The 144179-nt window shown below is 47.6% G+C and overlaps 1 protein-coding gene across 1 annotated transcript; it reads left to right on the forward strand.

Moving 5' to 3' along the window:
• Window positions 1-15337: 15337 nt before the first annotated feature.
• Window positions 15338-65429, forward strand: LOC119384054 (homeobox protein ceh-30). The gene is made up of 3 exons (XM_037652345.2): window positions 15338-16234; window positions 62601-62850; window positions 64756-65429. The coding sequence occupies exons 1-3, from the start codon at window positions 15910-15912 to the stop codon at window positions 65300-65302; spliced, it is 1122 nt and encodes a 373-aa protein (XP_037508273.2). The 5' UTR covers window positions 15338-15909; the 3' UTR covers window positions 65303-65429.
• The last annotated feature ends 78750 nt before the right edge of the window (window positions 65430-144179 follow it).

Below are 144179 nucleotides of genomic sequence, written 5' to 3' on the forward strand. Positions count from 1 at the left end.
GCTGGTCAACGTTTCACCTGTCTCTTGTGCGCGTGTGCGCAAACGCTGCTCGGCTCGGAGTTTTCGGACGGCGGGTCGGTCGAATACTGCCGTAATTGACGTTTTGAACAGCGGCCATGTTCTGACGTCTCCCTCGTGGTTCTTGAACCAAAGACTGGCCACGCCCGCGAGATAGAACGACACGCGTGTCAACTTGTCCGCGTCCGTCCATTTGTTTAGAGCGCTCACCCGTTCAAAGGTCGACAGCCAATCTTCAACGTCGTTGTCGTCTGATCCGCTGAAGATTGGAGGCTCTCGCTGCGGAACAGTGCCAGGACAGGTGGCAGGTGGCGATGGAAGCGTCTGCTGGTTGGCGTCCGGCATAGCAGAAGGTAGCCGCCGAGAACGGAGATCCAGGATGGTAGGGGGACGGTAGAGGGAACGTTACCCAGCACGGCTCCACCAATTATAAAGGCGATTTATTGAGTGTGTAGCTGGTCGCTGGTCGCGCAATGCACCGAGAGCAGTTCGCTAGCTCGAGCCTCTGCTGCACACTCGATAATGCTGCCTCTGCGCCAGAGTACTTCCTCTTCGTTACAATATATATATATATATATATATATATATATATATATATATATATATATATATATATATATATATATATATATATATATATATATATATATATACACACACGCAACACCTCTTCCTGCCTCATCATCACACTTCATCACTCTTCTTTCTCCCTCTTTTTCTCCCGTGCAAAGTAGTAGGCCAGAGCGCACAAGCCCAGGCCGACCTTTACTCCTTCTAATAAATTATCTCTCTATTATCACATGTACTCACGGGAAATTCAGCCACATATTCTTTAGACTAATTGGTGGTTGAGTGAAGCATGACATGTTTGTCCTTTTTTATGCAAAACACTTAGACTGATCATTTTATTTTTGTCATTTACTCTGTCTAGCACGGTTGTCTTGCTCGCAACGACACGCATTCACACGCACTGCGCATATATGCGCAGTGCGCATACACTTGCGAATGTAATACATCAGTACTTGTTCTCCTCGTTTCCCTATAGTCTCTCGGTGCGTTCGTTCTTCTGCACACGTAGGTATATATATATATATATATATATATATATATATACTTTTCAGGTGCGTCTCGTGTAACAAGCCACGGTACATGGCACCCACGCCTATTCTTTTCTTGTCGCCGTTTGTAGGACGCTACTGTTGTTGAATGAGAGCTATTAGCCTGCGTAGAACTGTCTCAGCAACTGAGCCCCCCATGTGCCACTGGTCACGACCAAATCGATGCTAAAGCCTTAACCTGCGCGGAGACACAGCAACCATAGCGTGCAGATAGGTCGATGCGGCGGCACTCTGCGCGCCGCAATAACCACATGGCGACGTTCCCGTTCCGATCGCATCTCGCACTCCACGTGAAAATACGCGCTCGTGCAATCACAGTAAACGCCCACAACGTCCACTGGCGCTCTTCGAGATGCGGCGAGCTTTGCGAGCCACTTTGCCGGCAATTTACACCGGTTGGCACAATGGTGGCCAACTGGCGCGCTCCCAATGCAATCGCAGCCGAAACGATCGAGCCTCGCTTGCCTTGCGCTTCATCGAGATGCGTGCGCCGATTTGCGTGGTTTGTAATCTTGTTTGCTGCTGCTGCTGCCGCGCCACCACCGCCCCTGGCGCCCAGCATGCGCGACTTCAAGGAGTCAACTCCGCGGCGTTCACCATCACGCAAGGCCAAGGAGACGCCTCCGATGAGCGCCTGCCACCAGGCGCGTCCTCCAAATCGTTTAGGCGAAATCGCGCGCCAGGATCTGTATATGCGCCAAAGGGGACGGTGGTTCAGGCCTGTCTCTCGCTTTTTTTCTTTATTCGTTATACGTATATAAACTCGACGGGCTTCGTACAGGGCGGAATCCTTATCTCTACCGAGATGAGCGGTACGTGCTGAGATTGCGAAGAATCGACGGGCCCCCAAGTTCCCCACCCCCCTAGTTCCTCTTAACTCGCACTTCGAGCTCGTGCGAACGTGACCACAGTTCTTGTAATTTTTTGGTATGCCCCCTGTAAACGGTTCCGTTTAGCTGTACGCGTTCTGCCTCGGGCCCTCTTCTCAGCCCTTAGGAGAATATTATTGGCTGCACATGAGCTTGGAAATCTTTTTAAAGCGAAAGTCTTATATGTCTCATCGACTTAAGAAATTTCGAGATTTGGCGAAACGTCGTGACAGGGCGGCGTCAACACGAATGAGGCAACAAACTAATAAAAATTGGTCAACAGCCTCGTGATACTCAATCATATGTATGAAAGAAGGCAACTTTGAGGGCTCGTTTCTTTGTTCGTTTCTTTGATCCGAAGGTTTCAGGTTCGGTCTCTGGCGGCGGAAAGCTGTCTTTTCGTCCGCTTTACTTTCTTCACATCTATATCACAAATACTACAATACACTTAAAACATTGCAATTAACGTCCCCTATACCTTCCTTGGCTTCATTATCTGCTGGCTTTCATCAAGTGCATGTACGTGGGCCGACGGCATACCGAAAGTCTCATGACCTCGATGTATCACGACGTCACGTTGCACAGCGTCATCACACTACATCGTCGCTTGGTCACGGGCGGGCTGATCACGGAGGCACCGCAGAACCATGTCAGGTGCTGAAAGCTTCCAATGCCTCCCATCCCGGAGACAATGTAAAACCACGTAGCAGTGTAAAACCGCGTTAGGTGCACAGAGCTTTCAGGGTTGGAGGGGGGGGGGGGTCAATATAATCTAGTGAGAAAGAAAAGAAACAGAAAAAGAAGATAGCCTTCGCCTTCAAGTCGTCTTAGGCGAATGCATAAGAGACCACGCTATTATTCTTTTTAGGTTATCCAGCCATCTTCCTTTCGACGTTGAAGCGCCGGCAGGACCAAACCAAGTGTTCCGCGTCACTAATTTCTTCACATTCTGTGTATCGCGGAGATGTATACCTCGTCCAATTAGGTAATGTTTTCGATTGACTATGAGCCTTGTCTGCCACATAGTTGGCATCATCTCCATTTGCCTGCTGACGGCTGTATAGGCCAATCACGCAGCCTTCTACGAACGAACGACTTCATGAATGCGGATTCATGTACGCTTTAGTTGGAATCGCCAGTGTGCACATTAGGCAAAGCAACGAGATATTAATGAGGATCAAGCTGATTATTATAATCTGGTATTATAGTGTACGACTTCTAACATGCTCGATAAGAGGGAAGCTTCGCGAGCAGGTATACTTAAGTCTTTGCAGGTAACGATGGACTATACACAGTGATGACTACTGCGACATGTGGATTCGCTGGCGGTAGCGAGTTCCTGTAACAGAGCCGATGGGTTGTTTCATCGTATCGCCGGTGGGTGGGCTCTTTTCTGCAACATTTTCGTGGCAACGGGCCACGTGAGCATCGTGGAACCTCCGAAATTTTACCACTTCCACGTATCCGATTGATGAGCGTCTCCCACCGTCTTGCACACTGCTACTGAAATGCTTGCTTACAGAGCGTGCCCTGTTATTAAATTACACCCATTTTACGCGCACAAATGTTGCGGGCATAGGTCGGCAAAAAAATCTGGAGCTCACTCATACTCACTCATGAAATACATTTTTCCCTTAGGGCTTACTCGGTCTCAGACTCGCCAAAATTTTTCCTCAACCGGACTCAGACACATCGAATTTTTTCTCAGCCGGACTCACTCGGACTCACACTAACCAAAATATTGCTCACTCGGACTCACTCAGACTCAGGCTCACAGCTCTATCCGAGTCTTAATGAGTTTGAGTGAGTCGACTTATGAGTCCGTTAGCGTATAATTGACTTTTTTCGACCGTGATGTCAATGCTCCTTAACACGAATATCTCACATGATCGGTGCTCTACTTGGAGCCTTTTGAAATCGTACCTTCAAATATGAGTTATCAGTGGTTGCAATCCAGTAAGGACAGTTTTATTGAAAGACATGACTCACACGAGATATGTTTATTAAGAACTTCCCGTGAAAGAGTTTGAGAAGGGGAGGTCCTGGCACCTCCTCCCTCCTCCCCCTCCATAACTGATGCCTCTGATCAATAAATATTGAGATGGCCTATGGACGCTATTGCATTGAAGTATGTGTGAGCCAGCGTGAGTATAAAAGTGAGCCGGCATAAGGCTGACAGTAATGCTGAAGTTGAGTAGATAAAACCATAGGTCGGCAAAAAAAAAAAAAAATGTGGAGCTCACTCAGACTCACTAAAGAATATATTTTGCGCTTAGGGCTCACTCGGACCCAGACTCACCGAAATTTTCCTCAACCGGCCTCGCTCGGACTCAGACTCACTAAAATATTTATCAGTCGGACTCACTCGGACTCAAACTCGCCAAAACATTACTCATCCGGACTCACTGATACTCACGGCTCGATCTCAGTCTGTGTGAGCCTGAGTGATTCGACTCATGAGAGAGTTTGCCGACCTATGTTTGCGGGTGAGCGGCGCATATAATGGAAAGTCGCAACGCACACTGGCGTATCTATCCGCTGGGTCTGGTCGAAGAATGTGCCGTACAGCCGAGCCTTCGCAGACAGAACCAGAACATATGTGGGACTCAACTGGGTGCACTAAGTTAGTTCTCCGTTTGTGTATCTGAAAGTCTGCAGGGCCTAGGATCATTGAGGTTAGACGTCACCCTCCGTAGCAGCTTAGTGGCTGAGGTGCATAACGCTGCTAAGCTCGAGCACGCGAGTTATATTTCCGGCCATGGAGGCTGCATTACGAAGGGGGGCGAAATGCAAGAGCACCGTTGTAGTTAGATTTAGATACACATCAGTGAGCCCCAGGGAGTCGAAATTAATCCGGGGTACCCCATTACGGCGTGCCTCATATGCATATCAGGGTTGCGGCAAGTAAAACCGCATAAATTGTGCAGAGCAGATGTCTGTATACGATGTGATAGGCGCAAAACTACAAGTATAGTTAGTGAAGCGTATGGAAGGAAAAGAAAATAGAGGTCTTAATAGCGCTGTTACCATTAACGAAGATAGCAGCTGTCCCCTTTGTAACTTTGATTATTTTGTTGCTTAATGTCAACGTCGTTCATGGCCTGAAGTCAAAGGAATATTGAATAGCTCGTATCGATAACGTCGGTGCCGAACAACGCGCCCGGTGAGCTAAGCTCCTCACTTCGCCGCAGGTTTTTTGGGTATCGGATAGCGTACAGATCTGTAAGCGAAAAAAGAAAGAAGAGCAGCATTGCATGTATTAGCTGTATATAAGTAGATATTAGCTGTTTATAAGTAAATAAACTTGTAAGGTACACGTATAGGAAACTGCGCAAACCATAGCAGGTGCGTTTCTAACCTGTGGCACACACTCGTATTGTTCCACAGAAACTGAAGCAAGTGCTACGCTGCCTTCAGCACCTATGGATTCGAAGGGCCAAGAGCGCCAGGATTGTCAGGGGCACCCCGAGACTCGCACCGAAAGGACCACCGACAGTGCCCGCAACAAAACAAGTGGCCCCCTCGTTCTCGTCGTCAAAGGTTGTACACAACTGTCGCGGTCATTGCGCTTTAATTGAGCGATGAAGGGACACGCCAGATCGCATCAAAATAACTCCCTTGAATCATGACCCGATAGGTATATTTTGAGGAGTTCGCTATAAGGGTAGTTTTTTAACGGAGGGTTTTATGGGGCACAAATTGCAAACAATATTTCTGGATACCCTATGAAGGAAAATGACAATGAAATAGAATTTTCGATAAATGTTATGAGTGAGTAGTATATATATATATATATATATATATATATATATATATATATATATATATATATATATATATATATATATATGTGTGTGTGTGTGTGTGTGTGTGTGTGTGTGTGTGTGTGTGTGTGTGTGTGTGTGTGTGTGTGTGTGTGTGTGTGTGTGTGTGTGTGTGCATACTCCTGCAGCAATCTTGGCAAGGCCGCAAGGTTGGCAGTGGTATAGCTTTCTTGTTCAAAACAGCTCCTAAGCAGATGACACGTACACCCTTTGGCCTGTATTCACACACACGAAAAAAAAAGGCCTTACGCAAGAACAGTTCGTAAGAGAAAATTTCCGCCAATCCTGATGCTGGACAGATTACTATAACGAAGCCGGCAGGCTCATGAGTCATGACAAAAATTACGACCGTTAAAGTCAGTCCTGGTGGTTGTCGCTATGACTTATGTCCCGGCATCCTTATCTCGAAGTTGATGCCGAGGAGCCGAATCCACTCTAGTCTGCAGAAATTCAGCGAAAACTTCGGCAGATCCCACGCATCGTGGGAATCGATTTCATGCGAAACAGCCAGCGAGTAGCTGCTTATGCCGCACTTTGAGCCAAGTCTTACGAGGGGGATCGGCATCTTTGTGTAAGTTGAGTAGTTGTGTGCATATCGTGGGCTTACCAGGCACGTTGACTGCACTGGCGTCTAAAGTGCAGCACTTGTGCTACAGCATGGAGGTCACTTTTATCGAAACGAAGTGTAAGCAGCGCTCGTTGAGAAGCAACGTTGAATCAGAGGTACATATGTAAAGTTTATTACATTGTCATAAAGCGGATAGCCGACACCGCAACCACAACTGACGTCAGACTAAGCAGCACCACCACAACTGATGCTGTAATACATTCATACACGATCTGCTCCGCGAGGTTGCGGGCTAAGGACCAGTCATTGCAGAACGTTTTACAGCGTTTGTTTACTATAGTACAATAGCCAATAGCCAACTATGACAAACGGTATATCTTTCTCTTGTTTAATCCACGCAAAGTGTCTTGTAATGTTTTCAATGTTTATTTTCGCTGACCGGGGTTGATATATAGATTGGGAATCGCCTGTGACGCATACGCGCATACTATGGGTCGTCGTATGCGGGTATACGCCACGCGTGGTTTTAGGAAAAGGTTTCATGACGTACGTGACAGGCATGTCATGTTGTTCATGTCATGACCTGTCAGAGACGTTCGTCATACATTCATACCCTCTTATGCCAATTTTGGTATTTACCAAGTCAAGGAGGCGACCGCAGGAGCACCCCGACGTGTTGTTTTCTGCGAGTTTCAGTAATTAATCGTAACTGGCGCGTAATTAAACCATTAATTATTCTGCAGTCAGCCGCGTTTCATTTTTGCATAAAACGAATCAGATCGTAGGATCAAAATGCATGCGCAATTTGTTCTTTGTTGCATTCAGTTCTTAGAAAAAAAAATAATTTCGACGTTGATATTAAGACGGGGAACGTCGAACGGCCCGTCGAAAATTGTTGCCTGCACCAAAGTGACCGCCTGCACTCATACGCAGCACACTGTGGTCAAGTCAAGACACAGTGACTACGCAGAAGGTTCAGTACATACTATTCCCAGTGTATCTTGCTCTTGCTTGGCACCAGGCCAAAGTAATGTCAAAACGTAGTGCCGAATATATATATATATATATATTGTAAGGATGGCAGCGCCGCTAGGGCGCGAGCGCGCGCTATAGGCTACTGGAAGACGAGAGAGAAGAAGTCAGTTAATAGAACAGCCGGCCCAGCGAACGGGTACTGTCTCTGTTTCTTCATTACAATATATATATATATATATATATATATATATATATATATATTATATATATATATATATATATATATATATATATATATATATATATAATATATATATATATATATATATATATATATATATATATATAATATATATATATATATATATATATATATATATATATATATATATATAATATATATATATATATACATATATAATATATATATATATAAAATTCAGGAAACAACTACTTCCTTTAAAATGTAATTGATCACGGTGGTCAGTTACAGCCCCTGAAAAGTAACTGAGAAATTCCGGCAGTGTAATCGGTTATATTTGCGTTACTTTCCGTCAAAATGTTATTGCCGTAACACATTAAGGGGACACTAAAGAGAAAGAATGAATTGGTTTAGATTGATAAAGTGTGCTCAGAGAACTCTCGTGTAGTTTATTTCACCACCATAGGTTTATTATTAGAGGAGAAAACCAAGTTCAAAGTTTTATTTTTAAATTTAGCGCCGAACTTTGTAATTCGTGACGTAAAATACTTCAAAGAGCATTTAACGTATTTTGGCGCCACTGGCTCGACGAAATTTCCACAAACTCGTTATGTCAAGTCTCTGGCCCCCTCAGAGGACAATGTACTTCGATTTAACCGATTAGGAACTACGTAGGCCCAAGTAGGCGCCGTCAAAAATATGTGACGTCACGGCAAATGGTGCGGGAATTCCAAGGTGGCGTCGCCACCTGTATTTTCTTTTTGCGCGTTTTCTCGCTTATTAAGCGTCTTCTCGCAGCAAGCGTGGTGTTTTTGGTATCGTGGAAGACTACTTTACTAATGCGAGAAAAATCGTTTTGCTCTTTAGTGTCCCTTTAACACAAGCTAACTCAAACTACAACGAACTACTGTGGCTTGACTTGCATGGCAGAGAAAAGGCTTGCGTGAAGGCTGGGAAGCTTATTGTGGCTTCTGTGATATAGTGTTACACGTTATTAACTACCAACAGGAGTTGTTTTTTAAAGTTGTTGTCGCTAATTCTTACACGTTTCCTCGTTGAGAGGTCAGCTGCTGCACTGAACACTCTTTCAATGCATGACGCTGGAGGGAAGGGCGGTATTATAACGTAGGAACTCCTTGCACACCAGCTTGTAGTTTCACATGCTGGTATTCATGTCTTCTCTGAAGCGTCGCCCTTCGCTGTTGCTGGCTCTCGGGTAAGGCGTTGCAGGTGAGGTCAAGGAAAAGGTGAAAAGATAGGCTCAGTATAGGGACCCCCGTGTGACAGGACGGAAGGTCCCCACAGAGCGGCCGCATATTTTTCGGGACGAGAACTGCCGTAGAAGACTGGTTACAACTTAATTTTACAAAAAAAAAAGTAATTGATTACCGGTAATCAATTGCAAGAAAATGCAATTGAATTACCCAGAACGTTACGGCTTCGAAAAAGTAATCGATTATATTACAAAATTACGAGAAAATTTAATTGACTACGAGTACTCGATTGCTTGCAACGTGTTACGTACAACTCTGGTCCTCGGCCGTCCTTATCGTCAAAATCCTGAATGGTCCTACACGTTAAGCAACGACGCGGCAGGAGTTGGCTGAGTATACAGGCACGGGTCAGACCTCTTCAGAGTGTTATGTACGTGCGCGCGTTGTTTTGCACATATCGCGGTATGTCACCTCGCGAAAGTCGAGGAGCAGTTATATAAGGATACACCTTAAAATGAAATTGAAATAAAAAAAAAGAAAGAGGAAAAGGAAACAAGCTGAGTAGCATTGTTCATGAACATTACAGGTTGATCGACAGGCCTTATAGCGGCACGTGGCAACACATCGCAGAGCCCCTTAGGTAGTGGCGGGAGGATGTACGCTTCTTCATTGGAGACGTGGCATCGCCTTGCATCCGGCCCTGTCGCAGCGACCACCGGCTTCTCTGCAGCCGTGTCGCCGGAAAAACAAACCGCGCTCTATACCACTGCACTTCTCCATCCTGAGATCAGTGTATGCAACTCGATTCTCGCGTTCATTAGACATCATTGCGACCATGATGGCGATCGCCGTAATATTTTGTGTCCCACCGGGGCAAAATGAACGCCTTTCCACAGTCCCAGCACACAGTCTTCGTGAACGCTAGCACACAGCCTTGGTGCGGTTGTAAACGGAGCGACATACTGTATGGAGCTCCGTTTTGAAGAGGCCTGCATGCTGTCGTAAATCCGAGCCTGTTGTCCCATTTGTGACCTGACGAACGACGCGATCAGACTTTTCAATATGAGCCCAATATATTCTGAGAGCCAGTGATTGTCGTAGAAGCGTTGAAACCATGGAAAACGCTTTTTAGTGTTAATCGTTTAGTTATGCTGGATCACCTTTCTTACAGGGTGAATCAAATATGTTATGAGAGAAAGGTAGTTCCTTAAACTGGGGCAGTTTATTTTCGATATCCTGCATGGTGGGTTATGAAGGACGCCGTGACCAGGGACCGCGAATGAGTTTTGACCACGTGGATGCAAATAGATCCAAGTACGCGCATGAGGCGCTTGTGCATTTTGCCACAGTCGAAATGCGACCGCGCGGCCGGCAAACGAAACAAGCGACTTCGTGCTCAGTATTAGAACGTCATAGGCACTGGCACGCCGCGGCGGTCAAAGTGACCTATTCAGGGAAACACGGTGTATTTAGCTTGCGAGCGATTATCAGCAGGCATTAACAACTGAAATGCGACAAGCTGGCTTCGCCACAATAATTATAGCATTGCGGAGAAGTCACAATTAACAAGTCAGTACACGGGAATTCGTTTCACGGCTATGAAACGAGTTCATAGCACTTATAGGCAGAGCAATTATAAGTGTTCTGCTTACGCATGCGTATTTAGACAGCATAGTTGTTTTGGCTATAGGTCAGCACTGATCAACCGCGGTAGCTCAGTGACCATGATGTTGCACTACTAACCAGGAGATCTACACCTCAAAGGACACGTGCGGCATGAAACTATTCATGAAGGCAACGAGTAAACGGGTGCTGTATACAGGCGTAATAAAGAACTGGACGCATTCTCGCGCCCAGTTACGCTATACAATCAATCGAAGTCGTTTCCTGAAGGCGCCGCGCTGCTCTCGAAAACTGGTCGTTCCAACTCGAAGACGCCCGAGTATACCGTAAAACGTCATACGTGCGCATACGGCGTCGTTAATGCACACACCGGTACTGACTTTTTTTTTTTCTTTTCAGTCGCGCAATGCGGAAGCATATACGACATGCGTGACACTGGCATAATGTGTAAGATCGCTTCGAGCTTACATTATATTTATAAAATGCGCGTCGAGCAGACGTCACTGACGGAAAAGTTGTTCATTGTGGCGTAACGGCGAGAGCGCCAGTGAATCGAGTTTGTATAGGAAGTGAGGGATGCTTTCATCCAAACGCCGACGACGCCATTGAAAACGATGGGAGACCCAAGAGTCAACGGAAGAGCGAAGCCAACAACGATCATTCCACTGTGTAAGGAGTCAAAACGCGAGGTACATTGGCGCCTTTTAAAGACGAAATGCTCTTGCGTGTGCGGATACATACACACGCGACGGTGCATGATCACGCAGTCTTTTCTGTTTGCCCGAAATCGCGCACATGGGATCAGGTCCTATCATGGGCGTCGGCAGGATTTTGCCTTGGGGGGGGGGGGGTGCAAACCCGTGTTACATCGCGGCTGGGAGGTGGGGGGGGGGGGGGGGAGAGCTGGCATAGCTTGGGTGGGGGCAAGTGCCCTTTTTGCACCCCCTGCCTACGCCCATGGGTCCTATAAGAATCGCGTATCGCCGTGGTTCGTGGCGGCGTCGAGCTTTTTCATCGTCCTGCTTTTGATAAAGCGTGTGTGTATAACGCGCCTTTCTGCCTTGGCCGCGGACGTTTCGGACAGAGAGCCTGGGCCTCTGGCTCTCACTCTGTCTCGTGATTTTAGCTGTTTGCTTACTTTTTTAACTTTTTGCTGCGTCTTATCTCTCCGATGCGTGTGCCTCGCATTTTGCGAGTACTCGCCGGAGCATTTTATATTGTGTATATTTCTGTACACTCCGCTCCACCGCAGCGTGAATGGGAATTACGCATGCGTCTCGACGGCGGCCGCTTACTTCCGTTTACAGTTTTCTGTAGGTACCTTCAAAGTAAGTGAAGCCTGCCTGCGATGCCGAATGGTCGAACTGCCTAATGCTCCAACCATTGTATAGTACCACCATCGCAATTAGGAATGCTGCACTCGCGCATGAAGTTGCTCGTTGAAACGTCTGACGCGTCCATCACATGTGCTAATTTCTGACATCACTTCCTCGTACAGCCATATAGCACATTGAGAAAATGCCTTAGACTGCACTGCCGATGGGAACCGGCTCATGTTATCTGCTTGTTATACCTGCAAAGTGAGGGAGGTATACGCCAAACAGTGTTATCGAGTACAAAATAAATAAATAAAAATAACCCGTAAAAGACCGTGGACTAAATCTGGCGTGCACTTAAAAATGCTTAACAAACAGTTCACCTGGATCGTGCTATGTGGCGCCTGCAGCCAATCATCAACTGCCTACAACGCTGAAGAGTGCAATTAGTGATGTCATTGAGGAACTGGCATGCCTAGGTGATGCGCATGAAGGTGACACGTGAAGGCTGACGGTATAGAAGCAAACGTTAGAATTTCTACAAGACCAACTGTCGTTCCGTATTTCACGTATACAGTGGCCGTTTAATGGACAACGCATTAGCCAACTGTTTATGTCTGGAAGCTGTAAGAGATTGATTTTTTCATGACCAGGATTTGGGAACATGTGCACGTAGCGCCATCTCTCGCCAGTGTCAGCGGCGGCCGGCCGTAACTGAATGGTAAACAGGTGAAAAAAGAAATCATATCTGACGAAAAAAAACTACTTTTCAAAAAGGACTACCAGTTGTATACAGCAGGCAGCCACTCGAACATTCTTGTAAACTTGCATTGTAGCACTAGAAAATCGCGTGGTTCCCAGAATATTCAATATTCTACATTGGGGCCCCATGTGATCCTAATGGGCGGTGTTTATTGTCCTGGGAAACCACGCGCTTTGTTGTGAGATGCTGCAATTTCACCAGAATGTTCCAGTGGGTATCTGCTGTATATAACCGGTAGACCTTTTTGATAACTAGTTTCTTTCGTTAGATATGATTTTTTTTTTCGCCTTTTCCCACAGTCAGTTACGGCAGGGCTCAGTTGACGCTGCCGAGAGATAGCGCCACATGAAGATGTCCCCAAATCCTGGGAATGTTTTTCATTAGGTATAGGCGCTAGCATTAATAAGGCGTGTTCTGAGCACAGGAACCTCTCATCGTTAATTGGCATCTCCGAAAGTCACCTCCTTTATTGGGCTGCTTCAATTGTCAGACACACAAACATGCTTCAGTCACGCACGCACAAGCATGATTAATATTCGATGATGTCCTTTTTTTTTTGCTTATTGAACCATATCGCTCGTCACTTTTCAGTGCAGTGTAATCGCTTTCCTTTATCACGTGCGGAGGGTTCAGGTGTGCTTACGCTCCTCTTGATGTTCCTCTTCTTTTAGAGTTATTTTTTTTAGCTGAAGCTTCAACAGTATGCTGACAACCTGCCCGCAATACTTGGTCTCCTGCAGCTACAGATACCCTAGCTTTTATTTTGCGAGCCATTCGCATACTTTATTCAGCGCACTTTATAACCGAGAACCACGGAAAGGAGCGTGCCACGATTGCAACCCGTGACACGTCTTGGAAGTGATCCACGCGGTTGGCTATGACACAGCGCAGACAAACGCGCTTTCGCTCTGTGCCAGCGTATACACACGCAGTATAACGCACCGCGTGGCCGAGCTGCCGACCACCATTACTCACATGCATGTCTAGCCAAAAGAAGCGTGAGTATGCCCATGGGCAAACAGCCGAATCAAAGCGGCGTATATATATTTGCCCATCAGCGTCGCAGACGCAACGCTCGGTCCTTTATACAAAGCGCTTCATTAATAACGTGTGTCGGTGCCTTAATTTCAATAAGAGGCCGTTACGAGGAGCTACGGCACAATTCTCGAGCCAAAGTGGCACTCGAGTATAAAAGGAAAAGGATATAAAAAAATGAAGAAAAAGGGGTGGGGGGACCGGAAACGGGAACGCTCATATCCGCGGGCGCTTTCCGAATCGCGGTTATGAGTGACGCGTTTATTCCGAGCGTCCAGACACCACGCCGAGCCCATAAACGCGCGAACCAAACCATAATTCATTCGACGCGATTTCTATACACGCGGGGCCGGGTTCCGCGCGCGCGAACAGCGTTAAGAGCGCGGTGCGGCGCAGACTAACGACCCGGTTAAAACACACAGACTCCTCGGCGGCGTCTGCTCCAAACAAAAGGCGCTGAGAGCTTCTTTAAGGACGAAGGGAGTGTGTACGACACGACTGCGATACAGCGTCTTCTATAGGAACTATGCATATAAGCGAAAGGAAAAAAATAAATAAAAATAAATAGGGGGCGGAAGGAGCGAAGACAAACTGCGAGCTCCTCGTGCTTTTCAACACGTCCGGCCGAGCAAGCGCAGAGTGCGCCCGCTTTCTCCACTTTGCGCCGGGCCCCCCCTCCCTCCCCGCTCTCACTTACGCTCGAGTTGGTCGCGCACGCGAGACGGGCGAGCGAGCTTTTTTAGACTCCGCTCCTTTGCATGGCTGCCGCGACTAATTAAGAGTGGGCGAACCGCCGCCGACCTAAACTGGTCGTTTAAAACAAGTCGTCGGCGCCTCCTCCTCCTTCTTCCGCGGCCTCGTTAGCCACCCTCGCCTCAACGACTCCGAGCCCCTCCCTAACTGGCATTAGTGTCGATCATTAGAAAGCGCGAAAGAACGACGTTCACTCGCAACAGCCGCGAGGGCGACGAACGTCACCTCGCGATTGCAGAGAGGGAGAGAGGCGCTGCGCGAAGGAGGAAAAGGAATATATGGCCAAGCTAAAGGCGGAGAAACACAGCGCGAATCGGGTGGAACGAATTAATAGCGCAGTCGGGAAGTGCTTAGAAAACGCGTCAGATGCGCGAGAGCGAGCTGGCTCCACACGCCGATGCGAGAGTAAAGCAGGCACACAAGGAGCTCCTTGATGAATTTTAATGAGTTCAGTGTCACCACTTCACGCCACCGCCGCCGCCGTGAACTCACCTACCGCTGGCGCGGCGATGGCTTCTCGGCGACGCCGCGGCCTGGCCAGCAGTCGCGAGCTCGTCGGAGCAAGAAAAATGCCTCGCGCGCCCGGCTCTTGCAGCCCCGTCTTCAATATATTCCCGCTTCGCTTCTCTCTCACACTCTTGTCAAGTTTTCTTGTTCTCCGTTCGTTTTACCCTCCGTTGCGTCCACAGGCTATGCTGTTTTTTGTTGTTGCTGTACTGCACTCGCCCAGTACCTCCCCTCCTTTCTCTTCTCTGCGTCCCAAGAAACGTGTGTTTGTTTTATCGGTGCGGCGCTTTCCTAATCACCGAAAACGAACCGCTTATTTCGCGCAGAGAAGCCGGCTTGCCCCCTAAAGGAGAGCGAGCAGAAGAGCGGCACCACCGCTTCCTCCTCCTTCGACATCCCACCTCCGTGTGCATGGCGCGCGATAAAGTATAGCAGGAAGAAACGAACGCCGAGCGGGAATCGAGTGGCTGCGCCGCGCACGCGTGCAACGCCGGGCGCCTGTGCGAAAGAGGCACAGGGCCGCGTCTCCATTGGACGGCGGCTAAGATGACGTCGCCATTCCAGGGCGGGGACTGAAGAACCGCCCCTGCCGGGAGGCGGAACGACCGGATCGCTGCCGGAGGCCAGTCACTCGGCCGCGAGTTGTCCGTGATCCCCGCACGGGAGCTGCGCGTCGTTATTCGTATTTTTTCCCCCCGACCTCCTCGTAGTCTGCGAGTGAGTGGTGTGCGCGGCTTCCCTCGCTGGCCACCCGCCACGAAACATCAAACTGAATCCGACGGACAATCGACGGCGGCCAAGACCACTGTTCGGCGTTTGGACTCCGCTCAGCTGCTTCCGACAGAGACGACACCGCCTGAAATCGGCGACGACGGCTGGAGCTGTCACCTGCACGACTCAACACGCAGCGCGGCTACGGTGATCCGTTCGCGCCCAGCGGGATCCTTCGTGAGGAACAGCTCGCAGGAAGGACGTCGTCGTTTGAGAGTTCGTCGCCTCACTTCGTCCAGTGGGGGTGGACTGTTGCGGACGGCTCAGCAGCGGCGCGTTCACCCGAGCCGCGTGAGGAGCGACGGTGTCTGCGCGTCGAAGGACGTAGGGTGGCGGCGAAGACCACGAGCCCGATGACCGTGGACCTGTCGCCGGGCCAGCAGCAGTCCAAGTGCTCGCGGCAGCAGCACGACGGCGACGCGATGCCCGGCGGACCGGCGCCCCCGTCGTTTCTCATCCGCGACATCCTGAGCGAATCGGGTGCCCAGGGGGCCGCAGCAGCGGCGGCGGCCGCTGCGGCCGCCGCTGCCGCTGCCAGCCTCGCCGCGGCGCAGGGACTCGTACACATGCCCTTCGGACAGCACCACCCACTCCACCCCATGGCGCACCACCACATGCCCAGGCCACCGAGTCCCGCAGACAGCTACTCGAGGCACTCGGATCGCGACGACGGCCACGGTGAGAGAAACCTCGGTCGTCTCCCATTTCTCCCGACGGTCACACCATGTGATGTCATAGCCGCAACAACAGCACGCATTGCGCCGCTGTTCAGCGGGGGAACATAAAAAAGTTGCATGCAGGTATCTCTGTGTTCCGCATAATATACATCCAAGGAAAACGCCGCAGTGAAAGAGTAGGCATATATATTTACGCTTGCTCGTCAAGCAGTATATCTGCCTCCTCTCATTCGTTTCTCCACTGCATATACTGACCACCGCAGTATGCATGCATTTATGAATTTACTACCGTCCAAACGAAATCGCGGTCCATATTGTGAGTGCGCGTCGTCTTTTGGATGCTTGCAGGACGTTCCGAACTGTGACACTTTTCGCTTTGCTCACGCTCATTGGTCTCATCGAAAAGCGAGTGATTCAGCATTCCACCTATTTCTGCCGTTATACGCATTAAATCACGGACTTAAATATGGAGTTGATGACGATGCAATGGGTTGCTGTATACTTCACAGGTTTCAAATCTGCATGGAATGTTTCTAACAATTACCTTAATTGTTTTCGCTATCCGTCAACAATTAATTGTAGGTTGCATTTCGCGAACGTTACTGCGGCAATACACAAGTAGACGCATCGCAAGCTATGGGAAATTAACGCTACTGTCTTCGTATCTGCTATCCTCCTCGAGACATCCATTTGTGTGTGTTGCTCAAACAGGCCTATTTGACAAAAATATCTGCAAATTACGTTTAGATAGAAATGTAATTTAGATAGAAATGAAATTGAGGGCTTTAGAGGAATTTCTATGTTTTCCACTCCTATAGTTGACACCGTATACGCTGGCTTTAGACGTGTAAACAATTAACCATTAAACGCATTTGAGGTATATGTGCTCATATATATTGTCCTAGTGCACTCATTATTACCTGAAAGAGATGTGTTCCTATGCTATGGAAACTTGCCCGTAAGACGCTTAAAACGAGTCAACGTAAGAAAGTATTAATATGCCTGTACATCGCAACCGTGCTTCAAGGAGGAAGCGGCACATACGGAAATGGCGAGTTTTCCAGCCTCATGACACGAGAACAATAAAAATGCTCGGAATATATCGGTACAAAGATTTTGTCAGTTCCGGATATATAAATTCTCCAAACGAGTTGTTTTCTCGGAGCAGTGTCCCGTTCCTCAGAGTCCTTATGAATTCACGGGTGCTCTCGAACGCATTAACGCAGAAGCGAAGCGCTTAATCAAACACTGTATATGGCAAATCACTTCTGCGGAATCAAACACGCACGTGCAAATATCGGCGGCTGGCACTTTCATACGCTAAGGGGCAACGCGTATAGCAGAGCTTTCCAACCCTCCAAGTGTACATCTTATAATTTATAACCACTTATAATTTAAAAGGAATTTTACAGCCGTAAGATTGATCAGACTTCTTTTGGTTCGCGCAGTACTTCAAAGAATTTGGTGATGAGCTGAAGCTATAGTGTAAACCAGGCCCGTACCCAGGAATTTTTTTCGGGAAGAGGGGGGGGGGGGGGGGCACTTGCTGAAAGCCTTGAATGTTTGAGAAAAACGCCTATTTTCATGATTTATCATCGATAAAACACCATGTGTCATCAAAATTTTTTTTTTGGGGGGGGGGGGGGGGCAAGCCCCCTGCCTTCCTCCCCCCCTGGCTACGGGCCTGGTGTAAACGCCGGCGATCTTCGCGCACTTGCATACATCTTTATATGAAATGGAAATGACGCAAAGGATAGGAGGGAAGGCGACGAGCTTAGTTTTCGTGGAGGGAACTATACCAATACGCGTGTACATCATATGACCGAGTTCTTTTGCTGAAGAATTCGAACGACTACTTGAAAGTACTCCTTGGTTTAAGCTCGTTGCTTTATAACTGACACGCTGCTTTGCATCGACCTCAAATACTGAATTATCGCATACAGAACACACTTGCGAAAGCGAACGATGGAAGCATAAGCACGTGGGGTCGGTCTTTCATTGACCGTTGATATTTGAAAATGCGCAGAATTGGAGCCGCGTGCGCGAGGCTTTCGTGAAAAATAAAAAAAAAAAACTATTAAGAATAATTGGAAGCACGCGTGTTGGAATAAAAGACGAACAGTAAATTCATCTTTACACCAAAGCAGACGATTCAAGCTAACTGTTCATCTATCTCTTTCTTACTCTTCATCTTTCTTCTTTATCCTTTCTTTTCTATTATTCCCCCTTCCCCCACCCCAAATGTAGGGTAGCCAACCGAGCCAACGCTTGGTTAACCTCCCTGCCTTTCCTCTTCGTATCTCTCTCGCTCTCTCTCTCCATGTAACTTCAGTTGTTTCGACTTCATGGCTTACAACATATATAGAGCGAAAGTCGATAAAGCCTCTTCGTTCCTTAATTCTTCGCGATAGCATTCGTCGGCGCAAAACGCATGAGCTGTTGCGGGACGCTCAGGTTTAAGTGCAGACTGTTTTTCATTCTGCCACGGGCGCTCATATAATAATAGAACTATACGACGCAACGAGCCCCGTTAGCACATTCCCGCTCGTTCCGAACGCGGACACATGCACGTCAAGAAGACGTGACGCTTTCGCGTGGAACCCTATATCACAGACGGGGGCTTTAACCTTGTAATCACGGGCCTCGCTTCTCAGCCGCGCGCGGACACCCTCACGTTGCGTATATGTGCGCTTAAATATAAAAACCCGCGTACGGACGTTTCTAAAACGATCGCATTGGCTTGGAGGAAAACGAGAGACAGCCCGCACTGCATGCGGCGGTTCGAGTGTGACAGGTATACAGTGGCCGCGCGCCTCGTGCTCCCAAGATTAACCCAGTTCACATGACCGAATCACGCCGAGCGAGCATTACGAGTGTGTGTAGGGACACAGACAGAGACACCCGTTGCTGCGGGCGACGGACAGATGACCACGCCATGCACACGCCGAGGAACACAGGACGCGCAGGGGTCGTTAGGCGACGTTTCGGGCGAACAATGGTTCGCGCCCGGCGGCGCATCGCGAAGCAACGCTTCTTTTTTTCTTTTCTTGAGCCTCGTATGCATGTGGAGTCGCGAATAACGTCCCTTCGCGACAGCAGCATGCAGGATCTCTGGGGGCGCCCCTGTCGGGGCAAATGTGGTCGGTGTCGTTGGCGCGGAGTTGCGCGGACGCTTTGAGCATCGCTTCAGTGTCTCCCCCAAGGAGGTTATACTGAATAACCTCTTATAGTAAGACAGTGGTACGTAGAGCTGTACAGCTTCTACTTGAATACTTAGGTTCAGAAGTGGAACTGGGAATGGTACAAACAGTGATGCCAAAGCCGCGAGAGAGAGAGAGAGAAAGAGAGAGAAAGGGCCTTCCAGATGTCTTTCATCATTTATCGCGTCACTTTTCGTACAGTTCTAATCGAGGAGTTTTCCGGCAGCGAAATTCAACCTGATACTCTAGCGTGGCACCTCTTATGCCGCCATTTGTAATTTCCACGGGCTCGCGAGACATATAGTCGTGAGCCGGTGAACTAGAAATTTCTTATAGTCTTAAGTCGGTTGCACGTATATTACGATGCATGATTCAATCGACGCCGTTTGCTGTCTGAGTTCGACGCCGATAAATCATGTACCATTATATCCCCGAGCCACTCAGATAAATCCACGTCCTCGCGGTCTTCTGCAGCATAAACGGTGGGCTATATTCCGGTCACCTGTCGTATCTTGAGTATATTGTGTCATCGACGAAGATGTCGTGTATATATTAACTCTTCGAGACAGTTCTATTACACGCATTTTGGTTTCAACATGGGAGTATTCGACTGTCTCCCCGCCACAGTGGTTTAGTGCTTATGGCGCTCGGCTGCAGACCCGAAGGTCGCGGGATCGAATCCCGGCCGCGGCGGCTGCCTTTTCGATGGAGGCGAAAATGTTTGAGACCCGTGTACTTAGCTTTAGGTGCACGTTAAAGAACCCCAGGTGGTCGAAATTTCCGGAGCCCTCCACTACGGCGTCTCTCATAATCATATCGTGGTTTTGGGACGTTAAAACCCAGATATTATTATTAGTATTCGACTGTCCCTGCTTGTTGCCAGGACGGTGAGTGAGGGAAGTGTTTGTATAACACGCTGCTGTCTCATTACACTGCGTAACTTCGTGGTCCACACCGTCGTTGCATGCTACTATGTATATACACTCTCATGTATCATTGCAATGCGGACATCAGCCGCGACAGTTTGACCAAAAGTAACAATCATCGGGTAGTTACTCGGATCCTGGGTAAATGGTTACTAGCTATATATAGGCCGGAAACGAGAACTTTTGGTCTAGTTTCCTGGATACAGCTGGCACTTTAAGGAGGGACTTGCAAATGCATGATTTCACTTTTATAAGCTTCACCTTGCGATTTTCCTATTCCGCGGCTCTTTCACCTTATAATGAGCGCTTCTAATTTTGCTGTTGTGAAATTGTCTAATTCTGTAGAGCACGTATAAAGATCAAGGCACCCATCCCCATCGCACTAAAAAAAAAAATCTCAAATGGCCGAAGCGTATGTGTCTTATCGTCATGCATGCATGCAATGGTGAACGTATACACGCACCTCAGAAAATCGATGTGCTAGATGACGGCAAATTTTACCGAATGGCTTTAATTCGCTGCATAAACTGATGAGTCGGCTTTCTGACGCGATGCTTGACGTTGAACATTTTTAGCGTCCCGCGAGCTTCTAAACATGCATGTTATACGAGCATTTGCGGTACATGTAGCATAATTTTGTCGTAATATCTCTTTGGCATACCGTGATGCGCTATTCACTAACGACATGGTCACACGTTGCTTGCCGGCGAAGGTTTCATGTGTGCACGACCTGCTGCCGAGGCACATGGGCTCTCCTCAAGGCTTCGCGTATACAGCGGTATAACGAATCGCGTTTTTGCTGGCCAAGATGCAAAACTATCCGAAGACAAGAACGGTCCATTGTGGCACTTGCTGTGTCGGCCAACGACAAAATAGATATTGAGAGATATCTTTTGGGAGTCGGGCATGCGACCATCAACGTGTGTAACGTCGCAATCAGTTTGCGAGCGGTTGTCGGTAGTGCGACGCCGTGCACTTCACGCGCTCGCATACAACGGCGCATGACACATAAAAGAGGACAGGTTGTGAGCGAAGTCTAAAATTGTTGATTCGTATGCGCACTAAGCTTGACGAATACACTTCAACTTGTAAGCTTGCTCCGTGTTCGTATACCACGTGTCCATAGCGTTTCGAGACATGTGGTCTTACAGCTCTCGGTTTAACTGTTCGTGATACCCGCATGAAATGTCAGCCAGTAAACGTAAAAATAGGTCTGCTTGTATAGCTACGTGCATCTACGAGCTTCTCGACCGTCCCGTGTGTACTGAAGAATACCGGACATGTTTCGCACTTGTCACCTCGCGTGGGGCGATCGGGGTTCGTGGCCCCATGTGTGAGAGCGCGGCGCCTAATTCGGCCGCTTAGACGCATGGCTGCGCGCCACTCGGCCGCTGCACGGCGAAGAGCAACTCGTGTAATTGGGGCCCATTTAGGCGGCCGCGCCTCGACTGCGGCCCAAATGGCCGCGAGACAGTTGGAAGCGAATTAAGAAACGGCGCCCGCGGGCTGTCAACGAACGCGTTTATCAGCTGGGAAACAAACACAAGAAGAGAGCAGGACGACGCAGAGAAACACGAAGTGTGCGGCCGCGCCATGGCATCGGTGTCAAAAGAGGGGAAAGTACCTCCAAAGAGTGTCGCGATATATATACACGCCCGGTTCCTAATGTGCAGGTGGAAACTGTTACGGGATAATAAGTGCCCTGAGGCCACACACGTATACAGTCGAGGCCCCGCACGCGTTCACCAGAAATGAACACTGCAAAGAAGCCATTGCCGCCTTTCGCTGCAGCGGTGTTTCAATATACAAGTCCCATCATGTTTCTTTATATAGTCAATGAAGTAAACGAACCCTACGTTTGTTTATAGCTGATATTCGTGTCCCCAGCGCTGCCCACGCTTGTGTTCACCTGTAAGCGTTATATAGCGTGTGCTGTAATAAAACGAGATGTCCACCGCGGTGGTGTAGCGGTTACGGTGCTCGACTGCTGGCCCGAAGGTCGCGGGTTCGATCCCGGCCGCGGCGGTCGCATTTCGATGGCGGCAAAATGGTAGAGGCCCGTGTACTGTGCGATGTCAGTGCACGTTAAGGAGCACCAGATGGTCAAAATTTCCCAATCCTTCCACTACCACGTCCCTCATCATCATATCGTGGTTTTGGGACGTAAAACCCCAGATATTATTAATAAAACTAGACTTGTTATTGGGCCACACACTCTTACACGCTGTATACTGTAATGGGTTGTTGACTTCGGTTATATATGTTTAGCTCGACAGCTGTATCCTCTTCCATGCCTATTACATGTCCTGTTGTTGCATTTTATGCCATGCATCCAGTAAAGACACCTGCCGGTTCCGCACTTGACACGTGTGTTCATTATCTTTGCCGTTTATAAGGAGCAACTGGTTGTCAAGTTCTCCCCGAATCCGTAATGGTAATGCTATCAAGCCCCTGGCCCTTTTACCCCAGGTGACCCAGATTTAACCTTTCGTTCTTTTGCAATGTGGTCAACTCACGTGTGGGACCGAGCAGGCAAACGCGCATCTTGTCGCACTCTGGGGACCAGAGCATTTCTCTGAATACGGCATACCTCCAATGGCAGCCTATACACACAGTCCAGTGACACCTTATATCATTAGCGAGAGCCCCACGATAAATGCCGGAAAATTGTACTTGCAGAACGTTTACAAAGCACATATTGAGAATCTAGACCCTCCGGCAAATCTTTTAGAACTACAACCTTTACTCCAGCATTCACTTCTCCATACAGCTTTGTGAGCACGTCAGTGTGCTCTAAGTGAACGATTTGTACTGTCGTTGCCACATAACTAAGATCAATACTCATGGCGATTGAGGCTAATACGGGCGGCTAATTTGCTAAGAATGCGTCGGCCGCCTTGTTAGTGGGATATTTCGTCTTCTCCTCGACACACAGACACAGGCACACACCCTCGATACTTTCTTTTCATGCGCATAATCGTTCATCAAACGCGAACATCCCTGATATCGTGTTATTCTTAATTAACTGAGGCCATGCAGCACCACGAGCAGAAGAGCACGTCCTCTCAAAGGAAGCCATTCCAAACAACGCGTCAAGCCATGGTGGTCTGTCACTTTTTCTTTTCTTTCTTTTTTCCCCCGATTCCAAGCTGACCGTGAAACCACGGCGCCCCTTGCCCTTTGCTGCTCCTTTTATCGAGCTCTCGGTAAAAAAGCGGCGAACGGATGCCGCAAAGTGGGCGCCCCCGGCGTGCAAGCGTTTCATGCCCGTTCCCAGCAAGATGGGAGCGCTTTCACGGCGAAGACTTTTCGACTGCGGAAAGCCCGTGAGCGTCGCTCAGATTGCCGAGCGGTGGGTGAGCGCATATATGCGGTCGATTCGTCGCGCTTGCTAGACAAACGCCTCGACGGGTACGACGCGAAGAGAGGACTAGTTGGGGGCGCGCCTGGTACTGACTGAGGTATACGAGAAAAGCCTGGTCACAGTCGTTTGTTGCAACCAGTTGCAACGACCACATGGCTGCCTATTTCGTGCTCGCGTGCGCTCGTGTGTCTTCCAGCACGCGGTTCTGACTTTCTGGCGGCGGGCACCAAAAGCTTGGACGACTTCTTACTTCGAACTCTTTTGGAGCGCACAATGACAGGGCTGCGTACTATTTGTTAGTGAGTGAGACCGGGTAAAGAAACTAACAAACAAACCGCCGCACGCACACGCAGCAGGCGTGGGAAGACGAAAGTGATTGGGGATGCGAACGGGGGGAAGTGGACGTGGCCCTAAGTTTGGCAGTTTTATTTTCTATTTATTTTTTTTTTCGGGAACGCGGGGGTCTAGACGGAGGAGTTGATACGCGGAACGTTGCTAATGCCACCGCGGTCTGGAAGCCAGTGTGACTATTCTCCTATCGCCTCCCCTCGCCGAGCGACTGGAGTTCTTTCCCGAGACGCGCTCGCAAAGACGGTGGTCGAGTGAGTATGCATGGGAAAACGGCGAGTGGGCAAAGGAGAGCACAAGAAAGAAGCCACCCTGTGCGATTGCTGACACAGAGCGATTGCAAAGTACTTTTCCGCACAACCGCCTATTCGCATTGTCTCGTAAACGACCGCACTCGTTCGGTGTCCCTGATGAATCCAGTTTTTAAAACCGTCTCGCGCGCGCATACGGGCGGAAGTGACAACGGCACCCAAGGGAGCCTGGTTGTGATGGTGGCGCTGGGGGAGACGCCACTTGCGTCTTTTCTGTCGCATGCCTCCCGCAGCTACAGCCGCACGGGTACATCTTTTAGTCAGCCCTAAACAGAAACTCGGAGGTTGGTATGTGTGCTCGTTAGCAGCGCACCCACGTGTGAGGGGACCGCGGTTTTTTTTTTCCCTCCCGAAGCGCATCATTCTGCTTCCTGCAAGCGTTCAGGCTTGATTTTGATGGACGCGCGCGTCAGGGCGTATAGGACGCACCCCCCGCTTGTTGTGGTGGCCGCGTGTTTACGATCGTTTGCACGTTACTCTATTGAACGCGAATGAGCAGCACCGAAGACGGAGCGACGATACCGCGAGCCAAGGAAGAAGGCTGGTACGCAGCCTTGTGCGACCCTGTATATAGATATATAGATGCGCTTACTGTGGACAGAGAAACGACGAGCATTCGTGTTTGCTGTTCAATGGGACAACAATCCGCTCAACAGAGCGTGCATGGCTTTTGGTTGAAGCTTTTGGCTCCGCGGTACAAGGAATCGCGCAGTTGGCTCCGTGAAGTTTGTTCCTGTTGTTCCCAAACAGTGGTCGCGACTATTCTTTTTCTTTTTTCTTTTTTTTTTTTTGAAGCTGCGGTTTGAATGTGTCGTGCGTGGCGTGCACCTGCTCCGAAAGGTAATCACGTAATAATTTTTTTCTCTTCCGAATGAGACAGCGCTCAGTTCGATGTATGTATATTCGCCGCTGTGTCTTATAGGAGCTTTTGGTGTTGCATTTCGGGGTTGTCGGGATATATTCCAGCCGCGGTGCTCCACAGATCGACAGGAGCGAAAATGAAAGAAACTTGGTGTACTTTGCATGTCGAAGAGCCCATGTGGTCGAAATCAATGACAAGTTACTCAATACGGCGTGCCTCAATCACATAGTAGCTTTGGCGCGTTAAACCCCATATTGTTATTAAATTTTAAAGAAATTAGTGTGGCTGTGGTTTATGACAGTTATGCATCGCACGCATGCATGATAGGCTTTATGCTTTCACGCGTTTACTGTAGAGCAAAATTTGATTTATTAACGTGCCCTCAGCCGTAAAGCTTCGTTTTTGCGGGCTGCTTCCTTTCTGCATGCATGCCAGCTCACAGATATACATTCACTGTAGGTAGCTGCATATTTTGTCGTAGAAACCTGCCTAATAAACTACATTAGATTGATACGGTGAGCCGTAAGTTCGTACAATTAAATAAGCATGGAGCACACGATAAGAAAGCCGAGACTAACCTTAACCGTCTTGCATGCTTTACCGTCTTGCTTTTTTTTTTCTTTAAACAAGGATGTGAACTTTTTCGACGTAAAGTGCTCGTTTGAAGATATTTGTTTCGAGAAAATATGTTGTCCACAGATTTACATATCAATATAAGAGCGGCTTATGTTGCACATACAAGCCTTGACTGAGAAGCGCAATAATGCATTATGCAAGAAGATTCAAACACATTTCAAGCGTTTTGCCTCCTCTTGTATCGTGCCTTATCGCGCTATTATTGTCAGCTATCGCAAAAAATTTTCAAAAAACCTATACAGTCTATAGCGATTGCAAATGTCGACAGTTAAAAAAACTGGCATCCAACATCGGTCGTTATTTCCTTTTGCGATTGGTTACAGTGGCGCGTTGCAGTTTTCCGAATTATTCATCAACTATACAGTGAAGCAGGTTACCCCCGTATTCTCAAACAAGCCTCGACTCGAAGTTTTGTCTTCACTTGATCGAGTTCGTCACAGCGCCGCTTCTCGACTGAAAATGAAACTGCGCTTTTCGAGAATTGCTGCAGATTATCGCTGATATGTAGTTACTTATTCTGCCTAGAGACGACGCTCCCATCGACTTTCTCAAGTCGAGGTAGAGCGTTGAGCGAAGGGACGCTCTAGAATACGGCGATTAGTAAGGCTATTTACCTGGTTTGCCTGTTGATATTGACACGCGTACTTGGTTTCTTCTATTTCACGGGGACTGCGTTTTTCACTTTTTTTTTGTGACACGCTTTATTGCTCGGCGCAGGCTGCGCTTCAACATAGCGTGCTGCTTCACGAATGAAGCTGACTGTTCTACTACAAACACTGCATGCCCTACGCGTATGTTTGAGTATACCTCCCAGACTGCACGCGAGCATCAGTGAAAACACTAGAATGTACTGTGATGCATGTACATAAGCTGACTCATTTCACCACCGATCACTTTTTCGACTACCGACTACTGTACTCGCCGCTATCGTTTTGCAGTGGGAATCGCTTGCCTTACCGGGCACGGCTTCGCTCAATAAACAGTTCAACTTTCAGCGCCTTGGATTCTGCGCCATTCATCGTCACGACCATAGGCGTGCGCAGGGTCCCATTCAGAGGGGGGGGGGGGGGGGGGGGGGCGAAGGTTCATTGCAGCGCCCTCCTCCCTATTAACTCAAAGTATGGGGCAGACCTTGCCCCCCCCCCCTTTCTTAAGTGAGTAAGGGAGGGGGCGGCCCCCCTCCCTGCACCCCCCCCCCCCCGTGCACATGCCTATATGGTCACGACCACGTGACAATGTTGAGGACTTTCGACCATTAACAGCTCTTGCAAGCCATTGTTCCATAAAGAGAAAACAATGGATATCACAACAGGTAAAGCACCGAGCATTAAGATAAATAACGACGTAACAGATGTTGTAGAGCACGTTTTCCAAGGATCCAGAACAGACACGGAAGGTAGCTGTATACAAAAGAAATACATCGAAGTCAACAATGGTGTTAGGAAAGAGAGCAGCGGGTGGCCTTGTACATATTTATGAAAGAGAAAGGTGTCAGCCGCAAAATTGAAGTTCGCCTGGTAAACGTCCTGGTCTTTCCCGCGAGTAGCGGACTTTGCAGAAATACGAAAAAAGGAAAATCGTTTGAGCTATGTATGATGCTATAGCGTATAGTATTGATAATCTCAGACTGCCAAACAAAACAAATATATCGGTCATATGCGAGAGATTAATCCTAGCTGAATGTTCTCTCGAAGAAAAAGGGCTGGAACTGGAACTTTCTTATTTTGGTCATGCCATGCGAGCTGTCCCAGTTCAATGGAGCGAAAATTATTGTTAAACATTGTGAAAAGCGAGGCCGCCAATGGACAATATGGTAATAGATGGCTTTCCGCAGGGAAACGTCTCTCGATGAGCTTACTGGTGGTCATATATACGCTAACGCATGTCACCAGGAGTCGCCAGGGACTTGACAGCACTTAGCAACACCAACAACCAACAACAGCAACAATCGATAGTCCGTTAACTCAAAGGTCAAGTTCTTGTTGCTGCACAGGCTATTTCGGAGGCTCCCGAGTCAATAGTCTATCGAGTCAAGGGAGCACCGTACACAGCTCCATCGAAACCCCGAAGGCATTTGAGCAACGGATGCGAAAATAGCGCGAACGTTCCCTCCCGTTCACAGTGTACCCGTACTCACGATTAGAAATAAAATATCAAACCAAAATGCTCTAAAGAAATGGTATGCATGAGTGTTACTAATTATCTGTCACGTTAATAATTCGAAGGTTGCGGGTTTGGATCCCATCGACGGAAAAAGTACCTTTTGGTCCACTTTAATTCGTTTGACCCTCCGAAAAAAATTCCCCTTCTATCATTATTTAATGAAGTATTTTTGCCAACAGCGACGTGATTGTGTTCATCGTGCTGTCGCAATGCTGTCGCTATTTAAACAAGAAAAGCACAAGCAAAAGCCTACGCTCACGCGAGACATTCATTACATTACTTAGACGAGCTGAGTCGACTGGGATTCACCGTTAATTGACCTTAATTCCCGATTGAGCAACCTTATGCACCAATCATCGCTTCTGATGATTAGTGCATAAGTGATTACACTCTTACTATACATTAGGTCCCACCTTCCTCAAGCTTTCTTCACTTAACCTGGTGTTTCCTTACTTCCGGGATCGGCCCACCTTTTGGTACCATTCATGGTCACGAATGGTACTACCGGTTTTAGGAGCTGGCTCGCCAAGTTCTTAAGCTGGGGCTAACCCCCGAATGCAGAGATGTTACTTGGCTCGTGCCTTCAACTTGACTTGAGCAAGTCGGCCCGAAGCAAGCAGCGGACTTGAAAACCCCCAAGTCGGCCTTCGCGTTTCATAGACGCTCAAGCTGTCTTGCTTGGTCAAGTCAAGAACGAGCTTCAATGCAGAAACACGTTGCTCGCCTGGTACCGAGGTTAATAATGAAGTTGTTGGCGTAAGGCACGTGTTAAAGCAAGAAAAGTTCGTATATTTCAAAAGAACTATGACATCAAAGTGCTATACAAGCATATTTTTGTCATTTTACTGTTAACGAGCGGCACGTGGCTCCCGCCGCCGCAGCGATGTACAGTGTTGCTTGTGTAAAGCGTCCGTTGCCCACTGGGTTCAGTGGCCGCCCAAGCGCGGCGCGTTACTCCAAGCTTGCTTGTTTTGGCCTGCGCGCTAATAGAACTTCCCATAAAGATGCGAAACAAGGCATGGTTTGCGTTGTGTTCTTTCGTCGTTTATTTTTTTTTTCTTATCGAACGCGGAGTGTATATGCGCTGCCCTGGCTCGCAAGTTTTAAGCGAGGTATCGCGAATTTTCAAGGTACTAGCCTTTCTATTCGCCTATGGACATGCTTGTAGCGAGCTGGGTCGCAGTTATATATGAATAAATAAAAAATGCAACAACTTCTGGGAACAAGGTGTACAAAGCCCTTGTTCAGGCCCATGTGGGTGCTGCCACCCAAGAAAAAAAACTAAAGAATAGAACTGGAAATGCTAATTATTTGTCTACTTTCGTTGAACATCTGATCCTTGGTAAACAAGGCAAGAAGCGGGGGTCGGGATCATGGGCCTCGGCGGAATTTTGCCTCGCGGGGTGCAGCAATGCCGCGCTGCATGTTGGTGAGGGTAGGGGGGGGGGGACGCACATGGTCAAGATATGTGATCTTCTGGAAGCTTTGTCGCGAACAACGAAAAAGACACAGGCCTGTCATGTGCGTCCTGCGAGGTGAACGAAGAGCTCATCCACGTATTTGTAAGAGAGCACCTGTTTGTAATACAAAGCTACGAGGAAGTCCCAAGAAAAGCTTCGCCTTGTCACCAAAAAATTTTTGCTGGTCTGTGGATTAAACCCGCACTAGGGGAAGCTCTTTTTTTTCTGAGAAAAGCTTAAGGAATTTTTCGTATCGTTGTGCTGCAAACTGATGCCTGTCAAGTTTCTCAATCCCACACAGCTGCACCGAACGAGACAAAAACGACGCAAAATGTTGTGTACTATGAAAACATTTTTCCGCTCATGCTACGTCCCCCACGTCACTTTGCAAAGCGAAGTCGTCAAATCAAGGACAAAGGACCATTCGCTGACGTCGCAGCAAGGCACGTTGTCGTCCAAAGAGACACCTCAGCGCAAGGCGGCCCCGCGCTTCACCGAGGACGAAAAAAGTGTGCTGATTGATCTTGTGAGGCAGTTCGAGCACATTATCGAGTGTAAAAAACTGATGTTGCGTCAGTGGCGAAAAAAGATGAAACGTGGAAAGAAATAGCCAAGCGCCACAACGCCAACCACGGGATTACGAGGCGCCACCACCTGCAGCTCAAGAAATGCTGAAATAACCTCAAACAGAAATGAAAAGAGGAAGCTGCAAGAGAAAAGTGAGAGCGCCACAAAACTGGTAAGAACAACATTTTTTTGCATGACTGGTTCACTTGAGCTATTATTCTTGTGACCTTCCACATGTTTTGTATTCGGGAGATGAGTGATTGGTGAGCGTAAATACACCGGGGCTATTAATGCGCACGTGTGTGCAGTCGACACATCCTGTAACGCCAGGGAATTCGGCCACTTCATAAAAGTCCCGCATAACTTTAGGAAATCTCGCCGGCTGCGGGAAGCGCACCAGCATCGAGTGAAAGTGCTTTGCGATGAGCAGGGTCACTTTTCCGACTGCGCGGCACACTGTCGACTGTGGAATGCGGACGAGATCGCCGGTGACTGTCTGGAATGTGTCAGCGCCGTAAAACCTGAGCACCATCAGTAGCCGCAACATGATAGGCACAGGCTCTATAAGCGTTGGCACAGGCTGTCCTCGGTTGTCCCCGCTTTCTTGGAGCGGCAACATAGCCAGAAGCTGCCGCACGGCGTTCTTGATGAACCTGTAGCGAGCGAGCGTGAAATCGTTCCTCGTCGTACAACTCCATCAGATTTCCTCGGTCACGTAAAGCGGGTCGCGGAATCTTCGGCAGGCAATTTACCTCAGGAAATATGCTACGTCCATAGCGTGGCAAGCAAATTCAAAAGCGGACAACCTCCGCGCGACGTCCATTCGAGAGGCGGCCATGTTGGAATAACGCATCAAGACTGTTTCAAGCTAGCCCCGCAGCAGACTTGAAACTCGTCCTGACTTCGACCGAGCCAAGTCGCCCGCAAGTCGTCCGCAAGTTCGAGAACGATTTATGGCGAGCGGCAAAGCTGTCTTGAGTCAAGTACGAGTCAAGTACGAGACAAGTAACATCTCTGCATTCGGGGGTAAGTCCCGCGGCGTACGCGTAACCTTAGTTCCAGAGGTGACCGCTTCTTCCCATTCTTCCTCTTGTTCTTCGAGCGCCTTGATGATGATATTAACGCAGGCAAAACCACGTCACAGCCAAATAGCATGCGCACGCTCGCGCGAGTTCACGGTTTACCCGATTATCTCCGAGCCAGCTCCTCAATCATCATTCACTTCGTGGATATGGCGTGATTTTTTCTTTTATTTTCTTTTCTTCTCTTTTTTTTTTACTCATGAGACAAACAAGGCTTATAAGGAATTTTTGAGCTTTCAAGTGGATTTAATGTTGTTTAACATTTGGTTACATGAAACGGAAATAACGATTCGCAGCGCCACACAATTTTTGCAAGAAACGCCAGAACCACTCAACGGCCTTTGAAAACTGCCGTGTATATAGACGCGCCACAACTCCTTTGAGTCGATAGAGTTGTGGCGTTTCGAGGGCTGTCGACTGGAAGACCGTCCAAGTGCGTCCGTCTCACACGGGTATTACTGGGCGCGGCACTCGATATTGAATACACGTTTTAGTAGGTAAAGTTCTTTATACTTGTAGATAACAAAGCGCGCGGGATGGTGGCAGACGTTCGAGGGGACATAGACTAACATAGACGCGAGTAAAACAAGCCCCAGCGTTGTATACACATCGCGAAGCGTTCGGATAGAGCTGCTAAACTTGACCGGCGGACCGAGGCGACACCTGGCAAGCGCGCGCGTGGTGGTAATGCGTGAAACTGCGTTCAAGGCTAGCCGGTAAGCGAAGTGGGCGTTCCACGTTTTCCTTGCCTCTTTTTTTTTCCCTCTGTACTGCTTCTCTGACGTGTTGCCCCTCTTTCTCTTTCTCTCTCTCTCTCTTTCTGCTTATCGCTCGCATTTTAGGGGCATACGTGTGAAGAAAGGAGTGGCTTCAGATGAGTGCGGTATGAAACAACAATAATAAAAGTACTCTGTCCTTAAAAAAAGAAAAGATGAGAAAAACAAGTGGATCCTCTTGTCCGCTAGAACGGAGCAACATGCACCTGTTTGTTTAAAAAAAGAAAAAGGAACAGCATAGGCTGCTATTGAAAACAGCCGCAATAAAAGAAAAGAATAAGACAGAAGCATGAAAAAGGAAAAATAGTATGACTCTTCTGTAATGCTTTTTCCCCCCTCTTCCTAAACCTCGTAGGAGGAACACTGCTAAAAAAGTATTAAGAAAGTAGTTCGAGGTGCGCACGGTGATGGAACGCGCGAACGACCGTACACATGACAATTGGCATAGACTGTAAGCAGTGGTCCGGAGCAAAGTATGGGACGTCCTTTCATCTCTCTCTCTCAGACTCTCTCCCCGTTTTTGTAATGCCCTTTTTCAGCCGGACTGGAACATAGGATGGTCCGCCTCTCGCAGAGAATACACACTTGACCGGAGTTTAGTGACCGGTCACTGGTGACGCCTGCAACGGGCTCACTTTTTGTTTCCTTGTCTTTTATCTTTTTTTCGCTTATCTGAGGGCATTTCTGTTTATCACTCTGGAGCTAAACTGTAGATTCGTGCAACAGTTATTACCGCACCTGCCTACATCACGTTGTTCTCCGTTACGACAGCCTGTAACCACCAGCCTGTACAATACAGGCTCAGGATTACGGCCATTCCCGTTTCCTTGATTTCGACTAATGTGTCCTTAATACACGTTTGTTAAGATGTCCTTTAAAAACGCGTGTTAAGGACGTCTTAGTCGAAATCCAGAAGAAGAAACGGGCCCGAACAGGGCATGTAGCGAGAAGGCAAGATAACTGCTGGTCATTTAGAGTTACAGACTGGGTTCCAAGAGATTTCAAGCGCGCGAGGAGGAGGCAGAAAGTTAGGTGGGCAGATGAGATTAAGAAGTTTGCGAGGGTAACGTGGCCGTACACACTAAAACAAAAATAACCAGAAACGGGAGTAAACTGCTTGTCCTCTAGCGCACAACCTTTTCTGGGTTTTTTTTTACACGTACCAGTCGCGGTAAAAATTTACTCTCACGATAACCGAGTTTTTGAACGTAGCAACGGTAGTAATTTTTTACCCCCGCTGAGGTTTTCAGCGAGTATAGTAAGAGTAATTTTTTTACTGCCTTTACAATGTTTTCCCGGTGATTTCTGGAGAGTTATTTCTCGGTCGACAGTTTCTTGTGGCTGATGTAGTAGCATTTATTTACTCCCCTAACTCAGTTTTCGCGGCTATTTCTGTTGGTAAAAAAAAAAAAAAAAACGAGCGCGATTGCACCATGATCCATTGAAATTCGAATTTAATCAACGTCGAAAACACAGTATCCATGACATATACAGAGATAAACACTACACAACACATATACATACACACACACACGCACACACCACACAACCAATGCAGAATAAAACACCACTTCAACCGACTGTACAAACGTACTCCGGCCAGCCGGTATATATAGGCACCGCATCTTGACCCGCCATGTAGTGCAGGTAGGAGACTTATGTTTTGCTTGCTTGAACAATAAAGATTCACAGCGCACGCGTAAACTTTTAAGTTTGGTGGCAAGTCGCCATGAGACACACCGACCTTTTTAGTATAAACCCGCCTTATCTCACCTTTTTGATTATCCAATTATTCGCTGGCACTCCGTGTTGGCCGCACTCCCTTTAGCAGTGCTGGTGCACAAACCCGCAAAATATACCTAAGCACACACAAACCACGGCCACTCAACAATTTTTTCATTGCGCAGCGCTACACAAACAGTAGCAGCACATATCCAGGAACGCCGGCGAAGTAGAGCGGCGCCGTGCCTGTACCAGGTTCTAACGACGGCCTCGCTAGGCCTTTTCGAGGAGCACGGCTATGCGATAAACGACAGCTGGCGATCTCCTCTGCAATTTTCGTCGTCGTTATTTTAGAGACAAATTAAAAATAGGTGTCCGCTATTCGAGGAGTCTTACGGAGCGATGCACGTACAACGAACGAGACCGCTCGCAGGCCCGGTTTTCACCCTGCTCGTACTCGCAGTGCACCGTCGGCCGCACGTTGGTTCCGTCTGCCTCGATCGGGGCTCGCCTTCGCGCTAGATGTTTCACAGCAGCGGCCGCATGGAGTGAAATACACAGTTTGGACTATACACAGTTGTACACAGGACTGTACACAATCTATGCGACACTTGTTTCACCTGCTCCGGCGAGGCACTCACACCGGCCGCTGGCCGGCTCGGTGCCGACGACTTAGTGAAGCCTTTTTCTTATAGTTGTAGCCGGCCACTCTCCAGGAAGCAACCACGGACGATCACACCAGCTTGACTTTGTTGCCGCTGGGAGTGTTCTTCGTAGCTCTTCGCGATTCGGCACGGAAGCGAGGTATCCACGGCGTCCAGGCTTGGAGCCTTGCGCTCGTAAGCGCACGACCGCTCGATGATGGAAGAAGCACCTCAGATCCAGCCCGCTGTGCGCAGCCGCTTGCCATCACAGCCACCAGACATATACAGCGCAAGCTTCTTACACTCGTCCCACAGGCGCTGAGCCGTGTCCCCATCTGGAAGGCAGAAAGCGTCTTTTCCGAAGAACCACTCAACAACAACAACTCGCCTGTCTCCAGGGCCGATATCTGCAGTACGGCTTTCCAGCAGGCTTTTTCTTCGAGCAAGTCCGTTCGTTCACAGGCTGCTTTTCTCGCTCGTTGTGCTTCTGCAGCTGAAGTGCCTGAGGCGCGACAATGCCCAGCTTTGAAGAAAAAAAAAAACTTGAAGGGGCACTCATCGTCGGACAAAAGCCGCCGAAGCGGGGCGAGCGGGAGGACCTTGAGGTCACATGGTAATAAACTCTCAAACGGGGGTTAAAAATCACGTGACAGAATACTCCCCAGGTAGTAAAATTGGATTATGACATCCTTTTACTACGTTCCTCAGAGGTGGTGGTAAAACTATGTCATGTGCCACTTTTACTCCAACGTGAGGTAGTAATTTTAGAAGCGAGGGAGTTTTCAGAGGTAATGAGCCGCAAAAACCCCAATCTCGGCTAACTTTTGCTTACAGTGTAGCAAACACAGGACCTGATTAATTGGAGAAACATAGGAATGGGAAAAGCCTTTGCCCTGCAGTAAGTGCGGTCAGGCTGACGATGATGATGATAACGACTATGATCATGCTCATCATCATGATTATTGGCCAAACGGCCGTTAGATTTCCGCTTAGTGCCGTTAAGTATTCATGATTCGTTTTGCTCTTATAGGCTCAACTGTTCGTAAAATTAGACGGCAGCCAACTGTACTTTCAATTGCAATGCCAATTGTGATGTTGGTCGTTTAATTGCAAGGTACGTCGGTTCTCTCGGAAAATTCCATCACGTACACGATTCTCTCCTTGAAAAGTCATCGGGCAAAAGCCGTTTGCTCAACTGGCACTTCTTTCCACTGCCATGTCGTTGTTGCTTTCTAGATAGCTGCACAAGTGGGTGGAGTATGCCTGCTTTGTGCGAACATTAGCTAAAGAATTAAAGGTGCAAGAGTGAGAACGAGTGAGAGAGAGAGAGAAAGCAAGGAAATAAATGAAAAGACAAATGGCTAAGCGAAAACGTATGTAAGCAAGTATTAAAACGGAATTAAAAAAAAGTACATGCATGCACATACAGACATACCACGCGCAGGTCTGCCTAATTTACTCAAACTTATGGAGTTCTAGAAATGTCCAGCAATCGTCGTCCGAGAGACTAAGCCAAGCGGAAAAAGCAAAAAATATATCTCAGCAACGAACGAACCTCGTATAGGTGCATGCTCAGAATGTTAAAAAAACTTGTTCGAGAAGCAATACGTATAGAGAACCCGCCTGTTTTCTATCTCGTGGCTTTAATTAGTTGCCTGCGGACATTAGGCGATTGTTACGGCCGATATTCCAGCGCAAATTTATAGCAGTTGGTTTACAACAAGCGATCATGACCCCTTTAGTGACACCGGCAAAATGTTCACTTAAGCAATGTGGGCTGCGTTATAAATTAAGAACAATAAAAAAAAATAATGACGCCTAATCAATACGCATTACCGGCGCGTAAGAATTTGTCATTCCATGCCGATGTAGGTATCATGAAGGCGGATGGAACGTTTTTACAGGAGCGTATATATATATATTATATATATATATTATATATATATATATATATATATATATATATATATATATATATATATATAGATATATATAATATATAATATATATATATCATTCAAGAGAAAGTTCTGAAGGTCCGGTGCACATGTAGTTGAAGAAATGAAGGAGCACACTTACGAAAATTGCATATTTTACTCATTTACGTTTCAGGCCGTGGCACGGCCTTGACGAAGGCCGTGAAACGTAAAATGAGTAAAAATATGCATTTTCGTAAGTGTGCTCCATCATTTCTTCAACTATATATATATATATATATATATATATATATATATATATATATATATATATATATATATATATATATATATATATATATATATATATATATATATATATAGTTATCTACGATATTAGAGAGCTTTAGTGCCGCGGGGACCCCAAGCGGCTTGCGTACGCACGCTCTTGCATTCCTTTGTATTCTCCTTAGGTGCGGCTATAGAATTGTAAAGGAACGCGAGAGCGTGTGTACGCAAGCCGCTTGGGGTCCCTGGCATTATATTCTCTATTAGAGAGTTTTATTCCCGGAGCCTCCAAGTGGGTTGCGTACGCAAGCTCTTGCGTTCTATTATACTCTACTTGGGTGCGGCTGGCGAACAGGAGAAAGCGCGGAGAGCACAAAAGAACGCAAGAACTCAAGGACCCAATGACTAAACAAAAAAGAAAAAAAAACGCGCATTCTTATAATACTGGAACTTTCTTAAAAGCAGGAGTCAACACGTCTTAACGTTGAACATGTTATTATAGTTTGGGTAAATGGTCATTGGATAAATAACACTTCTGCGCGAAAAACTTTGCGAATTCGGCCTGAGGTTCTTCGTAACATTTTTAATACGCTACGTAATCTACGCCGTGGTGCCGCCTTGCCAAGCTGCTATATACGCCTTTGTTCATACCATTAATTAATGTCGTGCCTGGCATGCAGGACCATGGTCGGGGACTCGTATATTATTATAGGTATATATAAGCGTATATCTAGGAGACATCTACACACAAGCACACGCAGTATATACGTATAAGGTTTGCAGCTGGAATCTGACCCTCGTTTAGTTTCAACCGTGTCTTGCTATTCCCGCGCACGCATGCGGCGCGCAGTTCATCACGTGCGAGGCTTCGTGACCCTCGAGGACACAACATGAGCCTGCGTCTCTCGTTGCTGCTGCGGCCACGAGTTCCCATGAGTTATAAATGATACGTCATTCACGAGACCCGCCTCCAGCTGTTTCGCACGTTCGCGGGCAACCCCTCTGGAAAACTACCTTGACATCCAAGCAACACTAAAGTGCAAACTACATACCGTACAGATGTTGAGCTTTATACATAATGCGCGTCCCTTCCCTAAAAACGCCGAGGTGACTTATCGTGAGCGCGTGTGAAAATAGGCGTCCTATAATATGAATTCTATATATACGGATGAAAGGGCACGCTGACTCACTTCACCGGGGCCTGACAACACTGGCGAGTGATTAATCTGATCGAATATCGACGATCCCCGACTCTCCAAGAAGCTCTGTAAGCGAAGTAATTTTGTATACGGAGAACAAGCGCGTACTCTTGAAACACGTGGGCGTCTGATCGATACTTCGTGTAACTATAAGAAACGATGATGGGTGCTTGCCAATGAACGATTCACTTCAAAGTGAAATTTCTCTACTGAAAATAACGGAGGCCATGCAATCCAACTTTCATTATTTTTATTTTTTGTTGTTCTCTCGAATTTCTACAGTAATTGTCAATGATGACATAGCAAACATTTTTGCGCATATATATAAATGTGTGGCTTCTCCTGATTGCCCTTAAAGGGACACTAAAGTGAAGCAATGAATCAATTTAGATTGATAAATTGTACTCTAAGAATTGTAATGTCGTTAATTTCACCGTCATAGGTTTATTAATAGAGGATAAAATAATGGTCAAATTCTAATTTTTAAATTTCGCGCCGAAATCCATAAGCGCGTGGCGTCACGGATTTCAAAGCATGCATTTTTCGTATTTTGACGGCATTGGCTCAGCGAAATTTCCTGAAACTTGGTATGTTAAATCCATGGCCCCCTTAGAGGACAATGTACTTCATTTCTGCCTATTAGGAACTACGCAGGGCCTAGTAGACGCCATCAAAATCTATGACATGACGGTATTTTGTGCGGGAATTTCAAGGTGGCGCCGCCACACGCATTTTATTTTTGCGTGCCTTCTCGCTGACCAAGCGTCTTCCCGCTGTAAGAGGGGTGATTTTGGAATTGTGAAAGAGCGATTTGCTAATATGAGTAAAACTGCCCTTTTCTTTAGTGTCCCTTTAACGCAGTAAAAAATATATTTCTGTACAGGACAGCGAGATGACAATATATACCTTCACTTGAAGTAGTAGACTAATACTAATTCTGACCACCTGTGGGGCGCCGAACTATCTAACAAGAGAGTTTTATAGCCATGGCAGTTTATTTTTTATAGTCTTCGCGTCGTGTGTAGCGTTCGTGTCGTCATGTCTATTTGCCACAAAGAGCCGCCAAAAAAAAAAGAAAGAAAGAAAGAAAGAAAGAAAGAAAGAAAGAAAGAAAGAAAGAAAGAAAGAAAGAAAGAAAGAAAGAAACTGTTCTTGTTCCTTACCACGCCAAACTAGCAAAATAAAGCGTGCAAGAAAAAAAGAATTGTTTTTCTTGCTGGGTGCAGAGAGCCCCAAATTGATAACTAAGCTCTCATATGCCACAGTGAACATTTCCTAAGGGCAAGTTTCAGCCAGCGGTTAAGTTAGGTATGTTATTGTACTGAGAAACAGACCGGCCAGTATAGCGAACAGCCTTTATCCGAATTCCTTCCAATCTTTACTCAAAGCACCCGTTGTACCGCCACATTCATTACGTTTTCTTTTTTTTTTTTTTTTCGTCGCGGGACACTTATTTTCGATGTCACCCATTTGCCTCGATTAATGCGCTGTGAGCTTACGTTTTACACAAAGCCCCTTATAGTTCCATCCAGATCTTGAATAACGATCTAGTGTCCGCGCTATTACGAAGTACCGTTATTCAGATGAAAAGAGTGAAATGAGGTAAGTGACGTGGCTGCTGAAGCGTTCGCCACTCACACCCCCCCCCCCCCCCCCCCCCCCACCAAAAAAAAAAGAAAGATAGCTGTGCGGTGCTCGATAGGCGCGCGCGCGAAAAGTGGCAAGTAGCACGAAGCGCGCACTCCCGAAGAGCAAGTGACGAGAGCATCGTGTCGGCAGCGGGCCCTGCTGGCCCCCCTCGTTGCACAGAGGGGAGGGCGGGTGGTCGTGAGAAATGGCTTTTTAATAGGCTCGCAGCGGCTCGCGGTTTCGCCCTCAATGGGTTAATGAGCCCGGCCGCTAATAGCTTCTCCTTCCTCGGACTCGAGGATAGGGGGGGGGGGGGTTCGCTGAAGAGACCCGCCACCGCTAAAATGAACGATGAGAAGAGAGGGACAGGCGAGCAGGTTATCAGCCCTCCGCGTTGGCTGCCCTGTCTGGATCACGACCTCTGCGGCGGCTCGGCGAGAGCACCACGCGAACCCTCGCGGGCGCACGCTTCTTGACCTCGCTGTTTTCGGCATGGTTTAGCGCGATGACTGGACGCGGAGAACATGACGTCTTCGTGTGCGTGCGCACGGGAGCGCGTAAGTGTAGGCGCGGATGTCTGTTGTGTATATGCATCTGTTCTAGAGTTTGTATACATATAGTGCGAGCGAGTCGTGCTTGAATAATGATCGGCTCCACGTTAAGAGCATATGCAGGGGCGCGAAAGACACGCGACAGCAATGTTGTGAGAGGAAGCTGACTTTCGATAGAAACTCGTACGTGTGTAGAGGCGTAAAGAAACATATGTACATCAATTAAGCGCGAACGCATATAGAGATCTTCGGTAGCGAAAAGTAACGCAGTCCCTTATATGTCTTCGCCTAAGACGACTCGAAGACGAAAGCCATCTTCTCCTTATGCTTCTCACTCGATTCTATTGATCCACCCCCGGCCCCCTCCTTCCCCCGAAATCTTTCTGCCCCTAACGTGATTTAGCACTGCCTCTAGAATCGGAGGCATCGCACCTTTCTGGTTTCTGTACCTCACGTGGCTTTGCACCCCGCGTTTGAGCAAGGGACTACATCGTGTGATGACATCATCGTGTGACGTCGCGTTATGTGTAGTCAAGACTATGACGTCAAAATGCCTTCACAAAGTTTTGAGACCTGTGACGTCACGAGAGTATTTAAGTTTACCGCGCAAAATTGAATTTACCTATTGTTGCCTTTGAACTTGCATGGACGGGATCACTTCGAACGAACTTTTCGAGCGACACCAATTTCGATATAATCATTACCAAAGTCATTACAAAATACGAGGGCGTTCCAGTTACTTTTGTGCTTCACTGCTCCAGACAGAGTTTTGTCGAAACGAAGTACTGTTTTTGATGTTGAACGCAAGGGATGGCTTATATCGGCATGAGCGTGCAAGAAGGCTCCGAGTGAATAAAACTCATGTAGCGCACACTAATGTAGCATTCTTTTTGGTCATTCATGTAGCATTCATGTTGGTCATTCATTTTATGAATGCTGCATCTACACAGCGAGTTACATGCGTACATCGCTACGCCGTCCCAACGTGCCTCGCCGAAAAGGCGCAAAATATTGGGCTTATAACCATGCGCTGAGTGAGTGGCGGCACTTGGCGGTCTCTCAAAGAGGCGCCGCTTGCGGGACAACAATGACTCGAGGCGGACAACAAAGCCCAGCCGCGTGTTACTTTCTTTCTACAGCAATTCAGACGTATACACTAGCCCCCCCCCCCCCCCCCCCCCCCCCCAAAAAAAAAAAAAAAACGCGTGAGCTCCTCCTAATACGTTTTACGCGCGTATCCACGGCGCAGGCAGTGCGGCATATGCGAACGCGTGGCGTCATCAAAGGCATCCGCGCACAGCGTGCCGTCATCCGGTCCGCTACCGTTTTTCCTCGCTCTCTCGCCTCATTCCCCTTCTCCCAGGTGTGCTTTAATTTTTCTTTTTCCTTTCAAAGCGAAACTCGGAAGCTCCGCCGTATTTATAACTCTCTACAAGTTCATTAAAAGCGAGCAGGGGTGCGCCTCTTTAGACTCTGAACCCGCCACAAGCGCAAAACGAACGGGGCTCGACAACGAAAGGAAGAAGAGCTCACGGGCGGCGGTGGTGGCCTAATGGAGTAGTGTTGCTGGCTGCGCGCGCCGCTAGCAAAAGGGAGGCATCGCGAGAAGGCGACTCCGCGGGAGGGCGCGCGCACTAATTTGTTTCCGACACCGCTGATGGCCGTGACGATGGCTGCGACTGCGCCGCGCTCGACAAAGAGAGCGAGAGGCCTGGCCGCGCGACGCGAATGCACAAGCGTTCTCTCCAGCGCTGGCCATCATTCATCAACCCGTGCCACGGTCGGAAACAATTTCCTGTCCGTTCGCCGGTCCACATTCGTCTGGAACAAAGCAATCGGGAGCTTGCCGTATAGGCTACAAGAAGCTTCCAAGCAGAGACCACAGCCGGTTGGGTTAGAGGGCACGTAGACCCCCCCCCCAACTATGGGAAGCGCAGGTGCGGTGCAAGTTGTAGTTTTCGCGTGACTTTCCCACTTCCTCCGTTGTATAGTTTGAACCCATCAAGCTTCCGGAAAGGTCAAAAGTTTAGACTATTTTCGGCCTCCTCGACGCGTCTCTGACAATTAATCGAGCTTCGTACGTTCCATACAGAGCCGGGGTTTTGCTTTTGCATAATGTACGGCGCCTGCGTTCGCGTTTTGCGAGCGTGTCCTTTACGAACACGTCATGGGATCGATGAACTGGCACTCTTCTATCTCAGTGACGGTCACGAAGGTACGCATACTGATTTGGGGGCTAATGCGTATGTGAGCTGACAAAACTGTGCGCAGGGCAGAGCGAACGCTCCTCAAGAACGGCTGAAATGACCACTTTTTACGGTCAAATCATGCACAAAAGGAAACAGTCATTCACAGACGTCCTACAAGCCCTGCTTATTTTCTTTATTTCTTTTCCTCTAGGTAAGCTAAATCATTGGTACATTTAACAACACTAGCCAGTCGGCGCCGACCTGAGAAACAAGGAGAGCTCGGCTTCCGGTGTGTGTGACGAGAAAATGCAGGGACAACGTAAACCAGAAAAACAACGTAAACCCGAAAACAGCGCCAAAGCAGGGAAAACACGAAAGGACAAAGCAGCGCAGTATACAGGGTACTGGGAAAGCAGAAACAAGCGACGTCGCTGGACGTAAACACTCTTGGCAGAATCTGTTCACGGTTCGAGAGAACCCTCTTCGAGTCACAAAACTGCATTAAGGCTGATTCGATAACAGCAAGCAGCGCTTTAGCGGACCGCCCCCCCCCCCCCCCCTGACATGGCCGGACAAGCATATATCTATGCTATACTTGCACCTCGCATGGGGCACTACGCCGCGCATTTATCTGTTTTGCGAATGCGCAACGAAGGGGGGCGCTCCTCCTCCTCCCAAAACGGCCTTGGTTGCACCGAACAAGAAACTGAGCGGCTTGGTGTGGAAGCCCACGAGGACGCTTGGCGGGGCGGGGTTGCAAGCTTAATGCACTTTGGAGCGACGCCTTCCTATGTATATATATATACATGGGGAGGAGCAGCGCATTCGCTTGACTCGCGAACGAGATACCCTTTCTCAAGGCATCTCAGAGATAAAAAAGGAGAAAAAACCGAATTAAGGAAAGAGAGGGCGTACGGGCGAATGAATAAAACACCGAAGACGGGCGTTTACCATGTCACGATCGCCTTTTACGCCCAGATAAATGCGCCTCATTAAATTACCCGAACGAAGCAACGAAGGAGCAAGGGCACATTGAACGAGGCCTGCCTCGCTTAAGCGCCTGTTTGCGAAATCAGCTTAATTTGCCCGCGGCAGCGAAAAGAGACAGGGAAATAAAAAATACAAGAAAAGACCAAAAAAAGCGGCACCGATCGCACGCGTATGCCGAGCGAGTCGAGCTCCAAGAGCGTATATACATGGACGCTGCGATACTCATGGGGTGGTCTTATAAGTAGTTAATATCGTAAACTTTGCTGCCACAGACATGTAAGGAGTTAGCGAAGGACGAACTTGCACCGCGTGTACGTGCATTTTTACACGCAAATTATTACGGTATATAGGGGTTATGGAGAGACCATATAAACTGGTTCTCTAAGCACCGATCGCAGCTTTACGTTCGACTTCGTTTTATTGGTTTGACGTGTTTAGTTTCTTATGATTCAGTACAGCATCTCAGGTCGTAACCGACAACTTTGCCTACTTGGATTTGCAAAATTAGTCGTTATAACCCTGCCTGCTCAGAAATGCGGAAATGCCTCCAGTTGTTCCGCACATTTAACATGTCTGCAATATCGACCTATTCCCCCCCCCCTCCCCCCATTTTTTGTCTTAATTTTTTCATTAACAAGCCAGGCACAAACTTGATTTCTTGGCGTTCCTATTCGGTGTATAGCTTTTTGTTTCTTTTGTCTGGTGTATTAAACGTGCATCTTCAATTAAAAAAAAAATCGCTTACGCAAGAAGTAGACATAAACAGCGACGGATAGGCACAGATGAGCCTAACCCACAGCTATCATGCGCCGTGTCTGTGCCTATGTGTATAACGAGGCCATAACAAGTCGCTGATAAGTTCCAGAAAGAGGCCGCTCATTCTCCTCCCCAAGGTGTTCGACAGTTGGTTTTATTCTTTAACGTCCGTGTACGTACAGCTTTGTACGTTGATTGAATGGCCCCTAAACAACATCTGAAAATAAGAAGAACGAGCTGGTTATTCTCTTCTGGCGCTTCCCGTCTTTTCGGCTCAATTCGTGATGCCAGCACGCGACGTCATCAGGAAATACGCTCTCGATTGGCCCATATACCAGGGACATCAGTTCTGAAGTGTCTTCTACCCTACTTTTCCACGCGCAGTCACACGCCAGTTCTGCCTTGTCTCTCATCGCTATAGCGTGCGATAAACTTATTTCACTTCGTTTTGCACGTCTTCGACTACGCAGCGTGTAGCCGTAAAGCGCGCAATACTGATAGGCTCAACGCTACAGTGCTGACACTGTCCACGTGTTTTATGAATAAATAAGTGGCGAGGAGGAGATGGCGTCTGTAGGAAGGGTAGTGAAGGCGATAAAGAACCCACTCTGTCGTCTTTAAAACGCGCAATGGTTTATGGGCTCTTTAACAGCTGTTGTATACGCACATATGTCAACCAACCATTATGTTAAAGCCCTGCAGTACGTGGCAGTGTAGGGTCAAGTGAGTGTCGCGCATACGGCCATCGAATGGCGAGCCCCCTTCCCTTCTCTTGATGGGGTCTGCACACACCGTGAACTCGCACCCAACCACACATGTATCGGCGGAATTGAACGAATGATCGGCTCCGAGAAGCGAGGCCTCGGCGCGTGTGTTGCCATGCGGTGGTCTGTCGCTGCGAGCAGCTCGCTTTCCGACCTGTTGGCACGGGTCGCCAGCGTGCGCTTGGGCCAACCGGCGACGCGCCGGACATTCATCACAAGCTGCTGCTGCTGCCGGCGTACATAGCGCGACGTAAGAGAGAGCGCGCGCGCGTGCGAGGCCATGCGTGACGAAAATATGCCGCCTCGTGGCCACTGGACCGACGGCGGGACACCGATATTCCGGGCTCCGTCCCCCTATTACGTCTCTCTTGCGCGGGTCACAGCCGGACGGGCAGCGAGCGGATGATCGACGATATCAACTGAAGAGCGGACACGTTACGCGGCAGCACGAATAGAAGCGTGGGACATAGAATGCGCGCAGGTACACTACTCGTGGAAAGGCCGTATTACAAGTCTTAATAGCGTACCGTTACAGCCCGGCAGCAGCGCTAAATTCGTATATACATATCGTGTCATTTGTCTTACAGCAAGCCCGGGTCAGATCTTGCAGTCTAACCCCCCCCCCCCCTCTTTTAGCAGTATCACCGTCCACCGTCACCACCATGGTATGGGTTCTCTGTCTTGCAATGGTGCGCATGTAACTGTGTACCAGTTCTTAACCAATATATTAGTGAATATATGAAATACCAGAGGGACCGTATCCAACTTCAGTAATGGCCCGTGAATCGTTTAGCGGCTTCGTAAGACCAAAGTATACAGGAGCCTGAAGAAGTACGTAACTGATTTTTTTTTTTGCCGGTCATTATGATACTGCCGCTCATACTCATACATAATATGTAGGGGTGTGCGAATATTCGTAAAATTTCGAATAACGAATCGAATAGCGTTCCATTCGATCCGAGCAACGAATCGAATAGTGCATATTAGAAATACCGAATATTTTTCGAATACTTTTCGAATAATAAACACCGATAAAAAAGCCTCAAAGAAATGAAACGTTGGAACAGAGAGGAATATCGTTTCTTGTTTTAATCACCGCAAGATGCACCCAGCCCAAAGGTTTTACGTAATTATCCACACTTATAATAATTAACCCCTAATAATATGAGTACCAGGTTCCCTCAAAACGAGCTACCTCATACGATAGTTCTCGCTGCACTTTTGGAAAATGGAGCCTACAGGGATAATTTATTAAATATTCAAAGATGTGCACAATATTATAAAGTTATAAAGTATAGCAGTAACCACTCCGGGGCGCGCCACCTGCAGGTGTAACGACGGGCTCAACTGAAGTGGCGTTGCGTTTGTAAACGCATCGCTTTTCCCTCAAACGCGTTATACTATGCCGTTCTTCTACAGATATGCATGCACGGTAGTGGTATACAGCATACGAATGATATCGGCAGCAACGGCATCGTTCACGCCATTTGTAGCACCTTGTGTATAGCCGCGCTTAAGAATTTGATATATAACGAATGCAGGCGAAGTACACATGACAATTGGGTTGAATTACCAACCAGCACTTTGGTGTACCTTTGTTGCTGCCGCAACCGTCTTTGTTATCTCCTTTTAATTGTAACCAAGAGAACCATCGTGTTATCAAGGTGCGCAGTAGCGTAAATATGAGATGGAATCGGTAGTGATCTCATCATACAGTCCGATTCAATAGATTGAACTATTAATAAACAAGAAAAAGATGGTTCCAGAACTCCACGTAGAACGTCGATTGTTTCGCGAATGCTGATACATGCGCTCGCGCTCTTGTACTTGGGTAAAGAGTAAAAGCAATGGTAATGAAAGTAAGACTCAGCACAGATTATATATGGTTTAATATGAAGTGGAGCCTCGGGCTGTGCACTGTTCCTGTCGTTTCTTTGAAATGCTGATGTAGCCGCAACATATAAGGTGGAGTGTATAACGTGAAGAGCCATCAAGATAAATTTGCTTAGGCGTGTCAAGTCGCAATCACTATACGAGGTTGACGAGTCTTCCCGGTTCCAAAATATATATTCGCAAAGAACTTTCGACATAACTCGAGTGACAGCTGAGTTATATATATATATATATATATATATATATATATATATATATATATATATATATATATATATATATATATATATATATATATATATATATATATATATATATATATATATATATATATATATATATATATAGAAGGTCTACGAATCCCGCACACGACAAAAAAAGACACGAGAACCAAACCACCTGCTAAAAGCAACGGCGAAGACGAATGAAGACGAGAGACTGCAAAGCATGCAGCGCTAGCTTTTCTGTCCCAAAGCCAAACACGCACCTGCTGAATTCGAAAATCTGCAGGAGCCTCAGACTATACAGGTAGGGGCTACGAGTAATAACATCGGGTAAGCAACAAATAAAGAGCTAAAGGGGGAAAAGAAAAGGCGCTGCGGTGGCACAGGTTGGCGCTGTTTGGTGGGAAATACGCGCGCTGCTCTGAAAAATGCGGTGCTCTCGCGAAGCTTATACGCTTGCAGTGAGCGTGATTCCAGGGAGCATTATGCGACAGTGCATTCGGCGCACGCGCTGCAGTGGTACGCGTTAAGCTCGGCTCGGGAAATGTCGGCGTGCTGGAGCGGAGCAGTTCTTCGCATTCTGCGGACCATGACCACGCGCCGCTGCAAAATGGCGAGTTGTCCGGGTGCGGCTTCAGAGACTCTACAGGGCTCTGGAGCTCTATAGAGTAGCCGATAAACGAAACTGCCGCTGCATTAATGCCTCGTTTCGGAGGTATTAAGGGATTCCACTCGCGATTGTGCTTTTAGCAAGCATTCTGTGCTGATTTCAGGAAAGCTGCAGGCCCGCTTAACTTTTTTTTTCTCGGCACGAAACTGCACGCGATCTCTTGAAAGGAGCGTGAGAGTCGCAGTTGTTACTGGCACCGCGGATTATTACGTAATTAGTATTTCTCTATTATTTCCTTAGAAAATAAAAAGTAAAACCATGAGAAATTGATCATGTCATGTTATATACTTTGCATGAAGCTCAGGAACAGTGAGAAAATAGTGAATAAAAGGAAAGCACGTTTTGCATTGACAGTCGAAACGCAGCCAATAAGCACTAGAAACTCGCATTAGCAATGTAACAAGCGCCTAATGAATACGTTGTATACGCTTTCATGTTGAGCTAACTTTAGAACTGAACATATATGCGTACATGCATGTACGGTCATATTTCGCACCGCTGCACTTTTCGTCTAAAAGTGTTTAGAAGGTCAAAGCATGTTGATACGAGGACATAGGGGGCCGAGTTTGCGAAGTCTTAACGCGACAGCGTTAAAGCGCTCGTTTTGCACAGATTCCGGTGTCGGTGTCGGCGTTTCTTGTTATCTAAAAATCAGCGTTGTCCGTGAGCGAAAAATCGAGAAAGATGTAAATAAAATAAACAATAACTCGAACACAAGCCTTCTGCGTGGCAAGCGAGGTGTTCTACCACAGAGCCATGGCATCGCTTAGTATGCTTAGGCACGCCATTGCTCCTATAGAATGCCATGCTACGGCATTCTAGGATAGTTTGAAACAGCCAATGTTACGCGCACAGACATTCGTTTCCTTTCGGCATGGTTGAGGCATCCACCGAGAGCCGAGGCCAGGCTATAGCGACTGAGGAGGCGATGCGCACGGGACCCGATCATGCTATCACGTTCTAATCTTGCTCCAGCGTCCTCCAATCTTTTTAGGGGCGAAGCTCCTTAAGGCGGCACCCGTTCGTCCCTCGTAGTCGTAGTCGTAGTAGTCGTAGTGCGTAACCAGTCTTACGCTTTGACCTCCAAGGTGGTGCCGGTGGGAGATTTTTCCTGTGCGTTGTTGAACAATAAAAAATTCGCAGCGTGCGCGTTAACTAAAAGCCGAATTCTTCTGTCTCTCATTCCCCATTAGCAGCCATTGGCATGTTCCAGTAGGAAACGTTAGTAGAAGTAGAAGTGTAAGTGTTAGCTAAAAGCCGACTTCTTCTGTCTCTCATTCCCATTAGCAGCCATTGTTTACCTCCAAGGTAGTGCCTGGTGAGATTTCTCCTGTGCGTGATTAAACAATAAAAATTTTGTTCAAAACGCCGTTGATTGATGAAATAAACCAACGAAAGACGCCAGATGTTTTCTAAAAGCAAAACGAAAGAACGCCACATGTTTCTAAAGCAAAACGAAAGGACGCCAGCTGCTTAACGAAAGACGCCAGATGTTTTCTAAAGCAATGGTTTTCTAAACAATGAAAATTCACAGCGTACATGTAAAATTAAAGTGAGCTGCAAGTCGTCATAACTCATCGAACCTTTAGTATAAACGCGCCCGATCTCACGTCGGTGATGATGTACTGGGCAGAATTCACGGAAGATTCACGGTTTACCGATGAACCTCCGCAGCTTCGCCCACTCATCATCATTCACTCCGTGGATATGCTGTGATTTTTTTTTTTTTGTCGTTCGTATTAGTGATCTCTGCCTTGGCCAATGGGCCCAGTATCGGGACTGGTTGCAATTTGCTGCAGAAGAAGAATTATTTAGCATATAAGAACGTTCTGGGAATAAGGGCTGCAGCTTGGCTCATGAGCACATGCGCGTGCTGAGAAGCTACCTCGACGGTAGCAACTCATTTGTCCTCTCGTGCTTGAAGCCTCTGTTTCGAAACACACGATGTGTGCTGCGCGTCGTATACAGAAGCAATCATCATTCATGTCCGAATCGACATCGCTCGAGTCCGAGACCGAGACTGCTGAGCACGCGCTCGCTGGAATGCACGGGTAAACTTCGTGCGTGTGTCGTTAACTTTGTTGTCCCTGTAGTCATGCTTACTTCGACGACTCTCCATTTATATACATACGAAAAGACTGAGTACGCATGCGCACACACATACACCGGATGTGCATCGTTGCCTCGATCGCGCCGCCCATATGTATGTAATTGCGGTGGCCTTTGTTCGCAAAGCGCGGGAGTTCCCTAATACGTCTGACCAAATGAGAACAACAAAATCGCGAAGGTTTCACGTTTTCTTTTTCCTCTTCTTCAGTTGCTCTGCCGAGATTGGGCAATCTGCGTGGGTGCGTATGCGAGGCATCTCAAACTCAGCAAAGGAACAATGAAGTCCATTCAGACGTGCACGCAAACCGTAGTATGCTGTACAGAGTAAAACATTTTCGTGACCTTGTACGGAAAGTACTTGTAACGGAAAGTATACAGCGCCAAATGAAGGCTATCGCAAGAGGCGGTTCCTTTCTTCTTCCGTGCTATCCCTTACGGCTGTATTTATTTGCGCTGCTTTCCATTACAGGTAAATGTTAGATGTATAAGTTTGCACAAGCATTATACAGTCGATGACCAAACGTCCGGACGTGACAAACCATTCGTGTTGGCAGAAGTCACGCACGCACACGCAACACAAAATAATAAAACTGAGTCCGCACACACATCGCTGCTCGCAGCCCAAATACTATACCGTTCAGCAAGCCTAGAGCGCACGCTACGGATGATTTCGTATCCCGTCTTTGTTCCTTGAGCAAACACCGGGAATCATCAGCTTGACGCACAGTGTCAATTATGGGATGGATTTCACATTTTCTCACTCTATATATGCACGCTCTCGAAAGTGGCTAAGTGTTGCGCTCGAGTTCAGCTTCGCTACCTCGCTTCATTATCCGTCTGTGTTCGCCCAATGTGTGCGGCAGCTTGGCTGAACAAACATTTAGTTATACGGCCTACGTGAGGAGGAAGACACAGAGCACGCGGCGTCGGTGTAGATGCTTTCTTTTGTTATGTAGCCCTGTTTGCTTAATCTACTATCTTTATTATTATTATTATTATTATTATTATTATTATTATTATTATTATTATTATTATTATTATTATTATTATTATTATTATTATTATTATTATTATTATTATTATTATTATTTATTAAACTTTTCGTTTTCATGCCACGGGCAGATGTCACTTCATGGAGATTTCGAGTCGCCATCGTCAACTGATGCTTTCAGCATGACGCAAGATACGATAAGCTCCCCATTATGCGTTTTAAAAACAAGAGAAGAAGGCAACTGAATGCTGGATGTTGATCAAGGTGGTGGTGTTTCGGAATGCTGTGCGGTACATGGTTTGCCGAAGTTGGAAAACGGATTAGAGGATATCGGAATAATTTTATGATAAGACATCACAACTAAGTTTCAGGATCACTGACCATTTGAAAGCCATAGCGCTTCTTTTCACCGCAGGACACCTCATTTCCAGGCCCGTTATCAGCGTATACGAGGTGTACAAGTTCAGTGTTATAATTATGTCACCTTCGCAAAACTTGCAAGATCGTTCTGCTTGGCATCACATCAGCACACTGCGCTGCTCTATGTGCTTACTCAGGCCTTATTTACTGAACGTTCACATGCCAGGCTTAATCGGCTGGAAATTGCGCTGATTCTTGCAGGCACATACGGTATACAGGGTGTTTCAGCTGAAAAGCACCAAGTATTAAAAAATTAAGCATGGGCGCTACGCGTCTCCAATAACCGTAGTATTGTTCTGAGCCATATATAGAGCACGTCAGATTATTTTTTTCCAATCCACTAAGCTCAGCAATTAACAAAGATTGCTTAATTAACTTTTTAAATATTGACTCTAGAGAAAAATCTTCAATGCAAAAGTTGTAGCACTTGTTGTGAAACGTCAGAATATTTTATCCATGCTAGTATAACTGCCAATCCGATAAGCTGGGTAATTAACAAAGACTGCTTAACTAACCTTTAAAATAGTAACTATAACGAAAAATATTAACTAGGAAAGTTGTAACCTTTGTTAAGCAACTTCGAATTGCTTCATGTATGCTAAGATAACTGCCCTGTTCAATTTTTTTCCAGCTTTTTTTCTAGAGTGCAGGAAATTAAAAAGTATACTTGGCGCAAGTTAGCTGAAACACCCTGTATAACTCGCCCGACAAGGGAAACACTAGCACACGCGAGAAGTAATCATTGCGACAATGCGCACACAGGAGTAATTCTAATTGGTTTTTTTTTATGCGCGCTGTAGTGCTGACAGCGCTCGATATGGATGGGTTCCCTATATTTCGTCTGTCTAAAATATCCGCCGAAGTAAGTGTTTCAACTCAGTTACGTTTTTGAAAGCACTACCTTGATAGCTATTGATATCGAGTCATCTTGAAGTAACTTGGCGCGAATTGGCATTCCCTTATTCACGCGCACATTCACACGCGGAAGAGCACGAGCCTATAAACTAAATTTAGAATAATCTGTACACCTCACGAATCATGCGAGCAGGAGGCATGTAAACGATGGACAAGTACTGTAACAGTATGTTCCGCGGCATCTGCTCACCATGACAGAATGCACCGTGCATATAGGGCAAGCTTTTAACGCGAGCTTGTCGGCATTGTGAAAGCTTCTGGCACGATCAGTCATTCGGACTCGAGACGTAGTACATTTTCTGGGCTCGTCACATACGCCTACACGTTGCCCTCGCTTAATGCTCTTGTCGCATACATAACAAATTGGTTATAGCTTATACTCAACGTTGTCGTGAGCATGTACCTGTATGGTAGTAGGTACATCCGCCTCCTATTCGGTAATCACGAGAGCGTAAAACGGGCCACGAGGAGTCAGCAATGCTGAAAGCTGTTGTACGTATAGTGGCGGTATATTGGTCAGTATGTTTTATGTGCGCCGAATTATGAGCAAGCGGGCGCAGCAGTAATCGCTACGCGTGCGTATAAGCTTCCTGCCTCCTGCGTCGGGATAAATCCTCGGCTCCACGGGCCCCTTGAAAGGAGGCGGAGGGGGGAGCGAAATTAAAGCGTCACTGCGGCCTTTTAGGGCCGAAACAGAGCGATATGCGCCAACGGGAACAATCGGACGTTGTTGAGGGCATGAAAGAACAGGAACTGCAATTCTTTCTTTTCTTCATTTCCAGCGCGCACGCGCGCCACGAGATAGAAGTGGAAGCGCGCTGGCGGCATGCACACTGATCGCGTGCGCGGGAGAATGACGCCTGCATCAACCGGAAGTGAGAGGAACGGGCAGGAAGTGACGAACGCCCGGGTGAACTTGTGGCTGCCACTTTACGTTTCGTGCTCCTCCCCTCATCCCCCCCTTTTCTCTTAAGTTTATGCTTTGAAAGCGCTTTATTCACTTCTTGTATGGCGGGGCTATTACGCTGACTAAATGCCTGCAGGCTGAGGGTGCACAAATGTCGTTTGATTTTTCATGTTATGCTGCGCCTCTCAAGCGTGTAGACGTTATATTATAGTACTCACCAATCCAGCAACCAAACTGCCTTGCTCGCTCCCCCCCCCCCTCTCCCCACTATGTACACAATGCAGCATATAAGAAGCCATCATACCATAGGCCAGGAATGATGTAGTACAGCGCAACCGTAGTGTTGGGCGTTCTATTAAGATTTTTTTTTCCTTGAGTGGTGTTTTGGTACTCAGAAACGTACTTGACACAGGCGACTATCTTTCATCGCGTTGGTACCGAAGATTCGTCATAAAGCCCGTAGCGCGCGGGCAAAGCTGCCCTCAAAATAATTAAAGTTTACTGCCTCGAAGGCTTCAACAGAGGCATCTCTACATTCGTTCTTTCTGTTCGTGGGATGAATCAAAGTGCGTGACGTGTATACACTCGGTGTTTCATTGAGATTGCGACTCGCTTTAAAAATGCGACTTTATAGTATACCGACGGCTGCGTCGCATGCGGGCCATGCGGGCTTGTACCGGAGATCGCTTAGTCGATGAGCATGTTTTTTTAACGTTAAAGGGTTGCTGTTCTCTCGAGATTGTGAACAGAGAAGAATGTTCCGCAACCATAAATGACGACGTCGCATTCCGGGTACATGTTTCTCAACCGGGTCTCGTAAAATAAAATGAGCAAACGAACGGATCTTTAGTGGCATCGCCACCAACAACGCCGCGACTCTCTCGCCGTCAGTGAAGTAGCATTCCGAATTGAGTACGATTCAGCACTTGCGCGGCTGTATACGGATCGACCGGGTTCTTATATAACCGCGCCTGCGCGTTATCTCGCCATACATGCGGGTCGGCCCGGCTCATTTCGAGATTCGCTGCCTATAGGAAAGAATGAAAGAAAGAGCCCCATAAACGTCGCCATACGCGAGTTTTTCTGGCGGTGGTAAAACTGAAATAGCCTCGTGTAATTCTTAACGCGTCTATATAAACGCGAGCATGCAAGCTGCCTTCCCGGACCGGATTATATCGTTTCCAGAAACATCCGACGGAGACCTCCCGCAGCCAGGCCTCGTTCGCGATGCTTTTACACTCCTTTTACGAGTGCTCCTCGCTGATAAATGAGCCGGGAAAGAGGCTATGCAGAGCGACGATTACTTAACGTTGTCCTATAGGATATATCAGCATGTAGAATCGTTAGGGTGGTTAGCGCTGTAACTTTATCGACAAGGTCGTCACCGGGTGCATATCCGTATAAGCCGCATACGCTCGAGAACTTGCTCAAAACGGTGGGCTGCTTGCACGCCCGAAGGATACATGTGTAGGTATCGGATTACCTCTCCCAATTTGACTGTCGGATGGGGTCGAGTTTTCTGTCTTTCTTTTTTCTTTTCTTCGTGCTGGTTTCTTTACCGCTCGCGCTGTCACGGTCGATAGCAAACAGGACAGGAAAAAACGGCCGTTTAGGTTGTCTAACGAAGTACTCCAATAGTCACAGCTGTTTCGGAAGCAAACGCCGGCCGCGGCACTTTCTTACCGCAGTCGCGCGATTAAGCAGCATTTGTAGATCGTAATCATTGTTTGGCGCTCAGTCGCTCATTCGGAGTTATGTATGCCCGCGCTGGACACTATACCGATACTGGACTCTACGGCGATTCATTCAAGGACCGTTCACTCGATGTCCAAATCGGTCGCCAATTGTCTCGCCTATTTAGGCTAATATTTGGGACGGTGCACGGGTGGATGTGGGAAACGAAGAGGAGGAAGATCTGGATAGTCGGAATAAACTCCACGTCTCCGTAACATATAGGCAAGATATATGGCCGTCGTCAGTGGTCATTCGCTGATGCGGCTCAACCGCCCTCAAACGATGCGACAGACACGGGCCAATAAGCGGCTGCGTTGTTGACGCTCTAACTACAACCATTATGACAATGACACGGCTGGCGGCCGATCATGAAAATTACTCTTTGCTGATATTACGGAAGGGTCCGCGTGCTCCGGTATCACGTCGTCGCACTTCCCCGCCCTCATAAATAAAGACCTCTTATATAAACCACTCGGCCTCCCGGAGTCCGCGACGCGCAATTTTCGGCCAACTTCTGTATACAGCGTGTACGCGGCTGTTAAGAGCTGCGAAGACGGCCGGACGCTCTTCTTTACGACGAGGGAGTCGCTCTTCTTCCACGCCCCGTGGTTCGCGCAGCGCTACACACTCGGCAAACTGGCTTCCCCACCTCCGCGTACAGACAGAGTGCGCAAAGATACAAGCGATCGGCCTGCATGGGGCTCGGAGCAAACTGCGTTCGTGACAGGCATATAAGGGCCCGCGCGGGCCTGCCGCGCGCGAGCCCCTGTATACCTTCGCAGTTCTTTTCCTCTTCTCTCAAATGTTTCTCTTTTTTTCTCCGCTCGTTTCTGTTGCCGTCTTTTCGTGCATCCCAATAAACACGGAACGATTTGCCTGTTAAACGAGCCAGGGAGGAAGCTGTTCTCAAGTTGATCGCCGCTCCCAGGCCAAAGGTCGCCAGAGTCGTTTAGCCGTCGTATATATACAGCTGGGCGATATTGCGTGGGCTATAGATGCAGCTTCGTCGGGACACCCGGTGCGCCCTGTTTGCACAGTCACGTTCCCCTGTATAACCCCCTCCCCCCTCGTTCAACCATGTTCTGACGCTCTCCCCGTTCGTCGAGCGCGCGCGTCTCCGGCCTCCATGCTCGTCACGTGTGTACGACGAACGAGGCTTGGCATGCTCCGCTGGACGTCTGTCAAGACGCGCATACGCTGAAAGCCTGCGCGACAGAGATGCAGTTTTTTTTTTCTTTTTCGTCCAATGCTAACCTAAAGTTTGCAAGGAGATTGGATTCAACTACGTCGATCCTTTAAGGATAGAAATTCTGGTTCTTCACAACCAGCGCCTCTGTCGACCGGGAGCTGGAAGGAACTGGAACGTGTACAGACTGTGGTAATGAGTGCGCATAGACTCACGCTTTCGTTTCCTTAATGTGGGCGTATCATTTTTCATAGTCACTTCAATGAGTGGCGAAAAACCCTTGTGGATGTGAACGCATAAGCAAGTAGACGTCAGTACAAGGCGTCGAGATTACTGCACGGGGCCGCACTGTGTAGCGCTCGGAGCTTTGTGATGAAACGAACGGGAATTCGCTGCAGGTTCGAGTCCATTGCAGGCTAACCTTCGGTCATGTGTTCACTGCGTGGCCGATTCACCGATCTATGGACTGAAACTCCACGCTCTACGTTTGTCTTCTGAATAACTATATATAACATAGCCGGACGAGTCAAAATAGGTTCATGATGTTAGGCTGTCGGATAATTACATCGCAGTTGGGACTGCCTGTACCACTATCCGAATAGCATGTACAAACTCTGTACGCCTTACACATTGATGCAAGAGTTCTGCACGCGCACTACATCGACATTATATGTTCAGGCAGAACCCCGTCCTTACAACCTTGCAAGTTCCTCAGTAGAGCGTAAGCGCATCACTTCTTATACGAGTATAACTGTACAGGCCTGTTCATCATTAACTGTCAAAACTGTGCAACTCCTGTACCACTAACAAGTATTTTAAGAAATATCTTTGCCCTTTTGCTGGGGGCATGACCACAGTCCATTGTTATTGCATGGTAAGAGCCCGCTATCGCCCCAGCTTTCTGGCTTTTTCGCTGGCGTTCCTGCTTCCTTGATACAAATGTTGAGCGCTCGCGAAACACGTGGAAAACGTTCTCGATTTCATGACCACGGCAGTAGCACTAGGTTGAAGTGGAGTCCCGTATACGGAAATATATTTGTGTAGTACATATGTCACTTCCAGTCGAAGCCTGCGAATTAATGCGCGCATGCTTCGCGGGAGATTTGCTGCCTTATTAGACTCTATATATACGCGAACAGAGCTGCTCGCGAGGCATCTTTTGTGCGACCGCCGCGGCACACACAGGGCAGGCACGCAACGCAGTTCTTGCTCCTTCCAAGGTGCACGCGTGGAGGCCAGCGCACTCTGCGGAGTCTTGTGGTGGCTCGTCTCGACTACCTGGCGCCACGTCCGCACACGTATATATGAACCTCGTAAAGGCGGCCGGCCCAGCTAGAGGTGCTCGTAAAAAAAGAAGCGCCCGCGACGCCGGGCCCGCTGAGAGGCTCCCAAAACGTTTGGCGTCTGTCAGGGAAAAGCCGCGGCGATGATGCCTCCCCTGCAATTACCCGGCGGATCCCATGCAACGTGTGACGCCTGGGAACAGTGGGCACACACACGCACACTCGCGGCGACTGGACGAAGGAGTCGCGCCGGTTAGAGCCTCAACCCCGATCTCCTCGCGCGGGTTGGGGGAGGGCACTCATTTTCAGGCTGCGTTTGAGCGCATCATTTTCGGGTAGCGTTTTGTGTGTATGTTCATATAATACACAAAGTGACGGGGGGCCACAGTGGGAAACGCTGCCACACACGGTTCCGTTTTGCCCTGGCTAAACAACGCGACGGAAATGCTTAGAGAAATTGACGTCTCAGAGGAAGACTGTGATTAGCAGTATTAACGCAGACGGGGAGTATTGAGGGGGGGGGGGGGGCTGCGAAGAGGTTTGAGCGCGGGCGTATACCTCATATACAGTGCGAAAATGGGAATGAGAATGGCGATTGCTATGGAGGGATATAAAGTCATGAATTGGAAGAAGCGTCGTAAACGGGACGCTCGGCTCTTAGGTTCTCTTTTTTTTTTCTTTTCTGCTTGTTTATTTGCTAAGCCACGTGCGCGTCAGAATGTTCAGGCTTGAGTTAAGATTTCCTGTTATTTTTGCTACACTACAGCTAGTTGAATGGCTCTTTGCATGCAGCATACAAGTACTTTGCACCTGAGAGTGCGTGATAATTAATACATAGTCGCTGGGGTTTAACGTCCCAAAACCACGATTTGATTATGAGAGACGCAGTAGTGGAGGGCTCCGGAAATTTTCACCATCTGGTGTTCTTTAACGTGGACCTAAATCTAAGTGCAGGGGCCTCAAGCATTTTCGCCTCCATCGAAAATGCGGCCTCCGTGGCCAGGATTCGATCCCGCGACCTGCGGGTCAGCAGTCAAGCACCATAACCACTATAGAGTGCGTGGACGCTAGAAGTGACGCTCTTATTTGTCATAGCCGCGTCGCCCGACATTGAAGGACGGCACTCATATTCGACGACCTGAAAGACCCGTACTTCATCACGCATCCCATATGAGGTTACGAAGCCCAACTTGTGGAGTTTGTAATCATAAACATGCCCATGTCGTGCGGAGCAAGCGCACTTCGACGTTTATTGATCTATATAGTACGTCCGTGTTTGGGTGGGCGAATGCGCAAAGAGCGCTCCTCCCCCTTTTACCCTCCATTCATATCGTACTATTACTGCGTTCTGGCGCTCCTGTCTGTCAGCTGTGGTTAAAAGCTATGAGCCTCTATTGCGGGTCTAAATATTGTGGAGACAAGGTCAGAGGACTTAATGAAGGGCTCAGAAACCCCGCTGGCAAAGCATCGTTTCGCGGGCGTCTATATAAATGAATTAATTCGCAGAGAACTCAAACCACTCGGATGGCTTAAAGACGTGACCAGACTCAAGCAAGAAATACGGCTCTTTTCAACGTTCCCTTGACGCACGAGCACAACTCGTATAGTTTTCTGAACAGCGCGCTTGCAGTGAAGCTGCACAAATAAGCGCTGCTGAAGAAAAACGTGTTTACACACTCTTATATAAGAAAAAGAAGAAGAAAAAAAGTCTCTGACTTTTTTTTAAGTCCTGACTTGCCGCGTATATGACTGCCCTTAAAGAGACACGTGGACTTTCTTAGGATATCATTATACTCTTGCCGGTGAGTCATGGGACATAAAAGAGAGTTAGCGTTACTATTTAAAGAGATTCATATACGTGGCAAGTCAGGACTCACGAAAAGAGTAACACATACTCATTTTTTGTTTCTTAGAGTGTAGATCGAAAGCATAAGCGCATACCCACCGCTTACCGCCGCTCAGTCATCCGTCCGATGCGACCGCGCGTTCGTGCGCGCTAATACCGATGTCTAACCCCCGGGCCGAAACGTCCGCCCCTCTGCATGGCAGTGCGGTGTGCATAGTTGTGAGAGACGGCGTGTACATGGTCGTGCGAAAGCTAGGAGCTGACATGCATGCTCGCGGCGGCACAAATGGAAAGGGGGGCAGCGGGAGGCGTGCGAGGGTCAGGCCGCCGAGTGTTTATGGCAGAGGGTCAAGTGGAGACGCACCATGATGCCGTGCCTCGGCCAAGGTCGCGCGGTCACCGACTACGCAAGCACGCCAGCAAGTAATAACACAGTGGTCGGTACATATACGTGACACGCGATATCGCTGTCGTGTATAACATGACGCCGAGATTAACCGCGCCGGTTAAAAATGCCGGAGGTGAAAGAATTAACGTCTTGCGACCCTGTCTGTGCATATGGATATACTTAGCGCGGAAAATAATTTAAAAACTTAATCGAATCTGACGGCTTTAACTGTCCCAAAGTGCGCCATGCCAGTGTGGGAGACTTCCGATTTTATTTTGATAATAATAGTAATAATTATCGGGGTTCTACGTCCCAAAACCACGATATGATTCTGAAGGGCACCGTAGGGGAGGACTTCGGAAATTTCGAACACCAGGGGTTCTTTCTCGTGTACCTAAATCTAGGTACACCGGCCTCTAGTGGTTTCGCCTCCATCGAAAATGCGGCCGGCCCGGCCAGGATTTCATCCCCCGACTTTTGCGTCAGCACTCGAGAACCATAACCACTAGACCACCACAGCGGGTGATCTTATTTTGAGAATCGAAAGTTTTTTTTTAACGTGCGCCCAATGCATGTTACACCGGGAAAGAAATAAACCGGATATACGATTGCGGTATAAACGAAACATGTTTGTTGCTACGGTTCTCTTTCTTACCGATTGGAGCTCAGTGCTCACCAACGTTAACTTCGCATCCCGAAATTCATCACGTATCGGAATAATGTGTTTTGCGCTATTACCTGTTATTACAAAGCATTGGCCAAAAGCCTTTCTCAAAAGAAACTAATACAATGCGCGCATGACCATCCGTCCATTCAGCGATCTGCGGCGTCGAAATCGCTCGAAAGATACAGAGAGGATAGCAAACTTCGGTATGAGCTCTCCGTAGCTTTGAAGCACCAGTAGTTTCACGGCGGGACCAATAACACTCATTTGCTAACATCTTTGTTTCTCTTATTGCGATAGCAATTATATGGGCACTCCAGGCGCATTTCAGCCGTCGGTTGTGAGCGTCAGCACAAAGTCCAAATCGATGACATCGCCCCCATAGGTCGGCAGGCTCTCTGAGTCGACTCACTCAGACTCAGGTCGGGCCATGCGTCTGAGTCTGAGTGAGTCCGGCTGAGTAATATATATGTTGGTGAGTGCGAGTCAGGGTGAGTCCGGTTGCGAAAATGTTAAGTGAGTCTGAGTCCGAGTGGGAGTCCTGAGAGCAAAATATATTTCTTGAGCGAGTGTGAGTGAACTCCACCTTTTTTGCCTACCTGTGATCGCCCCGCGCGGTGTATGTTCCATGTGCGAGTGAAAGTGTGAGGGGGCTGCCGACGATCACGGCTCAAGTAGTGAGGAAACGCGCCGCCGTCTCCGTCGAGCGGAAGGCGCCTTCAGCGGTCCAGGAAAGCTGCCGCGTGGCTCCGGCAGCAACTGTGTACTTTGACCGGCCGGGCGGGGTCGCAATGGTCGCGCGCGCCGTACTTTTACAGTGGTCAGCAGACGGCTCATACATTTGTACGTGTTGTGCTCTCATCGCAAGGTTTGCGTTGAAGCCATAGACAGCACGAACGTCGCTTCGCTCGCTGCAGCGGCAGCGTTTCCTTACGCCAGCGCTTTATTGAATTACGCCAGGTCGCATGCTAAAAGAGTGAGCTGCTTACCTTACTCCGTATAACACTCCAATTTGTGTCTATCGCCCTCATTGCTTCACCCTTACGGCGACACTGTCTTTTCTTCCTTCTCTCTCTCCCTCTCTCTCCCTTTTTTTCCTTTAAAAAGGTAGCTTACATCTCTCGCTACTTCTCTGTGGATTGCCTGTACGAGCTGTGTTTCGCACTGCTTCATCGTTTTCGAAATGGTCTCTTCGTTATATTTTCTGCGATGACCACGTCTTCCCTGTAACTCACCTCTTCTTCAAAAAGAGAGGCGATCATGCGTTCGTCAAACACATCGATGTAACTGCAACCACCTGTCATGAATGCAAGCATCGTTCCCCGCACCTCATATAACCCGGGCGCCTGAACAATTGCTTTCCGACTGGATCACACACTCAGCCTATAATATTCCTCTCGGCGGCCATATAATATATTTCTCCGCAAAGCCATGCGGTGACATTAGCTGTGATCACATCATAAGTAAATTGCGTCGCGTCTATATGGCATTCCATCGTTATACCAAAGCAATACGCGCACGGCCTTGTATACACTCGCGCACTGAGTAATAAATCCGCACAAAGGGTTCGTCATGCGTGGCAACGTTGTCCGAGAGTATCTGGTGGTGTATACAAAAAAGTCCCGCCTTTCGGGAAGGTCTCGTTTCATGTCATCCAACTGTCGCGCTTCCGTACGACGCAGCAGGTGCGCGCTTTCATGGCGCCCGCCAAAGAGCACCATTACAGATGGCCCTTTATATCCACGCGTGCGCCGATTTGCCTCGTGCACAGAGGAAGCCGCCACAATTCGAAACACGCCAAGCGCGGCTAAAACGCTCGCTTTTTTTATTGCTCGTCTCCCGCTGAGTATATACTGGGCGATGCGTTCAACACCGAGGGCGTTTTGGTCCATCACCGCGTGAATAGCGGCCATGCACCGAAACACCTGAACGACCGGCCAGATATGACCGCAGAGTGAATAGGGAGAGCACAGCCAGAATCCACTCGGAAATGCACGACGGAAGCGAGGAGCAGTTATTGATGCTCGCACACTCCGATGCTCCGCGTTTGGCGGCATGCTTGCATGCGCGCGGCAGCTTCAGCTTGTATGTTATCTTGTTGCGCAGCCGTATAGTATGCGATATAGCATGCACGTCTCCACCTGTATTTCACTGTCCGGTTTTCTTCCGTATAGATGTAATATAGCTACAGCGGTAACTGCCACCCGTTTGTGTTCAATGCCGAAGTGTAATCTATTATTGAGAATGGGGACGTATTGAGAAGGCTAGTTGGTTTATTTTAAGATGATTAGCTTGTCGTAAAGCGAAGGAAAAAAAGGACAACATATAAGCAGGAACACGAAGAAAGTTCGAGCTCTTCAATTTTCGTCGCGTTCCGCTCATCCGCTCGGCGCCATCAGCTAAACGTAGAACGACGGAAAATTGAGCTGTGTCACCTTCTTTTTTATCTGTCCGCACGCTTAACTTTTTCTACGATGTAACTATCATGCGTAATGTTTTATCAATCTAGTTGAAGTTAATATATGTTTCTGTTGTTTCACTCGAACGCAAGGAACTAAATAACTGGTTGATCCGGCCTCCTGCGTTGTTGCCTCCTTTACGAGCCCTTCGTTTACATTTATTCAGCAAAATCGAACTAAGTATGGCCCACCGAGTGAAACCATTGTTGAATAAATACTTTGCCGTGGTTATTGCATTAGGCATACGTCGTTTCCTTGCCATAGTTTGTTTAAGTGTTCGACTGTTAATTCTTGGCACTAATTAGTTGGCTTTCTGATTCTCTTTCCGGTCGCAGGAAGTGAATCTCCGGAGCGGACGCTCGAGTCTCCCCCTGGCGGCGGCGGCGGCGGTGGCGGTGGCGGAATGTGCTCGCTGAAGATGAAGAAGCAGCGCAAGGCGCGCACCGCCTTCACGGACCACCAGCTGCAGACCCTAGAGAAGAGCTTTGAGCGCCAGAAGTACCTCAGCGTGCAGGACCGCATGGAGCTGGCCGCCAAGCTCAATCTCACCGACACACAGGTCAAGACGTGGTACCAGAACAGAAGGTAGGCACCCCTTTTGTATACGCGGTTGTGTGAAGTGCACGTGGGCCGCATGTGGCGCCTTGTTTTCGATGAACGAGTGGTGGAGTTGAAAGCAAAAGAGAGATATGGGGAGAAAAGGAAAGGCTTCAGTGAAGCTCGAGAGCCTGAAGCAGCAAATGGGCTATGAAAGTTAAACGACGTACAGCCAGCAACACCGGTCTAATTTTGGCAGGAAATGGGAATAAATATCTGTCTGTGCTTCACCCTGGTTATTTACCTCAGTCATGTTTGCCAGGATACGGAGGGACGTCACACCGCCAAGCCACGCGAGCCCATATATTCACCACGTTCGCTCGCGTTTCGCCGGCGAATGTGTGACGCGTTCGCCGCCACCAGGCGCGGCAGCTCGGCCAGAGGGCCGCGAGCGGCCTCTTCTTCCAAAGCGCTGGCTCCGAAAAAAAAGGGGGCGTCTCATTTCCAGCTTTCCGTGCCGCCTTTAATTGTGTCTCTCGAAAGCGCTATTGCGCGCGCTCCCGCGACTGCTCTTAGTGGCAGGAAGTATGGTGCCTGAGCATCGTGGGAGTCTGCCTGCCGCGAAGCCACGGCGGGAGGAGAGCGCGCACCCTTCTGTCGCCGCGGCAAAGACGTCGCAACGCAAAGCGCTCCTGTCAGGAATCGCTTAGCGAGAGATATATACGCGCCCAAAAGCACGTCCCACTCTCCCAGCCGTCCGCTAAACGGCTGCTGCACGTTGCATGCGCCTCTCGCGTCGACGCCGAAACAGCGAAAAGAAATATACGGTAGGGGCATGCGCGCACGCGATGTGTATATCTCGGTGTGCGACGGAGGGGACGGGGCGACGGCTCCCGAGATGCATGCGCGTCGGCGCTCGGTCGTGCGCGGGAAAAGAAGAGCGGAGGGAGTTTGCGAACGTTCGTACATACACCCGGTGCGAGAGCCCCCGGAAAGGCGCTTGCAAATGAATGACCGCGCATGACCGCAACCGTATTCAGCGGCAGCAGCGTTTTCGGCGTTTCTTTTGTTTTCCGTCTCCGTTCGCCGCTATCTCCGCGGCGCTCACGTAAAGGACTTCCGCCGCCACTGCTGCCGTGTGTACAAAACGAGCGTTTAGAGCGTTTAAGCGGAGGCCGCCCTTTTCGTTCTTCTGTGTGTGTGTATTTTTTGTTTTATTCTCTAGTATGGTGTAGTATACAGCACTTAGAGGAAAGAGGAAACGAGAAACCATTTGTGAGCCTGGTTAATTTTTCAGAAGTCGCTTCGCCGGTTTCTACCCTCCCCTCTTCATTCTTTCACCCAGTAGCCCTCTGGCTTTTTGTGAATGCGGTTTAATTAAGCGTTGCTTCATGGCGTGGACGACGCGGGCATTGGTTCACGGACGTTGAGCATTACAGCTCCGGCATAGTTCGACGCTGTCCTGAATAGGGGTGCGGGAGGATGCATGTTCGAAAACACTCTGCTTTCTGCGAAGCTGAATTATGCGGTTTTTCTTTTCCTGATTCACACCAATGTGAAAAGTCGGTGCTAAGAAATATGCCTAATATGATATGCACATACATTTTATTTTCGGAGTCTTTTCAAACGGCTATAGCGTATGCATGATATGCTTGGCCTGTATAAGGCGCAACGCGGCACCATGGCCGCACAGAGAGAGACAATAATCCTTAATGAAATTCCCGAAGATGTTAGCCTGGTTTGTCGCCTGGCTTGCTGCTACAAACCCTCACAACACCAGCTTTCACTGCTCAGATACCCAATGATACCGTATCTGAGCCTAGCATGGTCCATGTGCTGGAGTCTCAGGCCTACATGCATGTTCTTCTCTGAACAAAATGTAAGGCGACCATCATCAAATACATCTACAGTGCGATCCGTTTATTGAGCATTACTTTTTTGCTCCGCACGCAGGACGAAATGGAAGCGCCAGACGGCCGTGGGCCTCGAGTTGTTGGCCGAGGCCGGGAACTACGCAGCCGTGCAGCGAATGCTTCAGACTGCTCCGTACTGGCTGTCCAGCTACACGGGCCTGTCACCGCAGTCCTCGCTTAGCACCATGGCCGCGCTGGACCTCTACTACCGGCAGGCCGCTCTACAGAAGCCCATGGCGTACCGGCTCTATCCGGGCGTTCCGCCTCCGGGAGTTGCGCCTCCGGGAGTTCCGGCCGGAGTCGCTCCACCACCGGGCGCTCCGGGCGCACCTCCGCCGCCGCCCCACCACGCCCCTCCGCCGGGTGCCTCGAGCAACGGACTTCCCGCGTCCGTCGTGCCACCTCAAATGCCACCGCCATGCACGTCTTCGACGGCGAGCGCCTCGCCGTGCTCGACGGCCAGACCGTCGTCTCCCGCTGCGCCATCTCATCCTCCTCTGCCCACGACGTCGTCGTCCTCCTTGTCATCGGCGTCCCTGTCGTCCTCGGCGTCCTCTTTCCGGCCCACGAGCAGGGAGTCCTGCTAGAGGAGACCAGCGTCAGTCGCCCGCTCTGGCGCAGTCCTTCTACACTGATGCACCTCCTCCTCGTCCCACTCCTCTTGTAGAAAGCAGAGAAGATTCCTCCATCCTTCGACTGTTATCTTGTTCTTTGATGCACTACGAGAGAGAGACTGAAAAGAGGGGCTCGGGAGGGGTTCGTGAGCTCTCGAAGCGGAAAGTCTAGTCGTTACACCCACGGAATGCGAACTTTTTTCCCGCCTTTATTTAGGAAAAGTGAGCAGAACCACCGATTTGAGCCGCAAACCATACTTCAGCGTTTCCGAAGGCCCCAAGAGCTTCTTGCACGAAGCATTTCACTCACAGGCTATTTCAGCCGCGGTTTTGCAAGGCCCTTTCAGTGGCAATAAGTTGTCGCGCAGCGAGCTTGTCGAGTGGCAGGAAAGTGATGCTTGCACAAAACTGATTCTGTCACTCGATCACTCGCTGGGCTCTAGTTTGTTGTCAATGGCGCGAAAGCCCTTTTCAGCCGGCAGTACACTTACCGGTGGCTATAAAGTTATCCCCGCCAGCATCCAGAGGAACGCAGTAAAATTGTAAATTGTATACTGCATTTCAATTTCCTGTGTAGCGAGCCATCGGCGTGCTTGTGAAGAACATACAGTAAAGTGGCAGCGTACGAGGCTAATGGCACGACACGTTACGCGCAGGACAGCTCACAGAGGTGGGGGCGTTTAGACCAAGAGTTAAACTTAAGGATACGAATGCAATTCCTCTTGAATGGCCGAATCTCGCTCATCGACCATTGCTTACATTGTTCTTCAGTCACGCACGAGCTCCCACCCATCCCCACCATTTAGCAATGCAGTCTGTCTAGGAAGCAGCTACAAAATGGTGCAACGGTGTCATTTCGTTGCGCCCAGTTTGAAATGACGTTCATGCGAGCGCACACTCGCGCACCTTGTTCAGGTGTAGATCGCCGGCGACGCATTTCATTCACGAGCGAACGTCGCAAAATTCGGCTACAGGTTGCGATCTGATGTCATTGTCTGGCTATGTCCGACGTGTAACTTCTAACGCATTCCACGTTTGAGAACAATCTACCCACGTTGTGTAAATAATCGATAGACAGAAAGAGAGAAGCTATGGGAACATCGGTAGTGGACATGACGACGTGCGGGAAACTTAGCATTTAAAAGTGCGAATGTTTACGATACCTGTTTGCTAACAAGTATTTGACGAGAAGGCCGGTGCCGGGCTCGGAGCGCGCAGGACTGTTTGGACTGAATATTCTCGTGACAAAAATGAGTGCGTGCAAGCACTGAAGAAGACGCTCTTGTTAAGGGTGGCGCACTAAGGACAGCAACGCCTTCGGGAGCGACGTGTATAGGTTGTCGTGTACCCTCTTCAAGTGGCATTCCGGACCATCGCGTCAATTCTGACAGACCTCTGACAAGACCACCGTATTACGTACGCATCTGCAATTGTTTTTTTTTTTTTTCGTTGTGTTGCTTGTATTGCATTTCCCCCCTTCGAATATGAGATTGCGTCAAGGTGTGCTGTGCGCTCTTGGAACAGTCGCGCACGTTTCGAGAAAGTGACTGTGGACGATGTGGAAAAACGAATCCTGTGCCGTTATTCTCGTGTGACATTGTGAATGGAAACTTGGGTGTAATGCACACCTGAACGTGCCCTGTTGTAATATAAGTTTGTAATCTCGCGTAGATATGGCAATAAAAAAATGGCTAATAAGGCAAGCAAAAAAAAGTTGTATTGGGAGTCTTGATTTCTCGACGTGCATATTGCACACGAAGCGTATAACATTGCATGCAGAGGGAAGTAAAACTTACAGCCTGTGCACGTGAACCGTGGTCAGTCAGTCAGTCAGTCAGTCAGTCAGTCAGTCAGTCAGTCAGTCAGTCAGTCAGTCAGCCAATTAATTAATTAATTAATCCATTAATTTTCCGCTATTAGAGACATAATAAAATTCAATGCATATAAATATGCAGAAGGAGGCCCCAAAGTTACAAACCGCAGGCGGGACCTGCGGTTTGTAACCTTGGTTGTCAAGCTGGAATATCCGTTTCTGGGTCCACTGCGGTTGCGATCGTTTCGACTGCAAAGTCGCCGTTATATTTTTACGTAGTTAACACTGTTCAAGGAATAATTGCAGTCACTTCATGTTGCTTTGTGCGACTTGCTGTAAGCAGCCAATGAGGATCACCTTAATGCTGCGGCTAGCATGGCTTAGCTGTAAAAGGTGTCGAAATGCGTTTGAGTTTGCCTCCTTCATAGTCGCCCTCATTTCCCTTTAAGGCCAATCTACTAAATCAGATTGCGGAGCTTTAAGCCTTAATCCCACGCTCTCAACGTCTAGGGCGTTGTGAGTTAAGCTGTCCCAGCGTGACCATTGACTTCGTGACCCTCGTCTATAGATGATGCGTCTTTGATGAAACTGCAAAAATAGCCTTTTAACTGAAAATATATACTCCTACGAAATAATAAAATAAGCAATGCGGCCAATTTCCCTGTGGGGAGCTGTCTTGTATGCGTAGCATCAGATGCTTATTCCATGCCCCAGCAACACCACCGAATATATCAGATAAGTGCAAGTATTATGGCGTAAAAGGGTCGCTCCTTTTCTAAAGCTCGCCACTGCTCCCTAAGGGAGTTCTCCTTCAAAATTAATCTTCTGGTCTTGGTTATAGTTCTATACGATGGTTCTTATGTCCTATTTTACTTCCCTGTGGTTTATTTTCCAACTATATATATAGACCTGAAAATGATGTTTTGGGTGAACCGTAAAAATATGATTCTGAAACCCCAGGTCTGTTCTGTTCTAACTGGCTTGCTGTGGAGGGGTTGAGGTTTGTATTACCTCGGCTACTCCATTTCCATAGGTTCCGCAGTTAAAAAAGAAAAAAAGGTGATTACCCAAAATAAAAAATGAGCAACTAAAGAAAAAGAAAAACATATAGCAAACTGAAACAACATAAAAAAAATAACGCGGTTCTCATGCATGCTTCGCACTAAAAAAAAAGTCCTATGGTCCGACCTTATAAGCTACTTTAGCCAGACGGCATATGGTTGTGTGCACACAACGTGCTCGCATAAAATCTGTGAAGGACCCCTCACCAGGTTTGAGCAATGCGGAGATAAAGACAAAGGTAAGAAAAGAGAAGAAATAGAAGAAGGGTAAAAAAAAGGAAGGCGGGGCTCGTCGTGTGAACATGACACGCTCCCTCGCCTCCCTGTCGGTTGTGAGCACGCAGCGCTTGCAGACACTTCCGAGAAAAAAGGGAGGTAATGTCAGCTTTGGTAGAGCTGCTGTATATGATCCCTAAAGGGACTGTATAGGTTCCCACCATGGAGCTGAAGGGAGCCTATACAGAAACTGTACGCTTCGGCAGTGAAGCGCGCCTCATGTAGGCATGGTAAAATAGCAGTTTAATTTCTTTCAACTTGTCCAGTAATGAACCGATAAAGAAAATGTTGACCAGCGTCCACTCTTCGCCCAAGCCCGGCAAGTGGTCCAGGACGGAGGGTTGCTGGAATAAGGGACCATCCCGTCTGTAGTGTTGCGATCGGCGAGCCGCCCTTTGCCACGGGGCGCCGGGACGGAATGAAGGCAGCCGCTAAACTTTGCGGAGATAAGGAAGAGCGCGAAGACGCCCGGCTGTTTCTCATGTACCAGGAGGTGCATGGTTGCAATTGCTCGGAACAACACCATTGTCGCTGGTGCCGGAGCGGAAATGCGACACATGGAGCCTTTTGTGCCCCAGGAAAGGCCTCGACGCCGAGTTTCCGCCGGAGACGGGCCTTGGACCACCGCGCTGTGCGTCGCCAGCTGATAGGCCGTCTACGCTCAAATCTGCGCCAGCTGCCCAGACGCATACCGTTGGATTTGTCGGGCCTGCGGCCGCCGTTCGACAGCATGGGTGATCGGCTCGAGCAGCGAAACGAGGGACTCACACACACCCCGCATGCTAGAGGCATGCTTCCCCCGATTCGACATCGTTGCGAGAACAATACACGTGTGTGTGTGTGTGTGTGTGTGTGTGTGTGTGTTGTGTGTGTGTGTGTGCGTGTGCGTGTGTGTGTGTGTGTGTGTGTGTGTGTGTGTGTGTGTGTGTGTGTGTGTGTGTGTGTGTGTGTGTGTGTGTGTGTGTGTGTGTGTGTGTGTGTGTGTGTGTGTGTGTGTGTGTGTGTGCTGGGGGCGGTGCCAGTAAAGTGATCCGCAGGATTCGTCACCTGATTCGTCACTGTAATGAACATTTTCTACCTGCGTTATTTACGACAAGAACGTGGAAAGCGCAGGCTTAGCAAAACGTTGACTTAATCCGAAGAGGGACCGACGAGTGGGCGTAACAAAATGGGCCGCCGTGTGTTGGCGCAGCAGCAGTTGCTAGAAACCCGAGTTGCCATTAACGCGAGCGAGAGCCACCCAAACAAGAGGTAAGAAAAACTTATTCACGAAAAAGGATCTCTACATTGACGGAACAATGAATATCCGTTTAGAAGATGTTACTCTTAAGCCCAATATTTACCACACTCGCGATCGTGCGTCATGCTTTATTTTCTTTTTACAAGACAATCTCGGCCCGCATTCACAAAATGTTCTTACGTTGTAATTGTTCGTAGAGATAATTTTAGCCAAACATGATGATGGACCTATTAGCCAAGGTGACCAATCAATGTCAGAAAGCCCCTACGAACGAAACGAATGTTTAAGACATTCGTGCACGAATCCTTGTTAAATGTTTACCGTTTGTTATGCCTATATGAAGGTCCTTTAAACAGACACTAAAGTGAAACAATGTATCGGCTTAGATTTATAAATCGTACTCTGAGAACTCTAATGTCATTAATTACCCCATCATAGGTTTTTAAATAGTGCAGAAAATAAAGGTAAAAAATTCATTTTTAAATTTCGCCCGAAGTCTCGCGCGTGACGTTACGATTTGCAAAGCGTATTTTTCGTATTTTGGAGACATTGGCTCAACGAAATTTCCTGAAACTTGCTATGTTAAATCTATGGCCATCTCAGAGGACAATGCACTTCACTTTTACTGGGTAGGAACTACGTAGGACCTAATAGACTCCGTCAAAATTTATGACGTCACGACTTTTGGTGCGGTAAGTTCAAGGTGGCGTCGCCACCCGCATTTTCTTTTTGCGCGTTTTCTCGCTTACCAAGCGTCTTCTCGCGGCAACTGTGGTTACTTTGGAATTGTGAAAACGTAAGTTACTAATATCAGAAAACTCGTAGTTCTTTTTAGTGTCCCTTTAATATCTTGCGCGCTTAATCCACGAGAAAGATATAGATTAGAGCCTGTAGGTCAAGTGTACCTGCCTGGGTGTGGGCCCGAATTTGAAGCTCTTACGCTAGGATTGTTCGTGAGATGAAATTTCCACCCATCTTGATGATATGCATTGGCGAAGTATGCTGGCCAACAACAAAGAGTACGAAAGAAGAGCCCTGTGAACCTGATTCTATAGTGGGTGAGCCTATACTTAGTCCAGCTGATTAGAACTTCAAGGAAAGTGAATCCGACTTGAACTCCCGTCTTGAAGTCGAAGAAATGTTTAAACTGCGCGAAGAAGACAACACGTTAGAAACTTAGAACACGCACACACGAAGCGCAGTGATCTGCGCTTCGTGTGTGTGCTTGTTCTATATTTCTAACGTGTTGTCTTCTTCGCGCATTTTAAACAGTTCTTCAAAACTGATAAACCAACTAGCCCAACAACATGCCTTATTTGGAGTAGAATTCGATCTGCTCAGTATGCGGTTACCGAATGAGGCCCTAAGCAAAGGTATAATTTGCGAGAGTGATTGGAAACAAGTCTTATTGTCACTTTTGCGCGTGTGTGGCTGCAGTGACTGTAAGATTGGGAAAAGAAAAAGGAGAGTTCAGTTTTTTTTCTGTCCTATGTACAGTACTCAGGGATTGAAATTCAGAAATTTAGGGCTTAATAATGCTCGTACTTTCGTTTCCAGTGTCTACAGTTCATGTCATGTCGGCGTAATTCTGACTCGAACACTTACATCATAAACAACCTTACCTCTAGCGGCCAGATTTGCAGCAATATGACGCAGTCATCTCGAGCAATTGCTCATATCACTCGCTATACTAAAAAACAAAAACAAAAACACGACGCGTTTCAGTCCGTGAGTACTGCACATCAGAACCAGTTAGCAACCTACAGTTAGTAACTATGAGACGACCTTACTTTTCCTTCCTTTTTTTCTGAGTGTCGGATGCAGAAAATAGTATACGCTGAGGCCAAGACATTTTGGTAGTGCATCAAAGGCCAAGTTATCGCACGCCTTTCGCACATTCGTTCTACATAAAAAAACACGCACGTCGTCCCTTATAACATCACTCGTGTGCAAAAAGAAAAAAAATTAAATAAATAAAAGGCCAGCGCATGAGCTGTTCTCATGGCTGATTGTTCCCTTCAAGAAACACCTCTCGAAAAGCACCGTATAACACCTCTTTACCTCGAGGAAATTTCCCATTCGCGCACACACACACACACACACACACACACACACACACACACACACACACACACACACACACACACACACACACACACACACACACACACGCGCGCGCACGCGCGCACACACACACACACACACACACACACACACCACACACACACACACACACACACACACACACACACACACACACACACACACACACACACACACACACACACACACACACACACACACACACACAGGAAAGAAACAAGCTAGCGTGGGGCGTAGCGGGGAAGTGGGGGGGAGGGAGGGGGCTTCTCCCACGACCGTCTGCGAGCCCACTCATCTGTCGGCCGTTTCTCGGCGCCGCTTGCAGGCTAACGCAATAAACGCACCATTTTGAGAGGCGGAGAAGAGGAACGTCGGGATGGCCCTGCGCGTTGCGTTGCGTGCGTCCACTGCGGATGGTGTGTGCGTATGATGGGGGGCGCAAACGGACGTTCCGAGACAACGCGACCTCTATCGCCGCTGCCATGTACCCGACGAAGAAGCGACACCGCGTCTCTCGCGGTGCCGAGGCACGCACAAGTCCACTTCGTCCCTCGCGATTTACTCGGGTAGTTCGCTCAGAACGACCCGAGGGCTCCCACAAGGTCGTCTCCACGTTCGTGGGCGTGTACGCTAATCCAGTGTGTGACATGTGCGCATGAACTTCCAATAAATAAATACGTAGAAGTCGCCAGGGCGCCCAGAGGGGAATGAACAGAATGGCAGCAGTGAATTCGAAGGCATGTAACAGCCAGTGTTTGGTAGACCTGTATAGCCACGGCTTGAATAGGAAAGAAAGTGCGAAAAACGACACTCCTGAGAGAGGCAGAGGCCAAACCAAGGGCCTATCGATGCACGGTAAGCAGCTAAAGAAGACGTTCGTAGCGATGGGCCTCTTGTTCCACCTCGTCATTACAAGTCTGCAAAGAACCGGCTTTAACAGTGTCCCCATGGGTCCCTGATGTTGCGAGTCCTCTTGACAAGGAACGCCCTCCACGCTTCCTCGATGATGGAGCCACCTGTACAATACCACCACTGAAAGTATACCACTGCACCGTGCGGGGCAGCCTCCTCGGAGGTTCCGAGGCACGACTACACCATCGTGGCCTAGTGGTTTGGTTCGAAACCGATTGGAAAGCTCGCATTCACCGCAGCGGCGAGTACTCCGGGATCCGAGTTTGTATTTCCATAATAGGTCTACGCCGTTTGCACCTCGTGCAGACACACCCCTTGGACTTCTAGCTGGGAACACAGTTCGCGCTTCCCATTTTTGGTTACCATACCAACCAATATACTTCGATCTCCGAGTGACTGAAAGATGCTGTCCGTGCCCCGTTGCTGGCGTGTACGTTCCCCCCGCGTTGAGGGAGGTCTCGATGAAGGAAGTCGAGGTAACCAACATGGCTGAGGCTACCCTTATCGAAGAGCTGTCATACTGAGGAAATTGTCCTATCAGGCGCGCGAGATCCCATCATTGGTTTCGGTACTGTCCTTGAGGAAAAATGGCGCATTCTCCATCCGAACAACCGGCTGTGCTGCGTAAGTCGGAAAAATGTCCTGGAAGTGTTTAAGCTAAGATTTGAGCATTTTATTTCTCCTCCTGCGTGCTGTTCCCGCCAGACGGTTAATCGAGCTGCTTCGTTCTCATGTAGGTGATCATTTTCTTGCGTTTGCGGTTCAACCTTTATCTTCGCCCCCTCCGTCCTCGCCTTTTCTAGTGGCATGCAACGTCTCGACAGAGAACTCAGGCGGCCAGCTGTACTCGCTCGGTGTGCTCGTCACGCCCCAGAAGCGCTGTTTATAACCATATTTCCTACAAGTTGCATGCATCAGCACATCGAAATATACTCAACGAGTGAGTGCCGCGCCAGTACAGTGTTTATCAACACTCCCATTTCACTCCTGCTGCCATGTCATTATAGCTAAAGCTACCGGTATCGTTGTGCCAATTCAGCTCTGATGAACAACACACACACACGCACACACACATCGCCGATGGTACGATGCGATAAGGACCGTGTCACGACGTTTGTGCCAAAAGCGGCGATCATGCTTTCCGTTATATAGTGTGACGTAAGCCAAGCGCGTCTTGCGACGCCACTCGGCGCACAGGTGTCACTGCACCCAACTATGCATAGATGGACGGCGACGTATACGGTCCGGCGTCCTCCCACGCGCTCAGCGGCGGCGACGCATTTCAGGGTCGCTTGACGATCGCCTCCGCTGGCTCTCTCGTTTGTTGCCGCGCTCGGATGCTCCGCAGCGCTGTGTGAACAACGTGAGAACGTCCGTCGCTTTTTTTTTTCTTGATTGAGGGGTATACGTGTGGCGTATGGGGACATGTACGCGCGCGCACGCATGCAGGTTACTCGGAAGAGAGCACAGGTACCACGCCGTGCGTGCAGAAGTGAGCTGGCCTGAGAGCAAAAAGGAAGATTATGGTGGATGAAATTGCCTTTAAAGTTCGCAATATATTTATCTTTCTGGCTCTCGCCTTTGCTTCCGTTTTCTTTGTGTCTCTTCTTTCGGATGCGCTTGCGAGCGTGAGAAACAAGAGATGGTTCGACCTAAGAGGCAGAAGAATGCTTCCCGCGTGAAGAGCAGAGTTTGGGGCCATCAGCAGAAAAGCACCGTTTCCATAGCCCAAAACAGACGCGATGGCTGAAGTACACGACGGACTCGAGCGTACGTGCTTCGTGAAGGGTGCAGTATTCGAAGTAAAGCATAGACAGAGGGCACGAGACGGATTCTAGCATTGCTACCTTATTTAGGCGAAAGCCTTGGATGTCTCATCAAACGCGAAGAGTGACCGTCGGCGTCAACGCGAGTGATGCAAGGGATCATCATCACGTGATGACGCCACCCTATAACGTCATCATAACGTTACATGTTGCCAGAACTTGTGTCGTTATGATGACTTCATCATGACGTCACATGACGTGACGTCAGATGGTGACGGCATCACATGACGTCGTCGTCGCTTCGTCAAAGGTGGGCCGATCGCGGAGGCACTGAAAACAACGTGAGGTGTAGAAAGCTTTTGAGAGGGGTACCAATACAATCGACTGAGAAGAAAAAGAAGATGGCTTTCACCTTCGAGTCGTCTTAGGCAAAATGCATAAGGGAGCGCGCGACTTCTTATACAAATGGGGCAGTCGTTCGGGAGAGGCATGCACGAAAAAGATCATTTTCCGCACAGTGAATCTTTCCACGTGAGTCCTCGAATTGTGAAACATGGCTTAAATCCATCCTTCCTAAGCAGGCCAAGTCGGCATCGCTCGCGAATAAATCTATTACCTTTATCTCACACTGCACCGTCAGGAAGCTCAGGCGCTCAATAAAGAAAAGTTACCATTCATGTAACGTATACCGACTAGAGCACTGCACGGGCCCGCTTTATGATGCCCAAGCCCAGCCCGGGCCCGGCCCGGGTGTACATGACGGAACTCAGCCCGAGCCCAGCCCGGGCGCGGGCGTTCATTACTAAACTTATCCAGGGCGCGCGTGTTCATGATCAGGCCCGGCCCGGGCCCGCTAGAGGATATTAGTAACGTAGCGGGCGATTGGACGGAAAATTCGGTGCGTACATGCATCGAAATGTTGCTTTGCCCGCGGTGGTAGATCAGCGGTTAAGCTGTTAAGTCCTAGGACGCGGGTGCGATCCCTGCGGCCACGGCGGCCGCATTTTGATGGGGGCGAAATGCAAGAACACCCGTGTACTTATCTTAGCTGCACCTTAGAGAACTACAGGTGGTCGAAATTAATACGGTCCCCACTACGGCATGCCTCGTAATCATATCGTGGTTTTGGCACGTAATACCAAGGAATATAGATGAAATGTTGCCTATATGGCACATGGCAAGTCATTACAATAACAGTATAGTGAAAATAAAACAGCAACAAACTTTATTTAAAAGAAGTGTGCAACTAACATGGAAAAGCGGATAGAAGCAAACCCGGGACATTTTCTTTAATACTCTTTTCTACACTCGCGTTGGAAACATTAATTGCACATTTTTTAAAAAGAGGCTCCTGATTAATCATTTGTTGCAGCAAGATAGAAAACGTTAACGTTATATATGGTGAACAGCCACCAAAAGCAGATGAATCGTTCGTATTCTAACGTCGCCACGGAAACGTAATCGCCTTGAGGTGGTTCAGGTGTGAGCCTCGAGCAAGACAATTACGAACTTACGATGTCGGTGAGAAGTAATGTTCTTTAATTCGCTCACTGCCCAAGAAAGAATTAATATGACGCCTCGAAGGTGATTTAAAGCTTACACACGCCTTAACATCAGCAATTCGAGCAGAAGGATAGCCACACATAATTCGGTCTACACCTCTATAGGCGCAACGAAGGACGCGAGTATCAAACATCTTTGTTTACTTAGAGATTGTACCGTATGTGTACCGAAGATGTACCGTATGCGTCAACCTGAAATAAACGACTGAAATCTTTATTCCTCCCATGGGAACAACCGTGACCTGGCCCATTGTTAGTGCTGTTATTTTTATGCTGGTGCACATGTATTTATTTACCTTGATCGTACGATTTTGTCCTACCAGGTCATCTGCATACGAATATATATATATATATATATATATATATATATATATATATTATATATATAAGCCATGTTCGTTTTTGTGGAAAAGAAAAGAAAATAGAAATTCAACTGTTTTTCTATTTGCTTTGCTAAGCTTAGATCACCTTCATAAGATTAATCAAATAATTGCGAAATATGCCTAATATCAAAAAACACCTTTATATGACATTTATATAATATGAAAACGCATTCGGCTCAGTAGAGACACCAGCAGTTTTAGAGGCATTTCGTCGGCAAGGAGCATATGAAACATATATGTGAATACCACAGCCAACATCTACGGAGATTCCACAGCTACCTTGCTCCTCCTCAAGACAAGCAGGATAATCCCGATCGAGTAAGGGGTTCGACAAGAAGATACAATCTCCGAATAAAATGACGAGGACGCCGACCGCAATAGGATAAACAATGTAATGACGTTTCGGCACCCAGAACGGGAGCCTTCTTCAAGGCTCCCGTTCTGAGTTCTGAAACGTCAATAGATTGTTTATCCTCTTGTGGTCGGCGTCCTCGTCTCTTTATTCAATGATTCTTCGCGACCAGACCGGTGTCCGTGGCAGCCTTGGTTTCAGATACCATCTTCATATTGTTATTCACTGCGAGTCAAGAAAAAGTGTTTAAACGACAAAACGGAAAGAAAAAGGAAGAAAGATTAACTAACAATATCTCAGAAACGTACCATTTACAGGTGATACAGAAGTTTTAGCAATGATGGCAACGAATTGCAAAAAGAAATGATTGAATACGTATACCGGGAAAGTATTTAAGAAGAGCTAAAGATGAATATGCTGAAGACAAAGATAATGTTCAACAGCCAGGCAAACGGGAAACAGTTCGCGATTCACAACCAACCTTCGGAGTCTGTACAAGAGTTAATTGAAAGTTGCCTTTATTTTTCTAATTCAAAGAAAAATGCAGAGAGGACAACACACTGAAAGCTACAACAAGGGTGCAGCCTGAGGGCGCCTGAGGCCCCTCATATGTGCGTGGCAGAGAAGTAAAAATGCAGTCAGCAATCTAAGTGATGACAGGATACATGCAGATATGAAATAGCATTCATACGAAATAGCATTTGATTTTAGGAATGACAATAGTCGGAGACCCGTCTACACCATGACGGTATTCATTAGAGCAACAAAAAAGATTCGTATATAAGCACTTCAAAGTTTCAAAATTCTGATAACAGTATAACACACAAAGTTTACAGGTCTAAAGAAAACAGCTTTGTTTTTGTTTTGTTTTTTAGTGTTTATGCACCGTCCATTTGTCCCCCACCATTCATTCATTGATTATAGAATGATATTGCATCTCCCTATAAGCTCGTCGGGGGTGTAACATCTCAAGTATGTGCTCGTGTCGCCGGCACCAAAAATGAATGGTGGGTGGCTAAAAATATTCTTTATCTTATTACTATTGCCACACGCGCTTTTTTGTATTTTTATGTAACCGGTCCGTTACACGTATCACCAGTGTCTTGTGCAAACCGTGTCCAAATGTCCGGGAGCCTTCCAGATTATTTTAGAATCTTCCAATAAGACTGTGCGCCGCACGCGAACGATCGAGTTCATCCTGGAACTAACTCGGCCACCAACGATCCGCTGGAAGCTTCGATGCCGCAGGTATAAAAGGCCGACGCGCTTTACTGCTGATGAGATTACCGACGACCGACGCTCTGTTCGCCGCTATCAGTGAAAAGCGTATATTGCGTGTAGTACATTGACTTTTCATTTCCCGGGCACAAGTTCGCCGAAATAAACAGTTTTATCTTGAACACGCCAACTGACGCCTTCTTCAACGTCACGACCACGTGACATCTGGTGGAGGTGCTGGTTCTTTGATGTTCCGGACGACTACGAAAAGCCGCGAACCAAGCCTACAGCGTCAAGAAGACACCAAAGCCTTCCCGGAGCAACGAGCTAGCCGCATGCTGAAAGGTTTGCAACCGGAGTATGGAACGCTACCCAATAAGACAGCCATGGAGACGAACACAACTGCCACGATGACAGCCGCTGTGTCACCCGTGACAGTCCTAATGCAGCAGCCCAGGGAGCCACCGACTTTCCGTGGATCATCGTTTGAAGACCCGGATAACTGGATGGAGACGTACGACCGAGTCGTCGCCTTCAACCACTGGGACCCCGAAGTGAAACTGCGCCACGTCTACTTCTACTTAGAAGACGCCGCGAGGACGTGGTTTGAGAACCGAGAATCGACACTTCAAACCTGGGATCTCTTTCTGACGACGTTCCTAAACACCTTCACGAGCGTCGTCCGCAAGGAAAGGGCCACTGCTTTGCTGGAGACACGAGTGCAGCTACCGAATGGAAACGTCACCATCTTCGCGGAAGAGATAACGCGACTTTTCCGCCTGGCTGACGCTGCAAGCCCCAAGAAGAAGCATTCCAGGGACTTAAACGACGTCTTCAGTCACTGCCGATACTCGCCCACTTCGAAGAAGTCGCACAGACTGAAATCCACACTGACGCAAGTAGTGTAGGCCGCGGCGCCGTGTTAGTTCAAAGAAAGGATAGAGTTGAAAGGGCCATAAGTTATGCTAGCCGGTCGCTTTCAAAGGCGGAAGAAAATTATTCCACGACAGAGAAAGGGTGCCTTGCCATTGCTTGGGCAACGTCGAAGTTTTGCCCCTTCTTGTACGGCAGGCCCTTCGACGTTGTGAGTGACCACCACTCCTTGTGTTGGCTAGCAAATCGGAAGGACCCTTTAGGTCGCCTCGCATGTTGAAGCATCAGACGAGGAACTTGACATCACCGTGGTTTACAAGTCTGGCCGAAAGCATTCCGATGCCGACTGCTTGTCCCGCGCGCCTGTTGACCCACCGCCCCATGACGATCTTGACGAAGACCCCTTCCTGGGACTAATCATTGTCGACCACTTCGTCGAACAACAACGAAGTGATGCGGACCTGAGGACCCTGACAGAATATTTAGAAGGCAAGACCACCGCTGTACCCAACGTATTTAGACGAGGATTGACGTCGTTTTGCTTAAGAAACGACGTTCTGCTAAAGAACTTCTGGCCAGCTCGAGGGAACTACCTTTTCGGGGTGCCTTCAGCATTGCGACCAGAAGTCCTCCAGGCTCTACACGACGACCCGACGGCTGGGCACCTCGGTGTTTCCCGCACGCTCGCGAGAATACAGGAGAAGTACTACTGGCCGCACCTTGCCGCCGACGTCGCTCGCTACGTAAGGACATGCCGAGGCTGCCAGCGACGAAGACACCGCCGACAAGACCAGCAGGCTTTCTTGAGCCGATCTAACCACCTCAACGACCGTTCCAGCAAATCGGGATAGACTTACTGGGCCCATTCTCGACGTCAACTACCGGTAATACGTGGTCGTCGTAGCTACGGACTACCTGACCCGCTACGCCGAAACCAGGGCCCTGCGTAAAGGTAGTACCGCTGAAGTAGCGAAATTCTTCGTTGAGCCATGGTAAAAATGTAAAACAGCGCTTACTTAAACACAAGACGAAGGAAGAAGAGACACACACGGCGCTGTGTGTGTCTCTTCTTCCTTCGTCTTGTGTTTAAGTAAGCGCTGTTTTACATTTTTACCATGGAACCTCACCAACTCGCCCAACTTGCGTGTCTTCTTCGTTGAGAACGTCCTACTGCGTCACGGCGCTCCAGAAGTCTTCATCACCGGCAGAGGTGCGACTTTTACGGTGGAACTAACGCAAGCGATATTGAAACGCAGCCAGACAAGTCACCGGCGGACAACTGCCTATACCATCCGCAGACGAATGGCCTCACCGAGCGGCTAAACGGAACCTTCGCCGACATGCTGGCAACGTACGTCGACGTCGAACACAAGACGTGGGATGCCCTTCTTCCGTACATAACATTCACTTATAACACGGCAGTGCAAGAAACAACGCACATGACGCCGTTCAAGCTAGTTTACGGAAGGAGCCCTTCGATGACGCTTGACGCCATGCTGCTGACCGTCAGTGACGAGGGCAACTTGGACGTTGCGCTCTACCTTCAGCGCACCAAAGAAGCCCGACAGCTCGCCCGCCTATGCACAAGGATCAGCAGGTGACTGACAGCCGCCGTTACAATCTTCGACGACGCCTCGTGAATTACCAGCCCGGCGACCGTGTCAGGGTCTGTACACCGATACGCCGACGTGGACTCAGCAAAAAACTTCTTCGGCGATACTTCAGCCCATACAAGGTGCTTCGACGTCTCGGCGCTCTGGACTACGAGGTCATCCCGGGCGGCATTATGAACTCTCAGCGGCGCCGCACACACCTGAAGTCGCCCATGTCGTGCGCCTGAAACCGTTTTATACGCGTTAGCGAACGTGAGGACTCTAGTCCTTGCTTTCACTATTATTATTTCTTTGTGAATGCATATTTTTCCCCTTCCATGTTCTGTTTAAAGCACCGGGACGATGCTTTTTCAGAGGGGGGGCAGTGCCACGCGCGCTTATTTTTGTATTTTTTATGTAACCGCTCCGTTACACGTATAACCAGTGCCTTGTGCAAACCGCGCCCGAATGTCTGGGTACCTTCCAGATTGTTTTAGAATCTTCAGATAAGATTGTGCGCCGCACGCGAACGATAGGGTTTATTATTGAACTAACTCGGCCACCAACGATAACGCTGGAAGCTTCGATGCCGCAGGTATAAAAGGCCGACGCGCTTTACTGCTGATCAGATTACCGACGGCCGACGCTCTGTTCGCCGCTATCAGTGTAAAGCGTATATTGCGTATACATTGACTTTTCGTTTCCCTTGCAGAAGTTCGCCCTGATAAAGAGTTTCGTCTTGAACCCGCCGACTGCTGCCTTCTTCAACGTCGCGACCAGGTGAAAATATAAACATTAAAAAGAAAAGGACCGACGAGGCTACTTTGGGGAACACCGCATTTAATTGACTCCATAGCCGACAATTTGCTTTCAACAGCGAGTGTTTGGTTACGTTGACTTAAATACGAACAGGAAATATCAAGACAAGGGCCACGCATACCACGCTTTTGCAACTTTTATAGAAATAGGAGTCTCATGGTTTACAACAGTGGTCGGCAACCTTTTGAGGCGGTGGGCCGAGTTGCATGATAAGCCGACAGGGGAGAGGGGGGATTGCTTTGCAGGCACGATGATGTACAAAACTGGAATAGAAATCATGTCTGTTTTCAGCACGCATGTCACAAGGTTGCAATTTACAAACATAGGTTGCAAGCAAAAGAAAAAAAAAACCCTTTAAATGCGACTTTTGGTGCTAAACATTCTCGGCCAATTCGCAAATATCTACATCAAGTTTGATTTGATGAACACTCATTCTCGAGAAAGTCTGTTCGCAGACGTATGTACTGCCGAACACTGTTATCATGACTGCTGATATAGTTTCTTAGAACTCGAAAACTTGAGTCTGTGAAGCCAGCGCAAAACTTCACAGTGTCTTTAGCATCAAATGCGTCTTTGTGCTCATCGTCTGTCTGCAGATCAGCCAGCTTAAACTGGTACATATCCCCACGCCAGGCACGTAGGCAAGGGGGGGGGGGGCGAAATTCGTCCGGCCTTCTATATTCCCGGGCAACTTTTGTTTTATTTTTGCCATGAAAATACTTTCTTTCGAACAATTAGGCCTCGCCCCCCCCCCCCCCCCCCCGAAAAAAAATCCTGGCTACGTGCCTGCCCCACGTTCTGAAAGGACTCTGAAAGAATCGGATACTACTCGAATGTTTTTTTTTAAATAACAGAGAACCTAACTTCGAATTCCTTCTTTAAATCTCGAAGGGAAGAAGTGTTAATTTTAAGGGCTCGTTTTTCTTTGTTATACACAATATTAATGAGAACTAACAGACAATAATGCCAAGGGAAGTATAGGATAGGGGATGTTATTAGTAGTAAATGTAAGGTAAATGTGAAGAAAGAAAAGTGGACGAAAAGATAACTTGCCGCGAGCAGGGACCGAACCTGTGACCTTCGAATGCGTCGAAGGTCACAGCTTCGTGTTTTTGTCTAACCCCATTTGAGGTCAAAACTGCCATGTCGGCCTTCAGATAAGAAGTGACAAGGGGAGGGAGGGTGTTGGTTCTGACGTGGTGCCGGGGGCCGCACAATACTGCCCCGCTGGCAGCATGCGGTCCGCAGGCCGCAGGTTGCCGACCCCTGTTTTAAAGAACATCGAACGCCTTTCAGAAGTGTAGAGATATTCCAATTGTTAATTTTTTCACGTCAGTATTACGTGAAATTATTTTTGCAGCAGCAAGGCAAATTCAGTTGTTTTCCCTTTGCGAAATCCGAACTGGGATTAGGTTAACAAAGAATGGCAAGAGAGAATGTTTGTCGAAAAAAAAAAAAACACACTACTTGCTGTTTTCAATAAGTTTTTTTCAAAAGCTTTGCAAAATCATTGAACTACAGGAATGGGACGATAATTCGATAACATATCTTCGCGCCACATTTTGAAGATAACAGAGATCTTAGCAGTTTTCATTAATTTAGAGAATTCCGCAGATGCAATGCATCGATTGAATATACGCACTTAACAAGGAGCTAAGAGATCAGCAACAAACTGTTGTAGCCCATTGTAATTGGTAGAGGAAGTTTATCCAGAAAACATCGCTTCATTATCAGTGTCGTCAGATACTGCAGATTCACTAACAGCTTTTGAAATAAAACTAAGCGCTCTTGGTGGGTGTCCAGAAGGTGCAAAGCCTGTAAAAAATGTGTTAAATTTGTGAGCAAGATCAGTCCCAGGGACCGCATCACCCTTGATGACTCACCAAGAGCGCTTACTTTTCGTTAACACGGTGTCGTTTGGATGCTTCCACGAATATGAGACCTTTTAAACAAAGAAATGGTATTGAAACGCGTATTTTGCCCTGCGATGTTGTTTGTTCAATTTACTACGGTAAGACTTAAACACCCTCAGGTCAGAAGGATCGAAGGTAACCATAAAAGTTTTGAAGAGCTTGTTCTTGCGGATTATCATCTTTGTATGTGCCGTGGTTATCCATGGCTTACGTTATGAACTTTTGTTTTCCGTGGAAGACACCTTCAATTAGATTTCTTTCATCGCAGTCATGAATACTTCGTAGGACTTGCCAGGTTTGAAACAAGCAAGCACAGGGGACCAGATGGGATTAAGCATACAGTAACAAAAACGAATGACAGCCCTCTCACTCATACACTGATTAGGATGTATACTGTACGGTTGCAGTCCGTAATTCCTGACTGAATTGAAAATGAGCCAAATATGTCGCAGTGATCGCTGATGTCCCAAGCAATCGCGCGAGCGCAGTTCTCAACAGAAGCCACATCAACAATAAATAAAGAATACCAACGGAAGACACGGTAACTCTCGCAGCCCTTTTGATTAGGTTTTTGAAATCATTTTGTTGAAATAACAGTAATAAAATGAGAAGTCGCACCAGCCATCTCCATGGCATTAATGGGGAGATCCCCTCCAACAACATTCATAGTATTTTGTAAAGAACAGAAACCAAGATAGTTCTCAAAAAAGCTTAGAAAAACTAACATTGCCGAACGGAGGCCTATAGTATACCGATACCATTGCCCCATTAATTTTTGCGGTAAGCGTCTCTTAGCTTCGCGTTATCAAATAAAAAGATGTGACCAAAACAACCTCGAACTTTTGCTTTACATAAAACGCAACGCCCCCTTATCGTGCAGGGCGCTTGAGATGGAAATTTGCATACCCAGGAATATTTTGAAATCGCCATCATGCACTACCCGTGTTTGGCATCCAAACTGCAAGATATGTTTTGCAGAAAATAATCAAGGTCATCGCTCTTGTTGCAGATAGATCGAATGTTTAAAATAGAGGAAAACATTTTATTATCTCGGGAAAAGAATTCAGGCCATGTGGCTGAGGTTCTTCGAAGTAATGCATAGCTGTACCGCGCGAGCGTCGACTTGCAGCAGCGGGACGCGACGAGATCAGCAAGAGTAGCTTCTCTTGCATGCGCTACTCTTGCTGAAAAGAACTGAAAGTGCTCAAGGACTGAAAGTACCATAAACCATCTTCGGGGTCCTCGATACACTGTAAGTTAAGCCTCGCGCGGTCATGCTGAATTGGCAGTGACGAGTGCAGGGTTTCCATGAATATCGTACGTGAGTATACCACGGGAGAGGATGAGTATATATAAACGAAACGTGATCAGCCAAGCAGTCACTACCGTCAGTCAGCGAGCGTTTGGAAGCGCTTCGGGCCAGGAATTCGAGTCTGCGTCCTGTGCCTTTAAGGAATGGCGCTTCTTGGAAAGCTCTCTGTCATTACGCGGGTCAAACGCCCTCGGCAGATTCGATAGAGCCAACGGCAAACCGTTCCAGCGTCCCTGCGTGCGAAACGCGCGGACTGCCAGATGCCCTTCCTCCTGCTGCACAGTTGTGGCGCTTGGGTGGGCGTGAAACCCCCCTCCTCTGGCGCTCGCTGGCGCGTTTGCCCGTGGGAGCCGCCAAACGGACAAAACTGGCTATGATTGTCGTCGGATGGAGGAAAATAGGAAGGAGGGCTGGGAGCGGTCGCAGAAAAGGCCCGACGGTGTTCAACTTAGAACAGGGCAGCCAGCGAGCGAGGGTGGACGATCTATTACGTCGTCGTCGCCTTCGTCTCCACCCCCGCGTTGGCTCTGGTGTGCGCAGCATAGCGTCGCCGTGCGTGGGAACCATTAGGCGACGACGAGAAACAGTTCGCTCCGTGCGGCAGCGCCTAGCAAGCGGTGGCTTTGGGAAATTCTTTCTCGAGACTGACCCTCCTGGGAACGGGAGCAAGTTGTAGAGGAGACTGGCGCAGTTACGGGGCTTCCGCTAGCTCTCCGCGGCCGCCGTAACCCATCTCGCCGTACGCGAAGGAAGCCTCTCTCGGGACGGAACGTGTATACCCACTGAACGACCGATGCTTCCCGCGTTCTTAAGTTTTTTTTTTTTTTTTTTTCTCGCAGCTATAGGCGTTTGTGCATGGCCTTATACACAGCCATAAGGGGCCCCTCAACGTCCGCTAGAAGATACAATGGAGGCTGGAGTGTCCCCTTCGATGGCGTTCCTTCGCACGTTCGCTCCAATGCTTAAGCGCGTCCTTGTTGATATGTAATCTGAAAGGGCACCCTGGAGGTGTTTTGCAGCGAGTTCCGTACTCTGGACAGTTGAAAATTGTAGCAAAGTGCCTCAAGCAGCGTTATTATTGCTGAAGCGTTGTTCTGTGGAGACAGAACGAAACAAGACCCGGAAACACAAAGACAATAAGAATTCGATGCTCATCGCACGACGTAAAACAGTCGATGACGACAAACAGGTTTGATGCAACCGCCTTACCCACTTGGACACACTTTCTGCATGACTGGAGTGAAATGCTTGTTTAACCAAAAAGAAAAAAAGAAATTGGCCGCCATTACGACCTGCGAACGTGAATGTCCAGCGAAGCTGTATCAACACCACACATGCTGATGGGGGGGTATGTTTTATTATTACTTTAGAGTAATGGTAGTGATAATCGCTTTGTGGTCGCCGTGGTAGACCGTGATTGGTTCCATGTTCAACAAAACTAACTTGTTCCTTTCGTCGAGCATTGTATTCACGCTGTTCTTTTGGCGTCTTTAATTTCCGCGGTCTACCCTTGGCAGTCTTAGCCTGAACTGAATGAGTTGTTAGACGGGTCTCCCTTTTATATATGAAAGCGGGAAACATACGCGGGGAGAAGAAAGGGCCGTTTGACGTCATTCGAAGCCCTCGTGTGAAGTGCAAAGCCGCTGCAACCTAATCTTTACCGGAAACACGTAGAAGGGTGTTCCCATTGACCACAGGCGCCTTATCATCCATCATTCGGTTTTGATGCTTATTTTGTGGGTTTCTTTATTGAAACGAATGCTGAGCTATATGTTGTATGCCTGATTGCAAAGAAAGCTATGCCGTTTGCCTTCAATTCTTAAAGGGCCCCTAAGACACCCAGAGGTCGAAATTTAGTTGTGGCGTTGCACTTGTGCACGAGTCTACAGCGAACGCTAGAGTTACACGCGTTTGCTCGTTTCGCTATTTCCTTCGCTACGCTACGCTCGTCGGCTCGTCTCTCCGCCTCCCCGAATGCCCTTCCTCAGCGCCCGAGGTCAAAACGCAAGAAGCGCGTGCATCTGCATGCAGAGGAGCACGCGAGCGTCTGTGGTGCGTCGTGGGATTTGCCCAATTGACGCCACGAAATTTTCAGACCAACGAGAGGTATATATATATATATATATATATATATATATATATATATATATATATATATATATAGCTTCGCTGTAAAAAATACAGCGGAAATTGTATGGTCTTAATAACTGTTGGGGTTTAACGACTCAAAACTACAATATTTCGACCACCTGGGGTTCTTTAACGTGCCCTTAAATCTAAGTACACGGGCCTCAAGAATTTTCGCCTCCACTGACGGGGACGCTCCCCCAAAATGTGGCCGCCACGACCGGGATTCGATCCCGCGACCTTCGGGTCAGCTGTCGAGCATCACAACCACTAGGCCACGTTGGCTGGTAATTTGCATAGTGTTAGTTATCAGTGTCAATGCGAATGGTATATGTGCGATTCGACTACACTCTGTGAGCGTTGGCAAATACTTGGAAGATGCTTGATCTTCGCCTTCAAGAGTGGAATACGATAGTGTAATCGGGCCCCGAGCGCATCGCCTTGAACCGTGCCGCAAGGAAAGGAACGTTTGTGAGCGTAACATTCGCCGTTTCAAACTATCCTAGAATACCTACTGCAAGTGCAGTTGGGAAGTGCCCACTACGCCATTATTCTTCCTTGGCACCCACTACGCGAAGAATCCACTATATGCGTCCGTAATGTGACACGCGCACCTCGCAGCGTCACAAATTGTAATGGGTGGGTAGCTTTAAACCACCCACTCGTTGCGCAATTCACATGTATTGATGCCTGGTGCGATTCTACGATTCTTCCACGCAATGTTACATGCGGCTGCGCCGGGACTACCAGCCCGCAACACAGCACTCATGTTTCCCGACGTATTGCCAGATGGCGTCCATATCTCACGCAGCGCCTCTTCTATCGTCTTTAGACGACATTTGCAGCGAAGCACGCAGATACGCGGCCAATTTTTTTACGAAGCAGCCTCAAGCACTGGCACGGCCCCGTAGCAGAACACCTTCTTGTCACACAGAAGGCCTGTGTTCAATTCTCAGTCGGACCGAACGTTTTTCAGTTATTTATTTATTTATTTATTTATTTATTTATTTATTTATTTATTTATTTATTTATTTGCATCTATCTCGAGTTTCCGCTCATCCACAACGCTGATTTTCTGCTCACAACCAAAGACGCCGACACCGATACCGAAATGTCTGCGAAACGAGCTCTTTAACGAACGCTATCACGTTGAAACGCGCCAAGCGTCTGGATTTCACGAAGTAAATTCTCGAGGAAACCATCAGCGCCGTAGAAAACGCGCTAAGCGTCTGTGCACGCTTGCTTGCGCGTGGAGGATTCTTAATTGAGTGCAGTTCTGCCTCATGAGGTCTCCGCCTATGGTGTAGTGGTCAGGGCATCGGGCTTCGGTAGCAGAAAGGCCAGGTGGCATCCATGCCACCATTCTAAAAGATTAAGGCAGTATATTTGTCCTACTACATCGACAATGATATTTAATAACTATCGGAATGCTCCCGCTTACCCTATAGCATGTGTGCAACTGTTCATGCTTTTCCTGTGTTTAAGTCTGGCTCCAAAACTGACGCCTCGAATCATCACCCGATTTCGCTTATCTGTGCCACATACGTGGAAGATATATACCTGAGCTTGCTTTTCGCAACACATTGTCTTTTAGTGTGGACAGCTCCATGATTACGAATCGAAACGAATTTCTTTGTGGTCATTCATTTATAACGAATTCCGCTGGTTTCATGACGCAGATATCCGCGCCTGTACTTGAAGAGGCCCGGTTCCCATTATTTACTGTGAACTTCGCAAAGCTTTTGACGTAGTCAGCCACACAATTCTTATGAACAGACATGCACTTTGATGTTGAATCCTCAGCTGTCAGTCTCCTCCACAGCTTTCTTCTTGACCGATCATGTTATGTTACCCTAAAGCGTAGGTCGGCTAACTCACAACGAGTCGACTCACTCAGACTCACTCACACTAAGATCGAGCCGTGAGTCTGAGTCCGAGAGAGTCCGGTTGAGGAAAATTTCGGTGAGTCTCAGTGCGAGTGAGCCCTAAGCGCAAAATGTATTTCTTGGGTGAGTCTGAGTAAGCTCCGCTTTTTTTGCCGACCTATGGTCCCATCTACTCATCTTCACCATTACTGTGAGCCTTATGCCGGCTCACGTCTACACGCACTTCTACTCACACATATTTCAACGCACTAGCGTTCATACGCCAGCTCAATATTTATTGACCAGAGGCGTCAGTTACACAAAGGGAGTTACACAAAGGGGGCCTTGACTTCCTCCCATAATCTCTAAAAAGATATCTCTGTGAGTATTGCCTTTCATAAAAATGTCCTTATACTGAATCCAACCCCTGATAACTCGTATTTGAAGGTAAGATATCAAAAGGCGTATCTGAGAGCACTGACGGTGTGAGATATTGGCGTTAAATAACATTGACACCGTGATCGAAAAAGCTGATTATACGCTGACGCACTCCTCATTCTACTCACTCCGACTCAGATCGAGCCGTGAGTTTGAGTCTGGGTGAGTAATATTTTGGTGAGCTTGAATCGGAGTGAGTCCGCCTGTGGAAAATTTTGGTAAGTCTGGGTCCGAGTGAGCCCTAAGCGCAAAATATATTTCTTGAGTGAGCCTTAGTGAGCTCCACGTTCGACCTATGCCGTAAAGGTACAAACGTCTTCTTTGTACAATGCAACTATAGGTCCCCTAAGGGTCAGTATTAGGTCCATGCCTTTTTAAAAAAATGTTGTTAATGACGTTTCTTCAGCCATTCCGAATTCTTTCCTTCTATACGCCGATGTCATCAAGATATTTGACGAGATGCATACTATTGATTGCTGTCGCATCTAGTGGTCTGATTTGTTTTCTTTTAAGAGTGGTACAAGAAAAATAACCTCTCCTTGAATACTGATGACCCCAAAGTCACGACCTTCACTCGCAGAACAGCAAGCTTATCATATTCTGTTAATTCCGTGTCGTTATGCAAGGTTTGTGAAATCAATGATAAAAAACGGCTGTCATTTTATAGTTTATTATTATCATTTTTACTCGATGCGCGTTCCAGCTCTAAGCCATTACGGATGGGACAATGATTCATTAATTAATAATTAATTGATCAATTGATTGATTGATTGATTGATTGATTGATTGATTGATGATTGATTGATTGATTGATTGATTGATTGATATTATAGAGACACCGCAGGAGGGTAAAGCTTCATCTCTGGCTACCGGGGGCTGCGAAAGGGCCGCGACTATCCGCGACGAATTCGCGCAAGAGCATATACAGTCGCTAAATCTAAAAAAAATTAGCACAGCTTGCCCTAAGTCGCGCAAGTCTGGGTCACAGCAGAGCTGGTGGGCACCTAGCCGGTCCTGGCTGGGATAGGCTTTCACCCTCTCAACTGTCTCTTTCCCACCCCTTGCTATACTGTAGACTATAGATGGCTATGCTTGCTCTCTTTTTTATATATTTCTTTCGAGTGTGTATATTTCTATCTGTTCCTCTCTATGTCAATTTGTTTCTCTCTCTTTCTATCTTTTTTCCCTTTGTCTTTCTTTCTCTCTCTGTACTGGCTCTCCTCCTTTCCCTCCTCCTCACACTCACATGCCTTTCGCGCCCCCTTGCTATATTATACTACACACGGCTACGCTATGCCCTGCTAGCGTGCCTGTTGCCGAGCGGTTACGACGCTCGCCTTCGGATCGTGTGGACGCGGTTCTAATCTCGCCTCGCCAAGAAACTTTTTCCCCAAGAATTTCTCTCTTTCTCTATCTTTATTTCTCTTTCTTTTGTGTACTCGTTCTCTCGCCCATCAGAGTTATTGCATCCCACGCCGGACAAATCGGCGCACGTGTTCTGGAAGCAAAGCAGAAGAAGAAGAAGAAGGCGATGAAGAAGAGGACGAAGAGAGCGTGTGCCGGTTCACGATGATGATACTTTTCTATCTACGACACACGGCAACCGTCGAAGACACGCGTCAACTGTGCATCGAAAGGAAGTTGCCGACGCACGTCAACTGTGCATCGGAAGGAAGAGCGGCAATAGCCGCTCTTCCTTCCGATGCACGCAGAGCCGCGCTTTCGAAACGCCCCGCGGTTAGTCGAGAACGCGACGTTGCAGCGCCGCTCGTCTGAGACGCGCAGCAGCATCAGGCGAACGGTGAGTGCGGCGCGCACAGTATACGCGTGATATGGGGCTGCAGAGGCACGTCCTTCCAGTTGCAACAGGCTGCCAGCCCTGCACGAGGTGCGAGGCGCTTTGGAACCGCCGTCGTTCTTTCTGTTCTTTCTCACGACCGATACAGAGGATGCATGCAAAGGAAGCGATAAAACAAACAGGCGAAGGAAAAAGAACGCCACGAGATAAAAGACAGAAAGACGAGCGAAAGGAGGAATGAAGGAGACCGGTCATTTTCTGTCCACTTGCAAACTGGAAGAGGCAGAGCCAGAAGAGAGGGGGGGGGGGGCTCCCAAGCGAGACAGGCGCGTTTGATAGCCGAGTGTGTAGCGGACTGCGTAAGAGTATAGGCTTCTGTAACGCGATTAGGCGGGCACGGACAGGAGCCGCTCTTCGGCGCGAGATTGTCTCCGGCGTTCTCAAGAGCGTCGCCGGCCGGAGCTGCACCGCTCCGCCCGCCCGTTGTCCCAACGCTGCTATTAGGGTCGATCGCCACGACACCGGCCATTTCTTCGTCCTCCCTTTCTCTATCGGTTGTTTTCTTTGAAAAAGGACGGGGACTCTCTCTCTATACGTGTACACACAGAGCGGGCATAGAACCATGTTGCGAGAAAAAAAACGAAATACGATTCTCCCTTTCACAACGCCGCCGCGATGTATAATGCCGTGCTTAAGGAACGCAGAACTTTTGTTTCTTGTTGTTCTCTCTACATCTCTCCCTTCCAACCGCATATACCATGTGTGTATATGGACGCGTTCTGTGCAGACAGTGTGTGCTTTTATAGTGGCGATGGAAGTCTCACCGCGATTGCGTATATATATGGTGCCCTCTGAAATTATGTGCGCGTGTACAACGATAGCGCTTACGAGAAACAAACAGAAATAACGATTGAGACTGAAGGTTCGTGTAAAGGAAAAGGATAGAGGTACGGGACATCGCCGAGCAGTCGGCCATCGGCCCAGCAGGTTAGTTTATAATTTTTATGAGCAGCTACAACGCGGTATCGCGGCGCGTTGGTCTTGCGTAATCCTGCGAGTACGCCCAACTGTGACTCGAAGGGTGAGCTCGAGGTCATAAATTACTTCCCAAGTCGGTTCTTATTACCGACTGGTACGTTACGAATGTGAAAAACGAACCTCTTTATTATTATTTATTTTAATATAGACAGCCCGCTTCGTTGCTGAGTGCAGAATCTCCACGAAGACGTTGACAAATTCACCGTATCGTCATGTTTGTGATCGCATAAAAAACACTCTTGGTTTTTTTTTTTAGGGGCGAAGCTCCTTATAGCATCACCTGGTCGGTCGTCGCTCCATACGGCGTGTCCCCGCCGTCGCGTCTCCCGTATCATTCAGTAGATGGCGCTGTCCCATAGAGATGCATTCAAACTGCACTTGGGTGACGATATACTAGATGGCGCTGTCTCATAGAGATGTGTGCAATATGTGTGCAAAAAAAGAAAAAAGAAAGAAAAAAAAGAAAAAAAAGCAGCGGCACGCTGCACGCTAGATGGCGTGCAGTAATCAAAGCGGCGTATCGCTTTGATTACTGCTGGGCGAAACCACTGAACATTTCACGGTGTAACCATGATTGCTTCAAGAGCTTCGCCCAAGCTCTCCATCATTCACCCGTGGATATGCTGTATTTTTTTTTAGTCTGCACGCAAATATTGAGACGTTACGTCTCCCTGTGCGTTGCCATGGTGACGCCGCATCCGGTATGCTCCTGTTACTTCCGATGCATTCGGAATTGACTTCACGGACGCTTTTCGTCGATGATGACGACAGAGCTGATTACGTTCAATTCACAAGATTTTTCCCAAACGCTGTACACAAGAGGTAGCAGTTTGGGCGAGTTGGTGTCGCATGACGTTCTGAGTGTTTAGCGCGACTCAAACAGAGTAAAAGGAAACGAAGGATGGCTAGAAGGGAGGACAAGACGATAGCATGAGCGCTCCCGCTGTTAAAGGAATAGGATAAAGGAATAGGTTAAAGGAATAGGATGAATAGCTTTAGTTGTGTTGCAATTACCAACTTACGCTCGCATCGAGTATACGTGACGCGCGCATAGAGTGATATTAAAGGGGTCATGAATCACTTTTCCAAGTAATGATCTAATGACCTCAGTATCGGAGTTTACTGCCTCCCGAATCGATTGCCGCAAAAATTTCTCGAATCCGCCAAGAATTAGCAGAGTTACGGGGTTTGGGCGCACGCTCTCAGCGCTTTCTCTCTTTTCTCGTGCCGACGAGCGCACTGGAAGCTAGACAGGGAGCGATGGCACAGGGGAAAGAAGTTACGTCAGCGCGCGTCACGAAACGCGATCGCTCTCCCGCTGTGATTCGCGTGCGCGAGTGCGGCTACCGTGTACCGAGGAGTGCGGCGCCGGCAAGTGGCGGCACCCCGTGGCAAGAAGCGCATCTGATCCGAACGCCGCTCTCGATTTACGTCGGCTATCGGCCAATGAGGATGCTATGTCTTTTGCGACGCGGCGATGCAGATCGCGACGTCAATCGGCAGACGCCCCGCCCACCGACGAGAGTGAGAACCGGCCTCTGTCTGAAAAGAGGGCGCCTGCGAAAACAGCAACTTCGCGTTCCGCTTGTAGCCTTTAGGCGGCGCGCACGACTGCAATATTTGGCTGAGCAGTTCATAGCCGTGTCAGCTTTCCGCAGGACGTGTTTTTTCAACAAGCCCAAGGGGTGCTTCATGACCCCTTTAAGAGTTCCGGGGCCCGTTCACGCAACCCCCGAAGACGCATGCGATTTCCATAAAAGAAAAGAAAAAGAGATAGGAAATTGACAAATAATTTTCGTTAATTAATCCAACCGGTATCAAAGAGAGGTTTTTCAGATTATTCTGTACTTCATTATACCGAAGACATCACACTGCAGTCGTTTCCTTGCGAAGCGTTTTGTTTTGTGCAGTATGCAGATGCCATGCTCAGAAGCTAACCTGAATGATATATGATAATGTGCCATGTGTACGAAGCTGAATGAGCGCAAATGAATTTACTTCGCGGTTTACATCACACTTTAACTGACATGCAGGAACATCAAGAGCCGTTTACTTGCGTGAGAGCGTGCTGTTGGCAGAAACATCACACAACATTAAATGAATGAATAAATAAATAAATAAATAAATAAATAAATAAATAAATAAATAAATAAATAAATAAATAGAAACTGGTCTTCAGGCGCTGACTTCTGTTGAGCACTGTGTTCCACTGATGTCCATAATGTTCACCGTATACAATGCGGAGACCGCGCAGCGCTCATATCGAAGGGGAGCCGTCCACGGAGCGAATGCGGGAGAGCGTGCTGAGATGATGCGAGTGCCAGATTGTTCTCCGCACGTTTAGCGCACAGCGTGGCCCATGCTTGCGTTTATGCCGCGCCTGAATGCGAGGGCGAATGCGTCCATGGGAAATAGCGCGACGTAACAATGGCCGAGATGTAGCGCCAGAAGCCACTTCCGTTTAGTCGGCTATTGAGTCTATAATGAAAGGGCCTGTCCGATCATACGGGCCTCCTCCGCGTTGCGCTGGGCACACACCTCTCCGCCGGCCACAACGTTTTTTCGACTCTTTTTGCTTTCACAGACCGAGTGTGCCGGACCGTCCAGCACATTATTTAACGCCCAGCAAGAGTACCCCACCATAGAAGATGGGGCCTAGAGGCGGTGCAGCGCTGGAGATGGCGGCCACCGTTTGCACCTTCATTCAATTTCAACTCTACGACGCTCGTACGTTTTGGGCGTATATCCATGCACGTATGTATCTATGTACGTGCGTGCGTGCGTGTGTGCGTATGTATGTATGTATGTATGTATGTATGTATGTATGTATGTATGTATGTATGTATGTATGTATGTATGTATGTATGTATGTATGTATGTATGTATGTATGTATGTATGTATGTATGTATGTATGTATGTATGTATGTATGTATGTATGTATGTATGTATGTATGTATGTATGTATGTATGTATGTATGTATGTATGTATGTATGTATGTATGTATGTATGAGGTCCGATCTGTATGAAGCGTTGTAGAGACAGAGGGAGGCGTTTGACATCAAATTGGAAGTCAGGAGTATAACAGGCGCTGAGTGGCATCCCTATACACGCAACAACAGTCGCGCAAGTGGTGTATTGCCAATATCCAATACCACGAAAAAGAAAGAAAGAAAAAAAGGATACGCGTGTTCCTGCATGCCAATGTCTTTCGACAATTCCTACACCTTCGTTAATCCCGGTCGGGCGGCTTCCTCCTTCGACATTGCCGCAAATGTAAGGTCGGCGACCTTGTCGACGGTGTTTAGGAACTATTGAATTCCGAATATAGCGTGCTAAGGTTTTTTGAAAAGTTCACCCAACGGCCACTATGTGGCAGCATACAAATATAATTTCTTAAATTATTATGTGGTTTCTTCGTTCTTCTTAGACGAGGGCGACTACTATCACGGACCACGGGGCTTTCAATAGTATGAAGACATATGCCAAAATTCTCAACAAAGACGCCAAGTAGAATATATATATATATATATATATATATATATATATATATATATATATATATATATATATATATATATATATATATATATATATATATATATATATATATATATATACCCGATTCCTGGCTTATCTCCCACAGAGCGTTTGCACCACTTTTGTATGAGATCGTCTCGTCGTCGTCGTCATCTTCACGATTATCCCGATAATGAAAACGAAGTTTTGGAGGGGCGGGAGTGGGGCGAGATCAGAATACCAGGTGCGGGGGCAGCGGACATGATGTGTACCATACTGACTGCGTTGCTACTGTGACGCCTGCCATTGCTAGAATCAGACTTTGCAGTAAGGAAATTACATCGATGAAATGACTTATTGCTGTAATGAATAATGTAATCGATTACTTTTGCGAGCCAGTAATTCGGTAATAAGCTAGTACTTAGAGCTAGTAACTTCAAGAAAATTACTGATTGCTTTCCCAATTACTTTTGGCTATAACATAGCATGTCAGTTTTCTCCCTTATGGCATAATAAGTTGACCAAAGAAGTAAGGAAACATAGCAAGGACAAGTTAATCTGAGCGCCTCACTTCAAGCGTGGGAAGTTGAACAATTGATCTCTGGGATATCAACGCATAAAGTGTGCATGAGTTAGTGCACGAATGATGAATGTTTGTTAATTTCAAAGTTATTTCATTACTTGTCAAAAGTAATAGTCCTTACCCTCGGCCAGCTGCAATTTGTAATGTAATTTATTTACATTTCAAAAAATTAGTAAAGGAATTAGTAATGCAATTTTATTACTTTTTAGGGGTAAATTTGTCAGCTCTACTAGAAATGAGCTTTCTAGTCAATAATTTTGTACAGGTAATAATCAGCTCTCCGTTCGGGCGCGTGCCGTTACTTTGTAAGCGTGCCTTGTCGTAGTTGTCAGCCGCTTCTCCCTCCTGCGACAATTATTCTGCTCATTCTCTTACTGTGCCCTTTGTTCTCACGCACGGCTTCGTGCCCCTGCCGCATGCAATGCCAGCTCGCGAGGTTCAACGCAAGGTTCACAGTTTCGATTCTCGCTGGCGGCAGCTAGGGTAGCAAAACACAAAACAAAAAAGGTGCATGTTAAGAAATCAGAGGCGGCTCAAACAAATCCGCACCGCTGCGTGCACCTCGCAAATATATCTTTGAGGCGTAAACTCCGACCAATTATTATTCGTTACTGTTATTACCTCTCGCGCAACTCCCCCTATTAGGCTAAATCCCTTCGCTGCAGCGTATACCATGCGTTGCTTTCCTGTATTTACAGAGAACGCGCGGCCCGGTCCAATTCACGATTTCGGCACGCACCGCGCATGAGACCTTTCGCGCATTCTGCGCAAGCGTTTACGACATGCGTTGCCACACCTAAATGCCGAGAGCGGCTCGCGCGCTTCGCTCTGTTTTTTTCTCGGGCGGCAGCGGAAAAAGAGCCCGCTCACCGAGGTTACCCAAAAGGACTAAACGAGTCGAGAAGCCATCGTCGCCGAGCATGAAATTCGAGCGCAACTCGAACGGGCGCTCACGAGGCGTCCAGCGCAGCTGCGCACCTCACCTGAAGCGTGAAAGCAGTCGTGGAGCGCGCCTGCTTCTTCTTTTCTTCGAGAGCGAAAGAGAACAAGGTGACGGCTCTCTTGACTGCCTCTCCATCACGAGTCTCGCCCTTATTCCGAATTTTCGCTACCGCATTCTTTAGCATGTACCAGGAACGGTGCACTCGATATTTGAGCGCGTATACACATTATATCGTCGAAGGCGTACGCATATACATGCAAGACCGCGTCGCGTGTGACCCGCGCGGCGACTCCGCGACTTGTATAAGTGTGGTGGTATACGCTTCGCTTTCCCGTCGCTTCTAATTGCTTGGCCGCGGCGGGGAACTGCGCTTAATGTGAGCTTAGAAAGAACGAAACGACGCAATTAAGAGACGTGCGCGCGACAGCGTCCTGCAGAGGCAGACTTCCGATTATCGCGTCGGTGTAGTGTCATGCGTGCGGCCTGGGAAATTTCGACGAAGTTTTGCTTGCGGCTGCGATTTTTAGGGTATGGAAACACGCATCGGCGCATGCCACTGACTATACAACACTGATCAGTGTATGCCAACTGTCCATGAGTGTTTACGCGCTTGCTGCAGCGACGGCACGTCGAGCAGTTCCGAAGTGACTTGAATGTGGAGGGGTAAAACACGGCGGAAGTAGTTGGCACAGCCTATCATTCTCGATGGGTGCTTTCTTCGATCGCTGTGCGGCGCTTGTAGTATTTCAGCAATTTAAGTTTATTACTTATGGGGCAGGTCAAGGTCAATACCCGCCGCGGTGGCCTAGTGGTTGTGCTCGACTGCTGACCCGAAGGTCGCGGGATCGAATCCCGGCCGCGGCGGCCACATTTTCGATGGAGGCGAAAATGCTTGACGCCCTATTTAGGTGCACGGTAAAGAACCCCAGGTGGTCGAAATTTCCGGAGCCCTCCGCTACGGTGTCCCTCATGATCACATTGTGGTTTTAGGACGTTAAAGCCCTACAAAATATTAATTAGGTCAAGGTCGACAAGTGCTGCCGGTTTTTCCTACATTGACGCTGCAGTGAACGAGGCGTCTCATCGATTCAAATGAAAGCCGCTGACAGCTATGGCACTATACCACTGTCAGAAACCACGCGGAAATCTAGTGGTCGCCACATGAAGATGTGGACGTGACTTACGTAAGTGTAACACATACCGCTAATCAAACGATGATGGTTCGAAGCGGTAGCCCACGGGGCCCGTGCGCAGGCGATTCTTGCACGAATAGGGACTTTGTTTTCCCCATTCAATAAACTAATAATAATAATAATATCTGGGGTTTAACGTCCCAAAACCACCATATGATTATGAGAGACGCCGTAGTGGAGGGCTCCGGAAATTTCGACCACCTGGGGTTCTTTAACGTGCACCTAAATCTAAGTACACGGGCCTCAAACATTTTCGCCTCCATCGAAAATGCAGCCGCCGCGGCCGGGATTCGATCCCGCGACCTTCGGGTCAGCAGTCGAGCGCCATAACCACTAGACCACCGTGGCGGGGCACCATTCAATAAACGTATTAATGAATTTAGAGTTATTGAACAGTGACGACATGTCTTTTAATCTCTCTCGTGTAGTTCGTAAGTAGACGTATTCCGTTGGCGCTGTACGCAGCTTTTTGTCCGGCCGCTTTCGGCCGGCGAGTGTGTAGAAATACAGGCAGAAGTATGTGTCAGCCGAAATCATAGGGCTCAAGATTAGGTCTACCTTCCTTGCTATAATGCGCTTTCCCCGTGCATGCCTTAATTCTGTTCAGTTTCTATATTTTAGCTTTTCGTTTTTTTTCTCGAGAACTTCCGTCCACGGGGAAAAGCTAGCCAAATGGCACGGTGGCAGTGGGGTTGCTTGGTTCGAAAGTGCCGGGTGGTGGGTCATTTCGTCGTTGTGTTTGCGGCTATCTAATCTTAAGAGGCAGCGATACGCATCGCTTGTTCTTCCGCAAAACGAAAATAAAGGAAAAGATTATAACGCAGTCCCGCATTCGGGCGCTGAGGGCTCCGGACAATGCTTATACAGCTTATAGCGAGAGAGAGAGAGAGAGAGAGAGCCATTATGACCGGGAGTCACGTCGATGCATGAAAAAGCTGCGCATGTGTGTACACTCTAGATAAAACCTCGACTATGCGTACGTGATCTCACACATCGGCCCGATATTTTTCGGGCCGGGCAGTCAAAACAGCCACGAAAGGACCAGGAAAACAAAACGCCTCAGAAGGGTTCCGCCGCACGAAAACTGCCTGCGAGATGCGTTCAAGCAGCTATCACTCCGCGCCATTTTCTTTTCTTTTCTATTTTTTTAGCCCGTTTATCTCGGTGGCGAACTGCAGCGATCCGTGCAGTTAGGCGTAAGCTGAGCATTTTCCGCAGTCTCCTCCGCGAAGTGGTAGTACGTTTCCCAAAACGCGGCGGTCTTTGTTGTCGTGAGCGGTGCTGCGCAGAAGGGAAGTGCCGCGGCACGCGCGTGAGCTGCATGTCGCGCGATGCAGGAAGAGCGGGATACGAAGCTTGCCGCTGGGTGGCTTATTGCGTGCGTCCATGACGTGGACGTGACCACCCGCCGGCATGGAGTGGGCAGGGGACGCCGTCGGCGCACTCTTTTGCTCTTGGCTAAAGGGAGTCTTGCTCAACTCTTGCCAGGTGTTTAGCATGCACGCGGAAAAGCACTCCGAAACTTCTAACGAGCCTAACTAACTGATAGCGCTACTCGTTAAGTGAATAACACGGCGAGCAACAACAACTTCTCACCTTCCGCTCATAAGCAGGTTTATATAACCTTCGTTAGTTCACGCTTCCTGCTCTTCCGGTATGATCTCCCGGAAGTGTACTTATTAAATTGAGTGAACATCATTAATTGCGCCGTGTGTCCCCAGAGTACACTGAGGGACCACAAAATGGATGTGCGGCTCCAGACATTGGCGTCGGCAGGATTTTGACTTGGGCCGTGCCAACTCGTTGTGGATCACGGTGGCTTGGGGGAGCAAGTGTCCCTTTTGCACCCCCCCTCCCCCGCCGACGCCCATGGCTCCAGATTAACTTTGTCTGCTTTGGATGCTTAGACGCACGGCTAAGTTAATGAGCGCGCGAACAAGGACGCTCTTGTAATGCGTCCCTCATCGAAATGTTGGTAGGAAATCCAACTTGCGCTTTCGACTGTGTCGGAGAAGAAGAAAAAAAAAAAGCGTTCTCAGTGGCTTTTCCTGAATGACTATGCGATGAAGGGGAAGCCCATAACTCAGGGGCCCGTATTCACAAAAAGCTTTCACGGTGTGATTGTTTGTAAGAGCAAAACTTCAAGCCAGACCTCATGCTGGAAATATTGTTAGCGAAAACGGCCAAGCCAACGGCGAAGTCTCCTCAAGAACAAATGGTTTTGTGAATTCGGCCTTGTTTTGTACTGTTCCAGCTGGTTGGCTGTGAAAAGGTTGAGCTGTATCCCCTCGGCTATTCCATTTCTATAAGTATCGCAGAGCAAAAAAAAGAAAAAGAGAGAGAGAGAGAGCGGTTTGAAAAAAACATATGGCAAACAAACGAATAGATGGAATAACATGGCAATGAACAGTTCGCTTGCAGGAGCTCTAATGCTGTAGTAACAAAGACATGGAAGCGGGTAGGAATGCCTGCAGTGCGGGAGCTCTTTTATGCAAACTTTAAGATTACTGTACGCGGGCATATATTTCACTTGAAAATACGGACAAACAGGCTACAGCGATGCTACAAAGAAAGCTGCTTGTGGGACCGCTATGTGGAACTTCCAACACTGCATGTTACATGTATATACATCCGTTTTTCCTTGCTATACACAACATTAATTAGAACTAACAGGCAAGAAAGTCAAGGAAAGTATAGGGGATGTTATTTGTAGTAAGTATGATGTAAATGTGAAGAAAGTAGAGTGGACGAAAAGATAACTTGCCGCCGGCAGGGAACGAACCTGCGGCCTTCGAATAACGCGTCCGACGCTCTACAGCTGAGCTATATGCGGCGGCGGTCATCCTGCCGTCCACTTTTATGGGGTATATATGTGCATTTAAACCTAGGAGTCTTAGTCAGCGCCGCTAGTAGCCATTACGGCTAGTGTGGAACTAGAGTTACTGTATATGCTACCTTTAGGTAGCAGAGTTGCGCATCTGTCTTCCAACGCCGCTAGCAACCATGCATTGCGGAGAAGCTGCCGCTTGGGCCAATTTTTTTTATTTCTGGACGCTGCCGCTGCAGCGAACTGAATTAACACTAGCCATCGACAGCCAATCTTTATCGCCGGTCTTCGACACGCCAGACAGGTTAATCGGCGACACGGTAGGCATGTCGCCTGCAAAAACAAAGTGCGACTTCACGGCATAGCTGTGGTTGCTAGCCGGACCTATGCGCAACTCTGCTACCTAAAGGTAGCATATACAGTGACTCTATGTGGAACACTCTTTTTCTGCCTCCTAGCGTGACGAAGCCGTAGCTCAGTGGCAGAACATCGGACGCGTTATTCGAAGGTCGCAGGTTCAGTCCCTGCCGGCGGCAAGTTGTCTTTTCGTCCCCTTTGATTTCTTCACATTTACATCAATTTTACTACAAATGACATCCCCTATACTTTCCTTGGCTTTCTTGCATGTTAGTTCTAAATAATCATTTACAGGCCTATACGTGGAAATTTAGCGCGAAAGCGGGTCGAACTACCGAAAGGCGCTGACAGAATTAATCTGGATTTCGGGACGTTAAACCCCAACAATTAATATTATTAAAATTAATCCGGAGCCCTCCATCTATGTGGCGTCCCTCGTATAAGATATAAACCACTGCACAGTCTTCGTACGTTAAACCATAAATCATCATTATTATTTTTTAAGCAGCTATGGCCGCGTGTGTGTATACACCGCTACGACAAGTTAGCAAAAAAAGACAGGGCACGTACTTTTCGGTGCATTAGCGTGCCGAAAAATTGTTCGTGGAGGTCATCTACTGTTAAGTACCTGTATAGTCACGGACCCCGCACGCGCATGTAGCTACAGTGCCACAATCAAAACTTCGTACACATCCGTAACGTGTTTGCCTCGGCGTGTTTCAGCCTTTTCCCCTCTCAGCTTGTCTAGAGTTGTTCTGTCATTAAAATGATAAATGCCTTAAAGATCACAAAACTGATTACGCATTTGCATGAAAGCTCCTCAAATTAAGAATGTTCACTGCTATATTTAACACTGTCTCTGGTATAGAGAATATACGTTCCGTTCGAGTGCGAAACCGAATGAGTTTCTCGAATACATTGATTGCCAGAGGCCATTCGGTCCTAATGGCATTAAATATACCTGTGGAGCAGCCGAATAACATGTCGTTAGATGCTAATGTGCTTCTATTGGAATATCATTAAAACGTCCAGTATGACAGGGGTATTACTATTCTAGCACGCTGCGACTGAGGTCGGACAAAATGAGTTCCCTTATATATGCAGCCAAAAGTGTCGCTTTGAAGAAGGTTTTGTGCTGAAGTGACTGCAGCGACTAGAACTGCGGCATTTTTCTGTTTTGTATTCGCTTACGCGGCAGTTAGCTCGCGATCACTTAGGCTTCTGTACTTCTGATACCCAAATGTCGGTTTCCCGGACTACCCCTAAGTCAAGCACTAAACCAAGCACTGCTCGATAAAGCAATTCGACGTTGCAATTAACCGAGTCATTCTAATGAGGCTGTTACGTTGCTTGAGGAATTGCGCACACCCAAGAAATCAATGCATGCGCCGCATGTAAGACGGGGCACTGCGTGGCACGCTTATACTGATACAAAATGGCAAGTTGGGCTAGTTAGTGCAAAAAAGTTTTTACTGATGTTGCTCATTCTCATTCACCTTAAGAATGTTCGCTCGCATCCACCACGCTGCCCTGCCATCTGGACACCCATATGCACGATAGCCGTTGCAAAATTGTACCGGGAAGAAGCAACGACTCTTTACATGTACGCCTGTTTTATACCCGCAAGTATATGATGCGCCCCAAAACAGTGGCGTATACTAAAATTTCATGCATGTACGTGAGCGAGAACAAGACGCGGACGCGCGAGAAGAAAGAAAGAAAGAAAGAAAGAAAGAAAGAAAGAAAGAAAGAAAGAAAGAAAGAAAGAAAGAAAGAAAGAAAGAAAGAAAGAAAGGGCCTTGCTGGGAGCAGAAAGTCATCAGAAATGGAGAAGGCGTACGCGCTTCTCGCGCAGATACAAGTAGATAAGGAGAGAGGATATCCAGCCGCGTTGCAAGAAAAGAAAGGAACGAGAACAGCAGCCAAACCAAGCAGTCCGAAGGAACAGAAAAAAGCTACGTGGCCAACAAACGAAAGACGGGCATCGCTTCTTGCTTCTCTGAACGCTCTTAACTTCTCGAGCTCCGCTCCAGCGGAGACGAACGGAGCCCGTAGAGGTATAAGTAAGCTGCCGCGAGGAATATACAACGAAAGTGACGCCCACTCAAGGAATAAAGCGCGAACGAGGCAAAAGGCTCTCTGCACGAGTTGGCGCAGCGCGGACTTCATCTTCCCGTTTCCCGCAGCTTCTGGTTTTCGTACACTGCTCGTATAATAATGCACACGCCCCGTGCCACGTTCGCACTGTTGCCGTTATCGGATTCGTTTTCTGCTTTCGATAAAATGAATATATTCAAGGGCCATTGTGAAAAGAACACTCGAGGAGAGTGCATGCAGCCATGCGCTTGCTCCGTTCACGTGCGCATTGCTGCGAATCGTTAGGTGCGTCACGGAACATTTCTCTCGCCTCTAATATGGGCTGGACCTCCTCTCATTACTCGCGACATGCGTATGGCACATACAGTAGTCGTATTCCGTCTGTTCGCGTGCCCGAAGTAGGCGCTTTTTCAAACGTATAATCCCGTCTGGGACAGTGTGACAGTCCCGCCATCTTTTGGCAGTTGGGGGGACTATGCCGTGACTTTTGAATTGTCGCACCGGGAGACTGAAGAAAGACAGCGCCGAGTAATCTCGCCTGCACTTGCTTCAGCACAGTTTACGACCGTGTTTTATTTGATGGACAAGTAGATGCAAGGCGTGAAATAATTGCCCTTGGACAACAATGGTTTTGTCACGCTGCTTTTCGCTACGTTCGTTAGCCGGCTGCTATGCATGGGTATTACTTTTTATTTTTTAATTTACGCACTAAGCAGTGATTACATTGTGGCAGGTGGTCTTTCGCTTTCTCTTTGTTGTTGTTCTTGTTTTATATGTGCTTACTAAACACTGTTCGGTCTACCACTGTTTGAGGTATACTTAAACTTTTTCCTTTTCTTTTCTTGTTTTAATTTTGATAGCGCTACAGTATTCAGCAGAATTAGCGGCACTTTAGAAGGAGAAAATTTCGTGAGTATGCAAAACACATAGCGGCCTTCTGAAATTACGTGTAAGCTTTTGTTTGAATTTTTGTCAAGAAGATTCCTGTATCTTGAGAGAGGTTCTTCGCGCCTTTTCGGTTTGTACGACCACTGCATACTAACGGACCACTTCGCTTCGTTCGAGATGGCTTATAACCTAAGCTCTAATTTACATTGCATGTAGTTAAGATACTAGGCATACCGGGAGTTCTTCTTTTAGACAATACAGACATTTTAATAAAAAATTCTGTGACAGTCAGGTCCTTGTCATCTTCGCAAACGAACTCTACGTTGAGGCGGAAAAGCTTTGCCACACCTAATGTTACATTCAAATAAGTAATTAACAAAAACTCGTTAATTATCTTTTCATTATTAACTTGAGGGTAGATGCTTATATGACGAAGTTGGAGGAAGTGATAAGTTATGGCATAACCAGTTTTTAAAAATCCCGAAGGACGAACGTAATTTAAGATATTATTAATCGAAATTCAAGACAGCTATCCAGGAGGAACCGAAAACTGAGCACGTCGGGCGCGAAGGAAATGCGATATCAGCGTTACGTCAGAATGGAAGCTCACGTGACAAACTTCGAAAAAAGGCGCGTTGCAGCAGAACCTGGTCAGGAAAAACGGCGAGCCATCCCAATTACCCAATTGAACTGCTTAGTCTTTGCATTTGGTGTGCAGTGCCTGTCTGTTTCTTTCGCGCTGCACGAACAAAACCGCGATTTCTACCTATTCTTTCACTGTGCAGCCTAAAACTTGGCGGCTGCCACTGCGACGGTTCTTTTCACAGACAAGCGAACGAGTACTTCGCGCTTCTTGAGAGTTTAACAGCGAAATCCATGACAACTGGTTCCGTTAGCTAGGTTTTACACCAATCACTGTTGTACTCCAAATCGTACTGAAGAGCATCAGATTCATGGTTAGTAGTTATTTAACGATATATTACGCAATCATCAGCAAAAAAAGTGAACGTGAGAAGTCAGCGAGGAAGCTAGGTTGTATATATAGATTAGAAAAACTTGAGTTCCTGGTAATGATCCTTGAGGCACTCCGGAGGGAACCTCAGCCAACCGTGAGTCCTGATTATTAGCACCAACAAACTCGATAGCAGTTAATAAGAAAAGACTCAATCCATTTTAGAACGTTACTGTCGACATTTAAAATATTTTGGCTGACAAAAAAGCAATTTAAGGCAAACCTGGTCAAACGCTTTGCTCAAATCTCAAAAAAAAAAAAAAAACAGTCAGCACAGGAGGCAGAGCGGTCAAAACTTGTGGAAGCGCGCACGGCTTCGCTTTCTTATCCCAAGAGCACAACCATGTCTCTTTTCTATTCGAGATTGATTTGTGAATACGAAGCAGCACATGCGCCGCGTGGAGCTCAATTATAGGTTAGATATAAAGCACGTGGAGGAATAGTACCATTGCCACTCAGTGGTCACCGCAGCTCAAACGCCCAGCCTGGGTGGCTCATGCGCAACTTTACGTTATTTTTGCGTTATTTTTTATTTTACAATCTTTCATTCTTCCTCTCTTCCCTCATGGCTGAGCCCGAGCTTGCACGGCGTGCTTCAGGCGCTAGATTTTCTGCCTGGCAAATTCGTGAATCGCATAGCAAACCTTGATCGAAATTCACATATACATTTAGTCGGAATGGCATATTTAGCCGGGACAGCGACATGAACAGAAGCCCGAGGCCAAGCCTACTCCTCACACGTCCCAATTTCCTAGTACTTCAACTCTGTAGGAATCCTTTCCAATACAAAATGTATCTCGCGGAGAAAAGCGCAATACTTTTCTTTCGAAATTTGAATTGTCCCAGAAGTACAGACCTGAGACCTGAGTTATAAAGTTGTTTGCACGAACCCCGTGTAAGCCCTGGGAATGGCGGGCGGATTCGTACACCGTTCCTTGCTTAACTTTTTAATTCATTATATATATATATATATATATATATATATATATATATATATATATATATATATATATATATATATATATATATAGTATAATTTCGCATTTTTATCGCCTGTGGGGAGCACAGTTGTCAACCCGGATCACAGTGTGACACACGTCCTAGGACACTAACTCACACACTAACTCAGCGTCGACATCCTTCGGAGGCAACCATTATGAACCACGATGCAAATTGTTTTACAATAACAGGTTGTCATTACAGTTTCGAGCCGCAATGTGGAACAGCTAGATTACAACTGAATGTAAAACGAAGCGAGTATGTCCACTTTGAAGAATGTCACGTTATAGTGCACCATGTGGAGCACACTTTCACCTATGCAGAAAAGCAGCACAGTCACAGCGATATTCATTGTAGCGTGGTGGCGTTAAACGCGTCGATTCGTGTTCATGAATGTCTGCTTGACGTACTATAATACGCTCCCAATCCAGTCATTCAGACAAAGGCGAACGCGACTCTGGCGATGTTTTTCTCGCGTGCGAGCAGGAGACACGCTTACGATTGGGCGTCTGACATGTCGTTGCAACCAACCGCACCCAACTGATTTACAACCAGTTCCGAGGGAATGCGGCGTCAGATTCGACGCTGGACGAAAGAACCAACTCCCTGCAGGTATCGTCGTACGACTGCTGAGGCGGTCCGACATCAGCTAGCTCAGATTGCGTGCGTCGTTGCCTATACCACGGAGCCGGTGCCACCGCGCCGGGAGCCGGTACCTCAGCCTATCCACCAGTATACAGCCGATGCAGTCGCCTTTATGGCTGCTCACGGCGGCATAAAAACCGGCTGCTGTTTGTTTCTGACACGAAAAAAGTAAACTAAAATAACATCATGTCGAATGTAGCTCGTCTGTCCGCAAAGCAGCGTTTATAGCACGAAGCGTTCGGTGTGATCGCGAGCCGCACCGCTAGCTATATTCCGTTTCATACATCTGGGGCAATGCTGTGTAAGAAGTTCGGTCAGCAAAACGTGCAAGTCTGCTCGTCTCGCGCTTGGATTTCATCGTTGTAGACGTGGCCTCCGCGATTGGCTCCGGCAGCGCGCTACCGGAACTAATCGCGGAGGCCGCGATACGAAACAAAGATACGCTAAGCGATCCAGAACAACCTATTCACAACCGTATAATTAACGGGGTATATTCCTCTCTAAGGTACAAAGCGTCTTCATTTATTACTGAGTCTAAAAAACGAAAAAAGAATTGCATTACGGGTGGTAAAATCACTGAACCATTTCTTGGTGCGAACGCATCTACTGCAAAATGTCTCGCTAGCTTCCATAGCGTTGCACCTTATGTATAAAACGGAGTATAGTCCCACAAAGCAAAACATTAAAACAAATTCCGACGGAATGACGGGGAAGCAAGGTGAATCTCATCTATAAGTACAAAGGAGATGAAGTTAAGACAAACTGGCACAGCCCAGTTACAGTAACGTCGGTGATACACAGAATGACAATACAAGCCGCCAAAATTGGAGGTGCCGAAGTTGGTGGGAACACATGGCATATTGTCACGCTCTAGTGGCGGTGGATGTTGAGAAGGTAATATTATGGGAACTACCGAATGCGTTAAGACCAGGTAGACAGTTTTCAGGACGACATCTTCGCGCTGGCTCTGCAGTGCACAGAAACCACAGCAGCTAAGCATATACCGTTTGCGGATGGAATTTTTAGATATTAAGGGAGTTTACGACAACGTGGACGGGTAAATACCACGGTAAATTCTCAGGCCTAGGTGACGAATTAGTAGAATCGCTGAAGGAGGTATGTAGTGAAAGGATGGCAAAAATTGTTTGACAATGCCGGAATGGCAAATAATCAATGGAATTTGTTAGAAGATTGAATCAAGGATCCCCTCTATCTTCGTTGTTGTTTATACTTTATGTTGAGGGCATAGAAGGACGACTAGAAAACAGTGACTTAAGCCATTGTTTTCCATAGGCAAAGATATGTTCTGATCTGATGAAGTTTCTGTGCACTGGGGTATTCTAAGGAATGGGATTTGATTAACCTTACATACGTAATGGGGAAACAAAGGATTCCAAGGAAGTGTCTGGTATCATTTAACTTTTGTGCGAGAGTCTGGCTTAAGTGACACATGGTGAAACACTACGTGGAAAGAGACGATCAGGCGGAGCAACTGGCGGCCATGTCTGCCAGGCTAACCCAGCCTGTGGCTACGTGACCACCACCACCATCCTGGACTAATGTATGCGGACGACATAGTTTTACAAACGGACAATGCGAGCGATTTACAAGAATCAGCAAATATTCGTGAGAAATAAGTGAAATATCTTAAATTTCAGCACACAGAAATCGATAATTATGGTTTTTAATTAAGAACTGAGTGCTGTTGTTATATCAGTCCGACAGCAAGCCATTTCCGGGGTCAAATATTATAAATATCCATGTGTATACATCAAAAAACGAAAGACATATGCAAGCATTTTTTTTTGGGGGGGGGGGGGGGGGAGTTAACGCCCCAAAGCCACGATATGATTATGAGGGACGCCGTAGTGGAGGGCTCTGAAAATTTCGACCACCTGGGGTTCTCCAACGTAAAATCTAAGTATACGGGCCTCAAGCATTTTCGCCTCCATCGAAAATGCGACCGCCGCGGCCGGACATATGTAAGCATTCACGTAGATAATGTGAGAATAAAAGCAAAGCGAAATGCAGCAATCATGAGAAACAGAGCACTCTGGCGTTACAATAAATATGTGGCAGTGGGTGGAATTTGGAAAGGAGTAATGATGCCAGCACTAACGTTCGCGAACGCAGCTTTGTGCTTGAAATAGAATGTTTTGTCGGGGCTCGAAGTTATCCACACGTGACTGGACCGAGGGGCATTGGGAGCCCACGGGAAAACCAGAAGTGAGGCAGTGCAGGGCGATGTGGGTTGGGATTCGTTTGAAGTGACAAAAGCGCAATCTTAAATTAGTTTTGAAGAAATGCTTAGAAATATGGGAGCAAAAAAAAAAGGACGGCTATAGTGCACAAACACCTTTACCTAAAGAGCGCGGATACTGATATGAGGAAAATATCAAAGAAGTTTGCAACAAATACATGACATTTGAATGTGTGAATACAACCAGGCTTCATACAAAAGTTATTTTTTTATTTATATATGAAACACATGGGATGGAGGCTACGTTAGAGCCGGCTATCCCATCATCATGATATTCAAATTCAAAATACACAAAAACAAAAAATAATTAAGAAAGAATAACAGAATAAGAAAAGAAAGAAAACAGTCTCTCCGCAAGGGCGAAGCAATGAGTGCGAAGGCAGCAAATTGTAATGTTATACGAAGTAAGGCTTGCAGCTAACTTTTTTGAATCAGATCTCGCGTAACTCAACAAAACGCTGGTTTAGCGACGCAGCCCCCCCCCCTCCCCCTGCCAACGCTCCTTCACCTTGCGAAAAACGGAAGGGGCATTTTCTCTCTTCTTGAGGCGCCATCCACCGCACGCCTAGCACGCGGGGCGATGTTATCGCATGCACCATTCGTGCGGCGGAGATGGCCGGCGCGTTTCATCTCTGCTTCAGCTGCGTTCATCCCCAGTGCTTGCATGCTTTTACTCGCGCGTGGTACATACGATGAGCTGGGCGATGTTATCGATTTGGACTTCCTACAGAACATGACGCCGACGACGACGGCAGGAACCCGGCGAGAGTGTCCATATAATTGCTATCGTATAATAAAAATAATCAGGAACACTATGTACGCATACGATCATTGGCGTATAAAGAGTACATCTATGGGCCAAGTCGAATACATACAGTGTGGTCACACAGATTACCACGGATAGAGTCCGTACAGATAGCTTTCATGCGCTTGCATATGGCATGACTATAACATATGTTCATTAACAACACAGTATGATGAAGAGAAGCTGACAGAGACAGCAAATTGGATGTGTAGAGATGCCGATGCCGGTCAGACCATCTCCGGTTTATTGACGTGTTCCGAGGCAGACCGTGGACCCAAGGAGACAAGCAGAGACGGTGCTCGAGTCCTGGTTGTTGTTCACCTAGTCAGCGTGTTTCAACCGGAGTAAGTATCGTTCTCCGGCGCGTGCCTCGCGTGTGGTCCGGGATAATGGTATCGGGGCTTCCACAGATGCCAGACATGGAAAAAAGTAAGATAAACTTGTAGATTAACAAGGGCGGCAACAAAGAAATCAGTAGGGAAAATCTGCATTATTACACAAGCGGCAGCGCTTCGTTATTTTAAGCTATTTAAGGCCAAGCCAGCTGGCCGAGGGCAAAAACATACCGGAGAAAATGTTTACAGCACGAAGAGGAACCTGTCTGTCTGCAGCAAAAAAAAAGGTACAGAAACTACTCACGCAAAGTAGTGGAATGCTATTCGCCCCACAGAGCCGCGGAAGACGTGTGCTTTTCAGAGCTCTGGGTTTCAAAGTAGAGTGAAGTCAGCGGTTGACATAAAGAAAACATGTTTAAATAGTGGTGGGGGAAAAAAAAGCAGGAAGAGATTGATACAACCGCAGTCGTTACAGATGTAGGTAACAGTGCACCATAGGACTAGAGGCTTGTATGAAGGAAGAAAAAAAAAATAAGAAAGAGCTAGGGTGCTGGAGTTCAATATAGATAGAAGAAACCTGACTGTAAAAAGAAGAAAAATATCAGTATGAGTGGTTACTCGTCGCCGCCGCTGTTACAAAGGGGATAACAATAAAGACCATCGTCATGATGATCATGTGACTTCACTGGTCTTGTAGCTGGAGAGCACACACCGACATCGAGGTGGATCATCGTGACGCCAGCATAATGTAATATCACTCGGTATTTTGTACGTGTACTATTCATTACACCATTGCCGTGATCAGATCATTTTACTGCTACATTAACCTCCTGGATGGACCCAGCTACTCAGCAAGAAATGTCCAGAGTTGTTTTGTCTTTGGTGAGAGGTGTGGCGACAGGGTGCAAATACGGGTGCTTTTCGTTTGGTATGCACCAATATTTTTTTTATCAGCACTATACATACTGAACTGCTTTGTAATACGCCAGAGACTCTGGTTAGATGCAAAGTGCCGCACACACGGTACTTTGCATCTGAAGCATTAGGAAAGGAGTATTTGCCATGTGCTGTGACAACAATCCGTCTTTCGAAAGCGTCGCGGGCACAAATTAAAGTGCCAAATATTGGAGACCTATACTCGGCGCTTAGTGACTGCATTTTTCTCTGTGCACCTAACTCTTAGGTCAGCCTGGCCCGAAATTATTTAAGCATGGAGAAATTTTCTGATGTACAGTCGCGCTCAATATGACTTGCAACACGGGAGCGCGTGGCCTCACGAGTTTAAAGACTTCCACTAGACAATATTTCCATAACTAAACGCTGTTCTTTCACTTCAGGATAATTCCAAATAAGAAAACATTATTTATTTGGGGACATTAGAACAATTTGAAGTCATGCGCAATCTTTGAACTTATGAGGCCACGCGCTCCGGTGTTGCAAGTCATATTGAGCGCGACTGTACTTTTCTCTCCGTCACCCTTTTCGGAAAGCTCGAGAGAACAAAAAAAAAAAATGTTTACCATGCGAAACCTGGCACGTTGGCGAAAATAAGGAGAAATATTTTCAGTAAATCCGATATCCTTCTTTCTTATTTTTTTAAAGAAAAAAAGAAGAAATAGGGACATTTCTCTAATCGTACCCGGTGTGAAGCGGTAAGGGGTTGGAATTAACCAACCACTCGTAATCCTCTCTTATCCCCGTTTATTCAAACACTGCGCAAATTTGGAATTCGATCATGAATATAGTACAGAACGTTCTTGCAACACGACACATACTCTGAGGCATTTCGTCGTCAGTTTTAAGGCGCTGCTGCACGGGTACTCGGCTATCGAATATACGCGCACTCGGCTATCGAGTATCGCGTGAACACGATTTTCAGGCCCAGCGAATAGCTATACAGGGTGCTCACGCGTAAGCTCGCGAGATTTGCCGTCGCACCACCGAAATCATTTTCACAACAATGGACGCAAAGAAGCAAATGAGAAGTGGCAACCTTCGAAGGAAATATAAAAAAAAAAAACAGATAAGGCGAAAATGCGAACAATAATTTCTGGTCATCGCGTGTTTCCAGGCTACCCATTGCTTACTCGCGGCACTTTGCTGTCCACCAGCTAAAGTTATTTGCGCAACGCGCACGCAGAAGCCAACGACAATAAAAAAAAAAAAAAATCTAAGTACAGGAAACGACAGGAAAGCATGGTCGCGGTATGTAAGATGGCGACAGGAAAGGTATTAAAAAGAAAACGGCAGCGGTGTCGCTTACTCACCCACCGAGAACGCGTGCGCGCCGAAACGCATGTATACGGCGTCGCGTAATAGACGCGCTCACGAGTCGACATCACGCATACTAGGGGCAGAGCAATCTAGTTTGGATTTCCGGAGCTACAACGAGTAATTGTTTGCAAATTGCCCCGGCTTCGGGAAGCGGGCACCACACAATATGTATATACCGGCCCTCTCTTCCACTCAGCAGTGAAGTCCCGTCGTTGCATGAATACGCGTTCTTTCTTTTTCTTTTTTTTTTCTTCGGGCGTTACACGAGTTTGTAGCGGTGTGAGTGTTACGCGCGGTGTATATTTCTCCCAGCGGTTTTTTTTCTGTATACTTCCGTAACTCCGCAACGCCGCAGAGTATAACAACGTAATAACGCCACTGTTCATGGTCCACTCTTTTGTCCGCAATGTTTATGCGTTATTGCCACCTCGTCGAGCTCCCTCGTGTCGCTACAAACGTCCACTGCCTGGATGAAGGGAACTTTTTTTTTATTTTTTCGTAAATAGCCTAGCTTACATCGAGCGACCCGGTATAGCTATATATGCTGTAGATACAAAGGAGATCCGGCGCATAGCGTGGCTTTTATTGCACGGCCTTCGCGATCCGTAAAACTTACACTTGCAGTCAAATCGTGAGAAAAAAAAAAAGAGCAACACTTTTTTAATGGATGCTGGAAATATTCTGGCCACAGGTCTACAGCATGCTACACGGGATAACGTGAACGACAATTCAAATGAAGTATTCGTGCATAATACACGCGCCCATCGAGAATAAGAGACGATATAGAGTAACGAGAAGGTAAAACCGTCTTGTCCTCGTATCCAGTACATTGTGCAACTTATAAGGCGCTGCCACGTAAATATAAAGCAGATTTCAGTCTAATCCTTAAGGCTACGTAAGGCGCACAGGCACATAAATCCTGGCTAGAAGTTCAATGCGTTACACGTGGAGAAAATTTACACGTTTTGGGCAGTAATTTTCAACAACGACAGATCTCGTAGTTCGTTGTTAATCTAGTTGGTGACATAATCATAAGCGGGTATAGAGAAGCGTCGATCAGAATAGCAACTCTTATTTCGTAACTTGTATAGTCAACATCGGTGGATTTCTGGGTAGAAAATTTATTCTGTCATTCGTCGTAGAAAGGCCCGTAAAGCAAAAACGAAAAACAAATTGAACGAAGAAAAACCGCGTGTTCTCAATGATAACGCAAGAACCGACAGAATCGGAAGTTCCTGAAAGCGGCTCTACCTTGAACAATTGAAACGACAGCGCTTTTCCGTCATCTTTTCGCAATCATGCAGTGAACACAATGGCTGATGAGGGAAGTTTCCAGAAGATAAATGCCGCAAAAGTCAGCGTACCTTCATTTGAAAATAGACGACTGTAATCACTTTAATGCCAGTACGCTTGGTAGGCGTGGTTTTGACGTTCCACTTTGCGGGAAATAATAAGTCCGTTATCGGCATCAGCTTGGTTTGTTTTGTTGCACGTTGCTTCTTCACTTGACTCCGTATGCATATTTTCTAAAGCGTACTTACTTTTCTTCGTTTCACGACTCAAACCAAGTGAGTCAGCTGTAGCAGCCACGTAATTGAGTTTAACACAATAGCAGAAATGGAGAGAGCGGCGGATAAACAAGAAACAACACGAAAGCAGGGAAGTCGATCGTCGCTCACGCCAAGTCATGTCAGTGTTTGTCGTCCCGTGTGTTCGCTCTGTTTCTTGATAAGAAGCCTTACCAACAAGCTGCAGTTAAAATCCTTTTAAAGGGGCCATGACACGGACACCCATCGATTTGTGGTTTTCAGTGAGAAATAGCTGTAGAGCCATTTTGCCATGGCGTGTGTGACGTCGTGTGCTGCATGCATGGAGCGGAGCCGTTGTCTTCGAGTTTCAGCCGCTGCAAAGCGTTCAATTTCAATGATAAGCTGAAGAAAGCTTAAACAGTTCACTGCACGTGCAGCTGAGCACGGAACAAAATCGCTCGCCGGAATGCAGACGCTCGCATGGCAAGCAGCTTGTTACGTCACGGTTCGCGAGTGCGCCAGCGTTGCCACACTCCTAGGCCGCTCGCGTGTTTATAAAAACCTTCAATTATTAATTAAGTGCTCGACTAAATGTGCTAAAATTTCGCCAGCTTGTTAGTGAACACAGAAGGGTTAACCCACATAACCCAGATTATGATTGAAAATTGGGTGCTATGGCCCCTTTAAAGTACACTTCTCTTACATCGAGCTCTGTTCCCTACGGTGTCCTCTTCAATTCCTCATCGTGTTCCGCTCTTCTAGCACATCCTACTTCTAGAGTTTTGTCACGAACCCCTTTACCAACTCTGTCAGCGTCTGCGTTCACCTTTGGTTTTAACGCAGACGTTCATCGCATCCAGCACTGGTTGCTGCTATTTAATTATATTGTCACGTCGCTTCAGAGGTCCAGGCAGGGTTTGTTCAACGTAGAGCAACAGGGCTTTACCAAACGCGTCGGTTGGGCTTGTTCTAAAATGAGATGATGTACGTTTTTGTCTGTAGTTGTCGTAGTGTGACCGCTTGACATGCTAAACAGAATGGATCCAGACTTTTCACCTCACTGTCAGCACTGTAATCACGTGCACTGCAATTTCGAACATATGCTCTGGCTGTGCCCCTTTAATTCGGGGTCAAGATTATCAGACAAACCCGCCTGGGAGGCTGCCATGCGCAGCAGGGGCGTAGCCAAGGGGGGGGTTGGGGGGGTTCAAACCCCCCCCTCGAAATTTTTCAGTTTTGCTTGCTTATATATACACGCGCACATACAAACGCACGCACGAACATACATAAAGTATGGTTGAACCCCCCCCCCCCCCGAAAAAAATTTCTGGCTACGCCCCTGATGCGCAGCATGGAACTCAACGACCAACGCCTGGCAGTCCAGAGGGCCCGGGACATCGCCGAGAGGCTCCAGCTTCCGGCACCTTCCTGGGTGGAGCCACCTGGCTGAGCTAGCGGGACCTCCAGTCGCGTTCAGCTTCTGCCACTTTTGGACCACAATAAAGTTCTCGCTCCCTCACTCTCAAATGGGATAGCGCGCGCACTTCTTTCTTTCGTGGCATGTGCCTCTGCCTCTGCATATAACCCACTACTACAGGTGGCATTATTCCCTCCTCCGCGAAAAAGAGCATTGCCTCGATGATGCAAGGTAGCTGCAAGGAAAAAAAAACAAAAACAAAAAACGAAGTAGCTTAGACAACGCGAAAGGACAACAATGGTGCCCACAGTCAGTGAAGAATGAGGCGATGTCAGTGACAATGTCAGTGGCAGATGGCAATATTCGTACGGTCGAAAATTACACTTGATAATAATGCACACGCACACGCTTCATGAGCCGGCCGCATCACGAATGCTTAGCTTTACGTCAATTCATCATCATCATAATTTTCAACCTATTTTATGTCCACTGCGGCCTCGCGCGATGATCTCTAATTTACCCTACCTTGTGTGAGCTGATTCCATTTTATGGCGGCTAACTTATTAATTTAGTCACTCTATATACCACCCTCCGCCAACCTCGGCTACGTTTTCCATCTCTTGGTATCCATTCCGTCTCTCTAACTGGCCATCGATTATCTGTCCTTCACATTGCGTGTCCATCGCAGTACGCGACCTGCCAACATGTAGGTACTACGATTTACGTATATATTCAAGAGCTTTGGTGCCGGGGACCCCAAGCGGCTTGAGTAAGCACGCTCTTGCCTTCCTTTGTACTCCCAGCCGCACCCATGGAGAATACAAATGAACGCAAGCGTGCGTACGTAAGCTGCTTTGGGGTGCTAAAGCTCTCTATTAGCGAGTTTTAGCACTGCGGATGTTGCGTACGCAAGAACGCCGCGTTGTATATAATGCGCATGAGCAGATGTTCTGCGCATGTGCTCTATGCTAAACGGGACGTCCTTAAGTGGGCAACGCCGTTACGGACGCAACGTACGCAGTACTAAAGCTCGCTATTAGGGAGTTTTATTGCTGTGAACGCAATGGCTTGGGGCCCCAAGAGCTTGGGTAGGTGCGGAGTTACGTATGCAAGCGGACATGCCTTATAGTTGCAAGTACCAAAACGCGAGCCGCACGAAGGTCGCGCGCGCTCGCAGCGCCATAGCGTCTCGTCACGTATGGACTGATTTGTTTTTACATTCTAAAACGTTAAACCAAGCATAGATGGTGGCGTGAAATGAATTGCTTCAAATAAAATATTCTTAATTATGATGACAAAGTTATGAACCCGAGGCACGAAAGATTTTTATACGTGTAGAAGTTGCGACTGAAGGCGGTGAAAGCAATCGAGAAGGCTGGTCGCAGTCCGACAATGACATACACGGGGAGAACTTGTAGCGGTGTGATCGGCGTCGTCTTTTCCCGTCTACCGTTCATTTTGGTCTAGCATAGCCTTGCACTATGCTGCTTCGCCGGATGTGGCGTCCTTGAAGTCGGTCCATGTAGTCGAGCCATGACGTTCTAGCTCCTTTGCGCTCGGGCTCAGTGGCGTACGTGCCCCCCCCCCCTCCTCCACGGTCCCCCCAGTTTTATTTATTTATTTTTTTGCCATGCGATATAGAATACAAAATGACACTCGACCACGCTTACTTGCCCGGACCCCACGTCGGATCAAAGGCGTCTCAACCCCCCCCCCCCCTTCCCAATGCAAATTTCTGCCTATGCCACAGCTCGAGCGGAATGATCTGGCCAGCCTTGGCTTGGCTCGCCGTGAGAGTAACGTGGCTTTCGTCACGGGTAACGTGACCTGCTAGGGACAGCTGACCTCCACTAGGAGGTCAGCGGTGGTAGCGATGTTTTTGGCGCTGCGTACGCACGGCTCCGGCGACCCGGGGATGTATGTTCTTGGGGCTTCGCGCATGCGCAGTACCACCGCCCCAACGTCTAGAGTACGCAAGCCGCTTGGGTACCCAGAATAAGACTTCCTATTAGAGAGTTTTAATGCCGGGGACCCCAAGCCGCTTGCGTACGCACGCTCTTGTGTTCTTTCGTGCTACCAGCCACACGCATGGAAAATACAGAGGAACGCAAGCCCTTGCGTTCCTTTGTATTCCCTTAGTTGGAGCCGGATAGATTTCTTTCTTTCTTTTTTTTTTGTTTTCTAACCAGAGCTGTATGGTTGCTTCAGGTAAGTGTCGCATCAATGCTGTTAAAGGTCATCATTCGGAAGCACAAGGCGCGTTGAATGCGACTGTCATTTTCAGAGCCACATCCACGTTGTTCGAAAGAACGAGCGCGGGAGAGGACGGCGAAAAACCTGCCGACTTGAAATAAGCTGAGAACAGAAGGTGGATGAGGCTCTTGCTTGCGGCCGTCGCATCCCTGAAAGTCAGGTCAGGTGACTACATCGGTGGCATTCGGGGTTTAATCATGCTGGCGAATGTGGACGCATGCAAATGCGAAGCGGTTGTGACGACGCATACGAATTCTCCGATCGCCAGTCGAAGGAAGGGGTTCTTTTATGAGACGCACGCGGTTTCTATACAAGGAACACACGTGCTTACAAGCGTTTCGTACATGCTAAGAAACCCCAATTTCATGAGTTCTTGTGTCAACAAGCAGCCGCTATAACCTCCATCGCAAACTCTTGGCAACGCTGCCTATTAGGTAATTTTCAGAGAGTTCAGTCAATCTAGAATAACGGATTAGCGGATGCCTTACTTCTAGGAAAACGAGACAACGCCGTAGGTATTCGTTGCCCCCAATTTTCGATCTTACTACGGCCCTAAAAAATAACCTTTTTTTTTTTTTTTTTCAAGCACAGTGAACGACTGGAACTCTTAATCAGTAAGTGTTTTTTTTTTTTTTTTTGAGTGTTCGCATTTTGGAACACGGGCTTGAAATTTATTTTTATTTTTTTTGATGGAGCGTACTATACTAATATTGCGATCATTTGCAACACGCGACTGAATTCTGTATTGCCTTTGCTGCATGCGGCTCTATCCTCTGTATTGATGATTGTGGGCGGTTACACTGTACTGTTCGTTTAGTACATCATGTTGCCCCTACTTCATGGGCCTAATATAGGCCTGCAGTACTTGAAAATGAGATAAATCAACTTGGATGCGAATTAAAGGCGCCGTGGCGTCTGCTGCCGTGTTATATGTTATGGGAGTGTACCAGCGGAGCCTCACCGCAATCGAATTCACGGTCACCACTGACAGCTAGCATACCCATACTGCTCATTTGATTGCAGCTTGCGTACAGCGACATGATAATTGATAGACGGTTTGCTTCCTCCTTGATCCTTTAACAACCAACCTCGTGATATGCAACCCGCTCGCTGGACGACCGTCCGAATAACTTCAACTGAACGCCGTTCCAAGCATGATGTATAGAACAGACAATCCATGGCGCACCTTGTGCGCCATGTACGGGCTTATGTTTGCGTGAGGCCGCTGGAAAGCGTCGCTGAATCAGCCTATAAGAGGGCTGCGTGTCCGGTCTCCGCAAGTCGCAAATCAGCATTGTGCTCGGAAAGAACGCCGCGCACGCTTCGCGAGACCGGCGGACTATACTACGCAACAGCAATTGGCGAAGCCCGTATACATCCTAAATTGAGCAAGGCTTAGTATTATAACGAGCGCCCATATGCTACGAGCGCGGGGCAAACTGCGTACGCGCGCATTCAAGGCACTCATTCGGCGCGCGCGCGCGCGTGGCTTCGTTCAGACAATCAAGAATAGCTGAGTAGTGCATGAAAGAAGGGGGTGGAAACCGTGGACGGAGGCGCAGCTACGGCTGCGAGTCGCCTCTCTCCTTCAGCTGCGGCCGTCCTCGTATATACACGCCCACGCTTGACGTTTCATCTCCCTCGCTTTTGGGAACAAGGTTAGTGCGTTTGAATTAGGCAATCACCGCTCGTCTCACTCACTCTCTTTTTCTTATCATGCACCGGTTTCCTTAATTCTGCCAGTTTATTCTACCACGGGACCCACGCCCGTTTTTGTTTTGTTTTGTTTTTCCCTCCAGGTCTCTCCATCACTCCTTTGTCTAGCTCGAGTTAGTTTTTTTACGCTTATTTATTCATTTTTCCGGCCGATTGTCGGTTTAATTGGAGGCCCGCTTACGTGTTTCGACCTCAATGCCGCCGTCGGATAATTCGTCCCTTATTGTATACCCCGAAACCCGTGATCCGTTCAAACGGGCGCCTGTTTTGCTCGAGAGTCGCACGCACAACCTGAATGGCCGTCAACAGACGCTGTATATAGTATACGCACGTCTCTCAGGAGGTTGAGTCCACGAGCGAGCGCGCGCGCATGTAGTACTTGCATGTCAGAGGACGCGCACGCGCGAGGACAACCCGTTACATCGCCAGATACTACGTGGGGTAGTTCAAGAAGAGAGATGTATATACCTACTCAGAAAAAGCCCGGCCGTTTCCTGTTGCTGACGCATCTCCTGCAACCTTACCATAGTAAAAACAAAACAACGCGCACAAACTGGGGAAAGGGAGGGGGGGGGGGGGCGATTGCGCTGCGGAATGGAGACAACTACAGGCAGTGGTGAATCAGGGGAAAACGGTCGCTTTTGTGCTGGTGCGTGGGCCGAAGCGATGACGGTGAGCACTATAGCCACGGTCCTTACGGTTCGTTAGGCCTGCTTTTGTCTTCGCTCAGTGGCAGCAGACGAAGGGAATCACGCATTCGGGAAATAATTGGCCTCGTTGAGTTGTTTTCCCGGCGCAATATGCTTGCTCTCCTTCGTCGTGGTTCCCCTCGCGAAGAAGCGCTCTTTCCTCATTCGCGTGGTGACCAAGTTGCGTTCCTTTCTTTTTTTTGTTTCTTTTTTTTCCCAGGAGAAGAAGACCGAGAAATGCGTAATCTGGCGAAAATGGTCAGGAAGAAAAGAAGAAAGACACGTAAAGAAAAAGAAGAAAAGCGAGAGGCGGAGAGTTGGAGGCAGCGCGGGAATGGTGGTATAACGAAATATACGGCGTGTTGCTTTTGTCTCGCGGGGCCCAATTGTTTTGTTCTCCGCGTGGTTCGGAAGCACGAAACGGTCCAAAGTGAGCGGCAAACGAATACGCGTTATGCGTCCGAACGCTGCGGCACTGCTCCTCCTCTTGGCACGCGATGAATCAGTTTTATATGCGCTGTCTCGGTTCGCTGCTCGTCGGGCTTCCTGCTTCGCTTAGCTTCTTTTGTTCCTTTTTTTTATTCGATGACGATTTTGTGGCTTGTCATCATCGAAGTGGCGTTAAATAACTCGGATGACGGTGCCGGCACCAACCTAACGCCCTCATCCACTCTATCAAAGCACGGAGTAAAGTTCATTTAGCCAAACGTGCAATGAACGTGCCGCCCGTGAAAATTTTCCCAACTTTCCAATATTTCCGTGGCCCTATTTTCATAGGTCCTGACCTTAAGCATTTTCATTCATTCATTCATTCATTCATTCATTCATTTTGTGCAAAAAGAGGTGCTTGGAAACCTATAAAAGGCGTGTCTCTGGCACGTGGACGTCGTGAAACGAAGGCTACGATAATAAATGACTGAAAGGACAGAAACACTAGCATTTAGGAAAAATACACATAATTAAGGAGAAGAAACTCCGGTCTCGGTACGTCGGGATAAACTGATAATTTATGTGTTGCTTTTTTTTCCCTTTGTGCTTTTGCCATCGGTCGGACGCCTTCCCTGAAGTCCATAGTCATGATTGGCTAAAATTCTCTCTCACGAACAGTTCTATAGCATCAAAAGGTTTTGTGAATACCAGCCCTGGTGACATCGCGTCAGAACCAATAACTGGGCAAGTTAGTGTGGATATATAATTACTAATTCCTTCTTTTTATCAACGTACAGCTCTTCTCTCGCGTTCCTTCATTTTTAATGTCATAAATGAAACCATTCTGAATTGTTCGATTCCTGTACAAGACCTAAGCTCAGGTGAAGACAGAGCCACGACGCCATAAACTGGGAGTGTCGCTGAACTCAGCGTTTCGACAAGTCATCCTGCGAAACGTTTGCTCTAGCGACATGGCTTGATCGCTCTATGCTGTATGCAAGTAAATGCTTGCTTGCTTGGCTTTCGTAACCCTTTAATCAGATCTATCTATCTATCTATCTATCTATCTATCTATCTATCTATCTATCTATCTATCTATCTATCTATCTATCTATCTATCTATCTATCTATCTATCTATCTATCTATCTATCTATCTATCTATCTATCTATCTATCTATCTATCTATCTATCTATCTATCTATCTATCTATCTAGCCGCCTACATCTCGGCGCTCTCCTGGTCGTCTTCATAACTTGTAATATGCCAAAACTGACATAGCCGGGGATCAGCGTATGACGAACACGATTCACTGGTCATGACATGCATAACGCAAAACGCCTGTCGCGTACGTCATGAAATCATTTTCCTAAGTAACGTGTGGCACATACCCGCATACCGCAGTTCATGTTATGCGGGTATGCGCCACAGGTGATGCACAGTCTCAATCGACACATTAACGGCGAACACACACATTGAAACGCAAGGCAAGTGAGGGAGCTGAAGACAGAACACTCCTGGAAGACGCACGACTGCCTTCCACTCGTCCACGTGGCCCGCCAGAATGACGCAGTGTTCTCTTCATTTCTTATCAGGCTGGGTGATGACCTCATGCTGACCGAGGATGACGTCAGATTGACTGAGAGCCCCTTTGTGACACGCGAAGAAGCCGTCGTTAAGTGCCCTGACGGCATATGGCTATATTACAGTAATGCGGACGTCGACTGCTATAACGCACGTTGCCTCGACGCTACGGACAACGTGATATGTCATCCCACATGTGATAACATAAATGGCTATAATAACGAGCAGGTACACAGGGATGCCCGGACTAAGGTGGCCAACATGAACACAAGCGACATGGTTATAGCCTGCCGGCCTCAATTTACCTGAGCATCGGCAAGCCATACGTGATCACGACCAACATCGACGTAAGCGACGGCCTCGTTAATGAAAACATGGGCACCTTGTGGTACATCGAGCGTGATGAACACGGCAACCTCTTGTGACTGTGGCTTGAATTTCGAACGTCCATGATAGGCATCGTCGTCCCAGCCAGGACGAAGCACATCACTGCCGCACACGCCTCAATTGAATTGAAATAGGCGCCCGTGAGAATGCGAACCACCACAACCACGATATACGCCAGAAATATATATCGTGTAAGAGGACACAGTTTCCCCCTGCGCAAGCAAACGCCATAACTATATATAAGTCAGAAAGGGCCACATACGCCCAGGTAGTCTTCGGATACGATAAGCGCCATCCACTGAAGTTGGTCTACGTAGCATTTTCCAGGGCTACCAGCCTCGACGGCCTGTACCTCACCAACGCAAAAGGTGACCTCAGGTTCCGACATGTCGCCGGCTCTATCGACCCCGTCTGTCGGCGACATGACCCGCGGCTAGCAAACAGGCGTCTAGACATTGTCTTTTACCGGGCTACCGCCTTGATTAGGTGCGACAACCACAACAATCACCTCATGCTAGCAGCTCTCACCATACAGTCTGTACACGCGCAGGTGCACGACCTCGAAAAAGACGCTCTGCTCACAGAAATCGGCGTGTTAGCCCTTTCTGAAACCTTGAGCGATGAGCCCACTGCGATCACGGAATTCCAATGTGTCGTCCACAGCAAGCGGCTTCATTGCAGGTGCGGCGGCATGGGCACATAGAAGAACACGGCGATGCGTAACTTCAACGTAGGCCGCATCCCACATCGCTGGTCGCGAGACACTGAACACACACAGCCAAGCAGCGGAATCTACGAGTTCTGCGTTGCGCACATCAATCACAATAACAAAGACATTGCGCTCGCGGCCATTTACGTGAGAACTGTCAAGAACCCCTTGCACATATGCACACGGGTTCGTGAAACGTGCGTGCTGCGTTCTCCATCATGACGGACAAGTATCATACATATCAGCTAGCTTACCGCGCCTAGTGTTGGTAAAACTATTAATACCTATGTTGCTGTTGGCGTCGTTACGCTACTGTAAACGACTGGTTATATAACACGTGTGCGACTCTTCAACATATGTGTTAGCGTATACCATTTGCGCCTATCTTTAGCGTCATTTCGTAACGTCTCGCTCAATGTAAAAAATTACGCGTGTACAGTCACCTTCCCGCCGCATGCTTCGCATTACATCGATTCCCACGGTACGTGGGATCTGCCGAATTTTTACAGCGAAAGCTGTTATGAGATCATTTCACCGGCCGTTTTTGGCGCCGTAGTTGTCCGCCGCCGCCGCCGCTGCCGCCGCCGCCGCCGCCGGTGTCCGTAACCAGTATCGCTCGAAATAAGAAAACAATTCCAGGATGGAACGAGGTTCGAACCTGGGCCCTCTGCGTGGGAGCCCAGTATTCAACCTCTGAGCCATGCCGGTGCTTGAAACTGCTTTGCAGAAAGGTCCTATACAGGCTTCATGTCGGGAAGGAACCACATTAGCATATGCAATATAGCGTGGTAGAAGAGTAAAATAAGCACCAAGCGTCGCACAACGCGAATTCTGTAACCAGGCGTCACACAATGCGAATTGCGCAACGACTAGGTTGTTGAATGCTTCCAACCCATTACAAAAGGCTCTGCCATAATTCTTCATCGTCATCAGGCACAGCATCAACAAAGTGCGCATAATGCCTTACATGCGTTTAGCAGGTACCAACGCTCTCCGTAGAATGACGAAAAATGGCACAGTGCCTGCTGCCCTACTTCTCAAAAATTACAGTGATTTATAGCGTAGTGGGTTCCTCGCAAGTGCACTTGTATTGGTTGCCAAGGAAGCCCATAAGCGCGTCATCCATTTCCTCGGGGTCTCAGTAAAGTTCTTCGCCCCCCCCCCCCCGTCTCTCTCCCACGTCAACGTATGTTATACAGCATGACGGGAGAGGGTAATAGCAACCGGGCGTCACCCAATGCAAATTACATAACTGGTGGGCAGTTTAAAGATTCCAACCCATTACAAAGGGCTGAGCCATAATTCTTCATCGTCATCAGTCGTCGCGTCAACAAAGTGCACATAATGATTTACAGACGTGTAGCTGGTGCCTCGCTTCTCCGCAGAATGACGAATAATGGCTTAGTAGGTGCTTCCCAATTTCACAAAAATTGTGATTTATGGCGTAGTGGGTACCTTTCTAGTGTACGTGTATTGTAGCCCCAAAAGAGCTTAACGGGCTCTAGAAACGCCGCTCTTCCAGCTTTCGCTGTGACTGTGCTGCGGTTTCAGCGCAGGCCTGGCGTTTTTTTTCTTTCGTCACATTTTTCTTGTTCCTATGTTCGCACCTTTCTTCTTTTTTTATTTCGCCAAGTTTTTATATTTATATGTTCAAGAAAAAGCAAACAATCAGAGGAACAAACAAACATTGTATCACTACGTCTGACCCTGATTTTAGAGCAATAATAATGTTGTGCGCGCTGCGTCTCAACCTGTAAAATGACGTCTTTACATTGCATCAGCCTGAATGTAACGCCTACAGTGCAATGCATAGCACAGACATTGCGCCGTACTCGAGGAAAAAGGTCAATGTAAACTTTGACGATCGTTGCTGGAGGTGCTTGAAGAACTTCAAGCTGCATACATGTAAGATGTGCGCTCGGTTCTTGTCGAGGTGTAACGGTACATGACTAAAAGTCATTTCTTTTTTTAATTTATTAGATGCGTATTCCCGCATACGCCAACGCAAGAAATTCGGCAGGAGCACCTCGGACGCCTTCCGCGAAAGAAAATTCCGATCTAAGCGTGCGGCAGCTTTCTCAGGGGGAGCGCTAAAGAAACCTCGACGCTTAGCGTAACTTCTTGGCAGTATCAAAGCACCATACGCACAGCGACGGCACGGAGAAAAAAAAAAGAAAAGAAAAGGAAACAACTAGAAGAACAAGTTCTAAGACGCAACGAAGTGACAGGGTGGCACATGAAATTCCTCTTTCGAGATGAAAGATCGAAACGAGAAACGGGCCGTTGATGCGACACGTTTAACCCGACCGCTTTGCTGGGTCGCGCGCGCACAAAACGCCTCTCTCGGGCGCAGAAATAAATAGGAATACGACGAGGACACGAATGACGGAGAAAGATCGTTTTCACACCGCAGTGCATCGTCCTTTCTTTCTTTAAGTCCTCTCACTTGTATTTTTTTTTTCATTCTCTTTTTCACAAACCACCGTTACACAGGAAGACCGCTTGACTATGAAAGCGTCCGATGCGTGTGAACAACAATGCACCTCTGAAAAAAAAAAAAAGAAAGCTAGTCAAAGAAAAACTATAGCCACGCAAGCTTGCATACAGACACACAACAAAGCTAACCAAAAGGAAAGGAATGCAAGAGAGCAAGAAGAAAATTATACTGAGTGGCAACAAAAGAAGAAAGCCCTCGGTGCCGTCAGCGCGCGCTGCGTTGTACATATAACGGCGTGGCGCGCCTTCAAGGAGAAAATGAGATTGATACCCGAGGCATGCGTCAATGTCGCCCGCCTGGCTGCCTAAACGGTGCCTGCTGGCGCCGTATAACCACAGCTGTGGAAAGCTCGCGCAGATAAACGAGCTTCTGGCTGGAGCGATGTATCTAGTCGCCACTGTAAAGAGAAAAAAAAAAAAAACGAATTCATTGACTCTAGTATATACGTATAAGAAGGATGTTGCGTAAGAAGCTTTCCAAGAGTGTAGTAATAATAAGAATAAAAAGACGCCGGATAGGGAGTCTTTCTATTAGACACGTAACAATGAGCGTCGTAAGAGGTGCACAGGGAGAGAAAATAACGACACCGGCACAGAAGAGAGAGGGAGGAGAGATAAGGGGGGGGGGGGGGGAGGGCAAGACGCTCAACAAAACGTCAAGGTGACGCGGATACGAAGAAATTGGAACCGAAGCAGGAAAGAGACAAATGAAAAAGGCGGGAGGGGGGGTGAAAGGTATATCGAGCGCACTTACAGACCGGCGAAGAGAATGGAACGAAGACGAGGAGGAGAGGCATGACAAAGCGTCGGGGGAGCACATCGTTCGAATATTATAAATGAACACTGTCGTCACGCTTGAAATGGCTTCCGAAAGCCTTCGCTTTGGCACCCCGGGACATGGGGGGGGGGGGGGGGGAGACGAAAGCGACGGCGTAAAAGAAAATAACTCGAGCGAACGGCAATCGAGTCATTCGCAGCCGAGAGCGCTAAACGAGAGGGAAAAACGAAGAAATTGGTTGCAAATGGGAGTCTGGCCATGCGCCACTGAAGAAAGCACTTTCTTTTTACCGTTCGTGAATATATATAAAGGATGCGAGTGAAACAGCCAAACAAAGAGGACAAACGTATCGACGAAACGCGTTTTAAACATACAACGATTGAAACAACAACGGCGAAAACGAAACCGCGACTGCGAGCGCACAACTGCAGTAAGCGTTTCCGATAGCAGCCGAGCACGCGGGCGGCGCCACGGCGCAACTTGCCGACCGAAAGGAGAAAAACACTGGAACGAGAACACTTCCATTTGGATCGCACGAGGTTTCGCGACGAAACATCGTCCGTGCGTATATCTAGCGGCGTTGTCAAGATGACGGAGGCCGTCATAAACGGGACAAGACGAAGTTACCAGGAATGGCGGGCTGGCCACGCGTGAAAGCTCCTACATTTGTCTGGAAATCTGCCGGTCGCGAGTCGAAAAGAAGCCGCGCGCGAGTTGTTTTTCACGAGCGGATGGGGCCTTGCGTGGACGGTTCTGTGGAGCTGATGGCAATAGAGCAACTACATCTTCTGCTGTCCTGACACATTGCGACGAGCTCTTTTCTTTCTTTTGTTTTTTTAAATTGAAACTGCTGGCTCTGATGGACGCTTATGTCCTTCTGAGACTCCTCCTGTACAGTATATTAAAGGGGTACTGACACCAATTTTCGACTCTGCCATTGAAATCTCTTGTATAAAGAGACGGCTCTGGGCGAGTGTGAAGCTCATCAAATGCTGATAAGATATTTTATTTTGGCACTGAAGTTGATTTTCGCATGGCGCACCTACTAACATCGACGCAATCATCATGCGCAGGGTTCCCCTTCAGGGGGGGGGGGGGCGAAGGTTCGTCGCAGCGTCCCCCCCTCCCGATTATGTCAATGTATAGCGCTGACATTGCGCTCTCCCCCCGAGTCGTAGCGCCCCCCTCCCTATTATGTCAATGTGTGGGGCCGACTTTGCGCCCCCACTCTTAGGTGAATAGCCCCCCCCCCCCCCCCCCCTGTGCGCACGCCTGTGGCTATCATGATGTCAGGCTACAGTGACAATTCTGGCGACTTCACGCACCGGTATTCCTAGTGATGATGACGTTAGGTACCAAAACATTCAATATGGCCGCTTCTGTGTCACTAACAGAACCACGGAGCGGAGCAGCCGTGCAAATGTGACGATATGTTGCGCGAGCACACGTGACGAGAAGCTCGTACCATGCTGTGACGTTAGGAACCAAAACTAGTTTTTAAAAACATACTGTAATTACTTTCTCAGGGTGCACTCCCACTTGCCAGTACATTTTCTAGGCACTTGAAGAAAAAACACAGCGCAATAAAACAATTGAAGTTTTCGCGTCAGTACCCCTTTATAAGCATTGTTTTCAATTAAAGGTGTACGAATATTCAAAGCTTCGAATATTCGATCTGAATAGTACTTCGTTATTCGATTCGATTCAAAAGCTACTTTTACTGTTGGAAGTATTCGAATACCACAAAGTTTCATACGAAGTATTGATTGAAATCAGCACAAGGCATTACATGCCTACGCTAAATTTAGAAAAAATTTGATGCACAAATAGACAAATTAGTTTCAGTTGCCACATTCCCTCAATTTTTTTTTTGTTCTGTTTTTGTTTTTTGCAAAAGTCGGTAGTTTTGCTATACGTATTCGAAAATCTTTAAAAAAATATTCGATTTGTTTCGGACTTGGTTGTCATTATTATCATTCGCTTCGAATTTGAAAATTTGATATTCGCATACACCCCTAGTTTCAGTCCTTTTACAATGTTGATCCTGTGGTGATTACGTAAAATATATGCGCCAGAATACAAAGCATGCGGAAGTGTCCCGGGAAGTAATGGCATGGTCATATTCTTGCTTCCAACTTTCCAGAACAATCTCTGGAATTTGACAGACATGCCGTCGCGATGTCACATATGCGAGGAGAAGCAGCTACGATGTGCACATAGGAATAACGTCGAAATAACGTGAAATGCCAGGATGCGGGTAAAACACGCCAACCTTACCACACATTGTTCCACCCTATTCTCTTAGCTTAAGCAAAAAAAAAAAAAAGTTTTCATTGTATCAAACGGGATGAGGTGGTCCACGCGCTTGTCCACGTGTATGGATGTCCAAATACTTTCACTTTACCAAGTATATTTAAACAAAGAAATATTATTGTTCATGCTCGTAACATACCAGTGGCAGTTATTAACGAGAGCACACTTGCAAGACCGTACACATGCACTGTGGTCACTGTTCCCTGGTTTAGTATTTACTATGTAAATAACTACAACACCGACCCCCCCTCCCCCCCCCCCACCCTCAAGAAAGAAAAATCCTCACGCAGTAATGCCAGCTTTGGGTAGTTACGTTAAGGCATTTTTGGCATAGTTAAGCAGTGACGAGAGAGAGAGAGAGAAGCAAAGAAAGGCAGGGAGGTTAACCAGATGCGCGCCCGGTTTGCTACCCTGCACTGTGGGAAGGGATAAGGGGGCGAAAAGAGAGACAGAGGAAGAGAAGATGGATGGACAGAATCACGAGCACATGTACTTGGGGGAGCACATCCAGCCTACAGGCGGCCGCTCAGATTGGTTGATTTTAGGTACTTCAGTAGCGCTTTAGTTGCCTTCTACGCTCTCGAAACACATGTCCAAAGTCCTAGAATCTTGTCTACAGAAAATGGTCTGGAGTACAGTTGGTCCAAAAGCATCCGGAGCGGGCATCGCTGGGCGTCACAGCGAGCGCAGCTGCACAGGTCGTGTTCGATTGTCCCTTCGTTTCCACAGGAGTCGCATGTAGAGGTGTCCGCCATACCGATGCGAAACGAGTACGCCTTTGTGAATGCAACGCCCAACTAAAGGCGGCATAACTGCGCCGCATCGGAGCGGGAAATTCGCGATGGTAGCTGTAGCTTGAGCGAAGGATAAAGTTTATATAGCTTACACCTTTGGAAGCTGGTAGACGACCAAAACGTGCGTGTAAGATTTTGATTCAGCAAATAAGGTTGTCTTGCCGCATCAATCCTTGATAGAGGGATGGGAAACACTCTGGTTCCTTCATAGGCTGAGCGGGCTGCATCGTCGGCTAGTAGGATTTCCAGTAATACCGGTATGTCCTGGTAGCCACTGATGTATAATATCATGTCCTTTTGCCCTTCCTGTGTGTGTTGTTTTTTTTATCCTGCGTGTGTGTATGTGCGTTTCTTTTTTTTTCTCTCTCTCCCTCTACACCCCCTTTCTTGCCCCTATTTCCCCACCCCAGAGCTGGGTAGCAAACCAGATGCTAACATCTGGTTAACCTCCCGGCCTTCCTTTTTTCATCTCTCTCTCTCCTTTTGCTCGAGCTTGATGGTGACAGTTTCTTATTTCATGCACCAATTGCTCATGAGTCCTCTTATGCACGGCAAACTGTAAACTCTGAAGTGCTGCCTTCGAATCGCAGAATATGACCCATTTGGACGGGCGCTCTTGAACGACATATTGTAAAGCGGCTCTCATGCATAGCAGCAAGTTCTGCTGCCGTAGACGTCGTTATATGCGACAAGTCAAATTTCATTGTCATTGCTGCAGCCGGAACTACAACTGCACCTGATGAGCTGTTGGACAAGACCGACCCATCAGTATAGATCTGCATTCGGTCCGAGTATGTCTCATGCAATAATAGCAGTGTTGCTTACTGTTGTGCTATTCTGGAGTGGCCGTTCTTCTTTCTTATACCCGGAATTTCAAGGAGTACCTGTGGCTGGTCGAGGCTCCACAACGGACATGCAATTCTCGTAGCTGGCGTATATCCTGATGGAATGCTGTTTAGGTTCTTGACTATGATGTCTGAAAACGTAGCACGAGGTCTTTCGGAGGGTAGAAGGGCCAAGTGGTGGTCGGAGACGCGGGAGGTATGTCGAATGCGCGCTCTGAGGCAGTCGACAACGGTATACGTCGTGAGTGGATGATCCTTGGCAGACACAATTGTAGCATAGGTAGAAGCGCATCGGGGCAGTCCTAGATAAACACTGTGGGGGTGCTATATCACCCCTGTAAAGGCGACTGCCGTAACATGGGCGCGGCCGCTGTGTTTCCACGCACGTGCTTGGCGTAAGCGGAGACGTTCGTCCAAGGTCAGGGATGCGCTGGCCGTAACCCGAGTTTAGCGCGGTGGTGCCGGCATCGCCGCCGAGAATTTAGGACGGCGCATAGAAACAGGAGTGAGTCTCTTTTGGGGTGTGGCAGCGCGCGCGGATGGGCGACGGCACTCTGGGGTCCGTGGGGAACGGTACCGCGGCTCGCTTCCCTTGGGCCCTCGTGGTGAGTCGTGCATCTGCGGCGCCGCCTTCGCATTTGTATTGTATTATGTTGTCTTATTTTATGTCTTATCTATGTCTTATGTTATATTGTATTGCATGTCTTATATTGTCTTGAGTGTGTGATATGTTTCCCAGTATTCATTGTTAGTGTGTTACGTGTTACTAATTTGGCCGGCGAGCTCGCCATATATTAAACAAGTGTTTAATAAACCTCCACGTTTGTTGCACGACCGCGTGAACTGTCTGCGTGTGTTCCGAGGGCGGCGGCGGTTATATCGCTCAGACCCCACAACACGCAGCGCCTGACCCTGCAAACTATCCAATGAACAAATATTGGTTTTGCAAGCATTCTACAACACTGGCAAGCTGTAGAGCAATTGTCCCAGAAATAGGTCCGTGTACAACTGTAGCATGGAGCCCACAGAGGTTCCCCATGTTTTCCTGCACATGAATTTCAATACATGCAAAAAGGATAACAGTCTCTTTTTCCAATACGCGCAATGGGGGATCCACGAACGACTTCTGTCAATTATGATGCACAGGAAACGATGCGTCCGTGCATATTTGACGATCTGCCCATGGGTGTAGACAGGGCACGGCGTCATTGGTTTGCGCGTGAACGCAATCAAAGCGCACTTCTCGGTTGATATTCAGCCTACCTTCAAAAGCCTTGTTTTTGAAGGTAGGCTGTTGTCAGGGTTGCTGCACGCTGTATTCGCGCACGCACCTGGGGACGAGTAACTGCGTATAGGGATAGGCAGACCGACTTTGGTAGAACCTCCACAAGACCAATGAGGGCAACATTGAACAAGGTGAGGCTTAATACGTCTCTTTGAGGTACGCCGCAGTATGTGTAATGTTCAGTTGTTTTACCCTCATCTTTTTGCACAAAGAAGGACCGGCGAATTATATAGTCTCTTATCCATTGAAACACACACAGAGAGAGAGAGAAAGCGCTTTAATGAAAAATAGAGAATCCTGCCGGCGTATATAAAGGTGCCTACATGCTACTCTGTATATGGGAAGGGGGTTGAGGACAGAAAGGCCCTAGGAGGAGGAGGAGGGCAGGAAAAGAGAAAGGGAAAAAAAGAAAATATTATGATCGTGGCATGTACATGTCACAACGTAATGGTGATGATGTAAGTTACGTGACAGACACATTCATCCACCAATGCCCATTGCTTCAAGGGAATTGAGAATGGCATCATGGGCTACATTATCATATGCATCCTTCACTTCAAAGAAGAGCGCAACTGATATACGCTTGCGACCTTTTTCTTGTTGAACAAATGTCGAGAGGTCAATGACACTGTCGATAGAGGGGTGGCCCCGAGGGAAGCCTGCCATGCATGCAGAGTAGATGATGTGACGTTCCAAATACCACTCCAGACGAAAGAGAACCATTCTCCATCACTTTTTCAAGGCAGCTTGCGAGAGCAATAGGGCGATACGCCGTCAAGTCCAATGGGGATCTTCCCGGGTTTAGCAGTGGTATTAATCGACTTGTCTTCCACTGTCGGGGAACGGTGCCGCTATGTCAGGAGTTATTGAAGCATGTTAAAAGTTCTCTTCTGGCGTGTTGTCCGAGATGTCCCAAAGCACCATAAGTAATATCGTCAGGGCTTGGAGATGATGTGTGCTTAGAAGCGGCCGACGCACCTTCGAGTTCTTCCATGGTGAAAGTCATGCCCATTTCTGGTATTCGAGTCTCAGAAATGATAACGGCGTCGATGTTATTGTTGGTAAGATTTCCGGCGACTCTCGTGCAAGATTCCTCGGCCACATCGAGTTCTGTTCTTCCATGACGGAGTGCCAAAGCTTTAAAAAGGTGCCGCTGCTGCGGAGAGGAGCGAAGGCCGCGCATTGATCTCCACATATATGATACCGGCTTCCGAAGGTATAGAGATTCGCAGAATGCTTTCCAGCGTTCACCCTCCAGCTTGTCCATGCGTTGTTTAATCTTTTTCCTGGAGCCTTCGTGATTCCCTCAGGTCGTAAATTGATTTTGTGCGTCTATATCGTCGTCCAGCACGCCGGCGTATAGTACGTAATCTTTCAAGTTCAGTGTCAAACAGCGTTATTTTAGGGGAGAGTGATAATTTTCATTTGGAAGCTTTCATTGCATCTGCGATGATATTTTGCAGGCTGCAGGCGAGGCCTTTTTGGCAAGCGTCTCCAACACGTGATTTAAACATTGACGAGTCAGTGCCGTTTACTACACCAGAAGAGAAACTCTTACTGAGTCCATTGATCTTTACGTATACTATAGGTGGATATGTGATTGCTCCAGTGAGTATGGATGTCGCAAGACCAATTAACTTTATGAGAGAAGCATCGTGAAACCAAAGTCAAGACAGCTGCTATACGTGAGACCCCGTAAATATTTTGGGTTACCATCGTTCACGAGGCAAACGTCGTAATCAGAAGCGAATGTAACAATATTCCTGCCCCTGGTGTTCATTATTGTGCTCCCACAAAGCAAGTGATGGGTGTTGAAGTCACCGGTCATGATCCAAGGCCCACTGGTCTTCATCAAAATGTCTTTCAGTCTCTTGCAGTCAAATCGCGCTGACGGAGATATATATCCACCAATAAGTGTGAACGAAATAGTTTCCTTCTCTACACGAAGACACAAGTACTGATTGTCGTCATTGGGGCTGACCGTATGTGAAACGCAAGTCACGTCCGTGCGGATGTAAACGATCACTTTCCTTCGTTCTTCACAAGTGGGCGAAGAAAAAGCTTCGTAACCGGACAATCTATAAGGCGTTGATACGTTTGGTTCGCATATGACAAGCATAGGGAACCAATTTCCCCAAACAAGTTGGCCAAAGTCCGAGGTGCAGGACTTCAAGCCTCTGGCATTCCATTGAAAAATCGACGCACTTTGAACTTCAGTGCGGAAGGAGAGTGTTGGTTGAGCCATGGTGCTTATACGATGTTAGCAAGCACTTGATTTAGTGCATCCAGTATTTGCAGTGCACTCCTAGCTGTCGGTGACTGTATGCCGCTCAGTAGCGTGCGAATCGTAAAAATTAATGATTTCACAATTGCAGTCACTTGCCTGTCTTCCACTACCCCAACCGGGATCTTGGGCTGACAGTCATGGAACTGCTTTGGTTCTCTCGGTGGTGGTTCCTTTTGAAGTAGAGGCCAATCTTTCGCAGATACAGTCTGCTCACTGACCTTGTCCTTTACAGTCTTTTCCGCAGCGTGTGGTCTGGGGGGTAGAGGAGGAGGTGATGATGAAGGATGCGGCAAATGCGTGAAAAGGGTAGCGGGTATCCTTGAAGAACGAGGTCGGCTGCCTCCAGGAAGTGGATTGGACAAGTGAGCGACAACGACATTGAAGATATCCACATCTACTCTCTCAGCAGTGAGGACCCTTCAGATGACGGTTTCGAACCTGTGCGGAGCCGCAAAGCGAAGAGGAGGAACACGAGGACATCGTCATCCTCAAGTACTCAAACTGTAAGAGAAACACAAAGGCCGAACACTAATACCATCCTGTTTCTGCCTGCACTTCCTACCGTCAGCATAACGCGTCTTAACAGACAGGTCTCTGTCGAGGTCTCTGGGAGAGCTAGTGCCCAATGAGATCACGGACATAAGAGTGAACGCAAGAATGAATATACTGGCTGTTGACGTCCTGCATGCAAAAGCTATGGGCTTACTACGCATTGTAACGGACATAAACGGTACAGAGGTGCGCTCTCATGGTCCTTTGAAATGTGATGCACTAAATGGCGTGATCTACGACATAGATGTGGCTATTCCTAATAGCGACTTATCAATCCTTATCAAGTCAACAAGTGATAATGTCATTGTGGATGTTATCCGGCTGGGCAGTTCATGCTGTGTGAAGATTGCGTTTAAGAGCAAAGCAGTGACAAGAGCTTCCCGTAAAATGAGTAGAGGTAACTAGCCCTGTTATACCTTTTCATTAAAGCTGCAGACATGGCCGTTTAGACGGCATGAGAATGATGGCTAGTACGTGGACTTGGCGTAAACTTCATTCTTTTGGCCTCAAACGGCTTTGCGACTTTGCACATTTCAGCGTTTTCAACAAATATCGGGCTATATAGGGAGCAGTATGCAAGAATTGTATAAGAACAGAGTAAGAGTATAAAAGAGAAGCTTAAAGAACAAAAAAAGATCGCTTCAACTCTCAAGGCCAAGACCACTATTGTGGTGCTGTCCCACAAGCGGAAGGTCCGGGGGTCTACAGAGCTGTACATGCTCAGTGCCTGCTCCTGTGTTCGCAGTCACCGTCAAGCTAACGCTATCTAATTTTTCATTGGGCGTTTGGGCGATCACTAATGCCGGCGGCTGTGCGTCATCGAGATTCAACGCCTGCAGCGCCCCTGGCGGCACACATCGCGCCAGCGTTGTGAGACGGCTTCGAGGGCATTGCTCCTTCTGTCCAGCAAAAGAAGGAATGCCTTGCGTCTCGCGACGCACCAACACGCAGCACTCCCATATGTTCAAACACCTTCCGAGATGGTTCAAGCTAAACATTGTCTTGCAGTCCACTGCAGACTCCGCCAACGGAGCACAAAGTCGGCAGCGCGAGGACGACAACAATGACAGCGCTGGAACAACAATGATGGTGATATCTGGTTACCTTCTTCGGCGTTTTGTCTTATTTCACTGTGTTTTTACCATATCAGACGGGATTCTGTGAGACTCTTGACTAACGATAGTGATAGAAGCATGGCCATAAAAACGTCAATAACGACCACCAGAAGATGATGGCTCTTCAATGGCGGCATCACACCTTCGAAGAGTTAGCGCGGTAAAGTCTTGCACGTGTTTCTTGTATATTATGACGAAGAAACAAATCGTGAGTCACGGCAGACTGACAACAAAAGGACAGACAGCGAGAACCTTTTTTCATACTGTCAAATGGTCTCGTAGTGTTATTGAAATCGTTAACTATACATGGACTACGACGGATGCAATATTGAAGGGCTGTTCATGGGGAACAGCCCTGCCATTCGACCTGTTTTCCTGGTATCACGGATCGAACATTCCTTCTTTTGCTATCGCTCCTCTTTAATTAACAAACTTCTGAAATGTAGGGCTACGTTTTCGGTTTCCTCGTTATTTTTGAACCACTGCATTCTTGAGAAATTACGGTCATGCCGGTGCAAACGAACAAACAAAACTTTTCCGTTTGTTTTTCTCGTTTCTTGGTTTTCTCGCTGCTTTCGCTGCTCTCTTTCAACACGCGTATGTGATCAGGCGGCAGCAGCAAGTGGAGTCCTACGACTCGGGCCCACAAATTCTGCGAGGAGCAAAGAAACCTAATGGCTTGTCCTTCGCTCGACGCTCGCGGCTCAGAAAGAGAGGACACCGGCGGCCGTTAAAAAAAGAAAAACACACCAAGGACTTCGTTTTTGTTATCTTTCCTCACGTTATTAATTGCCACTCAGTACGTGGAATGCCAGGCTCAGCAAACACGACCCAAAAGATGTTCACCCATTAAAGCTGAGCGTGATGGCTCGGCCGTGCTGCGCTAACATATATCTTTTGTATGGATATACGAGCGCATTCTCCAAATAGGTGGATTTTCCTGGGATCATATCTCACTCCTGGCGTTTATACGAGAGCGTGTCCTGCGAAATCGCGGCCCCTACGTGCGCGTCCCTGTAGACCGTGGATTGATGCGCGTGGCTTCATTGCACCATACGGATGGGGACACGTTCACCCCGTGCAAAAGCGAAACGGGCGCTATCATCGCCCTTCCCGGCGGTGGCAAACACAGCTGAACGTCGCCTGCTGGCCTACTTGGAACAACTTGGCGCATGCCCATCCCTCTGCAGCAAGCGCATTCAGCGAAGCTGCCCTCAAGGACTTGGCACCTGATTCGGTTGAGGAAGCTCCACGCGCATGTTGAAAAAAAAAAAAAAAAAAAGCAAGCGCTTGCGCGAACTGCTAACACGAGCCAATACCTGCTGCAATAATGTTAAATGCGTAAGCATTTCTATGTATACATGACTAGGAAAAAGTCGTTCCAGCCGGCTGTGACGTAAAGCAAATTGCTATAAAAATAATTTACTGAAGAAAACAGAAAAATACGTTGTTGTTGGTGAGTTCCGTACCTATGACCCCACACTCAGAAACTGGGTGTCTTACTGATTGGGCTAAACACCGACACCTTTTTCTTTTATGGTATGTATTCGAATGAAAGACGGCCCTTGCATGAAACTTCAATACATACAGAGGGCTAATATGTCCCTCCTACTCGAAAGCGACACATATTCACAAACACAAAGCGTAATATGATTCACACACATCTCTGAAGCGTACACGTCAGGTAACGGTAGCGTTCATATGGTTCAGTTACATTCACGTTCTGCGAGCGTTTAGCATCTTTCACAAAAACTCACGGGGTCCCAAATGCCGCCTAGGACATTAAAGACCTGAAGTCGCCTAAGACGACTCAAAGGCGAAAGCCATCATCTTGTTTTAACAGCGGATCTGTCTAAGCCGATCGTTAGTCTGTGCAGAGGCAACAGAAAACTATCATCATCATCATGAACCGGCACGCGCTGTCTTCGTCTTCTTCTTCATATTCTGCTTCGCTCCCAGAACACGTGCGCCGACTGCGTGGCGAGGGATGCAGTAACTTTGACGGGCGAGAGGGCGAGTACAGAGAAAGAGATAGAAAGAAAGAGGAAGCGGGTAATAGAGAGAGAGAAAGCAAGAAAAGGAAGAGGAGGGAAGACAGAAAGAGCGAGAAAAGGGAATAGAAAGAGAAAGGCAGACATAAAAATAGAGACAATAAAGAGACCAAAAAAACCACAGAGAAACAGAAAAAGAGAAAGAAAGAGAGGGAGAAAAAATGAGAAAAATAAGGAGAAACAAGGCAGGCCGCCCAGCACCGCACTCCCTTCAGGCTTGGCGCCACTAGTGCGAAGCTGCCTTAATTTTTTCCTTCTCTGATGAATGCAACTCGCGGATGTAAATTACGTCGGAAACAATTCAAGGAGGCTGCAGAGGGGAGAACTACAGCAAGACGCTTGACGAACACAAAAATCCTCAGTAAAACCTGTTGAGCTAGTTGGTGCATGCTTCATGGAATAAAAAGACGCAAAACACCAAAGGTGAAAAAAAAAAAAAAACGTGCGGCATGATAGAGCGTCAACTTGGCCAACTCGTGACTAACTTTATCCGTGAAAAAACATTGCGATATATACCCAAGCCACACATACGCACCAACATTACAAGTATAACATCACCACCATCGGCCCCTCTTATTGCACGTGCTAGTTCAAAAAAAAAAAAAACATTTATAAAATTTACACTAGGCCGATCGCAACGTTACAGACGTATCGCTAACACAGACATCGTTGTTTGTGCTTATGTAGTAAGCTTCTAGTATTACTCTTAAAAAAAAGTGAAGCGTAGTCAGTAAAAAAAAAAACTGGGGGCCCTTAAGCTTCGTCTTTAAGAGTTGAACACGACAGCGGTATCAGCGCGCGCGCACACACACACACACACACACACACACACACACACACACACACACACACACACACACACACACACACACACACACACACACACACACACACACACACACACACACACACACACACACACACACACACACACACACACACACACACACACACACACGCGCGCGCCCAAGCTCTTCAACATTCACCCGTGGATATGCTCTAATTTTTTTCACAATCGGGAGCATTCAGGTCACTCCGCCTTCAAAGGCCATTGTCAAAATCACCACAGAAGCATTGTTTTTCAGAACGGTTATAAACCTGGCGTGCTAATCTCATCGCGCATGGCACTTCCTAAGTAAACTGTATGTACTTGTGCGTTTGTGTTTGGGCTCTATTTTGAGGTGACCGTACGTGACGAAAGTTGAATGACTGGTTGTTTCTCAGCGAATATTCCTGCTGCGCCCCTAAAACTATTCCAACCATTACATACCGATGTGAAGTCTTCAGACAACAATGCCAAGTAAAGCATCATACATCATTCTTTCCCGCTGACCAATCTTTTTCATTTTCCTTATTAGTAGTATAAAACTTTGCGATTAGTTTCGTATAAGGGCAGAGGAAAATCAAAGTCAAAGAAAAGGTGTCACACTCACAGCTTGACAAGTTTCTGCGAAATTCTGAGCATATGAAGTCTGCCACTGACACGCATCAATGTGTACGGGTAATAGGAAAAATTTCGCGGAATAGAGGGACGGGGAGGCGAAGACGCATTTGGTGTTTGGCGCAATTACGGCTTACGTTCGCAGGGACGATTTCTAGATTTATTCGCCTATGAAAGCAGAGCTGTTATGCTCGAGGTTTGCCGTGTGTCGTAGATAGAAAATTATCGCCATCATGAACCGGCACGCGCTCTCTTCGTCCTCATCTTCAGCTTCTTGTTCTTCTTCTGCTTCTCTCCCAGAACACGTGCGCCCATTTGTCCGGCGTTGAATGCAGTAACTCTGATGGGCGAGAGAACGAGTACAGAGAGAGAGAGAGAGAAATAAAAAGAGAAAGAGAGAGAAAAAGAAAGTGACAGAAAGAAAGAGAAAGACAGAAATTCCTGGCGAAAAAAAAATCACAGCATATCCACGGAGTGAATGATGATGAGTGGGCGAAGCTGCGGAGGTTCATCGGTAAACCGTGAATCTTCCGTGAATTCTGCCCAGTACATCATCACCGACGTGAGATATGGCGCGTTTATACTAAAGGTTCGATGAGTTATGACGACTTGCAGCTCACTTTAATTTTAAATGTACGCTGTGAATTTTCATTGTTTAGAAAACCATTGCTTTGGAAAACATCTGGCGTCTTTCGTTAAGCAGCTGGCGTCTTTTCGTTTTGCTTTAGAAACATCTGACGTTCTTTCGTTTTGCTTTTACAAAACATCTGGCGTCTTTCGTTGGTTTATTTCATCAATCGACGGCGTTTTGAACAAAATTTTTATTGTTTAATCACGCACAGGAGAAATCTCACCAGGCACTACCTTGGAGGTAAACAATGGCTGCTAATGGGAATGAGAGACAGAAGAAGTCGGCTTTTAGCTAACACTTCTACTAACGTTTCCTACTAGAACATGCCAATGGCTGCTAATGGGGAATGAGAGACAGAAGAATTCGGCTTTTAGTTAACGCGCACGCTGCGAATTTTTTATTGTTCAACAACACACAGGAAAAATCTCCCACCGGCACCACTTTGGAGGTCAAAGCGTAAGACTGGTTACGCACTACTACTACGACTACGACTACGAGGGACGAACGGGTGCCGCCTTAAGGAGCTTCGCCCCTAAAATCTTAGCGAGGTGACATTCGAACCTGTATACACATGATCCGAAAGCGAGCGCCGTAACCACTCGGCTATCCATGCACGCTAGCAGAGCGTATCATAGCCTAGTATAGTATAGTATAGTATAGTATAGTATAGCACGGTGGTGGGAAAGGGAATTGAGGGTAAGAAAGCGACAGTGACGAGGAGGAGCAGAAGGAGGAGAGAACGAGTACAGAGAGAGAGAGATAGAAAGAAATAGAAAGAAAGAGAGAGAGAGAAAAGGATAGAAGGCGAGAGAATGACTACAGAAAGAGAGAGAAAGAAAGCTATAGAAACAAAGAGAAAAACAGAGAGAAAGAAAGGGAAGAAAGAAAGGAAAAGATAGAAAGACAGGGAGAGAAAGTGATATAAAGAAACAGGCACAAAAAAAGACAAAAAAAACGAGGGAAGTGTGCACTAAGTCGCGCATAGCTTGGCACAGCGAAGCTGGTCGATCCTGAAGTCTTTAGGCTAACGCCGGTAGCTGTTATGTTGTAACTCGTTCTTGCTAGGTTTCGCTATGTTGATTGTATCTGTTTATTTCAGCTTCTTTCTTTCTCTCTGTCTCTTTCTCTTTCTATCTCTCTTTCTCTTTCCTTTCTTTGTCTCACTCTCTCTCTATTTCTCTCTTTCTCTTTCTGCATTTCTTTCACTCTATTTCTCTGTTTCTCATTCTCTGTATAATATCCTTTACTCTCTCCCCTCCTCTTTCCTTCATCCTCACCTTCACATATCTCCTCCTCACCCTCCCTTCCCTTTCCCACACCCTTGGTATACGGTACTATACAATGCTATGCTGTGTTCTGTCAGCGCCTGGAGAGCCGAGTGGTTGAGACGCTTGCCCTTCAGATCGTGGTTATGCGGGTTCGAATCCCGTCAACCCGTGAGGAATCTTTTTCCTCGAAGATTTTCTCTCTTTCTCTTTCTTTCGCTCTCTCGCTCTTTCTTTCTTTCCTTCTCTCACCCCCTTGCTATACGCCTGACAAATCGGTTCAATTGCCCAATTTCTGTGGCACATACCCGAGCGTGACGAGGATAGCTTTTGAGCCACTACATTACGCCGACCTAGAACAGCTTCCCTGTTAAAAATAGAGCAAGCATAGCTATGCATGGTATGCCAATGGGTGGCAAAGAGAGAGGTGAGAGGGTAAAATCCTAGCCAAGCCAGGGCCAGCTAGGTGGACACCAGCTCTGCCGTGACCCAGCCTTGCGTGACTTAGTGCAAGCTGCGCTCATTTTTTTTCGCTATTGCAGTTGTTGACCTACCAAGTGCGCTAAAAACATGGCTCTGGATTAGAGCACTTGCTCGCAAACCTTGTAAAAATCGGTCAATCTGCAGCCACCAACAACGACTTCCTCAACTTCGATGTCGGGATTTTTCTGATATTGGTTCATAAATTGTAATTTTATAGGCTGCATAATGAAATAACTCCGCAAGGTCCCTCCAACAGTCTGCCGTTTATCCTTCTCCGCTGGAAAAGTGTATAGCCATTCCGGTGATATATTTTTTTTTAATTTCGAAAAAAATCGATGTAAGACGTGAAGTTTCGCCATCTACCTTTCACGGGGCTTCTCAGTGTGCTGAATAAATGGGCAGTAAGGAAGACCGCAACTCGCAATGAAACTGTACGCTTACGCATCCCATAGACAATTTCCAAGGGAGATCTTGCGCCCGTCAGCTCCGCTAGTCTCCCACTTTCAGAAAGTGGGATGGCTTCAACCTTTTTCTCGCTAGTTCCTCCTCAATGATGACAGGCCGGTGACGCTGGCCGACGCCCTTAACATCGTCGGAGTCTCATTTTTGAGGAGAAACAAGCGAAAAAAAACGCTGCCTCATGACGGACTTCACGTGATGATGACGGGACGTTGACGCCCACGACCGTTCGAATCGGGCCTTAAAAATGTGGGAATGTGAATGAACAAAGCCGGAGGGAATCAACCGCGTCCACTGCTGTGAAGACTCCACCCACTTCTATGTGTTTGTACTTGAGGATGACCGAGTAAATGAAAGACCATTAACATATTCAAAGTTCGTGCACTTCGCTATTTCACTTGGGTGCTGGCGAAAATGGTCAGATTTCATCACTATGCTAAATCTACCAGCGGCCGCTTTTTGAAAATCTCAGAGCGGTAAGGGCTCTTCGCGGAAAGGGCTCCGATTCTCCTATTCCACCCGACCGCCTGTCTCCACGAATTGAAATGTTAATTACTTCAATTTCTTTATTGACTGCCGCAATTCATGTCTCTACCCATCTTAAGATATCTGTCGCTAAAGAAAAAGTGATTAGGAAGGCAGCGAGCAAACATTTCATTTCCCTTCCTTTTGATCATTTTCGCACACATTTATCGAAACATCCTGTACATCGCAGTCACTTGTGAAGGCTCATGTGCAGCAGCGACTGGGGCGAGCCAGGGCGAGTGTCAATGCGTATCCTTCTGCGCCATGACATCACGACAAAATATAGTAGAAATATAAATGAAAACTGACTGCAGAAAAGCTATCACAATGAACCATGTCAAGCGAACTGTTAATTATCATGTTATTTTCTTTATTAGTCTGAATTTGCTAGATGTTTCTTCTTTACTTGTTCATTTTTGTTTTTCGGTAACCTTTGTTTTGTGTTCCTTGGTGCTGCACAACTTACAGAAATGGAGTATAGCCGAGAGGATATAAACCTCAACCTCTCCACAGCAAGCCAGTTAGAACAGAACAGAACAGAACAGAGCAAAGCCCTCTGAAGCTTGCAAGTATTTTTTGTAGGCTTTAGAAGCCCCTGACCTTCATTTACCGTAAAAATGAAGAGTCGAATGCATTGCGTCAGTTAAAAAAAAAGTTATTGAGTACCGGTGGAAGGGGGAATGCCATATTTCCTGAATGCATAATCAAGATAGGTGAAAAGGATGAAAAATAGCGTGAATAGGCAGCAGCGCCCAAAGTCGTCGATAGGTTAACACCCGACCTCGTCGAAGTCAAACGTAGGCATCTGGATCGCGTGTCGGGCGATAGTAGCCTACCAGGTGCCGACCAGTTCCGGTGCACACTATGTCGTATGATAGGTAACGAGTATACGTTGGGGCATAATAATATATGGAGTTTCCCCTAACAATATCTGGGGTGACCACTTGGTGTTCGTTAACGTGCCTTGACATCGCACAACACACGTGCCTCTAGCATTTTGCCTCCATCGAAATGCGACCGCCGCGGCCGGTATCAAGCCCGCGACCATCGGGTCAGCATCCGTCCATCCGAGCACCCTAACCACTGTACCACCAAGGCGGAATTCGTCAGGGGGCACCATCCACGTAATATTTCTGCGTGGGAATATACACACGTTCGTTTCTTCTTTCGCGATCGTATCTGTGCAGCAGTTGCCAGCCCATAAAACGGCTGGTAGCGCGTACGGCCATCACCTGTATGCGGAAACGATGTTCACCCAAGCATAGCGTCATTAGAAGTTCAGCAACCATCAAGCCCTGATAACAGGTAAAAAATAATAATTCACCGAAGTAAACGCAGCAAAGCATAAGACGAACCTTTGTTCTTTCACCTTTCTGTGTAGATAACATTTCTAGGAATGTTTTCCTTGCTACTTTCACGCTATCTGCTTCCTCGGCACAAGAATGCTGGGCTCACTACATAATACTGACAAGATCGATCGAGCGCGCCAGTCATGAATGTATTTTGCAACCGGCCTTACACTCGTAGGCGTGCGCAGGGTTTCCGTTCATGGGGAGGGGGGGGGGCTCATCGCAGCACCCCCCCACCCTATTAAGTCAATGTATGGGGCAGACTGTGCCCCC

This window comes from Rhipicephalus sanguineus, chromosome 1 (genome assembly GCF_013339695.2).
Source record: "Rhipicephalus sanguineus isolate Rsan-2018 chromosome 1, BIME_Rsan_1.4, whole genome shotgun sequence".
NCBI classification, from domain to species: domain Eukaryota; kingdom Metazoa; phylum Arthropoda; class Arachnida; order Ixodida; family Ixodidae; genus Rhipicephalus; species Rhipicephalus sanguineus.

Coding starts and splice junctions, on each gene's coding strand:
- LOC119384054 (XM_037652345.2), top strand. CDS start 15,910: ATGACCGTGGACCTGTCGCCGGGCCAGCAGCAGTCCAAGTGCTCGCGG. Junction 16,235..62,600: donor GGATCGCGACGACGGCCACG/GTGAGAGAAACC, acceptor TTCCGGTCGCAG/GAAGTGAATCTCCGGAGCGG. Junction 62,851..64,755: donor ACGTGGTACCAGAACAGAAG/GTAGGCACCCCT, acceptor CTCCGCACGCAG/GACGAAATGGAAGCGCCAGA.